The following is a 134,002-nucleotide window of genomic DNA, read 5'->3' on the forward strand; positions in this document are numbered from 1 at the left end:
TGTATATGACATCCCCTGGAAAGGACAGGATGGGAGAAGGGGCTGGCGGGGAACAGCACACTACGAGAGGATCCCAACTGCTTCCCTGCCTGCCCCGCCTCTCCATCCCAGGTGTTTGTATGTGACATCCCCTGAGAAGGACAGGATGGGAGAAGGGGCTGGCGGGGAACAGCACACTACAAGAGGATCCCAACTGCTTCCCTGCCTGCCCCTCCTCTCCATCCCAGGTGTTGTGTTTGTTGCTCTGTTCCCTGCTGGACCCTCCTCTCCTCCGGTCCATCCCAGGTGTTTGTATATGACATCCCCTGGAAAGGACAGGATGGGAGAAGGGGCTGGCGGGGAACAGCACACTACGAGAGGATCCCAACTGCTTCCCTGCCTGCCCCGCCTCTCCATCCCAAGTGTTTGTATGTGACATCCCCTGAGAAGGACAGGATGGGAGAAGGGGCTGGCGGGGAACAGCACACTACAAGAGGATCCCAACTGCTTCCCTGCCTGCCCCTCCTCTCCATCCCAGGTGTTTGTTGTGGTGTGCTGTTCCCTGCCAAACCCTCCTCTCCATCCCAGGTGTTTGTATGCAACATCCCCTGGAAAGGACAGGACCTGAGTAGAGGTTGGCGGGAAAAGCACACTACAAGAGGATCCTAACTGCTTCCCTGCCTGCCCCTCCTCTCCTTCCCAGGTGTTTGTTGTGGTGCACTGTTCCCTGCTGACCCTCCTCTCCATCCCAGGTGTTTGTATGTGATATCCCCTGGGAAGGACAGGATGGGAGGAGGGGCTGGAGAGAAACAGCACACCACAAGAGGATCCCAACTGCTTCCCTGCCTGCCCCTCCTCTCCATCCCAGGTGTTTGTTGTGGTGTGCTGTTCCCTGCTGACCCTCCTCTCCACCCCAGATGTTTGTATATGACATCCACTGGGAAGGACAGGATGGGAGGAGGGGCTGGCGAGGAACAGCACACCATAAAAGGATCTCCACCACTTCCCTGCCTGCCCCTCCACTCCATCCCAGGTGTTTGTTGTGGTGTGCTGTTTCTTGTAGGACCCTCCTCTCCATCCCAGGTGTTTGTATGTGATATCCCCTGGGAAGGACAGGATGGGAGGAGGGGCTGGAGAGAAACAGCACACCACAAGAGGATCCCAACTGCTTCCCTGCCTGCCCCTCCTCTATATCCCAGGTGTTTGTTGTGGTGTGCTGTTCCCTAGTCAACCCTCCTCTTCATCCCAGGTGTTTGTATGTGATATCCCCTGGGAAGGACAGGATGGGAGAAGGGGTTGGCGGGGAACAACACACTACGAGAGGATCCCAACTGCTTCCCTGCCTGCCCCGCCTCTCCATCCCAGGTGTTTGTTGTGGTGTGCTGTTCCCTGCTGGACCCCTCTCTCCATCCCAGGTGTTTGTATGATACATCCCCAGGGAAGAACAGGATGGGAGGAGGGGCTGGCGGGGAACAGCACACCACAAAAGGATCCCAACCGCTTCCCTGACAGACCTTCCTCTCCATCCCAGGTGTTTGTATGATACATCCCCTGGAAAAGACAGGAAGGGAGGAGGGGCTGACGGGGAACAGCACAACACAATAGGATCCCAACCACTTCCCTGCCGCACTCTCCTCTACATCTCAGGAGGACATCAAAGGAAACAACTAGAAAGAGTCCAAACCCTCACTCACCCGGCCAACTCCGGCCTTAACATGTACATCACGACACAAACCTTTTTTTTGATAATGATGAGTGGAGCTGGACAGGTTGGAGCCCCTACCTGCTCTTCACTTCTATCCAAGGCTCTGTGAGATTTCCCCCTCACTTCCTGTCCTCGTGACAACATTTTAGCAGACAGGAAGTGGTGGAAAACAACCAACAGAAATAGAGCAGAGTAGGAGAGTGTTAGAACCCCGGTCAGGTTTGTGTTGCCGTGCCGCTGTTAGCGATTTTCATCCACTTCCTGCCCGGTGAAACGGTTGTCAGCGGGACAGGAAGTGAGGACAAATCTATATAATGGGGCCCCAGAAAGCAACAAAGACACCCCCCCTTACTCTGGCCACCTGGTCCTGGTCCTCCAGCTTCTAGAAAACTCATGCCGCATCTCCCAGGAGGCTGCAGGCTCGGGAACATGGTAACGGCCAGAGGGGGGGGGGGGTACAGGAGTGAGCTGCATGGAAAAAGACCAAGATGGAGGAGCACAGCGAACCACAGGAGGACAACGCTGGCTTCACAATCAAACAATAATAAAACACACATGAAAGTGGGGGGGGGGGGATTAGTAATGCTTTACTATCACTTTAAATGGTTTCCTATACCAAGTCATGATGTGTCAGTATCTGTGTGATATCAGGGAAGCGGCTAATACTATCCCAGCCGCTTCCCTGCCTGGCTCTGTGTCCGCAGAGGGGACGTGACCCACCCATCCGCTGCGTGCCCCTGGAGAGCAGATTGTGCTGGAACCCTGCGCTGGATGATGGATGCTCTAGGGTGTGGTAGCATTAGCTCAATACAGTGGGGGGCACTGTGGTTCAGCAGCAATGAGGGGGCCTTCCCGTCCGCTGCTGAAAACAAACAAGAAGCGGGCTGAGCACTTCTCAGCCATTCACAGAGAGCCTTTTATCAATAGATGACACCACTATCTCCACTTTGGCCAATCAGAGGAAGCCTTGTATACATTGATAAAATAAAGGGCTTCCTATAAGAAGCTCTCAGCCCGCCTCTTGTTCTGGCAGCGGACAAGAAGTCCTCGTATTGCTGCCAGAAGAAACAAGAGGCGGAAGCCTTGTACTTTTATCAATGGATACAAGGCTTCTTGTGATTGGCTGAATTGGAAATAGTGGTGTCATCTGCGTACATCTCCACCTCAGCCAATCAGTGTAAGCCTTATATGCATTAATAAAAATAAAAGGCTCCCTGTGAATGGCTGAGAAGTGCTCAGCCCACCTCTTGTTTGTTCTGCCAACAGACAGGAAGTCCTGTACCACTCCAAAACACAGCGCCACCTACTGTATGGAGGTAATGCTACAACAACAGGATACTTCCTTTCTGTTCTGGCAGCAGACAAGAAGTCCTCGTACTGCTACCAGAACACAGCGCCACCTACTGTATGATAATGCTACTACAATAGGATACTTCCTTTCTGTTCTGGCAGCGGACAAGAAGTCCTCGTATTGCTGCCTAAACAAACAAGAGGTGGAAGCCTTGTACTTTTATCAATGGATACAAGGCTTCTTGCGATTGGCTGAAGTGGAGATAGTGGTGTCATCTGCCTGAATCTCCATCTCGGCCAATCAGAGTAAGCCTTGTATGCATTAATAAGAATAAAAGGCTCCCTGTGAATGGCTGAGAAGTGCTCAGCCCGCCTCTTGTTTGTTCTGGCAGCAGACAGGAAGTCCTGTACCACTCCAAAACACAGCGCCACCTACTGTATTGAGCTAATGCTACTACAATAGGATACTTCACTTTTGTTCTGGCAGTAGACAAGAAGTCCTCGTATTGCTGCCAGAACAAACAAGAGGCGGAAGCCTTGTACTTTTATCCATGGATACAAGACTACTTTTGATTGGCTGAAGTGGAAATATTGGTGTCATCTGCCTGTATCTCCACCTCAGCCAGAGTAAGCCTTGTATGCATTGATAAGAATAAAAGGTTCCCTGTGAATGGCTGAGAGGTGCTCAGCCCACCTCTTGTTTGTTCTGGCAGCAGACAGGAGGGCCCCAAATTGCTGCACACAGCGCCACCTACTGTATGGAGCTAATGCTACCACAATATGATGCTTCTGGTTTGTTCTGACAGTAGACAGGAAGTCCCTGTACCACTCCAAAACACAGCGCCACCTACTGTATGGAGGTAATGCTACTACAACAGGATACTTCCTATTTGTTCTGGCAGTAGACAAGAAGTCCTCATATTGCTGCCAGAACAAACAAGAGGTGGAAGCCTTGTACTTTTATCAATGGATACAAGGCTTCTTGTGATTGGCTGAAGTGGAGATAGTGGTGTCATCTGCCTGCATCTCCATCTCGGCCAATCAGAGTAAGCCTTGTATGCATTAATAAGAATAAAAGGCTCCCTGTGAATGGCTGAGAAGTGCTCAGCCCGCCTCTTGTTTGTTCTGGCAGCACACAGGAGGGCCCCAAATTGCAGCACACAGCGCCACCTACAGTATGGAGCTGATGCTATGTACAGTTTATACAGCGCTGACAGCAGTTACATCACTTAAAGTAGATTTATAGGCAAAACTTTTCCTTTTGGATAGAGTAAGGGAGGGTAATAACCACTGTTTTTCATCATCCCTGTCCCATTGGGGAGATTTCCCTTCACTTCCTGTCCCATAGTCAAACAGGAAGCGAGAGGAAATCCCTGCAAACTGAGGGAATTCTTTGTGGCCCCACAGGTCACCAGTGTCCCCATTGGAAGATTTTTCCTCTATTACCTTTCTGGGGACAACCCAGAATTTGGATTTTCTTTTACTTTCAATGATAAAACAGGACAAATGGAGGGTGAATCTCTCAAATAGGGGCACAGGCAGCAATAAAACTTGACAGGGGTTCTCATCCCTCTCCACTTTATCCAATACTAAAAAATAAAAAAAGTTTTGCCTTTAGTCACACATTAATAAAAGAAAATAGCTGGATCCGGCCAGCTTGGCCCAAACTATTTAAATCAGGGAGATGGGCAAACTCCGGCCCCTCCAGCTGTTGCAGAACTCCAAGTCCCATGAGGCATTGCAAGATGACAGCCACGAGCTTGGCTCCAAGAGACAGAGGCATGATGGGACTTGTAGTCCCACAACAGCTTGATGACCGGAGTTTACTCACCCCCCTGATTTAAAGTGACAGGAAACCTGAATCTGCTCAGCAGATGACTCCTCAATTGTCCGGAAGCACGATAATGCACGACAAGACGCAGTTGCTTGAGTGCTTTAATGTAAGGAAAATATATTCTCTCCAGGCAGTGGATGAATGAAATATACACATTATATTATACTTGGGAATGGCTGAGACATACAAGGCGGCCGGCACCATTGTCATCGCCCGTTATTAGGGGTGTGGTCAGCCCGGCGTCATTCTCTCCCTCTGCAGCAGATAACTGGAGGTCCGGATGGCGAGCGGCAGGGAGGAGGAGGGGTCCTGGTGAAAGCATGGCTTCCCCACGTCAGCCGGAGGCGTCAGCACGAATTGAGCCACGCTGGGCAGCTTCAGCAGGTTGAGGAGCTCGGTGGCCCGTATGAGGATCTGCTCGCTGTTCTCCTCCCCGTACGACGACACCATGGCGGAGCTCTGCACGCAGGACCTCATCTTGGATAAGTAGAGCGACACCCTGGGGATGAGGTCCTGGCTGCGGGAGGCCAGCTTGGTGAGAGTCGTCATCAGGGTGGTGATCACCCGCGGCGAGGAGATGGGGGAGCTGGAGGAGCCTCGCAGCTGCGTGATCTCAAACAACAAAGCCTCCAGGACCTCGAAGAATCTGTTGACCTGCTCCACGGTGCAGCGCTTGTCATAGGACACGGACAGGTACTCCCCCATGGCCCACACCACGTGGACGAAGAACGCCTCCTTGTTCTGGATGTTGCCCACCGTGCTTACAAAGTCCAGCAGCTCGCGGGAGAGTTCGATGACCACGGAGGGGTGGAGGCGGCACAGGAGTGGGATCTGGGAGCTCAGCACCCGATGCGCCTCGGCCTGGAAGGCGGGGGAGCTGTAGAGGAGGTTGCTTCGCCCCAAGATGGTCAGCACCACCTCGTTGACCAGAGGGCCATCTGCAAACGTGGCGATGGTGCGGATGTAGAGCTGGAGGAGGCCAGGGACAACCTGCGCACACTGGACCACACGGGGGGAGGTGCTCATGTCCGACAGTAGGTGGCGCAGCTGAGCGAAGTCCTCAGGGGGTGGCCCGTTCCACGCCTCGCAGCGCAGCAGGTATTGGAACACTTTCTTGTATTGGGGATGGCGGAACGCCTCGGCAGAGCTGGTGGGGAGCGAGGATGGGTCCAGAGCCGCCATAGACGGGGCACAGTTCTGCTGGAGCTCCATGGCGGCTGTAAGACACGGCAGGTCCAGCAAGGCATGGAGCATCTCGATGGCCGAATCCACCTTAAACAGAAGCGGGAGGAGCGCGGCAAACTCTGCCGCCAGCGCCGGGGCATTCCACGCCAGCAGCTTGAGGAGGTTGGGGAAGCCGGAGCGGAAGGCCTCCACGTTCTCCACCAGGAAGGCGCCGTTGGCTCGACAGAAGCGAAGGAACTGGAAGGCCAGGGAGGGCCAATGGTAGGAGTCGGCGGGGACCCTGGAGAAGAGGTGGCGGTAGACGGCCTCGGACTCCACGGCGGCGGCCTCACTGTGGTTGAGGTAGAACTGGGCGACGGGCAACAAGGCGGGCGCCAGAAGGGGCTGGGAGCAGAGGCGGCCGTGGAGGACTTTGAAGAGGGGGAGGGTCCGGTAGAGGAAGGACACGTCCTGCTTACACAGGAGGTCGATGAGGCCGACGGCCTCCACCACGCAGGCCTTCTGGAGGTCCAGGTCGGCTCTTCTCACCGGCTTGCGGTTGCATTGCTCTAGGACCCGCAGGCAGTACTCGAAGCTCTTCTCCCTCAGCCGTTCCCGGGGAGGGAGGAGGCGGCTGGAGGTGGACGAGGCGGAAACCATGGAGATGACGGAGCCGTCCACCTCAGACTTGTCTTCTGATCCCGCCCCCGCCGCACCATAGAGGAGGAGCCAGCGGCGGAGGACGGAGAACCCCTGGACGTTCATCCACTGCTCCTCGCTCAGGTTGGGGGTTCCACTGAGGACGGTGAAGAAGTCGGTGGAGGCCGTGCCGTCCACCTCGTAGATGGCGCCTGGCTGCTTGAGGCGGGGGCTGGTGAAGAAGCCGGTGGCGGGGGCCACGGGGCCCCCCTGGTGGAAGGAGGCGTAGCGCAGCCAGTCGGCCATCTTCTTACTGACGGCGTTGACGTTCTCCTCCTGGAGGATCTCCGGAAGGGCGCCAGCCGCTCCCATCAACGCTGGCAGGGCGGCCCTCAGGACGTGGCCCTCCGGGGCCCGGGACTCCAGCACACGGCACAGGCGGGGCCCCAGGTCCATCAAGTCGCTATGGGAGGCCTGGGCCAGCAGGGCGGAGAAAAAGGGGCCCCCCGGCTGAAGGTTGGGGTCCCAGGAGAGGCTCACCTCGGGGGAGGGGCATAGCTGGCACAAGATATCGGCACTCAGGGCCTGGAGCTGAGGCTGGGGCCCCCACAGAGTCTCTACTAACTGCCCCACCAGGGGGGAGGCCAGGTGACGGCGCCCCCTACTGGCGGCTGTGATCAGCTGCAGCCTCCGCAAGATGTCCGCCGTCTCCGGCCCGGGGCTACTCAGGAGGCTCCGACACCGACTATAGAACTTATCCAGCTCATCCCCCGACACCTCCCGGGCCTGCCGGAGCAGACTGTCCGCCGCTGGACCGAACATCCCGCCACACTTCCGGGTTCTGAGTCAGCTGACAGCGGTGGAGGAGTCATGTGACGCCCGAGTATCACGTGACTTTCCCCGCTTCCTGTTCCTCCAAAGGCGAGAAATAAACAGGGCGTGTCATGGAAACAACTCCATTGCCATAGCAACCAGCTCTGCGCTTCCATGGCAACCAGTCAGCGTTCTCCTTATCTGGAAAGTTAGGACTCACATTGGTTGCCATGGTGACTGCAGAGCCCTGATTGGCCCCAGGAGCTGACACTCTACCAGGATAACTGTGTATGGGGGGACTCCAGTCCCAAACCTAGAGCCATTCCAAGTCCTAATCCCAATCCCAGTCCTTTTCCCTGTCCCAGTCCTAATCCCAGTTCTAATCCCAGTACCCAGTCCATTGTGTCCCAGGAGCTGACACTCTACCAGGATAACTGTATGGGGGGACTCCAGTCCCAGTCCTATTCCCAGTCCCAAACCTAGAGCTATTCCCAGTCCTATTCCCCTTCCCAGAGCCATTCCCAGTCCCAGTCCTAATCCCAGTATCCAGTCACAGAGCCATTCCAAATCCTAATCCCAGTACCCAGTCCATGGTGTCCCGGAAGCTGACACTCTACCAGGATAACTGTGTATTGGGGACTCCAGTCCCAAACCTAGAGCCAGTCCCAATCCCTGTCCCAGAGCCATCCCCGGGCCTATTCCTAGTACCCAGTCCCAGAGCCAATCCCAGTACCCAGTACATGGTGTCCCAGGAGCTGACACTCTAGCAGGATAACTGTGTATGGGGGACTCCAGTCCCATTCCCCATCCCAGACCCATTCCCAGTCCTACTCCTAGTACCCAGTCCCAGAGCCATTCCCAATCCTATTTACAGTACCCAGTCACAGAGCCATTCCAAGTCCTATTCCCAGTACCCAGTCCTTTTCCCTGTCCCAGTCCTAATCCCAGTACCCAGTCCATGGTGTCCCAGGAGCTGACAACCTACCAGGATAACTGTGTATGGAGGGACTCCAGTCCCGGGCCTATTCCCAGTCCCAAACATAGAGCCAGTCCCAATCCCAGTCCCATTCCCAGAGCCATTCCCAGTCCTACTCCTAGTACCCAGTCCCAGAGCCATTCCCAATCCTATTCCTAGTATCCAGTCCTAGAGCCATTCCCAGTCCTAATTCCAATCCTATTCCCTGTCCCAGTCCTAATCCCAGTACCCAGTCCATGGTGTCCCAGGAGCTGACACTCTACCAGGATAACTGTGTATGGGGGGATTCCAGTCCCAGAGCTATTCCCAGTCCTATTCCCAGTACCCAGTCCCAGAGCTATTCCCAGTACCCAGTCCCAGAGCTATTCCCAGTCCCAGAGCTATTCCCAGTACCCAGTCCATGGTGTCCCAGAAGCTGACACTCTACCAGGATAACTATGTATGAGGGACTCCAGTACCCAGTCTTAGAGCTAACAACTTAGCTTGTATACGTTTTGGAACCTTCTCTTTTATTCTCACCCACTTTATATACAGCATGCACCCCCCCCCCCCCCACACACACACACACACAAACACAATAGGTGAGTTCATTAACAATGGGACAGACAGGCTTAACAGAATCCACATCACACCTCAATACACAGACAATAGGGAGAGCCTGTCTCTGACATTGAAGTACAATACACATTATCAGAAGTGTAAACACAGAACCCATTTGAAGCAATCCAAACCATATTCTCAGTGTCCATTAAAGAGGAAGTAAACCCTAAGTAAAAGTAAAAAAAATGAGAAAAAAAACCTGTAAAGATAAAGGCATAATGAGCTAGTATGCATCGCATACTAGCTCATTATGAAATACTTGCCTTACACCCGCAGTGCTGCACACTCAGCCATCTGATTGGCTGGAGGCGCAATTACATCACTCCCGTGCATGCGCGCGGGAGCCGCCGTTCACGGCACTGGGCTCTGAAGGAACGGCAAGTGCGGCCGTTCCTTTAGAGTGCATGCGCCAATGACGTCATTGGCTGCATGCACTGTAACTATCTCCTAAACAGTGCATGTTTAGGAGATATATATAGCACCTATAGGTAAGCCTTAAAATAAGCTTACCTATAGGTAAAAGTCTCTAAAGTGGGTTTACAACCACTTTAAGTACATGACTTTCACTCCCAGTGATGGTGTGTAGTGTTGAGCGAACACGGACTGTATTATTCGGGTTCGTACCGAATAATTGGATTTTTGCTACCCGGACACGGACCCGAAAACTTTACTGTATGTTCGGGTTTAAAATCCGTGTTCGGTAATTTTATTTCCTGTTTTGTATGTATTGGCACGCTTTTAATGGTGGGCTTTCAACAGCCAATAAACAAGCGTTTAACTGGTGTGCCTTAAGCCATCCCAGCCATGCCTACTAATGTGGTGGGTAGGAAAGTGCGCTGATTCAATATAGGGTGTGCTGCTACCTTAGAGTGTATGTTGTAGAATAGGTAAAGAAATCAGGTGCGCTGCCCTAGTGCATATGTGCAACATACAAAATGATGTAAACAAATAAACCAAAAATGCAATAATAATGCAAAAAAATGAAAACGTATGCAAATCGTGTAAAACAAAAAATGTCCAGAAGGTGACTAGTGATACACCAATGTGCAATAAACGTCCATATTATAAGTCCATAAATAAAGTGCAAAAAATGGTGACAAAAACTTCCAGCTTGGGGAAAGGTGAACTGTGATTGGAAGGTGCAAAGTCCCACCACCAGCTTGGCCTCTTACCAGAAGTTAAACGTTAAGGGCATATATGAATATGACCGCTCCAAAGGTCATGCAGCCAGGTAGAAAAGTTCCCAGAAATACAGAAGGCACTCTGACACACTCGTGCTCCCTAGACTCTTACCGGACAAAAGCCAAACAAGAAGCCTGGTTCTATGGTGATGAGTGGTCCTGCCGGGGGTTACTGGACTCTAGGATGGCTGATGTAGTTGCTTGTGTCCAAGAGGAACAGACCCAGTCAGAAAGCCTGACGAAAGAAGATCCTGCCAAAGGTGGCTAGACTCTGATTGGCTGCTGTAACTCCTTAGTCTGGTCGACCTCAATAATAGGGGACACAACAGAGGGGACCGCAATGGTGCATTACCAACAGTAGATTTTTATTAAAACAAGTGGTTGCACTTACAGTTGTGAAGACACCTCCTATCTAAGTGGATGCCCTATCGGGAGAAACGCGTCAGAGAGGAGGCGCCGCGTCATCACATCTAGACCAGGCAGCGGTCTGCACTGCAGGCGGACCCCGCCATACAGCTCCTCCGTGAGGGAACTCGCTATTATTGTCTTCACTAGGGTTGAGCGAACACCTAGATGTCCGTGTTCGACGGGTTCGGCCGAACTTTAAAAAAAAGTCCGGGTCCGTGTCCCGGACTTTTACCGAACTTTTCCCGGACACCGAACCCCATTGAAGTCAATGGGGACCCGAACTTTAAGGCACTAAAATGGCTCTAAAACACCAAAGGAAAGGGCTAGAGTGCTGCAAATGGCAGCAAAACGTAATTAAGAGCATGGCAAGTGCTCTGCAAACAAATGTGGATAGGGAAATAACTTAAAACAACAAAAAAAAACAGAAAAATAAAACAATGTTCTTCTTCATCTCTGAAGGACGAGGCCCATATGGAGTAGGAGGGAGGTTGAGGTGGTGGTGGATGTGGCGGTGACTAGACATATGCCGGTTTTCGGTAATTCGATATATCGCGGTATTGCATAGCCACGGTATTGTTATTGTGGCATTTTTAAAATACCGAGTTTCTCTGTCAAGTCTGCCTGACTTGTGAATTGATACATTTCAGTGAGCTGGATGACTCATTCACTCACACAGCTAACACCTTTCAGCATTAAGTCTCCTAACTATAAACAAAAATGATTACATTGTATCTTTTCCTTCCCTCTGCCAGGGAGAAAGGAAGTTTAACCTCTTAAAGACTGGATCTTTTTCTGACACTTGCTGCTTGCAAGTTAAAATCAGTTTTTTTTTTGCTAGAAAAGTACTTAGAACCCCCAAACATTTTATATATTTTTTTAGCAGAGACCCTACAGAATAAAATGGCGATTGTTGTAATATTTTATGTCACACTGTATTTGCGCAGCAGTCTTTCAAACGCAATGATTAGACTTTAATGAATAAAAAAAAAAAAAAAACGTAACAGTAAAGTTATCCCAATTTTTTTTTTTTTTGTTACACAGAGAATCGTGAGAGAATCGTGATCTTTATTCCAAGCTAAAAAATCGTGATTCTCATTTTGGCCAGAATCGTGCAGCTCTAATAAATATATATATACACACACACACGCCTAGCAGCCCACATTACATTATTATATAGCCATCAAGCAGTGTCTGGCCTACCTGGTGATGACTGGTCCTGGCGCTCTGATCCGATGGCCTGGTCTTTAAAGGGGCAAATCCTTGCGATCCAGAAGTGGTTAAACCTGCAGGAGGACCGGTGTTTTTATCTATTAATGACTTTACTATTGCTTTAGGCCTGGTTCACATGTATGCGGGTTGGTGGTTCACATGTATGCGGGTTGGCGGTTCACATGTATGCGGGTTGGCGGCCCACATTTGCACAGGCATAGCAGCCCATTGATTTGAACGGGCTGCTATGCCCTCATTTTCCGCAGAAAAAAGGTGCATGCAGCATTTTTTTTAAATTCAGTGGCCTTGAAATCCATCCTGCTTTTGCACCATGCGACTAACCTGCAGTTCCTGCTCTGGCAAGCTTTCTGCATTTTTTGTATACGTGGGCACGGCATTTAAAAATAAACAGTTTGCGTGTGCAGCAACGGCAGGTAAGTCGCATGGTGCAAAAGAAGGATGGATTTCATGGCCACTGCATTTTTTTAAATTCTGCATGCACCTTTTTTCAGCTGAAAACGCAGGCATAGCAGCTCAAGCCCATTCACATCAATGGGCTGCTATGCCTGTGCAAATGTGGGCCCCCAACCCGCATACATGTGAACCAGGCCTAAAGCAATAGTAAAGTCATTAATAGATAAAAACACCGGTCCTCCTGCAGGTTTAACCAATTAATGACTTTACTATTGCTTTAGGCCTGGTTCACATGTATGCGGGTTGGGGGCCCACATTTGCACAGGCATAGCAGCCCATTGATGTGAATGGGCTTGAGCTGCTATGCCTGCGTTTTCAGCTGAAAAAAGGTGCATGCAGAATTTAAAAAAATGCAGTGGCCATGAAATCCATCCTTCTTTTGCACCATGCGACTTACCTGCCGTTGCTGCACACGCAAACTGTTTATTTTTAAATGCCGTGCCCACGTATACAAAAAATGCAGAAAGCTTGCCAGAGCAGGAACTGCAGGTTAGTCGCATGGTGCAAAAGCAGGATGGATTTCAAGGCCACTGAATTTTAAAAAAATGCTGCATGCACCTTTTTTCTGCGGAAAATGAGGGCATAGCAGCCCATTCAAATCAATGGGCTGCTATGCCTGTGCAAATGTGAACCACCAACCCGCATACATGTGAACCAGGCCTAAAGCAATAGTAAAGTAATTTATAAACAACACCTCCTTCAGGTTTAACCACTTCTTGACCACAAGGATTTGCCCTCTTAATGACCAGGCCATCGGATCGGAGCCGAGCGCCAGAACCAGTTATCACCAGTTAGGCCAGACACTGCTTGATGACCTATTTTAGGCCTGGTTCACAGAGTCTGTACTGACTGACTATATAATAATGTGCATAAGTGAACCAAAGCCCCTAAATTCAGCAATGAAATTGAAGTGAGGTGGAAATTTAATAATTTAAATTTAATAATAGAATACCGTGATAATACCGTATACCGTGGCAAAACCTTAATCAATTAATCGCAGCATGAAAATCTGATACCGTCACAAGCCTAGCGGTGACATAGGCGTGCGCACAGGGTGTGCTGGGTGTGCCTGGGCACACCCTAATCACCTAGGGCACATAGCATTGCCAGTGAGGAGATGGGAAAGATCTCCCTGGGACCTGCTCTGCTCTATTTCTCCTTGCCTACAGGTACATGGCCCCGATACATTACTCTCCCTGCTGGCAAACACATGCATGTGTATTTCAACTTTGGGGTGCACACCTTAATGCAATAGGCTGCGCACACCTATGGGCGGTGTAGGTGGAAGCGGCGGTGGAGGAGGACCAGGGCCGGATTAACAGCATCATGGGCTTGGTGCTGAGGATTTTGAAGGGCCTTAAGGGCCGTGCCTTGCCATGCACCCAGAGGAGGAAGGGTGCAGCCATGCATGCCTAATTCAACATGGGATGCTGTCTCTGAAGCCCATAAACACATCCATGCATCGCCAACTGTCCCTCCTTGTCCGGCCTTCACGCTGTGTGGGGAGGTTCTGAGGGTGCTGCCTGGGGAAGCGAGCATAGAAGCCAGACTTCTGTGTTTACAAGTGACAGAAGAGCGGTAACAGTGAATATGGCCAACCCGGGGCCTATATAAAAGGTAGGGGCCTGGAGCTGCAGCTCCAATAGCCCCTACATTAATCTGGCCCTGAGGAGGAGGACGAGGTAGCCAACACTGCTTCTTTTCAAAAATTTTAAATGAGGGTACACCCCAAAAGAGTGAGAAAGAGCAAAAATGGAACAATGGGTGGGTAAGGTCGGTATCCATTGCTATTCTGCATAAGGTACGGAAAAGTCCCGTGGGATCCATGCCTGGTTCATTTTAATGAACGTGAGCTTGTCCACATTGTCTCTGGACAGGCGGCTGCGCTTGTCTGTTATAACGCCCCCAGCCGTGCTAAATACCCGTTCAGATAATACACTGGCTGCAGGGCACGCCAGCACCTCCAAGGCGTAAAGGGCAAGCTCAAGCCATGTGCCCAATTTGGAGACCCAGAAGTTGAAGGGGGCAGACCCCTCATTCACTACATGTAGGCGTGTGCACACATACTGCTCCACCATGTTGGTAAAATGCTGCCTCCTGCTAAGACGTTCCATCTGAGCTGCTGGTGCTGCTGTTTGTTGTGGCGTGCTGACAAAGCTTTTCCACATTTCGGCCATGCTAACCCTGCCTTCTGAGGTGCTGGCGGTGCCCTGGTTGCGTTGGCGACCTCCTCCTCCTCCTCCTCTGCCTTGTGCTTCCACTGTGGCCCCGCTGTCAGATGGGAATGCCAGCAGCATGGCGTCTACCAGCGTGCGCTTGTACTCGCGCATCTTGCGATCACGCTCCAGTGAGTGAATTAAGGACGGTACGTTGTCCTTGTAACGGGGATCCAGCAGCGTGGCCACCCAGTAATCAGCACAAGTTAGAATGTGGGCAACTCGGCGGTCGTTGTGGAGACACTGCAGCATGTAATCGCTCATGTGTGCCAGGCTGCCCAGAGGCAAAGAAAGGCTGTCCTCTGTGGGAGGTGTATCGTCCGTGTCCTCTGTATCCCCCCAGCCACGCACCAGTGATGGCCATGAGCTGGCCTGGGTGCCACCCTGCTGTGAACATGGTTCCATCTCCTCCTCCAGCTCCTCCTCCTCCTCATCCTCCTCATCCTCCAGAACTGTGCCCCTGCTGGACAATTGCGTCCCTGGCGTTTGCGTGTGCAGGAACCCACCCTCGGAGCCCCTTGCGAATGACTGCCCTGAAAGCCTTGGAAATGTTACCTCTTCATCCTCCTCCTCCTCCTCATCCTGTGCCACATCCTCTTCCATCATCGCCCGAATTGTTTTTTCAAGGAGGCATAGAAGTGGGATAGTTAAGCTGAGAACGGCGTCATTGCCACTGGCCATGTTGGTGGAGTACTCAAAACAGCGCAACAAGGCACACAGGTCTCGCATGGAGGCCCAGTTAAATTAAATAGCGGAATAGAAAATATGATCCAAAAAAAGTGTATGTATATCACACGTACACAACCACACTGGGCCCCAATTACTATTGTTTGTACCCCTAAAAGGCTAGATGAGGAGTAGGGGGGGTATGGAACAGGCAGCACCCTCAAACCTTCAGAAGTATGAGATGAACCCCAACAACTTGGAAAGGTGGATCTCTCTCACACGTACCAACACAGACTATCCCCCAATTTAACTGATCCCCAAAGGTTTTTGATTAAATAGCGGAATAGAAAATATGATCCCAAAAAAGTGTATGTATATCACACGTACACAACCACACTGGGCCCCAATTACTATTGTTTGTACCCCTAAAAGGCTAGATGAGGAGTAGGGGGAGTATGGAACAGGCAGCACCCTCAAACCTTCAGAAGTATGAGATGAACCCCAACAACTTGGAAAGGTGGATCTCTCTCACACGTACCAACACAGACTATCCCCCAATTTAACTGATCCCCAAAGGTTTTTGATTAAATAGCGGAATAGAAAATATGATCCAAAAAAAGTGTATGTATATCACACGTACACAACCACACTAGGCCCCAATTACTATTGTTTGTACCCCTAAAAGGCTAGATGAGGAGTAGGGGGAGTATGGAACAGGCAGCACCCTCAAACCTTCAGAAGTATGAGATGAACCCCAACAACTTGGAAAGGTGGATCTCTCTCACACGTACCAACACAGACTATCCCCCAATTTAACTGATCCCCAAAGGTTTTTGATTAAATAGCGGAATAGAAAATATGATCCCAAAAAAGTGTATGTATATCACACGTACACAACCACACTGGGCCCCAATTACTATTGTTTGTACCCCTAAAAGGCTAGATGAGGAGTAGGGGGAGTATGGAACAGGCAGCACCCTCAAACCTTCAGAAGTATGAGATGAACCCCAACAACTTGGAAAGGTGGATCTCTCTCACACGTACCGACACAGACTATCCCGCAATTCAATTGATCCTCAAAGGTTTTTATTGAATAGCGGAGTAGGAAATATGATCAAAAAAAGTGTATGTATCTCGCACGTACACAACCACACTAGGCCCCAATTACTATTGTTTGTACCCCTAAAAGGCTAGGAGTAGGGGGAGTATGGAACAGGCAGCACCCTCAAACCTTCAGAAGTATGAGATGAACCCCAACAACTTGGAAAGGTGGATCTCTCTCACACGTACCAACACAGACTATCCCCCAATTTAACTGATCCCCAAAGGTTTTTGATTAAATAGCGGAATAGAAAATATGATCCCAAAAAAGTGTATGTATATCACACGTACACAACCACACTGGGCCCCAATTACTATTGTTTGTACCCCTAAAAGGCTAGATGAGGAGTAGGGGGAGTATGGAACAGGCAGCACCCTCAAACCTTCAGAAGTATGAGATGAACCCCAACAACTTGGAAAGGTGGATCTCTCTCACACGTACCAACACAGACTATCCCCCAATTTAACTGATCCCCAGAGGTTTTTGATTAAATAGCGGAATAGAAAATATGATCCCAAAAAAGTGTATGTATATCACACGTACACAACCACACTAGGCCCCAATTACTATTGTTTGTACCCCTAAAAGGCTAGGAGTAGGGGGAGTATGGAACAGGCAGCACCCTCAAACCTTCAGAAGTATGAGATGAACCCCAACAACTTGGAAAGGTGGATCTCTCTCACACGTACCAACACAGACTATCCCCCAATTTAACTGATCCCCAAAGGTTTTTGATTAAATAGCGGAATAGAAAATATGATCCCAAAAAAGTGTATGTATATCACACGTACACAACCACACTAGGCCCCAATTACTATTGTTTGTACCCCTAAAAGGCTAGATGAGGAGTAGGGGGAGTATGGAACAGGCAGCACCCTCAAACCTTCAGTATGAGATTGTGTTCACTGTACCCCACAAAGATTGAGTTCACTGCACCCCACAATGATTGTGTTCACTGCACCCCACAAAGATTGTGTTCACTGCACCTCACAAAGATTGTGTTCACTGTACCCCCCAAAGATTGTGTTCACTGCACCCCACAAAGATTCTGTTCACTGTACCCCACAAAGATTCTGTTCACTGTACCCCACAAAGATTGTGTTCACTGCACCCCAAAAAGGATGTTGTTCACTGCACCCCAAAAAGGATGTTGTTCACTCCACCCCAAAAAGATTGTGTTCACTGCACCCCACAAAGATTGTGTTCACTGCACCCCAAAAAGATTGTGTTCACTGCACCCCAAAAATGATTTTGTTCACTGCACCCCAAAAAGGATTTTGTTCACTGCACCCCAAAAAGGATGTTGTTCACTCCACCCCAAAAAGATTGTGTTCACTGCACCCCAAAAAGATTGTGTTCACTGCACCCCACAAAGGATTTTGTTCACTGCACCCCAAAAAGATTGTGTTCACTGCACCCCAAAAAGGATGTTGTTCACTGCACCCCAAAAAGGATTTTGTTCACTGCACCCCAAAAAGATTGTGTTCACTGCACCCCACAAAGGATTTTGTTCACTGCACCCCACAAAGATTGTGTTCACTGCACACCAAAAAGGATTGTGTTCACTGCACCCCAAAAAGATTTTGTTCACTGCACCCCAAAAAGATTGTGTTCACTGCAGCCCAAAAAGATTGTGTTCACTGCAGCCCAAAAAGATTGTGTTCACTGCAGCCCAAAAAGATTGTGTTCACTGCAGCCCAAAAAGATTGTGTTCACTGCAGCCCAAAAAGATTGTGTTCACTGCAGCCCAAAAAGATTGTGTTCACTGCAGCCCAAAAAGATTGTGTTCACTGCAGCTCACACACAGAAAAATGGATGTACTGACACCTGCCTATCTCCAATCCCACACCACACAGCAATATCGATTGTAGTTTGTAGAACACAGTTTCCCTAAAATTCAGCAGACTCTGTCCCTAACAGGATTGAGAAGAGATCGTAGATCAGGATTGAGTGCAGACCCCACCCCCCACACAGCAATATCGATTGTAGTTTGTAGAAGACACTGACCCTATATAATTCAGCAGACTCTATCCCTAAAATGCCTACAACTCGCCCTGCCTAAACACTCCGACCTGTCCCTCAATTCTATCCGGACACAAATGGTTTTTTCCTGCCTATCTTTCCCTAATCAGCAGCCAGCACGTTGATGTGTGCTCTGTCCCTGAATCTAAGCAGCATAATGACGCCGCTGCGGCTGCCTCGAACTTATAAAGACTTGGTCACATGCTTCAGACGGCCAATCACAGCTACTGAGACATTTGCAGGCATGGCTGGGATGGCTTAAGGCACACCAGTTAAACGATTGTTGATTGGCTGTTGAAAGCCCGCCATGAAAAGAGCGCCAAAGCATGCAAAACCCGGAAATAAAACGACCGAACACGGATTTTTACCCGAACATACAGTAAAGTGTCCGTGTCCGTGTTCGGGTACAAAAAATCCAATTATTCGGTACGAACACGAATAATACAGTCCGTGTTCGCTCAACACTAGTCTTCACAACTGTAAGTGCAACCACTTGTTTTAATAAAAATCTACTGTTGGTAATGCACCATTGCGGTCCCCTCTGTTGTGTCCCCTATTATTGAGGTCGACCAGACTATCCCCCAATTTAACTGATCCCCAAAGGTTTTTGATTAAATAGCGGAATAGAAAATATGATCCCAAAAAAGTGTATGTATATCACACGTACACAACCACACTAGGCCCCAATTACTATTGTTTGTACCCCTAAAAGGCTAGATGAGGAGTAGGGGGAGTATGGAACAGGCAGCACCCTCAAACCTTCAGTATGAGATTGTGTTCACTGTACCCCACAAAGATTGAGTTCACTGCACCCCACAATGATTGTGTTCACTGCACCCCACAAAGATTGTGTTCACTGCACCTCACAAAGATTGTGTTCACTGTACCCCCCAAAGATTGTGTTCACTGCACCCCACAAAGATTCTGTTCACTGTACCCCACAAAGATTCTGTTCACTGTACCCCACAAAGATTGTGTTCACTGCACCCCAAAAAGGATGTTGTTCACTGCACCCCAAAAAGGATGTTGTTCACTCCACCCCAAAAAGATTGTGTTCACTGCACCCCACAAAGATTGTGTTCACTGCACCCCAAAAAGATTGTGTTCACTGCACCCCAAAAATGATTTTGTTCACTGCACCCCAAAAAGGATTTTGTTCACTGCACCCCAAAAAGGATGTTGTTCACTCCACCCCAAAAAGATTGTGTTCACTGCACCCCAAAAAGATTGTGTTCACTGCACCCCACAAAGGATTTTGTTCACTGCACCCCAAAAAGATTGTGTTCACTGCACCCCAAAAAGGATGTTGTTCACTGCACCCCAAAAAGGATTTTGTTCACTGCACCCCAAAAAGATTGTGTTCACTGCACCCCACAAAGGATTTTGTTCACTGCACCCCACAAAGATTGTGTTCACTGCACACCAAAAAGGATTGTGTTCACTGCACCCCAAAAAGATTTTGTTCACTGCACCCCAAAAAGATTGTGTTCACTGCAGCCCAAAAAGATTGTGTTCACTGCAGCCCAAAAAGATTGTGTTCACTGCAGCCCAAAAAGATTGTGTTCACTGCAGCCCAAAAAGATTGTGTTCACTGCAGCCCAAAAAGATTGTGTTCACTGCAGCCCAAAAAGATTGTGTTCACTGCAGCCCAAAAAGATTGTGTTCAGTCTACATCGATTTTGCTGTGTGGGGGGTGGTGCGGTGAACAATCTTTTTGCCCTCACTTGAGCCCACTGAGGAGGAGGAGGGAGAAAAAAATCAATTTTTATCAGTCTGTTGTGTGCAGCGTTCAGCTATATTTTACTACAGATTGCTGTTCTAATCTGCTATTTAAAAATTAAGTTAAAGGAGAATTTTTTTTTTTTTTCCCCCTTCATAGCCTGCTTACTGCTGAGCTGACTGTGACATAAGACACTGCTGTGTTCACATTTGCTATTGAGTGATTTTCAATTTTATGTACTTTTTTCTATTCCACTATTCAATATACACCCTTTTGGGTTAAAAAAAATAAATTGTGGCATAGTCTGTACTAATCTGCTATTTAAAAATTACAAAGTTAAAGGGGAATTTTTTTTTTTTTTTCCCTTCATAGCCTGCTGCTGAGCTGACCGTGACATAAAACATAGACACTGCTGTTCACATGTGCTATTGAAAAATCACCAATTTTATATCATATTTTCTATTCCGCTATTCAATCTACACCCTTTGGGGTAAAAAGAATTAAATTGCGGCATAGTCTGTATCGGTACGTGTGAGATGCATCTTCCACCGCCGAGGATTGCAGGATGCTTCAGTCTGCCTCCTGTTCCGAACTCCTCCTACTCCTCATCCTGCCTTTAGGGTACAAAAAATTGTAATCGGGGCCTAGTCTGTGTTTGTACATGTGAGATACACCACTTTATAAAATATACACCCTTTTGGAGTGTAAAAAATTAAATTACGGCATAGTCTGTATCGGTACGTGTGAGATACACCTTGTAAATTTGTTTGGCGCATCTCCTTCCACCGCTGAGGATTGCAGGGTGCTTCAGTTTGCCTTCTGTTCCGAACTCCTCCTACTCCTCTTCCTCATCCTCCCTTTAGGGTACAAAAATTTGTAATTGGGGCATAGTCTGTGTTTGTACATGTGAGATACACCCGTTGTATTTGTATACTGTTTTTCTATTCCGCTATTTAATAAACACCCTTTTGGGGTAAAAAAAATTAAATTGCGGCATAGTTTGCATATTTGACTGTGAGATACACCCGTGCGATACTGTTGTTGTTTTGTTCCGCTATTCAATAAACACCTTTCTAGGGCAAGATCATAAGTTACAGAAATATGAGGAGCCCGTCAAATAGGGGCCGTGGCCTGGGTCGTGGTGCTGCTGGTAGAGCTCCTGTTGCAAGGAGAGGACGTGGTCGATCTGTGCCAGCTACACGCACAAGTGAAACACCTTCCTCAAGTGTGAGTAGGCGAGAGAACCTGCATCAGTATTTGGTAGGGCATCATGCGCCTCTACACGTGTTGAGGCCAGAACAAGTAGAGGCGATAGTAGATTGGTTTGCTGCTGACAGTGCCTCCAGTTTCTTCACATTGTCTCCTACCCAGTCTACTGCAGAAAGGTCAGAGTTGGCACCTGCAGCCGATGTCCAACCGTCTTTCACCTCACCCCCTTGCAAATCAGGCAAGCAGTCTGAGCCCCAAGTCATGCAGCAGTCTCTTCTTCTTTTTGATGACTCTGTCAGCAGGGTTTCCCAGGGCCATCCATCTAGCCCTGCCCCAGAAGTGGAAGAGATTGAGTGCAGCGATGCCCAACCACTTAATTCCCAAGATGAGTACATGGAAGGACCATCGCAGCACGTCTCCGATGATGACGAAACGCAGGTGCCAACTGCTGCGGGACTCAGAATTGTGGAGACCGATAAGGAGGGCAGGGGTGAAGACTGGGTGGAAGATGATGTGGAGGACGATGAGGTCCTCGACCCCACATGGAATGAAGGTCATGCAGGTGACCTGAGTAGTTTGGAGGAAGAGGCGGTGGTCGCACAGAGCCACCAGCACAGCAGAAGAGGGAGCAGGGTGCAGAAGCGGAGCGGCCGTGCCCTAGACACTACGCCTGCTACTGCCCAACGCAGCAAGGGACCGAGCGCACCACAGCCAGCTCAAAGGAGTTCTCTAGCTTGGACGTTCTTCAGAAAATGTGCTGATGACAGAACACGAGTGGTTTGCACCCTGTGCAATCAGAGCCTGAAGTGAGGCATAAACCTTCTCAACCTGAGCACAACCTGCATGATCAGGCATCTAAATGCAAAGCACGAGCTGCAGTGGAGTAGACACCTTCAAAACCAAGAAAGGTCTCTGGCTCCTCCTGCTTCCTCTTCTGCTGCAGTCTCGGCCGCTCCAGCCACATCTGTAGTGATACCGGCACCTGCCACCCCGCAAACAGAGGATCTATCAGCAACACCACCACCTGGGTCACCAACCATCTCCACAATGTCCCGTGGAAGCGTTCAGCTTTCCATCTCCCAAACACTTCAGAGGAAGAGGAAGTACCCCCCTACCCACCCGCGATCCCTGGCCCTGAATGCCAGCATTTCAAAATTCTTGGCCTTTGAAATGCTGTCATTCCGTCTGGTGGAGACGCCCAGTTTTAAAAAGCTTATTTCGGTGGCTGTCCCACAGTACGTCGTGCCCAGCCGCCACTACTTTTCCAGGCAAGCCATCCCTTCCCTGCACAACCAAGTGGGGGAAAAAATCAGGTGTGCACTGCGCAACGCCATCTGTGCCAAGGTCCACCTAACTACCGATACGTGGACCAGTAAGCACGGTCAGAGGCGTTATATCTCCCTAACGGCACACTGGGTAAATGCAGTGGCGGATGGGCCTGAGGCGGATAGCAATTTGGCGCATGTCCTTCCACCACCGAGGATTGGCATTACACTTAAGCTTTCTGTGGTCTACTCATTAGCTTGAGAGACCTACCCGTTCTGGTAAGCAGCCATCTGATTTTCCCTGGGTGATTTACACGTTGGTGTCTATTATATTCTTACAAGGAATTACGTGGATGCACTCTTTGGGATCTTGTGGCACACCTTCTTGGATTTTCTCCTAATTTTTGCATGGACTTTATTGGGATTTAATTTAATTATTATCCTAATTTTTCACTTTATTATATTTTACACTGGATGATTTATGATTTATGTGATTATTGATATACATTGGTGAAATTCACATTTTTAAGGAATACTGATTAATTTCAGGTTACCTTATCCTGACACACATACAGAGTGATATATATATTTTCTGTATTATATATTTTTTGTATTTTTTTGGTGATTTCATTATTCACTATTTTCTAGCGCAGCACATTTTCGTTTAATTTCCACTATGGGTTTTTTCTGTGATTCCTTTGTGCAGCAGCTCACCCTACAATACTAATTTTTTATAATTATATTAGCGCAGAAATATCCACTTTTACACCACCGAGGATTGCAGGGCGCTTCAGTTTGCCTCCTGTTCCTAACTCCTCCTACTCTGCTTCCTCATCCTCTACCGCCTCCTCATCAGGTCAGCGTAACACCTTCACCACCAACTTCAGCACAGCCAGGGGTAAACGACAGCAGGCAGTTTTAAAACTTGTCTGTTTGGGGGAAAAACCACACACCGCGCAGGAGTTGTGGAGGAGCATGGAACAGCAGACAAATGAGTGGTTGCTGCCAGCGAGCCTCAAGCCCGGCCTGGGGGTGTGCAATAACGGGCAAAATCTCATAGCAGCTCTGGGCCTAGCCGGTTTGACGAACATCCCTTGCCTGGCGCAAGTGCTGAATTTGGTGGTGCAGAGGTTCCTTAAAAACTACCCCGATATGTCAGAGCTGCTGCAGAAAGTGCGGGCCATCTGTGCGCACTTTCGGGGGTTCTCACCCTGCTGCTGCTCGCCTGTCAGCGCTGCAGCGTAACTTCGGCCTTCCCGCTCACCGCCTCATATGTGACGTGCCCACAAGGTGGAACTCCACCTTGCACATGCTGGAAAGATTGTGCGAGCAGCAGCAGGCCATAGTGGAGTTTCAGCTGCAGCACGCACGCGTGAGTCGCTCTGCGGAACAGCACCACTTCACCACCAATAACTGGGCCTCCATGCGAGACCTGTGTGCCTTGTTGCGCTGTTTTGAGTACTCCACCAACATGGCCAGTGCCGATGACGCCGTTTGTCAGCTTAACTATCCCACTTCTATGCCTCCTTCAAAAAACGATTCGGGCGATGATGGAAGAGGATGTGGCACAGGATGAGGAGGATGAAGAGGTAACATTTCCAAGGCTTTCAGGGCAGTCATTCGCAAGTGGCTCCGAGGGTGGGTTCCTGCACACACAAACGCCAGGGACACAATTGTCCAGCAGGGGCACAGTTCTGGAGGATGAGGAGGAGGAGATGGAACCATGTTCACAGCAGGGTGGCACCCAGGCCAGCTCATGGCCATCACTGGTGCATGGCTGGGGGGATACAGAGGACACAGACGATACACCTCCCACAGAGGACAGCCTTTCTTGCCTCTGGGCAGCCTGCCAGACATGAGCGATTACATGCTGCAGTGACTCCACAACGACCGCCGAGTTGCCCACATTCTAACTTGTGCTGATTACTGAGTGGCCACGCTGCTGGATCCCCGTTACAAGGACAACGTACCGTCCTTAATTCACTCACTGGAGCGCGATCGCAAGATGCACGAGTACAAGCGCACGCTGGTAGATGCGATGCTGCTGGCATTCCCACCTGACAGCGGGGCCACAGTGGAAGCACAAGGCCAAGGCAGAGGAGGAGGAAGAAGAGGTCGCCAACGCAACCAGCGCACCGCCAGCACCTCAGAAGGCAGGGTTAGCATGGCCGAAATGTGGAAAAGCTTTGTCAGCACGCCACAACAAACAGCAGCACCAGCAGCTCATATGGAACGTCTTAGCAGGAGGCAGCATTTCACCAACATGGTGGAGCAGTATGTGTAGTGAATACACGGGTCTGCTCCCTTCAACTTCTGGGTCTCCAAATTGGGCACATGGCCTGAGCTTGCCTTTTATGCCTTGGAGGTGCTGGCGTGCCCTGCAGCCAGTGTATTATCTGAACATGTATTTAGCATGGCTGGGGGCGTTATCACAGACAAGCGCAGCCGCCTGTCCAGAGACAATGTGGAAAAGCTCACGTTCATTAAAATGAACCAGGCATGGATCCCACAGGACTTTTCCGTACCTTGTGCAGAATAGAGATGGATACCGACCTTACCCAGCCATTGTTATATTTTTGATCTTTCTCACTCTTTTGGGGTGTACCCTAATTTAAAATGACTGAAAAAAAAGCAGTGTTGGCTACCTCGTCCCCCTCCAACGCCGCTTCCACCTACACCGCCACCTCAACCTCCCTCCCTACTCCATATGGGCCTCGTTCTTCACAGATGAAGAAAATTGTTTATTTTTCAGTTTTTTTTGTTGTTTTAAGTTATTTCCCTATCCACATTTGTTTGCAGAGCACTTGCCATGCTCTTAACTAAGTTTTGCTGCCATTTGCAGCACTCTAGCCCTTTCCATTGGTGTTTTAGAGCCATTTTAGTGCCTGAAAGTTCGGATCCCCATTGACTTCAATGGGGTTCGGTGTCCGGGTAAAGTTCGGAAAAAGTCCGGGACACGGTTTTTTTCCAAGTTCGGCCGAACCCGCCGAACACGGACATCCAGGTGTCCGCTCAACCCTAATGGTGAGTACCGTCACAATAGGCCTTTAAAATTAGGAATTTTGATTTTTCATGTTCGTGTCTGTAACAGAACTCCAGCCCACACTGTACTTGTGGACTTCCGTCAGTATACGGCTTCCTCCCAGTCATGAACATAGATATCAGATTTTCTCAGCCGCCCCCATACAAAGCTAGCCGACAACTTAGCTTGTACTGGAATTTCTCTTTATTGAACAGTCACACAGAATTTAGATACAGCATGGACCTCCCCCTCCTGATCAGATTACCATACATAGGTCAGTGGTTGCCTGATTACATTATCATATACAGAGGAAATTGTATACAGAAATATAATTAATCTGAACTAATCATCTAGCCATCTGGACAGAACATTGTGAGGTCATTAACATTTAACAATAGAACAGACAGACTTAACACAATCCACATCACAACGCAATAGACAATAGAGAGAGCCTGTCAGTGACTGTCTGTCCGTCTCCTACATTGAAGTACATTTATTATTATTATTATTATTATTCAGGATTTATATAGCGCCAACAGTTTGCGCAGCGCTTTACAATGTGAGGGAAGACAATACAGTTACAGTACAATTCAAAACAGGAGGAACTAGAGGGCCCTGCTCGTTAGAGCCTACAATCTAGAAGGGAGGGTCAAGTGAAACAAAAGGCAATAACCGTGGGGGATGGGCTGATGGAGAAAATGGAGGTATATTTGTTAAGTGTGGGTAGGATAGGCTTCTCTGAAAAGGAGGGTTTTTAGAGATCGCCTAAAAGCTAATAGAGTAGGAGATATCGGACAGATAAGGGTAAGGAGTTCCATAGGATTGGAGAGGCTCTGGAAAAGTCCTGGAGGCGAGCATGGGAGGAGGTGACGAGGGAGCTAGAGAGCAGGAGGTTTTGAGAGGAACGAAGAGAGCGATTAGGTTGGTATTTTGGGACGAGGCTGGTGATGTAGCTGGGGGCTAAGCTGTGGATTGCTTTGTAAGATGTTGTAAGTATTTTGAATTTAATTTGTTGGGTGAGCGGAAGCCAGTGGAGGGCTTGACAGAGAGGAGCAGAGGACACCGAGCGATTGGTAAGATGGATGAGTCTGGCGGCAGCATTCATGATGGATTGAAGGGTGGATAGCCTATGTATAGGTATGCCAATGAGAAGGGAATTGCAATAGTCGAGGCGCAAAATGACCAGGGAGTGAACTAAGAGCTTTGTTGTGTCTTTGGTTAGAAAGGGGCATATTTTGGAGATGTTGCGGAGGCTGAGGCGGCAAGATTTTGACAGCGATTGGATGTGGGGTTTGAAGGAGAGTTCAGAGTCCAGGACAATACACATCTAAAGCATTGCTTTGAGTATTTAGGAGTCACAGACTTCTTGGCAACAGGCTTATACAGTAGGTCTTACAGTGTAAATTAGGATCAAATCTTCATATTTCTTGAGAGATACAAATTTATCTGCATATGATAATGTAATCAGGCAACCTCTGACCTGATGGGGTAATTTGATCAGCAGGAGGATGTCCATGCTGTATATAAAGTGGGTGAGAATGTTCAATAAAAGAGAAGGTTCCAAAGCTTATACAAGCTAAGTGTCGGCTAGCTTTGTATGGGGGCGGCTGGAATATTTGATATCTATGTTCAAGGCTGAAGGAGGCGGCATACTGACGGAAGACCACGAACACAGTGTGGGTCGCAGTTCCGTTATATTGGTGGCAAGCAATGGGATGCTTCCTGGAGTCTGGGACATCCAAACCTCCACCGGGATCCAAGGTCCAGATAGCAGAAGAGGAGAGGTACAGATGTCAGCCGCCATGGAAGAGGAATTCGGAAGGAGGTTGCGAGAGATGCAGATACAGCACAGGGGACCAGTGTCAGAGAAGGTCCTGCTAGGATGGTATGATTCAATCTGCTTGGAACTCTGGAAGGAAGCGCTAGCCCGTGAGCAGCGACACCAGGGAAAAATTCTCCCCTCCTTCCAGGAAAAGTACTGGTCGCAGTACGAAGTTCGAATGGTGTTTCTGTGGAGACAACCGCACAAGGAATGGAAAGCTGAGTTAAGCAGGCTGGTCCAGGTGGAGATGCGGTTGGACGAGAGCTTCAGAGCCCTTCACTGGTATGTAACCCAAGTGTGCCCATGGACAGCGAACGACAGCCCAATGGAAGGCTTTTGCTACGGCGGCCCAGGGCTGTTATTAGAGAGGCTGTCCAAGGACCCCAACTTGGGGAATGATTTGGAGTGACATTTAGAGGAAATTGAGGATTACAGAAAAGATATCCTGAACATCTCGGAAGTGTTCTGGGCACTGGAAGATTTGGAGTTTTTGGCCTTTCAGGAATGGGAGCTGGAGATCGCCTACAGATTGCTGCTAGACTCTGCTCAGCGCCGGGCCTGGGCTCCCCTTGCCTGGGAATATCCAGAAGTACCAGCTGACAATCAGAAACCCTGACTGAAGAATCGACAATGTGGCACAGTAATAGTGTGCTTTGCTCACCTGCACCCACGGTCTTGGATGCGGAAGTCTTATGGCGGATGCAGCAAGTGCTGACTCACCTTGACGAACCTGTTTCTGCACAGGATGAGCTTGGATGGAGGAATACGTCTGTCCAGCCACTGGATAAAGGTATGGGAGAAGAGGAAGCCATCTTCATTCCCCAACCACAGATTTAATTGACTTTCATCAGAGGACTTTCATCAGAGGATATGTTATTCATATAAATACATTTACTTTCAGTGCTTTCAAATGCTAATAATATAAATCCCTTGTGCTAAGATTGTATAAATATTCTCCAGTGCATAAATAATAACAATTAGAAAAAATTTTCATTAATATCTCTCAAATATAAAATATTTCTTATAGGTGATGTAAAATTTGTGCTATAAACAATCCTTAAAATGTATTATACATTGTTAAATAAAGTGCCAGTGATAAAGTATGTGCTTTTAAGCTTACAATAAATGTATAATTCAAAAGTGATAAAGTGCCAAAAGTGTCCTTATATTACACTGAAATAAATATAAATAAGGTTGTGTATGTTCAAACGCCTTTTCTTTCCCAAAATTCATGCAGGTGCTCCTCCATGCAGTGGCCACTAGGTGTCCTAAGCGCTCACCTCAATTGCCTTTATAACCAGCTTTGTATTGTATCATATGTGGTATTTCCTCCTTTTCTATGGTTAATGGATCCGGTCACTAATCCCCACACTCAATCCTTTTTCAAACGATATTCCAAGGGGTATGTGTGGAGCCTTTGTATCTCCAAAATAAATGGGGCCACAATAGTGAAGTACCGTTTGGTTATTTTATTAAAGCAGACTTAAAATGCATAACACTCGTATTGCCGCTACGTCACTTCCGGTTTGGCGTCCTACGCGTTACGCTGCGTGCCCACACAGCTTCTTCCAGGGAAGAACCCATTACATCAGAGGATATGGATGATAAATCACCCGCCAAAGTGTTGGCACTGGGCCCAAGTGCCACCAGCCCATGCCCTGGACTTTCAGCAATTCCAGAGGCTGGGGAGGTAAGAAAGTTTCCTCCGCTCTGACTGACTGTTGTGGAGGAAGGACAACAACCTCCTCTCCCTTCTCACCCTGGGCCTCCGGAACTCCCACAGGTGTGGGGCAGAGGTCTTGGACCCTCTATCCAGTTGTCAGCACTTCAACTAGAGAAGTTTCTTCTAACTCCACAGATGCTGCTGGCAGGAAATCCCATGTCCCTGTCAGTGATGTAGGAGAAAGATCCGCTACCTCTTCTCTCAGGAAGGCTGAAGCTGCGGTTGGTGTTGGGCAGTGCTCAGTGCTGTTAGGCCCTGACGCCAGCTGTTCTGCAGGAAAGTAAACTGTAAAGTCAGTTGCCTTGCACACCTCTTCCTGGGTCACCAATTGTTGCAGGCAGAGGTCAGCAGCACTAGGCCTGGATGCCCGCTCTTCTGCTGTAGGCTCACTGGGACGTTCCTCCTCAGCAGAAAAATCTTTTAAATCCCCAGTCTCCGGAATTGCTGAAAGTCCAAGGCATGGACTGGTGGCACTTGGGCCCAGTGCCAACACTTTGGCAGGTGATTTATCATCCATATCATCTTCAGATGGAAAGTCAACTAAATCTGTCATCCGTGGTTGGGGAATGAAGATGGCTTCCTCTTCTACCATACCTTTTAAACTGCAGCTGGGAAGATGAGCTGGCTGCTTCCTCTTCTCCCATACCTTTATCCAGCTGCTGGACAGATGCATTCCTCCATCCAAGCTCGTCCCATGCAGAAACAGGTTCATCAAGGTGAGTCAGCACTTGCTGCATCCGCCATAAGACCTCCGCATCCAAGACCGTGGGTACAGGTGAGCAAAGCACACTATTACTGTGCCACATTGTCGATTCTTCAGTCAGGATTTCTGGACTGTCTGCTGGTACTTCTGGATATTCCCAGGCAAGGGGAGCCTAGGCCCGGCGCTGAGCAGAGTCTAGCAGCCATCTGTAGGTGATCTCCAAGTCCCATTCCTGGACGGCCAGAAACTCCAAATCCTTACAGTGCCCAGAACACTTCCGTAATGTTCAGGATCTCTTTTCTGTAATCCACAATTTCCTCTAACCGCCACTCCAAATCGCTCCCAAAGTCGGGGTCCTTGGACAGCCTCTCTAATAACAGCCCCAGGCCGCCATAGCAAAAGCCTTCCATTGGGCTGTCATCCGCTGTCCATGGGCACACTTGGGTTACATACCAGCGAAGGGCTTTGTAGCTCTCCTCCAACCGCATCTCCACCTGGACCAGCCTGCTTAACTCAGCTTTCCATTCCTTGTGCGGTTGTCTCCCCAAAAATACCATTCAAATTTTCCTGGAAGGAGGGGAGGATTTTTCCCTGGTGTTGCTGCTCACTGGCTAGCACTTCCTTCTGAGTTCCCAGCAGATTACATCACCCCCTCCTAGCAGGACCTTCTCCGACACTGGTACCCTGTGCTGTATCCGCATCTCTCACCAACCTCCTTCCAAATTCCTCTCCCATGGCGGCTGATATCTGTACCTTTTCCTCTTCTGCTATCCGGGCCTTGGATCCCGGTGGAGGTTTGGATGTCCCAGACGGCAGGAAGCATCCCACCACTTGTCACCAATGTAACGGAACTCCGAAACCACACTGTACTTGTGGTCTTCTGTCAGTATACGGCTTCCTCACAGTCGTGAACATATATACCACAGTTTCCCAGCTACCCTACATACAAAGCTAGCCGACAGTACTGGAATCTCTCTTTATTGAACAGTCTCACAGAATTTAGATACAGCATGGACCTCCCTCTCCTGATCAGATTACCACACACAGGTCAGGGGTTGCCTGATTACATTATCATATGCAGATGAAATTGTATACAGAAATAGAATTAACCTGAACTAATTATCTAGCCATCTGGACAGAACAATGTGAGGTCATTAACATAAAAAGTGTAACAGACAGACTTAACACAATCCACATCACACCTCAATAGATAGACAATAGGGAGAGCCTGTCTGTAACCGATCAACCGACACCCCGACTGGGTACCTCCGTTGACGGATGCTCCTAGTGCTTCTAGAGGGCTCCAAGCACTCCACCAGACACCATAACCACTGTAGACACCATGAACCTCCGCAGCTTGGTTGGGGTCTTGCCGTCTCCTACCCACCCTGGACCTACGACAAGGCTCCAGGTTCCAGTGGGTGAACCTCTTTCCCCAGAGAGGGCAGCAGGCACAGGAACAGAAACAAGCTCTTACAAGAGCTTAGTGAATATTCAAGGGCGTATGAAGAGCATAGCAATCCCTTGTAGCAGATTCCCCCAATAAGAGACAGGACTCTGGATCGAGGGTGAAGTATAACTCAAACTTTAATGGTACAGCTGCTCTTTTATACAGTTTTCCCCCACAAGGTTACCGCCCAGGTGGACATTGTGGGGAACAGGCCCTGAAATTCACAATCTAATGAAAACAGATTTACACTCAGTCACTCCCATACAGTGTACACAATCCCTCCCCTCTGCCTGATTACATTATCATATGCAGATGAAAGTGTATACAAGAACATAATTAACCTAAACTAATTATCTAGCCATCTGGACAGAACAATGTGAGGTCATTAACATTTAACAATGGAACAGACACAATCCACATTCCATCTCAATACACAAACAATAGGACAAGGCTGCCAATGACAGTCTGTGTGTCTCTCTCACATTGAAGCTGGAATACACAAATAGGGAAAACCTGTCTGACATTAAGGGATATGTAATACACACATTATTTAGGAGTCACAGACTTCATGGCAATGGTCTACAACAATCTAAGTCTCCCAGTGTAAAGTGGGATTAAATCTTCATATTTCTATATGAAGATATTGCTGACAAATATTACCCACTTTACGACCAGCGACGTAGGCCTACGTCGGCTGACTTTGTGTGGTTATACCGGGATGATGCCTCTAGTTAGAGGCATCATCCCGGTACCGTTTTTTAGAGACGGCGGTCGCCTTTCCGGCGGTAACGACCGATGCGATGCTGTGTATATATAATACAATGTATACACTGAGTGCTGTATATATAATACAATGTATACACTGAGTACTGTATATATATAATACAATGTATACACTGAGTGCTGTATATATAATACAATGTATACACTGAGTGCTGTATATATAATACAATGTATACACTGAGTGCTGTATATATATAATACAATGTATACACTGAGTGCTGTATATATAATACAATGTATACACTGAGTGCTGTATATATAATACAATGTATACACTGAGTACTGTATATAATACAATGTATACACTGAGTGCTGTGTATATATAATACAATGTATACACTGAGTGCTGTATATATATAATACAATGTATACACTGAGTGCTGTATATATATAATACAATGTATACACTGAGTGCTGTATATATAATACAATGTATACACTGAGTACTGTATATATAATACAATGTATACACTGAGTACTGTATATATAATACAATGTATACACTGAGTGCTGTATATATAATACAATGTATACACTGAGTGCTGTATATATAATACAATGTATACACTGAGTGCTGTGTATATATAATACAATGTATACACTGAGTGCTGTATATATATAATACAATGTATACACTGAGTGCTGTATATATATAATACAATGTATACACTGAGTGCTGTATATATAATACAATGTATACACTGAGTACTGTATATATAATACAATGTATACACTGAGTACTGTATATATAATACAATGTATACACTGAGTGCTGTATATATAATACAATGTATACACTGAGTGCTGTATATATAATACAATGTATACACTGAGTGCTGTATATATAATACAATGTATACACTGAGTGCTGTGTATATATATAATACAATGTATACACTGAGTGCTGTATATATATAATACAATGTATACACTGAGTGCTGTATATATAATACAATGTATACACTGAGTGCTGTATATATAATACAATGTATACACTGAGTGCTGTATATATAATACAATGTATACACTGAGTGCTGTATATATAATACAATGTATACACTGAGTACTGTATATATAATACAATGTATACACTGAGTACTGTATATATAATACAATGTATACACTGAGTACTGTATATATATAATACAATGTATACACTGAGTGCTGTATATATATATAATACAATGTATACACTGAGTACTGTATATATATATAATACAATGTATACACTGAGTACTGTATATATAATACAATGTATACACTGAGTGCTGTATATATATATAATACAATGTATACACTGAGTACTGTATATATATAATACAATGTATACACTGAGTACTGTATATATAATACAATGTATACACTGAGTGCTGTATATATAATACAATGTATACACTGAGTGCTGTATATATAATACAATGTATACACTGAGTGCTGTATATATAATACAATGTATACACTGAGTACTGTATATATATAATACAATGTATACACTGAGTGCTGTATATATATAATACAATGTATACACTGAGTGCTGTATATATATAATACAATGTATACACTGAGTACTGTATATATATAATACAATGTATACACTGAGTGCTGTATATATAATACAATGTATACACTGAGTGCTGTGTATATAATACAATGTATACACTGAGTACTGTATATATATATAATACAATGTATACAATGTGTGGCCCCCGGGTCTCTCAGGGGCCCCTCCTCTCCCCTCCCCCCGCTCTCCGCGGTTCCTCGGCTCTCAGCACCGGAACTGCTGCCAAGTCAGTGTCGGCCGGCAGTCACGTGACCCCGCCCCATTTCCGGTCTCCTGCAGTCACGTGACGAGCGGCCTCCACCAGCAGAGGATCCGAGAGACACCAGGAGGATGGAGGGGCCCTCCGGGGTGAGTGAGGGGGGAGGGGAGCTGTCTGCAGACTATCACACCCCTCCATACACAGCACAACTCTCTGCAGACCATCACACCCCTCTATACACAGTGCAATACTCTGCATACACACAGCACAACACTGCAGACTATCACACCCCCTCTATATACAGTGCAATACTCTGCATACACACAGCACAACACTGCAGACTATCACACCCCCTCTATATACAGTGCAATACTCTGCATACACACAGCACAACACTGCAGACTATCACACCCCCTCTATATACAGTGCAATACTCTGCATACACACAGTACAACACTCTGCAGACCATCACACCCCTCCATACACAGTGCAATACTCTGCACAGCTTCACACAGACAGCACAACACTCTGCAGACCATCACACCCCCTCTATACACAGTGCAATACTCTGCATACACACAGCACAACACTGCAGACTATCACACCCCCTCTATATACAGTGCAATACTCTGCATACACACAGTACAACACTCTGCAGACCATCACACCCCTCCATACTCAGTGCAATGCTCTGCACAGCATCATACACACAGCACAACACTGCAGACTATCACACCCCCTCCATACTCAGTGCAATACTCTGCATATACACAGCACAACACTCTGCAGAGCATTGCACCTTCTTTATATACGGTTCGGCAGATTTGTATCCTTTGCTCAACACTGCAGAGTATTACACCTTCTATACACACATCAACCTGCAGACCATCACACCCCCCTCTATACAGACAAGTGCAATGCTCTGCAGAGCTTCATACCTATGTACACAGCACAACTCTGCAGAACTCTGCAGAACATTACACCTTCTATGAACAACAGTCTGCAGAGCATCGCACTTTCTGTATATAGTACTCTGCAGAACTTTATCTACTGTACAACACTGTATACAGACAGTGCAATACCCTGCAGAGCTTCACACCTAAATCTACTGTACCACAGTCTGCAGAGCATCGCTGCAACATAAATGTAAGAATATGAAAGTTTTGCTGAGTGAGATGGGATCTGTACCACCCCTCCCCCTCTGTATACACCCCTCCCCCTCTGTATACACCCCTCCCCCTCTGTATACACCCCTGCATACACCCCTCCCCCTCTGTATACACCCCTCCCCCTCTGTATACACCCCTCCCCCTCTGTATACACCCCTGCATACACCCCTCCCCCTCTGTATACACCCCTCCCCCTCTGTATACACCCCTCCCCCTCTGTATACATCCCTCCCCCCTCTGTATACATCCCTGCATACACCCCTCCCCCTCTGTATACAATATATCTATCCCCCAATATATATATATATATATAGAATCTCACAAAAGTAAGTACACCCCTCCCATGTGACAACACTGAAGAAATAACACTTTGCTACAATGTAAAGTAGTGAGTGTACAGCTTGTATAACAGTGTAAATTTACTGTCCCCTCAAAATAACAACACACAGCCATTAATGTCTAAACCGCTGGCAACAAAAGTCAGTACACCCCTAAGTGACAATGTCCAAATTGGGCCCAATTAGCCATTTTCCCTCCCCGGTGTCATGTGACTCGTTAGTGTTACAAGGTCTCAGGTGTGAATGGGGAACAGGTGTGTTATATTTGGTGTTATCGCTCTCACTCTCTCATACTGGTCACTGGAAGTTCAACATGGCACCTCATGGCAAAGAACTCTCTGAGGATCTGAAAAAAAGAATTGTTGATCTACATAAAGATGGCCTAGGCTATAAGAAGATTGCCAAGACCCTGAAACTGAGCTGCAGCACGGTGGCCAAGACCATACAGCGGTATAACAGGACAGGTTCCACTCAGAACAGGCCTCACCATGGGCGACCAAAGAAGTTGAGTGCACCTGCTCAGCGTCATATCCAGAGGTTGTCTTTGGGAAATAGACGTATGAGTGCTGCCAGCATTGCTGCAGAGGTTGAAGGGGTGGGGGAGGGGTCAGCCTGTCAGTGCTCAGACCATACGCCGCACACTGCATCAAATTGGTCTGCATGGCTGTCATCCCAGGAGGAAGCCTCTTCTAAAGATGATGGACAAGAAAGCCTGCAAACAGTTTTCTGAAGACAAACAGACTAAGGACATGGATTACTGGAACCATCTCCTGTGCTCTGATGAGACCAAGATAAACTTATTTGGTGTCAGATGGTGTCAGGCGTGTGTGGGGGCAACCAGGTGAGGAGTACAAAGACAAGTGTGTCTTCCTACAGTCAAGCATGGTGGTGGGAGTGTCATGGTCTGGGGCTGCATGAGCGCTGCCGGCACTGGGGAGCTACAGATCATTGAGGGAACCATGAATGCCAACATGTACTGTGACATACTGAAGCAGAGCATGATCCCCTCCCTTCAGAGACTGGGGGGCAGGGCAGTATTCCAACATAACGACCCCAAACACCTCCAAGACGACCACTGCCTTGCTAAAGAAGCTGAGGGTAAAGGTGATGGACTGGCCAAGCATGTCTCCAGACCTAAACCCTATTGAGCATCTGTGGGGATCCTCAAACAGAAGGTGGGGGAGGGGAAGGTCTCTAACATCCACCAGCTCTGTGATGTCATCATGGAGGAGGGGAAGAGGAGTCCAGTGACAACCTGTGAAGCTCTGGTGACCTCCATGCCCAAGAGGGTTAAGGCAGTGCTGGAAAATAATGGCGGCCCCACAAAATATTGTCACTTTGGGCCCAATTTGGAGATTGTCACTTAGGGGTGTACTGACTTTTGTTGCCAGCGGTTTAGACATTAATGGCTGTGTGTTGAGTTATTTTGAGGGGACAGTAAATATACACTGTTATACAAGCTGTACACTCACTACTTTACATTGTAGCAAAGTCTCATTTCTTCAGTGTTGTCACATGTGAGGGGTGTACTTACTTTTGTCAGATACTGTACGTTGCTTTGCTCAGCATTGGGACAGGACCAGGTCCTGGGATGGAGGGGACACATGGATGCCATCTGAGTAAACGTAGATTGTCACCTTCCTGAGGCCTAAAAGAAAACCGAGTCTTCTTGGCTACAAGGATGCAGGGTGGAGGCAGGAGAAGGACCCAGAGGGGGGGGGGGGGGGAAGAGGCAGGAGAAGGACCCAGAGGGGGGGGGGGGAAGAGGCAGGAGAAGGACCCAGAGGGGGGGGGGAAGAGGCAGGAGAAGGACCCAGAGGGGGGGGGAAGAGGCAGGAGAAGGACCCAGAGGGGGGGGGGGGAGGAGGCAGGAGAAGGACCCAGAGGGGGGGGGAAGAGGCAGGAGAAGGACCCAGAGGGGGGGGGAGGAGGCAGGAGAAGGACCCAGAGGGGGGGGGGGAGGAGGCAGGAGAAGGCCCCAGAGGGTCTGTAAAGTTTGATTGGTACCCTTAGATGTAAGGAATGGATTTTATCTCTTATAAAAGGTAAAATATTAGCGGCAGAGAGATGAGAATGATTCCTTCTGATTGGACGTGTTGGGCTACAAGTAGATGAAAATCGGTGTTTGTAGAATCCTAGAGAAACGCACAAAGCCGTGATCTGTAGAGCTGCATGATTAATCGCTACAAAAAATCGCATTCTCAATTCACCCCCTCCCCCCTCATGATCTTAACCACTTGCCGACCGCTGCAAGTAGATATACTGCAGCAATCAGCCCCGGCCAGGCAGAGTGACGTATATATACACGTCACTAGCCTGTGACCGGCTTGTGAGCCAATAGCGGGAGAGCGCCCGCCCACCCCGGCTCGTTCACTAAGGAGTCCGTGCGTGTGACCGGCGGACCCGATGTCCACCAGTCACTCTGCGATCGGCGGTGGAGAGCGAGAAAGGCAGGCGGCTGATGTAAACACAGCCGCCTGTCATTCTCCCCTGTGTAGGAATGGTGATCAGACGGTTCTACTATGTAGGACCGTTGATCACTGTTTCTACAGCTCAACAGACAGCCAATCACAGTTAGAATCACGCCCCTAGGACACACTTAACCCCTCCCTCTCCAATACAGTTAACCCCTTCCCTGCCAGTGTCATTTTTACAGTAACAGTATATATATAGCACTGATTACTGCAGTAATGTCACTGGTAACCCCAAAAGTGTCAAAAATGTCAGTCAAGGGTCCGATCTGTCCGCCGCAATGTCGCAGTCCCGCAAAAAAAATCGCAGATCGCCGCCATTACTCATTAAAAAAAAAAAAAAAAAACACCAAAAATGACAAATCTTTCACTTAGTAAACGCAATAACTTTTGCGCAAACCAATCTAAATACGCTTTTTGCGTTTTTTTTTTTTTTACCAAACATAGGTAGCATAAAACAAATTTGTCGAAAATGTTAAAAAATTTAGATTTTTACATTTTTTTTTGGGGGGGGGAATTTCATATAAAAAAAACGTGAAAAATATTGTTATTTTTGCAAAATTGACGCTCTTTCTTTGTTTATAGCGCATGATCAAAAAATCGCACAGGTGATCAAATACCACCAAAAGAAAGCTCTGTTTGTGGGAAAAAAAGGACGTGAAATTTGTTTAGGTACAGCGTCGCACGACCGCGCAATTGTCTGTTAAAGTCACGCAGTAAAAAATCGCAAAAAAAACCCTGGTCAGGAACGGGGTAAAATCTTCCGGGGCTTAAGTGGTTAAAGCGTCATTTCCTGGATCCATACAGAGCCCTTCTCTTCTCACTCACAGCTGTCAAAAAAAGAAAACAAAAAGAGCCTCTGGGAAATGTTTATCAATGTTAAGGCTGGGAGATAACTATAAACACAATGTGTTACAATGGGAGATAACTATAAACACAATGTGTTACAATGGGAGATAACTATAAACACAATGTATTACAATGAGGATAACTATAAACACAATGTGTTACAATGGGAGATAACTATAAACACAATGTGTTACAATGAGGATAACTATAAACACAATGTGTTACAATGGGAGATAACTATAAACACAATGTGTTACAATGGGAGATAACTATAAACACAATGTGTTACAAGGGGAGATAACTATAAACACAATGTATTCCAATGGGAGATAACTATAAACACAATGTGTTACAATGGGAGATAACTATAAACACAATGTGTTACAATGGGAGATAACTATAAACACAATGTATCATTTCTTGCTCTTACATCAAAGGAATGAAGTTCTGTCTGTAAGTGAGGGCAGATCATGCAGTCAGGAGGTTCTATAAACACCAACAGCTTTGTAGCAAGTTTTACAGCTTTGTTTTTAGCATTTTCTTTTGGCGTTTTTAGCTATAAATCACCTCTCTGCATTTTTAGTAACTCCCACTTTCCCACAATGCAATGCTTGCCTGAATCGAATCACATGGATGTTCACACCCATGCAATAAGATTTGGGGGAGGGGAGGGGGAAGGGTCCTACAACATTTTGGTGCAAATGTGCAAAATCACATCATGTGGGTGTGAATGCCTATGCGATGCGATTCGGTCAAGCTCACTGCATTTTGCACTCTGTTTCGGGGTGTCGTTCATGGAACTTTAAGCCCCCCCGTTCACATCAGGCAGATTTGTCAAATCGCATTCCAAATCAGAGCCTACTGCCGGCAACGTCACTGTCCGAATTGGTGCAACTCTGACTTTGCAGCGCCGCACCGATTCCCAAAGGTTGTTTCTGCACTATTTTTGGCGACTCCAATAGACGTCTGCGCATGAACCCGTACAGATGTCTGCCAAATCTCCCCCTGAAGTCGCACTGACATGCGAGTTTGAAATTGTGCGCGTTCAGCTGAATGATTTCACCCCCCCTCAGTTTTGCTGGCAATAAGCTCCAATTTCACATGTAATCTGGCATGACAAATCGCATGCCAAATCGGTGCAATGTCGATGGGGGCATCATGTTCCATGAACGATACATACATACATAGTTACATAGTAGGTGAGGTTGAATAAAGACAATAGTCCATCCAGTTCCCCCTGTGTAGGTGTGTGTGGCTGTAATCATCTCTCATACCCCTGAATGTTCTGATCCTTGACATGTAAGTCTAAGAGTCTTTTGAAAGCCACCATACTTCCCGCAGAAACCACCTCTTGTGGTAGAGAATTCCACAATCTTGTTGCCCTAACAGTAAAGAACCCCCCGCGTTGCCTGAGGTTAAAACGCTTCTCCTCTAATCGCATTGTATGCCCTCGAGTCCTCATGCAATCCCTTCGAATGAACAGCTTTTTTTCTAAGCTGGGATCCCCATTAAGATATTTATAAATTGCTATCATGTCCCCCCTCAGACGTCTCTTCTCCAGGGAGAATAAATCGAGCGATTGTAGACGCTCTTCATAGTCAAGGTCCTCCAATCCCCTAATTAGTTTAGTTGCCCTTCTCTGGACTCTCTCCAGCTCCAACACATCCCTCCTGAGGACTGGCGACCAGAACTGGACAGAATACTCCAGATGCGGTCGGACCAGAGTTTTATAAAGTGGAAGGATTATAGTTTTATCTCTGGAATACATCCCTTTCTTTATGCATGCTAATATTCTGATGGCTTTGGAAGCTGCCGCTTGACATTGCATGCTGTTTCCTAATCTATCATCAACCAAGACTCCCAGATCTTTCTCCATTTTTGATTCCCCCAAGGGCTCCCCTCCTAAAGTGTATTGTGTTTTTATGTTTTTAGTCCCCAAGTGCAAAACCTTACACTTCTCCACGTTAAACCTCATTTGCCATGTCGTTGCCCACTCCGTTATTTTGTCCAGGTCATTCTGTAGGATATCTGCTTCATGCTGTGCAGTTGTTGCCCTGCCCAATTTTGTGTCATCTGCAAAAACTGATATCGAACTACTGATCCCGACCTCAATGCTGTTTATGAATAAATTGAACAAGGTTGGTCCCAGGACTGAGCCTTGGGGGACCCCGCTTACTACCTCAGACCAGTCTGAGTATGCGCTGTTTATTACTACCCTTTGGACACGCCTTTTTAGCCAGTTCCGTATCCAAGAGCAAACCCTGCTATCGATACCTGCAGACCTTATTTTATAAATTAAGCGCTTGTGGGGAACTGTATCAAACGCCTTAGCGAAATCCAAGTACACCACATCCACTGGTCTGCCCCTATCTAGCTCACAGCTCACCTCCTCGTAGAATGTAAGGAGATTGGTTTGACAAGAACGCCCATTTGTAAACCCGTGCTGATTACTGCTGATGATGTTGTTGTCCTTAGCAAACTCTACAATATAGTCCCTTATCATCCCCTCCAGAAGTTTACATACTACTGATGTCAGACTGACAGGCCTATAATTTCCCGGGATATGCCTCTGGCCCTTTTTGAATATTGGAATCACGTTAGCTTTCTTCCAATCCCCTGGTACATCTCCTGTCCTAATACTGTCAGCAAAGATCAGGAACAGTGGTCTCGATATAACTTTACTGAGTTCCTTGAGTACTCTCGGATGTACACCATCCGGGCCTGGTGATTTGTTAGTGTTAAGTTTATCCAGCCTTTCCCTGATTTCCCCCTCTGTTAGCCATGGTGGCAAGTCCTGTTTATTACTACTAACTATACTGTCATGGTCAGTGTACCCCTCCTTTTCCTGTGTAAAGACTGACGAGAAAAAAGCATTTAGCACGGTTGCTTTTTCAGTGTCCTCTGTAACCATCCTCCCATCATCGTTAATTATGTGTGCAATATGCTCTGCCTTAGTTTTTTTGCTGTTGATATATTTAAAGAATTTCTTTGGGTTTTTTTTACTATCCTCCGCTATTTGTCTCTCAAAGTTGATTTTAGCCATCTTGATTTCTTGTTTACTTTTCTTATTTGCCTCCTTGTATTGCTGGAAAGCCGATACTGTGCCCTCTGATTTATACTTCTTGAAGGCCAATTTTTTTCCCCTAATAAGGTTTTTTACGCTACGGTTTAGCCAGCCAGGTTTGGCTTTGTCTCTTCTAAATTTATTTCCCATAGGAATGCACTGCAAGATGCCTTTGCCTAATATGTTCCTAAAGCATTCCCATTTTTCCTCTGTGGTCAGGGATCCCAGGGTTTGGTCCCAGTTTACCCTTTCCATCAATGAGTACAATTTTGGAAAGTTTGCCCTTCTGAAGTTTAGGGTTCTTATGTTCCCCACTTGTCTTGTTATGTTGTTATTTACACTAAATGTGATCATCCTGTGATCGCTAGAGCCCAGATTGTCCTGGACTCCTACCTGCGAGATTATGTCTGGGTCATTAGTGAGCAATAGATCCAGGACTGCGTTTTCTCTAGTCGGAGAATCCACCAACTGTGACATGTAATTATCCAGTAAGGTTTCCGTGAATAGCCGGGCCTTCTGTGAGTGTGCAGTCCCCTCTTCCCAGTCAATGTCGGGGTAATTGAAGTCCCCCAATACGATGACTGATCCCAATTTTGCCACTTTACCCATTAGTGCTAAAAATTCCAGCTCTACCTCCTCCCCTTGGTTAGGTGGCCTATAGCAAACCCCCACAATTACTTTTCCCTTTTCTCCTTCCCTATGGAGTTCAACCCACACAGATTCTAAATCCATGCTCATCCCATCCGTAATGTCACTCCTTTCTATCACCTTTATATTGTTCTTGACATGGAGACATACCCCTCCCCCTCTTTTTCCTACCCTGTCCTTCCGGTACACCGAATACCCTTGGATATTGGCCAGCCAGTCATGTGAGGGGTCGAACCAAGTCTCTGTTATTCCCACAAGGTCTATGTCCTCCTCATGTACCAACATTTCCAACTCATCCATTTTATTAGCTAGGCTCCTGGCATTAGCATATACCCCTCTTAGTTTTACGGAAGTTAAGCGCAATTGGCGGTTATGTTTATTCCTGTTTGGTCTGAGGTTCTCCCGCACAGACCCGCCAATTGACCTTGTGGACCTACTGTCGCTGCTGACACTACAGCTGCCTTCAGTCCTCTGCTTCCTCCTGACTGACTCTACTTCTGAGCCCTCCCCCCCGTCTCCTAGTTTAAAAGCCCCTCCAACTTGGTGGCCATCTTTCTCCCCAAAAGAGCTGTACCGTCCCCATTAAGGTGCAGCCCATCCTTACTAAAGAGCCGGTAGCCGACTGAGAAGTCAGCCCAGTTCTCCAGGAACCCAAACCCCTCCTTCCTACACCAATTCCTCAGCCACTTGTTAAGTTCCCTAATCTCCTTCTGCCTCTCCTGTGTGGCTCGAGGTACCGGCAGTATTTCAGAGAAAACCACCTTGGAGGTCCTTTTCCTCAATCTATTACCTAAGTCCCTGAAATCGTTCTTAAGGATCCTCCACCTACCTTTAACTTTGTCATTAGTGCCCACGTGCACCATGACCGCTGGGTCATCCCCAGCCCCGCACAACCCTGAAACAGATTGCAAAATGCAGTGCTCTTGCCAGAATCACATCGCATGGGTGTTCACACCCATACAATGCGATTAGGTGTGGAGAAAAAAAAAGGGTCCTACAACATTTTGGTGCAAATCTGATGCAAAATATATGGCTCAAATCGCATCGCACAGACATCACATGTGATGTGCACAGGAACGCGGTGCGTTTTTTGCTGTAAATCACATGCAGTGTTCAGCATGCACCCAGTGTGACCCCAGGCTAAGTTCCATCAACGACACCTCCAAACACAACCCAGGCTTAAAAAAGCAATGGAATCAAAAACGCCAGTTATCAGCATTTTTTTGGCGTTTATCGACCGCAACGGAACTGCGACTCGCACTGTGCTTGTGAGCTTCCGTCAGTATACGGCTTCCTTCAGTCTTGAACATAGATCTCAGATATTCCAGCCGCCCCCATACAAAGCTAGCCGACAACTTGGCTTGTACAAGTTTTGGAACTTTCTCCTTTATTGAACAGTCACACAGAATTTATATACAGCATGAACCTCCCCCTCCTGATCAGATTACCACACACAGGTTAGGGGTTGCCTGATTACATTATCATATGCAGATGAAATTGTATACAGAAATAGAATTAACCTGAACTAATTATCTAGCCATCTGGACAGAAACAATGTGAGTTCATTAACATTTAACCACTTAAGCCCCGGAGGATTTGGCTGCTCAAAGACCAGGCCCTATTTTCCGAGTCGGTACTGCGTGATTTTAACGGACAATTGCGCGGTCGTGCGACGCTGTACCCAAATGAAATTGACGTCCTTTTTTTCCCACAAACAGAGCTTTCTTTTGGTGGTATTTGATCACCTGTGCGATTTTTACTTTTTGCGCTATAAACAAAAAAAAGAGAGACAGTTTTGAAAAAATAACAATATTTTTCACATTTTTTTTTTATATGAAATTCCGCAAAAAAAATTTAAAAATCAAAATTTTTTAACATTTTAGGCCAATTTGTTTTCTGCTACATATTTTTGGTAAAAAAAATCGCAATAAGCGTATTTTGATTGGTTTGCGCAAAAGTTATCGTATTTACTAACTACAGGAAAGATTTCTGTCATTTTTATTTATTTATTTTTTTATTAACTAGTAATGGCGGTGATCTGCTTTTTTTTTTTTTTTTTTTTTTTTTTTTTTTTTTTGCGGGACTGCGACATTGCGGCGGACAGATCGGACCCCTGACTGACATTTTTGACACTTTTGGGGTTACCAGTGACATTTCTACAGTTATCAGTGCTATACATATGCACTGTCACTGTAAAAATGACACTGGCAGGGAACATCGGAGCTGCCGGTCACACGCGCTGGGATGTCAGGGAACGAGCAGCGGCGCGCGCTCGCCCCCTAGAGGCTCGTGGGCGAGTGACGTACCCATTCATCACTTTGCCCAGGAGAGGCAGACTGCCGCAGTATATAGTCGTGCGGCAGTCAGCAAGTGGTTAACAATGGGACAGACAGGCTTAACAGAATCCACATCCCACCTCAATACACAGACAATAGGAAGAGACCACCAGTGACAGACTGTCTGTCTCTGACAATGAAGTACAATACACATTATCATAAGTGTAAACACAGAACCCATTGTAAACAATAGGTGAGTAAATCAGCATATTCTTCGATGTGTGGAAGACAGGTGGTTGGGCTGATATTAGCGTCTTCTGTGAGTCTGACTGTGTGAAGTCTTCATATGTTTCTTGAGATAAATCCTGGGGAGACCTAGGAGGACATGGAGGGGAGACATAGGAGAACATGGTGGGGAGACATAGGAGAACATGGTGGGGAGACATAGGAGAACATGAAGGGGAGACATAGGAGAACATGCCGGGGAGACATAGGAGAACATGCCGGGGAGACATAGGAGAACATGCCGGGGAGACATAGGAGAACATGCTGGGGAGACATAGGAGAACATGCCGGGGAGACATAGGAGAACATGCCGGGGAGACATAGGAGAACATGCCAGGGAGACATAGGAGAACATGCCGGGGAGACATAGGAGAACATGCCGGGGAGACATAGGAGAACATGCCGGGGAGACATAGGAGAACATGCCGGGGAGACATAGGAGAACATGGAGGGGAGACATAGGAGAACATGAAGGGGAGACATAGGAGAACATGCCGGGGAGACATAGGAGAACATGCCGGGGAAACATAGGAGAACATGCCGGGGAAACATAGGAGAACATGCCGGGGAGACATAGGAGAACATGCCGGGGAGACATAGGAGAACATGCTGGGGAAACATAGGAGAACATGCCGGGGAGACATAGGAGAACGTGGAGGGGAGACATAGGAGAAAATGCTGGGGGAGACATAGGAGAACATGCCGGGGAGACATAGGAAACATGCTGGGGAGACATAGGAGAACATGCTGGGGAGACATAGGAGAACATGCTGGGGAGACATAGGAGAACATGCCGGGGAGACATAGGAGAACATGCTGGGGAGACATAGGAGAACATGCTGGGGAGACATAGGAAACATGCTGGGGAGACATAGGAGAACATGCCGGGGAGACATAGGAGAACATGGTGGGGAGACATAGGAGAACATGGTGGGGAGACATAGGAGAACATGAAGGGGAGACATAGGAGAACATGCCGGGGAGACATAGGAGAACATGCCGGGGAGACATAGGAGAACATGCTGGGGGAGACATAGGAGAACATGCTGGGGAGACATAGGAGAACATGCCGGGGAGACATAGGAGAACATGCCGGGGAGACATAGGAGAACATGCTGGGGAGACATAGGAGAACATGCCGGGGAGACATAGGAGAACATGCCGGGGAGACATAGGAGAACATGCCAGGGAGACATAGGAGAACATGCCGGGGAGACATAGGAGAACATGCCGGGGAGACATAGGAGAACATGGAGGGGAGACATAGGAGAACATGAAGGGGAGACATAGGAGAACATGCCGGGGAGACATAGGAGAACATGCCGGGGAAACATAGGAGAACATGCCGGGGAAACATAGGAGAACATGCCGGGGAGACATAGGAGAACATGCCGGGGAGACATAGGAGAACATGCTGGGGAAACATAGGAGAACATGCCGGGGAGACATAGGAGAACGTGGAGGGGAGACATAGGAGAAAATGCTGGGGGAGACATAGGAGAACATGCCGGGGAGACATAGGAAACATGCTGGGGAGACATAGGAGAACATGCTGGGGAGACATAGGAGAACATGCTGGGGAGACATAGGAGAACATGCCGGGGAGACATAGGAGAACATGCTGGGGAGACATAGGAGAACATGCTGGGGAGACATAGGAAACATGCTGGGGAGACATAGGAGAACATGCTGGGGGAGACATAGGAGAACATGCCGGGGAAACATAGAACATGCCGGGGAGACATAGGAGAACATGTCGGGGAGACATAGGAGAACATGCCAGGGGGACATAGGAGAACATGCCGGGGAAACATAGAACATGCCGGGGAGACATAGGAGAACATGCTGGGGAGACATAGGAGAACATGCCGGGGGGACATAGGAGAACATGCCGGGGAAACATAGAACATGCCGGGGAGACATAGGAGAACATGCCGGGGAAACATAGAACATGCCAGGGAGACATAGGAGAACATGCTGGGGAGACATAGGAGAACATGCTGGGGAGACATAGGAGAACATGCCGGGGAGACATAGGAGAACATGCTGGGGAGACATAGGAGAACATGCTGGGGGAGACATAGGAGAATATGGTGGGGAGACATAGGAGAACATGCCGGGGAAACATAGAACATGCCGGGGAGACATAGGAGAACATGTCGGGGAGACATAGGAGAACATGCCAGGGGGACATAGGAGAACATGCCGGGGAAACCTAGAACATGCCGGGGAGACATAGGAGAACATGCTGGGGAGACATAGGAGAACATGCCGGGGGGACATAGGAGAACATGCCGGGGAAACATAGAACATGCCGGGGAGACATAGGAGAACATGCCGGGGAAACATAGAACATGCCGGGGGAGACATAGGAGAACATGCCGGGGAGACATAGGAGAACATGCCGGGGGAGACATAGGAGAACATGCTGGGGAGACATAGGAGAACATGCCGGGGAGACATAGGAGAACATGCCGGGGAGACATAGGAGAACATGCCGGGGAGACATAGGAGAACATGCCGGGGAGACATAGGAGAACATGCCGGGGAGACATAGGAGAACATGCTGGGGAGACATAGGAGAACATGCCGGGGAAACATAGAACATGCCGGGGAGACATAGAACATGCCGGGGAGACATAGGAGAACATGCTGGGGAGACATAGGAGAACATGCCGGGGGGACATAGGAGAACATGCCGGGGAGACATAGGAGAACATGCCGGGGAGACATAGGAGAACATGCCGGGGAGACATAGGAGAACATGCCGATGAGACATAGGAGAACATGCCGGGGAGACATAGGAGAACATGCCGGGGAGACATAGGAGAACATGCCGGGGAGACATAGGAGAACATGCCGGGGAGACATAGGAGGACATGGAGGGGAGACATAGGAGGACATGCCGGGGAGACATAGGAGAACATGCCGGGGAGACATAGGAGAACATGCCGGGGAGACATAGGAGAACATGCTGGGGGAGACATAGGAGAACATGCCGGGGAGACATAGGAAACATGCTGGGGAGACATAGGAGAACATGCTGGGGAGACATAGGAGAACATGCTGGGGAGACATAGGAGAACATGCCGGGGAGACATAGGAGAACATGCTGGGGAGACATAGGAGAACATGCTGGGGAGACATAGGAAACATGCTGGGGAGACATAGGAGAACATGCCGGGGGGACATAGGAGAACATGCCGGGGAAACATAGAACATGCCGGGGAGACATAGGAGAACATGTCGGGGAGACATAGGAGAACATGCCAGGGGGACATAGGAGAACATGCCGGGGAAACATAGAACATGCCGGGGAGACATAGGAGAACATGCTGGGGAGACATAGGAGAACATGCCGGGGGGACATAGGAGAACATGCCGGGGAAACATAGAACATGCCGGGGAGACATAGGAGAACATGCCGGGGAAACATAGAACATGCCAGGGAGACATAGGAGAACATGCTGGGGAGACATAGGAGAACATGCTGGGGGAGACATAGGAGAACATGCCGGGGGAGACATAGGAGAACATGCCGGGGAGACATAGGAGAACATGCCGGGGAGACATAGGAGAACATGCCGGGGGGACATAGGAGAACATGCCGGGGAAACATAGAACATGCCGGGGAGACATAGGAGAACATGTCGGGGAGACCTAGGAGAACATGCTGGGGGAGACATAGGAGAACATGCCGGGGGAGACATAGGAGAACATGCCGGGGAGACATAGGAGAACATGCTGGGGAGACATAGGAGAACATGCTGGGGAGACATAGGAGAACATGCCGGGGAGACATAGGAGAACATGCCGGGGAGACATAGGAGAACATGCCAGGGAGACATAGGAGAACATGGAGGGGAGACATAGGAGAACATGAAGGGGAGACATAGGAGAACATGCCGGGGAGAGATAGGAGAACATGCCGGGGAAACATAGGAGAACATGCCGGGGAAACATAGGAGAACATGCCGGGGAGACATAGGAGAACATGCCGGGGAGACATAGGAGAACATGCCGGGGAGACATAGGAGAACGTGGAGGGGAGACATAGGAGAACATGCTGGGGGAGACATAGGAGAACATGCTGGGGAGACATAGGAGAACATGCTGGGGAGACATAGGAGAACATGCCGGGGAGACATAGGAGAACATGCTGGGGAGACATAGGAGAACATGCTGGGGAGACATAGGAAACATGCTGGGGAGACATAGGAGAATATGGTGGGGAGACATAGGAGAACATGCCGGGGAAACATAGAACATGCCGGGGAGACATAGGAGAACATGTCGGGGAGACATAGGAGAACATGCCAGGGGGACATAGGAGAACATGCCGGGGAAACATAGAACATGCCGGGGAGACATAGGAGAACATGCTGGGGAGACATAGGAGAACATGCCGGGGGGACATAGGAGAACATGCCGGGGAAACATAGAACATGCCGGGGAGACATAGGAGAACATGCCGGGGAAACATAGAACATGCCAGGGAGACATAGGAGAACATGCTGGGGAGACATAGGAGAACATGCCGGGGGAGACATAGGAGAACATGCCGGGGAGACATAGGAGAACATGCCGGGGAGACATAGGAGAACATGCCGGGGAAACATAGAACATGCCGGGGAGACATAGGAGAACATGTCGGGGAGACCTAGGAGAACATGCTGGGGGAGACATAGGAGAACATGCCGGGGGAGACATAGGAGAACATGCCGGGGAGACATAGGAGAACATGCCGGGGAGACATAGGAGAACATGCCGGGGAGACATAGGAGAACATGCCAGGGAGACATAGGAGAACATGCTGGGGAGACATAGGAGAACATGCCGGGGGGACATAGGAGAACATGCCGGGGAAACATAGAACATGCCGGGGAGACATAGAACATGCCGGGGAGACATAGGAGAACATGCTGGGGAGACATAGGAGAACATGCCGGGGGGACATAGGAGAACATGCCGGGGAGACATAGGAGAACATGCCGGGGAGACATAGGAGAACATGGAGGGGAGACATAGGAGAACATGGAGGGGAGACATAGGAGAACATGCCGGGGAAACATAGGAGAACATGCCGGGGAAACATAGGAGAACATGCCGGGGAGACATAGGAGAACATGCTGGGTAGACATAGGAGAACATGCCGGGGAAACATAGGAGAACATGCCGGGGAAACATAGGAGAACATGCCGGGGAGACATAGGAGAACATGCCGGGGAGACATAGGAGAACATGCTGGGGAAACATAGGAGAACATGCCGGGGAGACATAGGAGAACATGCTGGGGGAGACATAGGAGAACATGCCGGGGAGACATAGGAGAACATGCCGGGGAGACATAGGAGAACATGCTGGGTAGACATAGGAGAACATGCCGGGGAAACATAGGAGAACATGCCAGGGAGACATAGGAGAACATGCCGGGGAGACATAGGAGAACATGCCGGGGGGACATAGGAGAACATGCCGGGGAAACATAGAACATGCCGGGGAGACATAGGAGAACATGTCGGGGAGACCTAGGAGAACATGCTGGGGGAGACATAGGAGAACATGCCGGGGGAGACATAGGAGAACATGCCGGGGAGACATAGGAGAACATGCCAGGGAGACATAGGAGAACATGCCGGGGAGACATAGGAGAACATGCCGGGGAGACATAGGAGAACATGCCAGGGAGACATAGGAGAACATGCTGGGGAGACATAGGAGAACATGCCGGGGGACATAGGAGAACATGCCGGGGAAACATAGAACATGCCGGGGAGACATAGAACATGCCGGGGAGACATAGGAGAACATGCTGGGGAGACATAGGAGAACATGCCGGGGGGACATAGGAGAACATGCCGGGGGGACATAGGAGAACATGCCGGGGAGACATAGGAGAACATGCCGGGGAGACATAGGAGAACATGGAGGGGAGACATAGGAGAACATGCCGGGGAAACATAGAACATGCCGGGGAAACATAGGAGAACATGCCGGGGAGACATAGGAGAACATGCTGGGTAGACATAGGAGAACATGCCGGGGAAACATAGGAGAACATGCCGGGGAAACATAGGAGAACATGCCGGGGAGACATAGGAGAACATGCCGGGGAGACATAGGAGAACATGCTGGGGGAGACATAGGAGAACATGCTGGGGGAGACATAGGAGAACATGCTGGGGAGACATAGGAGAACATGCCGGGGAGACATAGGAGAACATGCCGGGGAGACATAGGAGAACATGCCGGGGAGACATAGGAGAACATGCCGGGGAGACATAGGAGAACATGCCGGGGAGACATAGGAGAACATGCTGGGGAGACATAGGAGAACATGCCGGGGAGACATAGGAGAACATGCCGGGGAGACATAGGAGAACATGCTGGGGGAGACATAGGAGAACATGCTGGGGGAGACATAGGAGAACATGCTGGGGAGACATAGGAGAACATGCTGGGGAGACATAGGAGAACATGCTGGGGAGACATAGGAGAACATGCCGGGGAGACATAGGAGAACATGCCGGGGAGACACAGGAGAACATGCCGGGGAGACATAGGAGAACATGCCGGGGAGACATAGGAGAACATGCCGGGGAGACATAGGAGAACATGCCGGGGAGACATAGGAGAACATGCTGGGGAGACATAGGAGAACATGCCGGGGAGACATAGGAAACATGCCGGGGAGACATAGGAGAACATGCCGGGGAGACATAGGAGAACATGCCGGGGAGACATAGGAGAACATGCTGGGGAGACATAGGAGAACATGCGGGGAGACATAGGAGAACATGCTGGGGAGACATAGGAGAACATGCTGGGGAGACATAGGAGAACATGCCGGGGAGACATAGGAGAACATGCCGGGGAGACATAGGAGAACATGCCAGGGAGACATAGGAGAACATGGAGGGGAGACATAGGAGAACATGAAGGGGAGACATAGGAGAACATGCCGGGGAAACATAGGAGAACATGCCGGGGAAACATAGGAGAACATGCCGGGGAGACATAGGAGAACATGCCGGGGAGACATAGGAGAACATGCTGGGGAAACATAGGAGAACATGCCGGGGAGACATAGGAGAACGTGGAGGGGAGACATAGGAGAACATGCTGGGGGAGACATAGGAGAACATGCTGGGGAGACATAGGAGAACATGCCGGGGAGACATAGGAAACATGCTGGGGAGACATAGGAGAAAATGCAGGGGAGACATAGGAGAACATGCTGGGGAGACATAGGAGAACATGCTGGGGAGACATAGGAGAACATGCTGGGGGAGACATAGGAGAACATGCCGGGGAAACATAGAACATGCCGGGGAGACATAGGAGAACATGTCGGGGAGACATAGGAGAACATGCCAGGGGGACATAGGAGAACATGCCGGGGAAACATAGAACATGCCGGGGAGACATAGGAGAACATGCTGGGGAGACATAGGAGAACATGCCGGGGGGACATAGGAGAACATGTCGGGGGGACATAGGAGAACATGCCGGGGAGACATAGGAGAACATGCAGGGGAGACATAGGAGAACATGCCGGGGAGACATAGGAGAACATGCTGGGGAGACATAGGAGAACATGCCGGGGAGACATAGGAGAACATGCCGGGGAGACATAGGAGAACATGCCGGGGAGACATAGGAGAACATGCTGGGGAGACATAGGAGAACATGCTGGGGGAGACATAGGAGAATATGGTGGGGAGACATAGGAGAACATGCCGGGGAAACATAGAACATGCCGGGGAGACATAGGAGAACATGTCGGGGAGACATAGGAGAACATGCCGGGGGGACATAGAACATGCCGGGGAGACATAGGAGAACATGTCGGGGGGACATAGGAGAACATGCCGGGGAAACATAGAACATGCCGGGGAGACATAGGAGAACATGCTGGGGAGACATAGGAGAACATGCCGGGGGGACATAGGAGAACATGCCGGGGAAACATAGAACATGCCGGGGAGACATAGGAGAACATGCCGGGGAAACATAGAACATGCCGGGGGAGACATAGGAGAACATGCTGGGGAGACATAGGAGAACATGCCGGGGGAGACATAGGAGAACATGCTGGGGAGACATAGGAGAACATGCCGGGGAGACATAGGAGAACATGCCGGGGAGACATAGGAGAACATGCCGGGGAGACATAGGAGAACATGCCGGGGAGACATAGGAGAACATGCCGGGGAGACATAGGAGAACATGCCGGGGAGACATAGGAGAACATGCTGGGGAGACATAGGAGAACATGCCGGGGAAACATAGAACATGCCGGGGAGACATAGAACATGCCGGGGAGACATAGGAGAACATGCTGGGGAGACATAGGAGAACATGCCGGGGGGACATAGGAGAACATGCCGGGGAGACATAGGAGAACATGCTGGGGGAGACATAGGAGAACATGCCGGGGAGACATAGGAAACATGCTGGGGAGACATAGGAGAACATGCCGGGGAAACATAGAACATGCCGGGGAGACATAGAACATGCCGGGGAGACATAGGAGAACATGCTGGGGAGACATAGGAGAACATGCCGGGGAGACATAGGAGAACATGCCGGGGAGACATAGGAGAACATGCCGATGAGACATAGGAGAACATGCCGGGGAGACATAGGAGAACATGCCGGGGAGACATAGGAGAACATGCCGGGGAGACATAGGAGAACATGGAGGGGAGACATAGGAGAACATGCCGGGGAGACATAGGAGAACATGCCGGGGAGACATAGGAGAACATGCCGGGGAGACATAGGAGAACATGCTGGGGGAGACATAGGAGAACATGCCGGGGAGACATAGGAAACATGCTGGGGAGACATAGGAGAACATGCCGGGGAGACATAGGAGAACATGCTGGGGAGACATAGGAGAACATGCCGGGGAGACATAGGAGAACATGCTGGGGAGACATAGGAGAACATGCCGGGGGGACATAGGAGAACATGCCGGGGAAACATAGAACATGCCGGGGAGACATAGGAGAACATGTCGGGGAGACATAGGAGAACATGCCAGGGGGACATAGGAGAACATGCCGGGGAAACATAGAACATGCCGGGGAGACATAGGAGAACATGCTGGGGAGACATAGGAGAACATGCCGGGGGGACATAGGAGAACATGCCGGGGAAACATAGAACATGCCGGGGAGACATAGGAGAACATGCCGGGGAAACATAGAACATGCCAGGGAGACATAGGAGAACATGCTGGGGAGACATAGGAGAACATGCCGGGGGAGACATAGGAGAACATGCCGGGGAGACATAGGAGAACATGCCGGGGAGACATAGGAGAACATGCCGGGGGGACATAGGAGAACATGCCGGGGAGACATAGGAGAACATGCCGGGGAAACATAGAACATGCCGGGGAGACATAGGAGAACATGCTGGGGGAGACATAGGAGAACATGCCGGGGGAGACATAGGAGAACATGCCGGGGAGACATAGGAGAACATGCCGGGGAGACATAGGAGAACATGCCAGGGAGACATAGGAGAACATGCTGGGGAGACATAGGAGAACATGCCGGGGGACATAGGAGAACATGCCGGGGAGACATAGAACATGCCGGGGAGACATAGAACATGCCGGGGAGACATAGGAGAACATGCTGGGGAGACATAGGAGAACATGCCGGGGGGACATAGGAGAACATGCCGGGGGGACATAGGAGAACATGCCGGGGAGACATAGGAGAACATGCCGGGGAGACATAGGAGAACATGCCGGGGAGACATAGGAGAACATGGAGGGGAGACATAGGAGAACATGCCGGGGAAACATAGGAGAACATGCCGGGGAAACATAGGAGAACATGCCGGGGAGACATAGGAGAACATGCTGGGTAGACATAGGAGAACATGCCGGGGAAACATAGGAGAACATGCCGGGGAAACATAGGAGAACATGCCGGGGAGACATAGGAGAACATGCTGGGGAAACATAGGAGAACATGCCGGGGATACATAGGAGAACATGCTGGGGGAGACATAGGAGAACATGCTGGGGAGACATAGGAGAACATGCCGGGGAGACATAGGAGAACATGCCGGGGAGACATAGGAGAACATGCCGGGGAGACATAGGAGAACATGCCGGGGAGACATAGGAGAACATGCCGGGGAGACATAGGAGAACATGCTGGGGAGACATAGGAGAACATGCCGGGGAGACATAGGAGAACATGCCGGGGAGACATAGGAGAACATGCCGGGGAGACATAGGAGAACATGCCGGGGAGACATAGGAGAACATGCCGGGGAGACATAGGAGAACATGCTGGGGAGACATAGGAGAACATGCTGGGGAGACATAGGAGAACATGCCGGGGAGACATAGGAGAACATGCTGGGGAGACATAGGAGAACATGCCGGGGAGACATAGGAGAACATGCTGGGGAGACATAGGAGAACATGCCGGGGAGACATAGGAAACATGCCGGGGAGACATAGGAGAACATGCTGGGGAGACATAGGAGAACATGCGGGGAGACATAGGAATACATGCTGGGGGAGACATAGGAGAATATGGAGGGGAGACATAGGAGAACATGCCGGGGAGACATAGGAGAACATGCCGGGGAAACATAGAACATGCCGGGGAGACATAGGAGAACATGCCGGGGAAACATAGAACATGCCGGGGAGACATAGGAGAACATGTCGGGGAGACATAGGAGAACATGGAGGGGAGACATAGGAGAACATGCCGGGGAGACATAGGAGAACATGCCGGGGAAACATAGAACATGCCGGGGAGACATAGGAGAACATGCCGGGGAAACATAGAACATGCCGGGGGAGACATAGGAGAACATGCCGGGGAGACATAGGAGAACATGCTGGGGGAGACATAGGAGAACATGCCGGGGAAACATAGAACATGCCGGGGAGACATAGGAGAACATGCCGGGGAAACATAGAACATGCCGGGGGAGACATAGGAGAACATGCCGGGGGGACATAGGAGAACATGCCGGGGAAACATAGAACATGCCGGGGAGACATAGGAGAACATGCCGGGGAAACATAGAACATGCCGGGGGAGACATAGGAGAACATGCCGGGGAGACATAGGAGAACATGCTGGGGAGACATAGGAGAACATGCTGGGGAGACATAGGAGAACATGCCGGGGAAACATAGAACATGCCGGGGAGACATAGAACATGCCGGGGAGACATAGGAGAACATGCTGGGGAGACATAGGAGAACATGCCGGGGAGACATAGAACATGCCGGGGAGACATAGGAGAACATGCCGGGGAAACATAGAACATGCCGGGGGAGACATAGGAGAACATGCCGGGGAAACATAGAACATGCCGGGGGAGACATAGGAGAACATGCCGGGGAAACATAGAACATGCCGGGGAGACATAGGAGAACATGCCGGGGAAACATAGAACATGCCGGGGGAGACATAGGAGAACATGCCGGGGAGACATAGGAGAACATGCTGGGGAGACATAGGAGAACATGCTGGGGAGACATAGGAGAACATGCCGGGGAAACATAGAACATGCCGGGGAGACATAGAACATGCCGGGGAGACATAGGAGAACATGCTGGGGAAACATAGAACATGCCGGGGGAGACATAGGAGAACATGCCGGGGGGACATAGGAGAACATGCCGGGGAAACATAGAACATGCCGGGGAGACATAGGAGAACATGCCGGGGAAACATAGAACATGCCGGGGGAGACATAGGAGAACATGCCGGGGGAGACATAGGAGAACATGCCGGGGAGACATAGGAGAACATGCCGGGGAAACATAGAACATGCCGGGGGAGACATAGGAGAACATGCCGGGGGAGACATAGGAGAACATGCTGGGGAGACATAGGAGAACATGCCGGGGAAACATAGAACATGCCGGGGAGACATAGGAGAACATGCTGGGGAGACATAGGAGAACATGCCGGGGAGACATAGGAGAACATGCCGGGGAGACATAGGAGAACATGCCGGGGAGACATAGGAGGACATGCCAGGGAGACATAGGAGAACATGCTGGGGAGACATAGGAGAACATGCCGGGGAGACATAGAACATGCCGGGGAGACATAGGAGAACATGCCGGGGAAACATAGAACATGCCGGGGGAGACATAGGAGAACATGCCGGGGAAACATAGAACATGCCGGGGGAGACATAGGAGAACATGCCGGGGAAACATAGAACATGCCGGGGAGACATAGGAGAACATGCCGGGGAAACATAGAACATGCCGGGGGAGACATAGGAGAACATGCCGGGGGAGACATAGGAGAACATGCCGGGGAGACATAGGAGAACATGCCGGGGAAACATAGAACATGCCGGGGGAGACATAGGAGAACATGCCGGGGGAGACATAGGAGAACATGCCGGGGAGACATAGGAGAACATGCTGGGGAGACATAGGAGAACATGCTGGGGAGACATAGGAGAACATGCCGGGGAAACATAGAACATGCCGGGGAGACATAGAACATGCCGGGGGAGACATAGGAGAACATGCCGGGGGGACATAGGAGAACATGCCGGGGAAACATAGAACATGCCGGGGAGACATAGGAGAACATGCCGGGGAAACATAGAACATGCCGGGGGAGACATAGGAGAACATGCCGGGGGAGACATAGGAGAACATGCCGGGGAGACATAGGAGAACATGCCGGGGAAACATAGAACATGCCGGGGGAGACATAGGAGAACATGCCGGGGGAGACATAGGAGAACATGCTGGGGAGTCATAGGAGAACATGCTGGGGAGACATAGTAGAACATGCCAGGGGAGACATAGGAGTACATGCCAGGGGAGACATAGGAGAACATGCCGGGGAGACATAGGAGAACATGCCGGGGAGACATAGGAGGACATGCCAGGGAGACATAGGAGAACATGCTGGGGGATGGTGATCTGTGGTGTGAATAGTGCGTCGCAGCACACAGTGGGTGTGGCTAAATTATGCTCATCTGGCTTAGCTATGCTCCCCTCCCCCCTCTCCTCTCCTGTAGTGATGTTGGAGGGAGTTCAGGGATTGGTATCACCAGGCATGCAGAGAATGCAGGGAGAGGTTTGTTGGCTGGAGGGCTGATAAGGAGACAGTTCAGTGACCTCTGTTATCAGGCCCCAGAAGAGGAGGGGGAGGGGAGCATGGGAAGGATCAGAGGCACCGTGCAGTAGGGAGCCAGCCAGCCACCCACCACAGGGTGTCAGCCAGCTTGTCAGCTACCCACCCACCACAGGGTGCAGTAGGGAGCCAGCCAGCTACCCATCCACCACAGGGTGCCAGCCAGCTACCCATCCACCACAGGGTGCCAGCCAGTCAGCCACCCACCACAGGGTGCCAGTCAGCCACCTACCACCACAGGGTGCCAGCCACCCACCACAGCGTGCCAGCAAGCCAGTCACCCACCACAGGGTGTCAGCCAGCTTGTCAGCTACCCACCCACCACAGGGTGCCAGTCAGCTACCCACCACAGGGTGGCAGCCATTAAGCATTAAACAAAAATGTACAGTATCAGATTTGTGTGAAAATTTGTCTTTATTTTTAAAAACTTTAATTGTACAAAATATCGTCCGATATCGATACGTTGTGTCCAGAATATTGGTATCGGCCCTGAAAAAAACCCATATGGGTTTATTCCTACCATGCAGAGGTCAGCAAGGTGCAGCTGTCCGGGAAACCTGCTGATTGGACGGTGTATGCTGACAGACAGCAGATCTCTCCAACCATGAGTCGGCTCCGGATGTTTGATAACAATCAGGGACGGGCCCCCTACTGGCCTCGGGCCCTCGGGCAGCGCCCTATATGCCCAAATGGTCAGTCTGCCCCTGATTGCACTGTGTGTGGACAGATTGTAAACCAGCCGATCTGCCAGACGGAGACCTGTGTGTGTGTGGAGCCTATCAGTGTAATACTCTGCAGGGTCCTCTCCCTGTATACAGAAGGTGTAATACTCTGCAGGGTCCTCTCCCTGTATACAGATGATGTAATACTCTGCAGGGTCCTCTCCCTGTATACAGACGGTGTAATACTCTGCAGGGTCCTCTCCCTGTATACAGACGGTGTAATACTCTGCAGGGTCCTCTCCCTGTATACAGACGGTGTAATACTCTGCAGGGTCTTCTCCCTGTATACAGAAGGTGTAATACTCTGCAGGGTCCTCTCCCTGTATACAGACGGTGTAATACTCTGCAGAGTCCTCTCCCTGTATACAGACGGTGTAATACTCTGCAGGGTCCTCTCCCTGTATACAGACGGTGTAATACTCTGCAGGGTCCTCTCCCTGTATACAGACGGTGTAATACTCTGCAGGGTCTTCTCCCTGTATACAGAAGGTGTAATGCTCTGCAGGGTCTTCTCCCTGTATACAGAAGGTGTAATGCTCTGCAGGGTCTTCTCCCTGTATACAGAAGGTGTAATACTCTGCAGAGTCCTCTCCTTGTATACAGACTGTGTAATACTCTGCAGGGTCCTCTCCCTGTATACAGAAGGTGTAATACTCTGCAGGGTCCTCTCCCTGTATACAGATGATGTAATACTCTGCAGGGTCCTCTCCCTATACACAGATGATGTAATACTCTGCAGGGTCTTCTCCCTGTATACAGACTGTGTAATACTCTGCAGGGTCTTCTCCCTGTATACAGACGGTGTAATACTCTGCAGGGTCCTCTCCCTGTACACAGATGATGTAATACTCTGCAGGGTCTTCTCCCTGTATACAGACGGTGTAATACTCTGCAGGGTCCTCTCCCTGTACACAGATGATGTAATACTCTGCAGGGTCCTCTCCCTGTATACAGACTGTGTAATACTCTGCAGGGTCCTCTCCCTGTGTGCAGATGGTGTAATACTCTGCAGAGTCCTCTCCCTGTATACAGAAGGTATAATACTCTGCAGGGTCCTCTCCCTGTATACAGACTGTGTAATACTCTGCAGGGTCCTCTCCCTATATACAGATGATGTAATACTCTGCAGGGTCCTCTCCCTGTATACAGAAGGTGTAATACTCTGCAGGGTCCTCTCCCTGTATACAGACGGTGTAATACTCTGCAGGGTCCTCTCCCTATATACAGATGATGTAATACTCTGCAGGGTCCTCTCCCTATATACAGATGATGTAATACTCTGCAGGGTCCTCTCCCTGTATACAGACGGTGTAATACTCTGCAGGGTCTTCTCCCTGTATACAGATGATGTAATACTCTGCAGGGTCCTCTCCCTGTATACAGACGATGTAATACTCTGCAGGGTCCTCTCCCTGTATACAGATGGTGTAATACTCTGCAGGGTCCTCTCCCTGTATACAGATGGTGTAATACTCTGCAGGGTCCTCTCCCTGTATACAGACGGTGTAATACTCTGCAGAGTCCTCTCCCTGTATACAGACGGTGTAATACTCTGCAGGGTCCTCTCCCTATATACAGATGATGTAATACTCTGCAGGGTCCTCTCCCTATATACAGATGATGTAATACTCTGCAGGGTCCTCTCCCTGTATACAGACGGTGTAATACTCTGCAGGGTCTTCTCCCTGTATACAGATGATGTAATACTCTGCAGGGTCCTCTCCCTGTATACAGACGATGTAATACTCTGCAGGGTCCTCTCCCTGTATACAGATGGTGTAATACTCTGCAGGGTCCTCTCCCTGTATACAGATGGTGTAATACTCTGCAGGGTCCTCTCCCTGTATACAGACGGTGTAATACTCTGCAGAGTCCTCTCCCTGTATACAGACGGTGTAATACTCTGCAGGGTCCTCTCCCTGTATACAGACGGTGTAATACTCTGCAGGGTCCTCTCCCTGTATACAGACGGTGTAATACTCTGCAGGGTCCTCTCCCTGTATACAGACGGTGTAATACTCTGCAGGGTCTTCTCCCTGTATACAGAAGGTGTAATACTCTGCAGGGTCCTCTCCCTGTATACAGACGGTGTAATACTCTGCAGAGTCCTCTCCCTGTATACAGACGGTGTAATACTCTGCAGGGTCCTCTCCCTGTATACAGACGGTGTAATACTCTGCAGGGTCCTCTCCCTGTATACAGACGGTGTAATACTCTGCAGGGTCTTCTCCCTGTATACAGAAGGTGTAATGCTCTGCAGGGTCTTCTCCCTGTATACAGAAGGTGTAATACTCTGCAGAGTCCTCTCCTTGTATACAGACTGTGTAATACTCTGCAGGGTCCTCTCCCTGTATACAGAAGGTGTAATACTCTGCAGGGTCCTCTCCCTATACACAGATGATGTAATACTCTGCAGGGTCTTCTCCCTGTATACAGACTGTGTAATACTCTGCAGGGTCTTCTCCCTGTATACAGACGGTGTAATACTCTGCAGGGTCCTCTCCCTGTACACAGATGATGTAATACTCTGCAGGGTCTTCTCCCTGTATACAGACTGTGTAATACTCTGCAGGGTCCTCTCCCTGTGTGCAGATGGTGTAATACTCTGCAGAGTCCTCTCCCTGTATACAGAAGGTATAATACTCTGCAGGGTCCTCTCCCTGTATACAGACTGTGTAATACTCTGCAGGGTCCTCTCCCTGTATACAGACGTTGTAATACTCTGCAGGGTCCTCTCCCTGTACACAGATGATGTAATACTCTGCAGGGTCTTCTCCCTGTATACAGACTGTGTAATACTCTGCAGGGTCCTCTCCCTGTGTGCAGATGGTGTAATACTCTGCAGAGTCCTCTCCCTGTATACAGAAGGTATAATACTCTGCAGGGTCCTCTCCCTGTATACAGACTGTGTAATACTCTGCAGGGTCCTCTCCCTATATACAGATGATGTAATACTCTGCAGGGTCCTCTCCCTGTATACAGAAGGTGTAATACTCTGCAGGGTCCTCTCCCTGTATACAGACGGTGTAATACTCTGCAGGGTCCTCTCCCTATATACAGATGATGTAATACTCTGCAGGGTCCTCTCCCTGTATACAGATGATGTAATACTCTGCAGGGTCTTCTCCCTGTATACAGATGATGTAATACTCTGCAGGGTCCTCTCCCTGTATACAGACGATGTAATACTCTGCAGGGTCCTCTCCCTGTATACAGATGGTGTAATACTCTGCAGGGTCCTCTCCCTGTATACAGATGGTGTAATACTCTGCAGGGTCCTCTCCCTGTATACAGACGGTGTAATACTCTGCAGAGTCCTCTCCCTGTATACAGACGGTGTAATACTCTGCAGGGTCCTCTCCCTATATACAGATGATGTAATACTCTGCAGGGTCCTCTCCCTATATACAGATGATGTAATACTCTGCAGGGTCCTCTCCCTGTATACAGACGGTGTAATACTCTGCAGGGTCCTCTCCCTGTATACAGACGATGTAATACTCTGCAGGGTCCTCTCCCTGTATACAGATGGTGTAATACTCTGCAGGGTCCTCTCCCTGTATACAGATGGTGTAATACTCTGCAGGGTCCTCTCCCTGTATACAGACGGTGTAATACTCTGCAGAGTCCTCTCCCTGTATACAGACGGTGTAATACTCTGCAGGGTCCTCTCCCTGTATACAGACGGTGTAATACTCTGCAGGGTCCTCTCCCTGTATACAGACGGTGTAATACTCTGCAGGGTCCTCTCCCTGTATACAGACGGTGTAATACTCTGCAGGGTCTTCTCCCTGTATACAGAAGGTGTAATACTCTGCAGGGTCCTCTCCCTGTATACAGACGGTGTAATACTCTGCAGAGTCCTCTCCCTGTATACAGACGGTGTAATACTCTGCAGGGTCCTCTCCCTGTATACAGATGGTGTAATACTCTGCAGGGTCCTCTCCCTGTATACAGACGGTGTAATACTCTGCAGGGTCTTCTCCCTGTATACAGAAGGTGTAATGCTCTGCAGGGTCTTCTCCCTGTATACAGAAGGTGTAATGCTCTGCAGGGTCTTCTCCCTGTATACAGAAGGTGTAATACTCTGCAGAGTCCTCTCCTTGTATACAGACTGTGTAATACTCTGCAGGGTCTTCTCCCTGTATACAGACGGTGTAATACTCTGCAGGGTCCTCTCCCTGTATACAGACGGTGTAATACTCTGCAGGGTCCTCTCCCTGTATACAGACGGTGTAATACTCTGCAGGGTCCTCTCCCTGTATACAGACGGTGTAATACTCTGCAGGGTCTTCTCCCTGTATACAGAAGGTGTAATACTCTGCAGGGTCCTCTCCCTGTATACAGACGGTGTAATACTCTGCAGGGTCCTCTCCCTGTATACAGATGGTGTAATACTCTGCAGGGTCCTCTCCCTGTATACAGACGGTGTAATACTCTGCAGGGTCTTCTCCCTGTATACAGAAGGTGTAATGCTCTGCAGGGTCTTCTCCCTGTATACAGAAGGTGTAATGCTCTGCAGGGTCTTCTCCCTGTATACAGAAGGTGTAATACTCTGCAGAGTCCTCTCCCTGTATACAGACGGTGTAATACTCTGCAGGGTCTTCTCCCTGTATACAGAAGGTGTAATGCTCTGCAGGGTCTTCTCCCTGTATACAGAAGGTGTAATGCTCTGCAGGGTCTTCTCCCTGTATACAGATGATGTAATACTCTGCAGGGTCTTCTCCCTGTATACAGACTGTGTAATACTCTGCAGGGTCTTCTCCCTGTATACAGACGGTGTAATACTCTGCAGGGTCCTCTCCCTGTACACAGATGATGTAATACTCTGCAGGGTCTTCTCCCTGTATACAGACTGTGTAATACTCTGCAGGGTCCTCTCCCTGTGTGCAGATGGTGTAATACTCTGCAGAGTCCTCTCCCTGTATACAGAAGGTATAATACTCTGCAGGGTCCTCTCCCTGTATACAGACTGTGTAATACTCTGCAGGGTCCTCTCCCTGTATACAGACGTTGTAATACTCTGCAGGGTCCTCTCCCTGTACACAGATGATGTAATACTCTGCAGGGTCTTCTCCCTGTATACAGACTGTGTAATACTCTGCAGGGTCCTCTCCCTGTGTGCAGATGGTGTAATACTCTGCAGAGTCCTCTCCCTGTATACAGAAGGTATAATACTCTGCAGGGTCCTCTCCCTGTATACAGACTGTGTAATACTCTGCAGGGTCCTCTCCCTATATACAGATGATGTAATACTCTGCAGGGTCCTCTCCCTGTATACAGAAGGTGTAATACTCTGCAGGGTCCTCTCCCTGTATACAGACGGTGTAATACTCTGCAGGGTCCTCTCCCTGTATACAGACGGTGTAATACTCTGCAGGGTCCTCTCCCTGTGTGCAGATGGTGTAATACTCTGCAGGGTCCTCTCCCTGTGTGCAGACGGTGTAATACTCTGCAGGGTCCTCTCCCTGTGTGCAGACGGTGTAATACTCTGCAGGGTCATCTCCCTGTACACAGACGGTGTAATACTCTGCAGGGTCCTCTCCCTGTACACAGACGGTGTAATACTCTGCAGGGTCCTCTACCTGTATACAGACGGTGTAATACTCTGCAGGGTCTTCTCCCTGTATACAGATGATGTAATACTCTGCAGGGTCCTCTCCCTGTATACAGATGATGTAATACTCTGCAGGGTCTTCTCCCTGTATACAGATGATGTAATACTCTGCAGGGTCCTCTCCCTGTATACAGAAGGTGTAATACTCTGCAGGGTCCTCTCCCTGTATACAGATGGTGTAATACTCTGCAGGGTCCTCTCCCTGTATACAGACGGTGTAATACTCTGCAGAGTCCTCTCCCTGTATACAGACGGTGTAATACTCTGCAGGGTCCTCTCCCTGTATACAGAAGGTGTAATGCTCTGCAGGGTCTTCTCCCTGTATACAGAAGGTGTAATGCTCTGCAGGGTCTTCTCCCTGTATACAGAAGGTGTAATACTCTGCAGAGTCCTCTCCTTGTATACAGACTGTGTAATACTCTGCAGGGTCCTCTCCCTGTATACAGAAGGTGTAATACTCTGCAGGGTCCTCTCCCTGTATACAGATGATGTAATACTCTGCAGGGTCCTCTCCCTATACACAGATGATGTAATACTCTGCAGGGTCTTCTCCCTGTATACAGACTGTGTAATACTCTGCAGGGTCTTCTCCCTGTATACAGACGGTGTAATACTCTGCAGGGTCCTCTCCCTGTACACAGATGATGTAATACTCTGCAGGGTCTTCTCCCTGTATACAGACTGTGTAATACTCTGCAGGGTCCTCTCCCTGTGTGCAGATGGTGTAATACTCTGCAGAGTCCTCTCCCTGTATACAGAAGGTATAATACTCTGCAGGGTCCTCTCCCTGTATACAGACTGTGTAATACTCTGCAGGGTCCTCTCCCTGTATACAGACGGTGTAATACTCTGCAGGGTCCTCTCCCTGTACACAGATGATGTAATACTCTGCAGGGTCTTCTCCCTGTATACAGACTGTGTAATACTCTGCAGGGTCCTCTCCCTGTGTGCAGATGGTGTAATACTCTGCAGGGTCCTCTCCCTGTATACAGAAGGTATAATACTCTGCAGGGTCCTCTCCCTGTATACAGACTGTGTAATACTCTGCAGGGTCCTCTCCCTGTGTGCAGATGGTGTAATACTCTGCAGAGTCCTCTCCCTGTATACAGAAGGTATAATACTCTGCAGGGTCCTCTCCCTGTATACAGACTGTGTAATACTCTGCAGGGTCCTCTCCCTGTGTGCAGATGGTGTAATACTCTGCAGGGTCCTCTCCCTGTATACAGACGGTGTAATACTCTGCAGGGTCCTCTCCCTGTATACAGACGGTGTAATACTCTGCAGGGTCCTCTCCCTGTATACAGACGGTGTAATACTCTGCAGGGTCCTCTCCCTGTGTGCAGACGGTGTAATACTCTGCAGGGTCCTCTCCCTGTATACAGACGGTGTAATACTCTGCAGGGTCCTCTCCCTGTATACAGACGGTGTAATACTCTGCAGGGTCATCTCCCTGTACACAGACGGTGTAATACTCTGCAGGGTCCTCTCCCTGTATACAGACGGTGTAATACTCTGCAGGGTCCTCTACCTGTACAAAGATGATGTAATACTCTGCAGAGTCCTCTCCCTGTATACAGACGGTGTAATACTCTGCAGGGTCTTCTCCCTGTATACAGATGATGTAATACTCTGCAGGGTCCTCTCCCTGTATACAGATGATGTAATACTCTGCAGGGTCCTCTCCCTATATACAGAAGGTGTAATACTCTGCAGGGTCCTCTCCCTGTATACATACGGTGTAATACTCTGCAGGGTCCTCTCCCTGTATACAGACGGTGTAATACTCTGCAGAGTCCTCTCCCTGTATACAGACGGTGTAATACTCTGCAGGGTCCTCTCCCTGTATACAGACGGTTTAATACTCTGCAGGGTCCTCTCCCTGTATACAGACGGTGTAATACTCTGCAGGGTCCTCTCCCTGTATACAGACGGTGTAATGCTCTGCAGGGTCCTCTCCCTGTATACAGACGGTGTAATGCTCTGCAGGGTCTTCTCCCTGTATACAGAAGGTGTAATGCTCTGCAGGGTCTTCTCCCTGTATACAGAAGGTGTAATGCTCTGCAGAATCCTCTCCTTGTATACAGACTGTGTAATACTCTGCAGGGTCCTCTCCCTGTATACAGACGGTGTAATACTCTGCAGGGTCCTCTCCCTGTACAAAGATGATGTAATACTCTGCAGGGTCCTCTCCCTGTATACAGATGGTGTAATACTCTGCAGGGTCCTCTCCCTGTATACAGACTGTGTAATACTCTGCAGGGTCCTCTCCCTGTACAAAGATGATGTAATACTCTGCAGGGTCCTCTCCCTGTATACAGATGGTGTAATACTCTGCAGGGTCCTCTCCCTGTATACAGACTGTGTAATACTCTGCAGGGTCCTCTCCCTGTATACAGATGGTGTAATACTCTGCAGGGTCCTCTCCCTGTATACAGACTGTGTAATACTCTGCAGGGTCCTCTCCCTGTATACAGACGGTGTAATACTCTGCAGAGTCCTCTCCCTGTATACAGAAGGTATAATACTCTGCAGGGTCCTGTATAGCGCTGTTTATCTATTAGGAGTGTCAGGTAGGATCCAGGACAGTGTATGCAGTACTGTTGCAGTGGTTGCCCTGTGGTGAAATGCTCTGCAGACAATGTTGAAGTGGCAATGTGGAAGGCGGCCCCTCCCCTGATATTTAGTTCTGCAGCTTCAAGCAGCCCTGCTGTCAGAGGGGCCCCCGGGGGGTGAAACACCTTTCTTCCCTTTTTTTTGGTCATGTGACTTGTATGACCAGAAAGACGAGAACAGGTTTGGTTGCAATTCCCAGCGGGGCCCCTCCCATATATGTGTAGGTTGGGGGGCGGGGGGGGGGGAGGCCACTATCCGGCCACACTCAGTCCCCTGCAGTACCTTAGGCCCAGCCCACATCCCCCTGTAGTGCCCCTGGCCCCACCCTCTGCCACTTTCAGAGCTCTCGGCCCCACCCACAGCCCACTGCACTGCTCTCAGCCACAGCCCCGTTACAGTGCCCTTGGCCCTGCCCACAGCTTTCCGCAGTACCCTTTGCCCCACCCACAGCCCCCTGCTGTGCTCTCAGCCCCACCCACAGCCCCCTGCTCAGCTCTCAGCCACACCCACAGCCCCGCTGCACTGCCGTGGCTCCACCCACATCTCCTTGCAGTACTCTGGCTCCACCCACATATCCTTGCAGTGCTCTCAGCTCCACCCACAGCTCCTTGCAGTGCTCTCAGCTCCACCCACAGCTCCCTGCAGTGCTCTCAGCTCCACCCACAGCTCCCTGCAGTGCTCTCAGCTCCACCCACAGCTCCCTGCAGTGCTCTCAGCTCCACCCACAGCTCCCTGCAGTGCTCTCAGCTCCACCCACAGCTCCTTGCAGTGCTCTCAGCTCCACCCACAGCTCCTTGCAGTGCTCTCAGCTCCACCCACAGCTCCTTGCAGTGCTCTCAGCTCCACCCACAGCTCCCTGCAGTGCTCTCAGCTCCACCCACAGTGAATTAATAGTGAAATAGTTTCAGGGTGAAGTGACCATATGATCGATAATGATGTATTTGTGTGTTGCAGGGTCAGGTGACCTTCGATGACGTGGCGGTGTATTTCACGGAGGAGGAATGGTGGAGTCTGGAGACCTGGCAGAAGGAGCTCTATAAGGAGGTCATGATGGACAATATCCGCAACCTGAGCTCCATCGGTGAGACCCCCCAATGACCTCCAACATCCCCACTTGGCACATTAAAGGGCTTTGTTTACACTTGTCTTGCTGTGTGACGAGTGATCTGTACTGGATCACTCTTCAGAGGGTGTTTGACAGATGGTGAGGTGGCAATATGATTCCTCCTCACTGCCTGCTTTAAACCCTTAAACATTGGCTCCATCATGATACATGTACTGCACGCAGTTGCAGCAGGGTGCTCATTCAGTTGATTTTAAACACACAATAAGTTTGGTGTACCCACAGCTGACCAATAGGAGGACACGTTGAGGCAGGTAAACCCACAGCTGACCAATGAGAACACACATTGAGGAGAGTGTAGTCACTGCTGACTAGGCTTGTGACGGTATCAGATTTTCATGCTGCGATTAATTGATTAAGGTTTTGCCACGGTATACGGTATTATCACGGTATTCTATTATTAAATTTAAATTATTAAATTTCCACCTCACTTCAATTTCATTGCTGAATTTAGGGGCTTTGGTTCACTTATGCACATTATTATATAGTCAGTCAGTACAGACTCTGTGAACCAGGCCTAAAATAGGTCATCAAGCAGTGTCTGGCCTAACTGGTGATAACTGGTCCTGGCGCTTGGCTCCGATCCGAAGGCCTGGTCATTAAGAGGGCAAATCCTTGTGGTCAAGAAGTGGTTAAACCTGAAGGAGGTGTTGTTTATAAATTACTTTACTATCGCTTTAGGCCTGGTTCACATGTATGCGGGTTGGTGGTTCACATGTATGCGGGTTGGTGGTTCACATGTATGCGGGTTGGTGGTTCACATGTATGCGGGTTGGTGGTTCACATGTATGCGGGTTGGCGGCCCACATTTGCACAGGCATAGCAGCCCATTGATTTGAACGGGCTGCTATGCCCTCATTTTCCGCAGAAAAAAGGTGCATTCAGCATTTTTTTTAAATTCAGTGGCCTTGAAATCCATCCTGCTTTTGCACCATGCGACTAACCTGCAGTTCCTGCTCTGGCAAGCTTTCTGCGTTTTTTTATATACGTGGGCACGGCATTTAAAAACAGTTTGCGTGTGCAGCAACGGCAGGTAAGTCGCATGGTGCAAAAGAAGGATGGATTTCATGGCCACTGCATTTTTTTAAATTCTGCATGCACCTTTTTTCAGCTGAAAACGCAGGCATAGCAGCTCAAGCCTATTCACATCAATGGGCTGCTATGCCTGTGCAAATGTGGGCCCCCAACCTGCATACATGTGAACCAGGCCTAAAGCAATAGTAAAGTCATTAATTGGTTAAACCTGCAGGAGGACCGGTGTTTTTATCTATTAATGACTTTACTATTGCTTTAGGCCTGGTTCACATGTATGCGGGTTGGGGGCCCACATTTGCACAGGCATAGCAGCCCATTGATGTGAATGGGCTTGAGCTGCTATGCCTGCGTTTTCAGCTGAAAAAAGGTGCATGCAGAATTTAAAAAAATGCAGTGGCCATGAAATCCATCCTTCTTTTGCACCATGCGACTTACCTGCCGTTGCTGCACACGCAAACTGTTTATTTTTAAATGCCGTGCCCACGTATACAAAAAATGCAGAAAGCTTGCCAGAGCAGGAACTGCAGGTTAGTCGCATGGTGCAAAAGCAGGATGGATTTCAAGGCCACTGAATTTAAAAAAAATGCTGCATGCACCTTTTTTCTGCGGAAAATGAGGGCATAGCAGCCCGTTCAAATCAATGGGCTGCTATGCCTGTGCAAATGTGGGCCGCCAACCCGCATACATGTGAACCGCCAACCCGCATACATGTGAACCACCAACCCGCATACATGTGAACCACCAACCCGCATACATGTGAACCAGGCCTAAAGCAATAGTAAAGTCATTAATAGATAAAAACACCGGTCCTCCTGCAGGTTTAACCACTTCTGGATCGCAAGGATTTGCCCCTTTAAAGACCAGGCCATCGGATCAGAGCGCCAGGACCAGTCATCACCAGGTAGGCCAGACACTGCTTGATGGCTATATAATAATGTAATGTGGGCTGCTAGGCGTGTGTGTGTGTATATATATAATTTATTAGAGCTGCACGATTCTGGCCAAAATGAGAATCACGATTTTCTAGCTTGGAATAAAGATCACGATTCTCTCACGATTCTCTGTGTAACAAAAAAAAAAAAAATTGGGATAACTTTACTGTTACGTTTTTTTTTTTTTTTTTTTTATTCATTAAAGTCTAATCATTGCGTTTGAAAGACTGCCGCGCAAATACAGTGGGACATAAAATATTACAACAATCGCCATTTTATTCTGTAGGGTCTCTGCTAAAAAAATATATAAAATGTTTGGGGATTCTAAGTACTTTTCTAGCAAAAAAAACTGATTTTAACTTGCAAACAACAAGTGTCAGAAAAAGATCCAGTCTTTAAGAGGTTAAACTTCCTTTCTCCCTGGCAGAGGGAAGGAAAAGATACAAATGTAATCATTTTTGTTTATAGTTAGGAGACTTAATGCTGAAAGGTGTTAGCTGAGTGAGTGAATGAGTCATCCAGCTCACTGAAATGTATCAATTCACAAGTCAGGCAGACTTGACAGAGAAACTCGGTATTTTAAAAATGCCACAATAACAATACCGTGGCTATGCAATACCGCGATATATCGAATTACCGAAAACCGGCATATGTCTACTGCTGACCAATGGGAACACACAGTGAGGGTGTACCCCAACTGACCAATAGGAACACATATTGAGGAGAGTGTAGTCACAGATGACCAATAGGTGGATGGACTCACCGCTGACCAATAGGAACACCGATTAAGGAGGGTGTAGTCACAGCTGACCAATGGGGACTCACAGCTGACCAATAGGAACACGTGCTTAGGCGGGTAAACCAGGAGCTGACCAATAGCAACACACATTGAAGAGGATGTAGTCACTGCTGACCAATAGGAACACACAATTAGGGTGTAGTCACAGTTGACCAATGAGAACACATATTGAAGAGGATGTACTCACAGCTGACCAATAGGAACACACATTATGGAGTGTATAGTCACTGCTGACCAATGGGAACACACAATTAGGGTGTAGTCACAGTTGACCAATGAGAACACATATTGAGGAGGTTGGACTTACAGCTGACCAATGGGAACACACATTGAGGGTGTACCCTCAGCTGACCAATAGGAACACACATTGAGGGTGACTGACTCACTGCTGACCAATGGGAACACACATTGAGGCTATTCCCACAGCTTACCAATGGGAACACATAATGAGGAGGATGGACTCACAATGCTGACCAATAGGAACACATTAAGGAGGGCGGTGTTATGGATCCTCATACTCAGGAAGAGTATGTCCGCTGTATAAGTTTCCCTTGCCTGTTACCAGCACAACCCAAGATCCCTTCCCCCACCCAGTCACTTGTGGAGACATCAGTGTAGGGTTGTAAGAAGCAGAAGACTAGACGTGTGACTATTATTATTATTATTATTATTATTATTATTATTATTATTCAGGATTTATATAGCGCCAACAGTTTGCGCAGCGCTTTACAATGTGAGGGAAGACAATACAGTTCAAAACAGGTGGAATTAGAGGGCCCTGCTCGTTAGAGCTTACAATCTAGAAGGGAGGGTCAAGTGAAACAAAAGGCAATAACTGTGGGGGATGGGTTGATGGAGAAAAAGGAGGTACATTTGTTAGGGGTTGGAAGGATAGGCTTCTCTGAAGAGGAGGGTTTTCAGAGATCGCCTAAAAGCTAATAGAGTGGGGGATAATCGGACAGATAAGGGTAAGGAGTTCCATAGGATTGGAGAGGCTCTGGAAAAGTCCTGGAGGCGAGCGTGGGAGGAGGTGATGAGTGAGCTAGAGAGCCGGAGGTTTTGAGAAGAACGAAGAGAGCGATTAGGTTGGTATTTTGAGAAGAGGCTGGTGATGTAGCTGGGGGCTAGGCTGTGGATTGCTTTGTAAGATGTTGTTAGTATTTTGAATTTAATTCGTTGGGTGAGCGGAAGCCAGTGGAGGGCTTGAAAGAGAGGAGCAGTGGACACTGAGCAATTGGTAAGGTGGATGAGTCTGGCGGCAGCATTCATGATGGATTGAAGGGGGGGAGGAGCCTGTGTAGAGGTAAGCCAATGAGAAGGGAATTGCAGTAGTCGAGGCGCGAGATGACCAGGGAGTGAACTAGGAGTTTTGTTGTGTCTTTGGTTAGAAAGGGGCGTATTTTGGAGATGTTGCGGAGGTTAAGGCGGCAAGATTTGGACAGCGATTGGATGTGGGGTTTGAAGGAGAGTTCAGAGTCCAGGACAACACCTAAGACCTTGGCATGTGGGGATGGGCTGATGGTAATGCCATTGATATTGACGGAGAAATCAGGGGAAGGGGCACGAGGTGGAGGAAAAATTATAAGCTCGGTTTTGGATGGATTGAGTTTGAGGAAGTGGTGAGACATCCAGACCGATATATCTGATAGTAAATTAGTGATACGTGAGGAGACTGAGGGAGAGAGCTGAGGAGTGGATAGGTAGATTTGGGTATCGTCAGCGTAGAGGTGGTATTGGAAGCCGTGGGAGGCTATCAACTGACCTAGAGAGGAGGTGTATATTGAAAATAGGAGGGGTCCAAGAACAGAGCCTTGGGGAACTCCAACAGAGAAGGGAAGAGGAGAGGAGGAAGTAGAATTGTAGGTAACGCTAAAGGTGCGGTTAGATAAGTAGGAAGATAACCAGTTAAGAGTACAGTCACGGAGACCAAAGGCATGGAGTTTTTTGAGGAGGAGGGGATGGTCAACCGTATCAAAGGCAGCAGAAAGGTCCAGAAGTAGGAGTACAGAATACTGTCCATTGGTTTTGGCCGTTAGCAGATCGTTTGTCAGCTTTAGGAGTGCAGTTTCAGTGGAGTGTTGAGGCCGAAATCCAGACTGAAGGGGATCAAGGAGGCTATTCTCGGCAAGGTGGTCGCACAGTCGGTTGTAGACTAGACGTTCGAGGAGTTTGGATGAAAAGGGGAGCAAGGAAATAGGGCGTAGGTTGTTCAGATCGGTTGGGTCCAGTGAGGGCTTTTTAAGTATGGGGCTGACTAGTGCATGTTTTAGAGAGTTGGGGAAGATGCCAGAAGAGAGGGAGAGATTGAAGATGTGGGTTAGAGAGTGTAGAATAGGGCCAGAAGGTGAACGTAGCATTTGCGAGGGAACAGGATCCAGAGGGCAGGTTGTTAAGTGGACGTTAGCAAGTAGTTTAGCAACCTCGGCTGTAGTGGCGGGGTTGAATGAGGGAAGTAATGATCGCACTTGTGGGCGTGAAGCATAAGGCATGGAGGAAGGTATCTGAACAGCAACTATCTCCTTACGAATTGTGTCAATCTTCTGTTTGAAGTGGTTGGCAATCTCCTGGGCAGTGAGTGAGTCGGTGGGAGGGGGTAGTGGAGGACGGAGTAGAGAGTTAAAGGTAGCGAAGAGTTGCCGGGGGCGTGATGACAGGCTGTTAATGAGAGTGATAAAATAGGTCTGTTTGGCAGTGTGGAGACTGGAATTGTATTTTTGGAGGGCGGATTTATATTGGTTGAAATCCTTCTGAGACCGAGTCTTACGCCATAGGCGCTCAAGAGCACGGCTCTGCTTTTTCAGACTTCTAGTGTTATCGGTTTGCCAAGGTTGAAGGGGTCGGGGCCTGATTCGGTGTGTGGTGAGGGGGGCCAATGTGTCCAGGGAGGCTAAGAGTGAAGTGTTGTAGACAGAAGTGGCTAGGTTGGTGCAGGACAGGGGTGCAATATTGTCATAGAGGTGGCCAGTAGCAGAACACATTTCCCATAGCGCTCGCTATATCAAAATGTGTACCTGTGACAAAACGATAGTTCAAAAAATTCATATAAACTAGATACAATCTGTCAGTGATTTCATAAAATTAGTGGGATACTTGGAAATATATATGAAGATTAAATGTACAAATCAATGAAAATAAATTAGTTGATAAATTCATAAATACAGAAATATAAATAAAGGGCTTGATTATATAAAGTGCTCTGTGTGTACAAAATTAGGAGACAAAGGCCATCCACCGGTGTTCCTCTAAGTGGGTAATTGGATAATAAACATCTAGATACAGATTCTCTGAAGACGTTATTTTGATGATGAAACGCGTTAGTTTGGAACGCACACAGTGACGTAAGCTGCCGTAGGTGGAACGCAAGCTGGAAGTGGATGTGGCTTTGCGTCCCAGCCTCCAAACCCGACATTTGAGCGGGGAAGCAGTACCCTAACCAAATCTTTTTGGCTGAGATCTGTATACCGCTATATTTTACAATTGTTTAGCCCAGGCTTGGGCAATAAAAGTAACAACGGAGTTCACTATGAGGAGTCTGGTCTCCTTCTTTACTATCGCACAAGGTACCTGACTTTGAAATAAGGAAACGGGAGGATCGATATTCAGAGGACGCCCTGTACCTGGCCACAGAGACCATTTGATCTCTATTTGATCTTGTTGCTATAGGGCAAGCAAGATCAACTGCATTTGGTGAGTAGGTATTTCACCTATTTTCACTGACACTCTGGGGTGACAATCCATATCTAGACGTTTATTATCCAATTATCCACAGACACACACATACATCCCATAATAGGTTGATCCCAAGGCAGACAGAAACAATAGAACGAATGGATACAGGTACTTGCCAATAACAAACCCCACCTCAAACTATCTAGCAATGGTCTGAGACAAACTCCTACAAGCAGCCGAAAAAGGTTGTACCAATTTATCTTCATATATTTCCTGAGGAATATTGTTCATAAATATTATTGTGCTAAGTGAAAGAGCCCATTCATTCTTTCAACACAAACCTCGCGTGTAGAACCCAGGATAACCGGGGTAACACTAAATACTGGGTCCGGTGTGGTTGTGCAGTGAGTCTGATTAGTGCAGATTAAACTGGGGTTCTCGCTCACTGCGCCCCTAATAGACATGGTGACTTACACATAGGAGGGACCTGGGGAGCTGAACAAGGAGTTTCCCGACCTCTCCTAGGTATTCTGGGTTCCGCAAGCCCAAAGTGACTCCCGTCACATATCTCCCCTTTTGAAGGGAAGAAAACCTCAAACGGGTTGACTTTGAAGGCAGTCTGTACTTCCAGTTCCCCAATGACTAGCCACACAGTACCCCAAACAAATTGTCCCGAACGAAAAGCGTTACTCAGCCAGCCAACCTCTGTCTCTCTTGTAGAACATTGCTGCTGGGGAGAAGTGTGGACTGGTCCTTCTCCCTGGAGTCCTTTCAGCCGCTGGAGAGAAGACAGGGTGGCTGGGCTCACTCCATCATGCTGTTGGGGATCAGGGCCAACTGCCCAGCATCTTTGGAGTGTCCAGGTGGAGACCTTAGTTCCATCCACTTTTTCTAGATGAAAATCCCCCCAGTGCTTGCACAGCAAGGCTGACATCCTCCTGTCCCAATGCCAGACTTTTTTCCTGGGGTTGTGTTAGTGGAAACCGAAGTCCCATCCACTACCACAGGAAATCCATCTTCCGTTAGTTGAGGGCAGAGGCCAGCAGCACTCTGCCTTGTTGCCAGCTCTTCTGCTGGGTTGCTGTCAGTGAATACCGAAGTCCCATCCACTGATATCAGCTCAAGCTGCAGTTGTGAGGTGCCAATTGCATTCTCACCCTGGAGCTGCTGCAAAGTTGGTTGTTGTGAGCAGAGGCCAGTAGTGTTCTGCCCAGCTGCCAGCTGTTCCACTGGGAAGTAAAGTGAAACGTCGGTGGCCTTGCACAAATACTTCAAGGCCACCGATTGTTGTATGTAGGGGTCCACAGCGCCATGCATTGAAGCCAGTTCTTCTGCAGAAGACTCGCCAGGCTGTTCCTCTTCAGCAGAAAAGTCTATTAAATACCCAGTCTCATGAACTGGTATCTGGGGATAAGGGTTCACCATCTCCTGTCTGTGCAATGAAGATGATGTTACTGGTGCTGGGCAGAGGCTAGCGGAGCTCTCCCCTGTTGTCAGCACTTCAGCTTTGGGGATGACAATCTCTGGAGTTTCTGCTGCTGATTCTAGGGCTTGCTGCTGAACGTGTTCTAGCAGTTTCCTGTATGCCCTTTCCAGATGCTGTTCTTTCCTTAGCAAGTATTCCAGATCCAGTTTAAGCTCTCAGACCCCTGTGAGATGGAGCATAGCCTCTCTGTATTCTAGCAGGTCCTCAAGGGAAGGTTCCCCTTCATCGCCAAACACAAACACATCTGTAAGGCCCTCCCACAGCAATCCAGGGCTGCCAAAGTCCTATATCTCCGGAGAGCATTCTGTTGTTTCCCCTAAATATTCCCGCTCTGCGTGCCATTACAGAGCCCGATATCGGTTGTCCAGCTCTATCTCCTGCTGGACCAGCCTGTCCAACTTGGACACCCATTGCTCCTGGGGCCGCTGTCCCAGGAATGGCATTCGCAACTCCTGTTGGTCACTGGCCAGTTGCCCTAAGATTGGAAAGCACTTGCTCTGATGTGTACCAACGACCTGGAGGGCTCCATTCCAGACCTCCACTCAAATCTCCAGGTATTGATCCGCAGACACAGTCCTGGGGATTGATGAAAGGGCGATCCGCAGCAGCCCCTTCAACTCTGATGCCAGGTCCATATCTCCGATGGGGTGACCGAAGTATGCTATCCCAATCTTGGATCCCGGTGGTGGTTTGGACGTATTTTTACAGGAAGGAAGCACTATCCCACCGCTTGCCACCAATGTCACAGATCACCATACCCAAGAAGTGTACGTCTGCCATATAAGCTTCCCTTGCCTGGTACCAGCACAATCCAAGATCCCTTAGCCCACCCAGTCACTTGTCGAGACATCTGTAAAGGATCTTAGTACCCCAGGTGGGCACATCCGCCGGACCGGTGTCTCCTGTCCTCCAAACACACCCACAGCCTGCAGAGAAGCCATACCCAGCCCGTAACCCCTCAATCACGAGACAATCCACACAGGTGTTGAGGGTTAACCATGCAGAGCTTAAACTGTTTATTAAATTCCAAGACATACAGTTTTACACACAGTTAGGGAAACTGCCCTTAGCCTTGCCCAAGGGGGGGGAAGGGGACAAGGACCAGCCAATGGGAACGGAACATTTGTACATTGAAACAGGCAGTCTTAATACACACCCCCTGCGGAGAGATGTCTCCAGCCCAGACCATTGTCTGTGTCATGAATCCACACAATTAGACACAGAAACAGGAGGGGGGGGAGGATGGGGGGGAGAAGGGCTGTAGCATTACATTAAGTCAATGCCCTGAGTCATGCCATCTTCAGCTGTTCAGAAGATGAATAAAGGGAACATAAAATGAAATAAAAGGCAATGTCCCTAGGTCCCCAGTATCTTCTGGCCTATAGTCTGCCGGTAGGAGGCTTGCGCACAGTCCCCTCCAAAGCACACAGTGACAGTGGGTTCTGTCACAACATCAATGTAGGGTGGTTAAAAACATAAGACTGTTTAATGAAACACAGGGACAGAGAGAGATACACTCAGGGGACAATCCCCCCTTCTTTGCATAATGACACAGGGCTGGGTAAACTACATTCAGTAACATGACACACAGACAGTCTTTAGGAAGGGCTGCTGGAAAAATTCCCCCTCCCCTCCAGCAGCTAATCCACATACACATATAAATCCCATCATAGGTTGATCCCAAGGCAGATAGAAACAATAGAACAATGGGATACAGGCACTTAATAACAAACCCCACCTCAAACTATCTAGCAATGGTGTATGAGACAAAACTCCTACAAGCAGCCTGAAAAGGTTGAACCAATTTATCTTCATATATTTCTTGAAGAATATTGTTCATAAATATTACTGTCCCTTCGTTCTTTCAGCACAAACCACACATATAGAACCCAGGATAACCGGGGTAACACGAAATCCTAAGTCCAGTGTGGTTGTACAGTGAGACTGGTTAGTGCAGACCTGACTGGGATTCTTGGTCACCCTGTACCCCTAATAGACACTGGGTGACTTACAAATAAGAGGAGCCGGGGAAGCTGGATAAGGAGTTTCCCAACCTCTCTAAGGTAATCTGGGTTCCACAAGCACTGCCACCCAAAGTCACTCCCGACACAGACAGACTCACAGCTTACCAATGGGAACACACATTGAGGAGGGTGTAGTCACTGCTGACCAATGGGAACACATTGAGGAGGATAGACTCACAGCTGACCAATAGGAACACACATTGAGGAGTGTGTAGTCACCGCTGACCAATCTCAGTGTGTTAGCCATGTAAATAAAGCTTGTAGTGTTCATAGATTCCTTTCTCTGACCCCTCCCCTGTCCCCGCTGTGTCCTGTAGTCACGTACCTTTCAATCATGGAGGCTCAGCATCACACGTGGGCGTTACCTATGCAAATATGACCTCCGTAAGCTATGTAGCCCCCGCCGACATGGAGTAGTACAGAGACCCAGTGATGACATCACCAGGTCTGAAATAAGATATGCCATGAAAATGAAAGTGCCCTTCATGTATAAATACATATTGTGTATAGGGCTTGGCTCGTTTGGGGGTACATGGGGATCATTCTGATCTTTGAAGGGGTACACAGTGTACAGCTCAGCTGTTATAATTCTTCTGTAGATCCAACTGCAGTGAGACCAGAAATCATCCTGAAGATCCTGATGGGGAGCGTCCTGTATGGGGACTACGTGTCCAACCTGACATCCAGGAAGGAGACCAGAGGATCCACCGCTGGTAAGAAGATAAATAATTTGTCATCGTCTTCCATTGGTCTGGTAGTATCTGGGTAGGGACTGGGGAACCTTCCTGCTCTTCATGTCTATTTCTGGTCAATCAGATCGTCCCACACAGGCCATATACAGGCAGATCCGGTGTGAGGGGACATCTAGGAGAGGTCTGTGGGATCTGCTCTGCTTTATACTCTTCATTATGTATAAAAACAATCCCAACTCACCCAACTGTGTGGTTGGTGTAATGTTCTCTCCCCGTCTTCCTTCTCTCCTCGTCTTTCCTTCTCTCCTGTCGTCTTTCCTTCTCTCCTGTCGTCTTTCCTTCTCTCCTGTCGTCTTTCCTTCTCTCCTGTCGTCTTTCCTTCTCTCCTGTCGTCTTTCCTTCTCTCCTGTCGCCTTTCCTTCTCTCCTGTCGCCTTTCCTTCTCTCCTGTCGCCTTTCCTTCTCTCCTGTCGCCTTTCCTTCTCTCCTGTCGCCTTTCCTTCTCTCCTGTCGCCTTTCCTTCTCTCCTGTCGCCTTTCCTTCTCTCCTTCTCCGTCTTTAATTCTCTCCTTCTCCGTCTTTAATTCTCTCCTTCTCCGTCTTTAATTCTCTCCTTCTCCGTCTTTAATTCTCTCCTTCTCCGTCTTTAATTCTCTCCTTCTCCGTCTTTAATTCTCTCCTTCTCCGTCTTTCCTTCTCTCCTTCTCCGTCTTTCCTTCTCTCCTTCTCCGTCTTTCCTTCTCTCCTTCTCCGTCTTTCCTTCTCTCCTTCTCAGTCTTTCCTTCTCTCCTTCTCCGTCTTTCCTTCTCTCCTTCTCCGTCTTCCCCGCTTGTCTCCTTCTCCGTCTTCCCCGCTTGTCTCCTTCTCCGTCTTCCCCGCTTGTCTCCTTCTCCGTCTTCCCCCCCTTGTCTCCTCCACGTCTCCCCCCCCCCCTTCTCTCCTCCACGTCTTCCAGCATAACGACCCCAAACGCACCTCTGCCTTGCTAAAGAAGCTGAGGGTAAAGGTGATGGACTGACCAAGCATGTCTCCAGACCTAAACCCTATTGAGCATCTGTGGGACATCCTCAAACCGAAGGTGGAGGAGCGCAAGGTCTCTAACATCCACCAGCTCTGTGATGTCATCATGGAGGAGGGGAAGAGGACTCCAATGACAACCTGTGAAGCTCTGGTGAACTCCATGCCCAAGAGGGTTAAGGCAGTGCTGGAAAATAATGGCGGCCACACAAAATATTGACACTTTGGGCCCAATTTGGACATTGTCACTTAGGGGTGTACTCACTTTTGTTGCCAGCGGTTTAGACATTAATGGCTGTGTGTTGAGTTATTTTGAGGGGACAGTAAATTTACACTGTTATACAAGCTGTACACTCACTACTTTACATTGTAGCAAAGTCTCATTTCTTCAGTGTTGTCACATGAAAAGATAGAATAAAATATTTTCAAAAATGTGAGGGGTGTACTCATTTTTGTGAAATACTGTGTGTAAAATATCTATATATATATATATATATATATATATATATATATATATATATATATATATATATATATATATATGTATATATGTATGTATGTATGTATGTATGTATATGTGTGTATATATATATATATAGATATTTTACATATGTATGTATATATAATGCTGCCCAGGAGGGTCGCCCTGTAGCAGTATATTTGTTATGGCGTGGTCAGAAAGTGGTTAAACTTATACTTTTAAGTCCTACAGATTGTTAGGGTCACTTCCTGTACAATTAACCACTTCAGGTCCACTCCATTACAGTTTTACTGCTACAGAGCGGCACCTGTTCGCTTGATTATGTTTATATACATGATCCGGGTCGGGGGCGCGCATGCGCAGTGTCGGCGGCTCGCTCCTGCTATGATCACACACACACAGCAGATGCTCAGGACTTGATGTTCGCCGGCACCCACCGATGATCAAGCAGCGAGGTAGAACGGCAGTTCGCCTATACAAACAAAGCAGATTTACGTTCTGTCAGCAGGAAAGGAATGGAATTTGTGTTCCAGCAAAGTAGGGACTAGGATCCATGTCTTCCCTTAGTATAAGCACCTCCCCCACTGTACTAAAACACTGGCTAGGCACACAGTTAACCCTTTGATCGCCCCTGAAGTTAACTCCTTCCCAGCCAGTGTCATTAGTACAGTGGCAGTGCATATTTTTAGCACTGATGACTGTATTGGTGTCATTGGTTCCTACAAAGTGTCAGTCAGTGTCCGATTATCCACTGCAATATCGCAGTCCCGCTATAAGTTGCTGATCGCCGCCATTACAGGAAAAAAAAAGTTTGTAGACGCTATAACTTGCTCAAACCAATCAATATACATTTATTGGGATTTATGTAGCAGAATACATATTGGCCTAATTTATATATATTTTTTTTCAAAATTGTTAGTTTTTTACCTCTAGGGCAAAAAATAAAAACCACAAAGGTGACCAAATACCACCAAAAGAAAGCTCTATTTGTGGGGAAAACAGGACATGAGTTTTATTTGGGTACAGAGTCGCACGACCACACAATTGTCAGTTAAAGTAACGCACTGCCGTATCGCAAACAATAGCCTGGTCATGGGGGGGTGGGGGGGGGGGTAAATCTTCACTAGATCTAGTGGTTAATCTAACTATATATTTTTTTTTTCTTGGTTTCTGCAGAAAAAACTTCGCTGCAGTCTCTGGTTGGGATCAAGACTCACGTGGCTCAAAACGCAACCAAGAAACCCAAAGAAGTTAGGATTCAAAACATGGAGATCCAATCCAAGTCCACCCTCGAAATCCTCACTGATTTCACCTTACAGCTTCACGGTCTAAAAAAGCAAAAGTCTTGTAATCAGAGCATTACCGCAAAGGAGGTCTCAGAGGAGTGCCATGAGCCAGCTAAGTCCTGTATGACCAAGAAGTGTGGTGGCCCTGCTTTGAAGCGTAAGCCAGTGGTGTGCAGCGAACCAACTGTCAACACTCAACCAGTGGTGTGCCCTCAGCCAATGGAGTGCAGTGAGCCACCTATAAGTCCCTGCTGTCAGCCAATGGAGTGCAGTGTGTCGCCTGTAAGTCCCTGCCCACAGCCAGTGGTGCTAAGTAAGCAAACTGAAGGAATAAGTCCCTGCCCTCAGATGGTGGCATTAATTGAGCCTTCTGTGTGCCCTCAGCCAATGGAGTGCAGCGAGCCGGCTGTAATTCCCTGCCCACAGCCAATGGTGCAAAGTAAGCCAATTGAAGGAATAAGTCCATGCCTTCAGCCAGTGGTGTTAATGGAGTCATCTGTGTGCCCTCAGCCTGTGGAGTGCAGTGAGCCAGCTGTGTGCCCTCAGCCCGTGGGGTGCAGTGAGCCAGCTGTGTGCCCTCAGCCCGTGGGGTGCAGTGAGCCAGCTGTGTGCCCTCAGCCCGTGGGGTGCAGTGAGCCAGCTGTGTGCCCTCAGCCCGTGGGGTGCAGTGAGCCAGCTGTGTGCCCTCAGCCCGTGGGGTGCAGTGAGCCAGCTGTGTGCACTCAGCCGCCGGAGTGCAGTGAGCCAGATACATGCCATGAACCAGTGGCGTGCCTTGAGTCAGCTGTGTGCCCCACGCCAGCTGAGACCAGTAAGGGAGAGGAGCTCCACAAGCCCATAGAAAGCAGTGACCCAGCCCAGGGCAACAATCAAGCTGAATGCCCACCACCAGAGCACCCTGAGTTGGAAGGGCACAACGAGCTAGAGAAGAGCTCAGAGCCAAATGACTGTTCCGAAACTACAGAGTCCAACAAACCCATCACAGAGGAGCCAGACTCCGGAGAAAAACTCTATATCTGCGCCAGTTGCGGTGAAAGCTTTGACGTGTGGAAATTTCTGGTTCGCCATTTCATCATTCATGGCGGGATGAAGCCTTACAAGTGCCCAGATTGTGACAAATCCTTCACTTACCCATCAAAGCTGGTCACCCACCGGAAAACTCACACTAAGCCAAGGTCTTACTCATGCGCCGAATGCAACAAGCACTTCACTCACGAATCCAATCTTCTTATCCACCAGAAGACTCACTGTGGACAGAAGCCACACGTCTGCCAGGACTGCGGAAAGTCCTTCTTGTACCCCTCTAAGCTGGTCACTCACCAGAAAACACATTCTGGAAATAAACCTCACCATTGCTCCGACTGTGGAAAGAGCTTTATCTACCGGTGCATGCTTCTCGCGCACCAGGAATCTCACAATGGGCAGAAACCGTTCCAGTGCTCGGTGTGTGAAAAAGGCTTCCCTCGGAAATCCTCTCTGATAATTCACATGCGGAGGCATACCGGAGAACGGCCCTTCCAATGTCACATTTGCAGTAGGGGCTTTGTTGAACATGCCAAGCTCCGGAGGCACATCAGAGTTCACACAGGAGAGAAACCGTACCAGTGCCCCGTCTGTGGCAAGAGGTTCAATGACTCCTCTACCCTGAATCGTCACAAGCGGATGCACTTTCCATTGGCGGAAAACAAACAGGACATTATAGATCCGGCTAGTCAATACAGGGACAATTATGGTGAACTCAGTTCTTTGGACACTACTCAACAAATGGAACCTCTGGGTGAACCAAAGTTGACGTATTCACATATTGCTCAACAGATAAAATCTGAGCCTGAAGAGATGATGGACATTAATTCATGGCAGGAACCTCACACGGGGGACCAACTTAAAAGTGTAGAGCTGTGCCAACATCCGAAGCCACAGATTGAACACCATCTGAAACGTTCTGAACCCTGGCAATACCCCGGATACCAAAATAAACGTCAGATGGAACACTCAGACCTTGGTCAACATCTGGAACCCCAACATAAACGACAGGTGGAACATTCAGACTTCCATCAACATCTGGAACCCCAAAATAAGCACTCACTAAGATTTTCAGACCTTGGTCCACACAAAGTTACTGAAAACAAAGGGGTATTCGTCTATGACAAACATGTGAAATCATCGCACCATCCAGAACCACGAATAGAACATCAAGTGAAACTTTCAGACTTCCGTCAATATCTAGAACCCCAAAACGAACACCCACTAAGATTTTCAGACCTTGGTCCACACACCGAAACTGAGAACGAAAGGGTGTTCGTCTATGACAAACACCTGAAATCAGCGCAACACCCAAAACCCCATAATAAACCACAGGTGAAACATTCAGACCTCTGTCAACAACCAGAACCCCGAAATGAACGACTGATGAAAGAGTCAGATCTTTGTCAATATCCAGAGCTTCAGAATAAATGCCAGCTAAAGGTTTCAGATCTCAGTCCACACATAAAAACTGAAAATGAAGAGGTATTAGTCTGCCAGAAACCTGTAAAATCAATGCAACATCCGGAACCCATAAATGAAAAACAGGTGAAACTTTCACACCTCTGTGAACATGTGGAACCCAGACATGAAGGACAGATGACACATTCAGACCTCCATCAACCTCCGGAACCCCAGAAAGAACACCGGATGAAATTTTCAGACCTTGGTCCACGCATTAGAAATGAGAATGAAGTATTTATCTATGACAAACACCTAAAATCACTGAAACATCCGGAACCCCGAAATGAACAACAGGTGAAGCATTCAGGGCTCATTCAACATCTGGAACCTCGACTTGAAGGACAAATAAAACATTCTGATCCCCATCAACATATGGAACCCCAATATGAAAAAAACGTGCCACACTCTATCCTCTTTCAGCAATCAGAACCCCAGAATAAACACCATTTGAAATTTTCAGACTTGGCTCCACACATAAAAACTGAGAATGAAGAGGTATTGGTCTACGACAAACACATAAAATCCAAGGAACATCCAGAACCCCGAAATGACCAACAGGTGAAACATTTAGATCTCCATCAACATCTGGAACCCCAAAAAGAACACCAGCTGAAATTTTCAGACCTCAGTCAACACATAAAAACTGAGAATGAAGAGGTATTGGTCCATGACAAACATGTGAAATCCCAGCAACATCCGGAACCCCGACATGAACTACAGATGAAACATTCAGATCCTCGTCAACATCTGGAACCCCAAAATGAAAAAAATGTGCCACATTCTGTCCCCTTTCAACATCCGGAACCCAAGAATAAACACCTGAAATTTTCAGACTTCGCTCGACACATAAAAACTGAAAATGAAGAGGTGTTGGTCTCCGACAAACATGCGAAATTGCAGCAATGTCTGGAACCCCGAAATGAACATCAGGCGAAACATTCAGACCTTGGTCAATATCTGGAACCTCAACATGAACGACAGATAAAACATTCATATCCCCCTCAACAACTGGAACCCCAAAATGAAAAAAATATGCAACATTCTGTCCTCTTTCAATATCCGGAACCCCAGAATAAACATCATTTGAAATTTTCAGACCTTGGTTCACACATAAAAACTAAGAACGAAGAGGTATTGGTCTATGACAAACACGTGAAATCGCAGAAACATCTGGAACCTCGAAATGAACAACAGGTGAAGCATTCAGTCTTCTGTCAAGACCCAGAACCCCAAAATGAACACCAACTGAAATTTCCCGACCTTGCCCCACATGTAAAAACTGAGAATAAAGAGGTGTTAGTCTATAACAAACACCTGAAATCACAGCAACATCCGGAACCCCATAATCAACAAGTAAAACATTCAGACCTCCTGCATCCGCTGACGCATCAGACTGAACACCAGCTGAAGTTTCCAGACCTCAGTCCACACATAAAAACTGAGAATAACGAGGTATTAGTCTATGACAAACCCCTGAAATCAGAGCCACGTCTAGGACCCTGTAAGGAACTGCAAGTGAAACGTTCAGACCTCCTTCATCATCTGGAACACCAGAATAAAGACCAACTGAAATTCCCAGACCTTGGTCCTAAAATAAAAACTGAGAATGACCAGGTATTAATCTATGACAAACATGTAAATTCACAGCAACGTCCAGAACACTGTAATCAACAACAGGTGAAACATTCAGACCTCCGTCAACCTCTGAAGCACCAGAATGAACACCTGAAATCACAGCCACGTCTGGAACCCCGTAAGGAACAGCCAGTGCAACGTTCAGACCTTCTCCAACATCGAGAACCCCAAAATGAGTACCAGCTGAAATTTCCAGACCTCTCTTCACAAATAAAAACTGAGAATGAAGAGGTATTAGTTGACGACAAAGGCCTGAAGTCACGGCCACGTCTGGAACCCCGTAATGAACAGCCAGTGAAACGTTTAGACCACCTTCAACATCCAGAACCCCAAAATGAGTACCAGCTGAAATTTCCAGACCTCGCTTCACAAATAAAAACTGAGAATGAAGAGGTATTAGTTGACGACAAAGGCCTGAAGTCACGGCCACGTCTGGAACCCCGTAAGGAACAGCCAGTGAAACGTTTAGACCACCTTCAACATCCAGAACCCCAGAATAAAAGCAAGTTGAAATCTTCAGACCTTGCTCCACAAATAAAAGCTGAAAATAAAGAGGTATCGGTCCACGACAAACGCATGACATCACAGCAGGAGCACCTCTTGATGTCTCCAGGTGGCTTCCAATGCATTGAGACTGAAGATGAAATTGTGATTAAATACCCGGGAAGAAGCCTGCACATGAACACCCAGCCAAAGGAAGACGTTTTGAAGTGGTCGGTCAATAGCCAAAAAGTGGAAACCGAAAAGGAGCTTGTGCTGGAATGTCCGGAATCCGCTCAACACGTAGAGCCACAAAGTTGGACAGTCAACAACCAACAGGTGGGAGTTCAGGGGCAACCCACATTGAAATATTCGGATAAACCCCCAGAAACTTGTAATGATCAGGTACTGAAGTGGACAGTCGACAACCAACGAGTGGAAACCTTGAGCGAACACATGTTGAAGCAATCACAGACGGAAACTCAGAATGAATACCGGTTGAAGTGCTTAGATTGCGGCCTGGTCTGTCAGTCCCTGTCACAGTTCATAGAACACAGACGCATCCATAGAATAAAGAAAACGGGACTGTCCAATTTTGATGTCCAGTCACCATTGCTGGTCCCTATTGCCGAGAAACAGAGTGAGCCCAGCAGCATGTGCCGGGACCTTGTACTAAAGAACTTGGCCCTCATCACAACTAAAAACCCAAATAGTGTCAATGATTTTACCATGAGCGAGAACAGAGGCAAGGTGTTGGTTAGTCTCCAGGCCTTTCCACACGTTACCCCCATAGCAGATACAATGAATACACAAGTTGGAAGTGAAATTGAAGTGATACAGCTTGAATAGTTCTATATACTGTGTAAATGTTACAACTAATAGCAAACAGGGTGACTGTAAGGAGAACATCAGATATTTGGGGCCCTGGTCTCCTTACAATGGTCATGAAGGCACCTAAAGTCCAGTGTGTGATATCTGTGTTGGAGAGTGACGCTTCTTCCACTATAAGTAAACCAGATGTATATTCTCTGTATATAAATATCCTATTATACTGTTGGTGGTGGAACATTGGTGGCTTGCTGTTTACTATTTAATGAGTATTCTCTATCTGCAACTGATTTTGGTATTGTTAAGCATCATACTGGTTGGGGCAAGTGGTCCATCCTAAAGTCTGGCCTGGGGTCAAGGTTGATTTTTGCATGGCAGCCAATGAGACAGCTAGTACAAAGGCGTAGAGCACTCGCTCTCACGTATCTTTTATTACCTGGAGAAAAAGCCACCTGGCCCTTGATGACCTTGACTATCTTGGAAGCACTTTAAAATAATCTTAGTAAAAGTTCTGCTTTCTGACCACCATGCTAAATAACAGCCACAGCCCCTAGGTGCAAGTGAGTACAGTCAGTATAGCTGAATAACAGCCACATCCCTCATTGTGAGGACAGCCAGCAGAGCTGAGTAACGGCCACACCCCTCAGTGCAAGTGAGAACAGACAGCAGAGCAGAGTAATAGCCACACCCCTCAGTGCAAGTGAGGTCAGCCACCAGAGCTGAGTAACAGTCACATCCCTCAGTGCAAGTGAGGACAGCCAGCAGAGCTGAGTAACAGCCACACCCCTCAGTGCAAGTGAGGACAGCCAGCAGAGCTGAGTAACAGCCACACCCCTCAGTGCAAGTGAGGACAGCCAGCAGAGCTGAGTAACAGCCACACCCCTCAGTGCAAGTGAGAACAGACGGCAGAGCTGAGTAACAGCCACACCCCTCGGTGCAAGTGAGGACAGCCAGCAGAGCTGAGTAACAGCCACACCCCTCAGTGCAAGTGAGAACAGCCAGCAGAGCTGAGTAACAGTCACATCCCTCAGTGCAAGTGAAGACAGTCACACCCCTCGGTGCAAGTGAGGACAGCCAGCAGAGCTGAGTAACAGCCACACCCCTCAGTGCAAGAGAGGACAGCCAGCAGAGCTGAGTAACCACCACACCCCTTACTGTGAGGACAGCCAGTGAAGCTGAATAACAGCCACACCCCTCATTGAGTGGTCAGCCAGCGAAGCTGAGTTACAGCCACACTCAATGCAAGTGAGGACATCCAGCATAGCGGAGTACCAGCCATACCCCTCACTGTGAGGACAGCCAGTGAAGCTGAGTTACAGCCACAGCCCTCTGTTTAAGTGAGGACAGCCTGCACGGCAAGAGAAGACAGCCAATAGAGCTGAGTAACAGCCACAACCCTCAGTGCAAGTGAAGGCAGCCAATAGAGCTGAATAACAGCCACACCCCTCAGTGCGAGGACAGCCAGCAAAGCTGAGTAACAGCCACACCCCTCATTGTGAGAACAGTCAGTGAAGCTGAGTTACAGCCAGACTCCTTAGTGCAAATGAGGACAGCCAGCATAGCTGGGTACCAGCCACAGCCCTCTGTTTAAGTGAGGACAGCCTGCAGAGCTTAGTAATAGTCACACCCCTCAGTGCAAGTGAGGACAGCCAGCAGAGCTGAGTAACAGCCACGCCCCTTAAGCAAATGAGGACAGCAAGCAGAGCTGAGTAACAGCCACACCCATCATTGTAAGGACAGCCAGCAGAGCTGAGTAACAGCTACGCCCCTTAAGCAAATGAGGACAACCAGCAGGGCTGAGTAACAGCCACGTATCATCTGCAGAAGAGTGGGTGTGTCTGACCCGGTCTATGTAAATGACTAAATGCATTGGGTCTTTTCTGGTGCCACTTAGATTGCACGGTCACATCTAGACCCCCCAATCACTACTGTAACAGGGGAGTAAAGGTAAGACTATGAAAACGAAGTCTATTCATACAATCTCTGACTGCATGTTTATTTCTATGACTTCTGTAAGGCTTTAAGAAATTTGTGCAGGCGTGACCTAGATTTACACCCCAACCTCCCACATGCCCTTTAGAGCATGCCTCAGCATGTAGTAAATAACCGCTATTATTCCCTGTGATCTCATCAATAAGCTTTTAAAATTCTTATAGGGGCAGCTGCTGGGGCTCGGATTCCTGTTGACATAGGAATGTCCCCAGAACTACATCTCCAAAGAGCCCTTTTCATACACACACTAAGTAGGCTGGCTGATGGTGCTCAAACTAGAAGCATTGTTCTGCAGGAAAATCAATATATGTGAATAGGACAGAGATAGGTGGGGATTTGATCTTCAGGCCAGTAGATACCGCTAACAATGCTTGTTGGGATCTCAGTGCAGTAAAGTCCTTTTTTTCAGCTCGCTTCACTTGGACATCTATCAGGATGGTAATAATACAATAAGTCGCGCTGAGTGATGAGGAACAAATAAATGCCCAACAAATGTAAATGTCCCAATAGTGAACGTGAATAAATGAATATGTAGAAAAAACGTTGAAAATCTTGAACAATCTCCAAGGTCCCTTAGGAAATGTGCTTACCAGAAAGACAATTTAAATCTGCAAGATTCATATGCTGAGGTAAGATTCACAAGCCAAGGAGATTGCGTGAAGTTCATGCGTTGGATACTCGATGTATAGTGTAATAAACCATATAAAAAAGAAAACATTCCATAGCGTGATACCATACAGGAAAATAAATTATATTCAAATCTTATTCCACCACATAGTGTGTGAGTATCCTTCACCGATTGTGAGGCAGCTTACCAGAAATTTGAACACAACGTGAATAACTGTCCCAGTGATAGAAAAGAAAGGGAAACCACCACCAACGTATAGCCTCTTACCAGATTGAGATAGAAATCAGCAGAGTTCAGGTATTCAAACCACCTATTGCCAGCGAGACACCCAAAGACACTTAAGCCTCTTACCAGACCACAGATGAATTGTACAGTGTAGTCACTTGATGCACTCCCCCAGCATGTAGGCAGATAGCCTCAGGGACCCGATGACACCAATAGATAAGCCACAATGGGTACTCAGTGACCAGGATGTACCAGCAGACCAGCCCATACAAAAAGAAAGCCGCCAATAGTGTAAAATCTTTGACACACTTTTATTAGTAAAAGAAATGCACTTATAGGCAAGTAGTAGATATATCACGAAAGGGATGTGAAGCCGCCGGCCGGACGGCAAAGCTCATCCGCTCCCTCGATAAGCTTCCGGGTGATGACGTCAGCACGCCGTGACCTAACGGCGTTTCGTCCAAGGAGACGTTATCAAAGGTGATAACGCCATTAGGTCACGGCGTGCTGACGTCATCACCCGGAAGCTTATCGAGGGAGCGGATGCGCTTTCCCGTCCGGCCGGCGGCTTCACATCCCTTTCGTGATATATCTACTACTTGCCTATAAGTGCATTTCTTTTACTAATAAAAGTGTGTCAAAGATTTTACACTATTGGCGGCTTTCTTTTTGTATGGGCTGGTCTGCTGGTACATCCTGGTCACTGAGTACCCATTGTGGCTTATCTATTGGTGTCATCGGGTCCCTGAGGCTATCTGCCTACATGCTGGGGGAGTGCATCAAGTGACTACACTGTACAATTCATCTGTGGTCTGGTAAGAGGCTTAAGTGTGTTTGGGTGTCTCGCTGGCAATAGGTGGTTTGAATACCTGAACTCTGCTGATTTCTATCTCAATCTGGTAAGAGGCTATACGTTGGTGGTGGTTTCCCTTTCTTTTCTATCACTGGGACAGTTATTCACGTTGTGTTCAAATTTCTGGTAAGCTGCCTCACAATCGGTGAAGGATACTCACACACTATGTGGTGGAATAAGATTTGAATATAATTTATTTTCCTGTATGGTATCACGCTATGGAATGTTTTCTTTTTTATATGGTTTATTACACTATACAGCGAGTATCCAACGCATGAACTTCAAGCAATCTCCTTGGCTTGTGAATCTTACCTCAGCATATGAATCTTGCAGATTTAAATTGTCTTTCTGGTAAGCACATTTCCTAAGGGACCTTGGAGACTGTTCAAGATTTTCAACGTTTTTTCTACATATTCATTTATTCACGTTCACTATTGGGACATTTACATTTGTTGGACATTTATTTGTTCCTTATCACTCAGCGCGACTTATTGTATTATTATTGTTTAACCACTTACCGCATACTAACGTAGGTCTACGTCGGTAAACTTTGCGGTAGTGTACCGGGATGATGCCTCGTAGTTTGTCGCGATCCCACGGGGGGGGCGCAATTTTAAACCGTAACATGTTGGGTATCTATTTACTCGGCGTGACATGTTCTTTCACAATATACAAAAAAATGGGCTAACTTTACTGTTTAGTATTTTTTAAAATTAGTGAAATGTGATTTTTCAAAAATTTTCCAAAAAAAATGGCGCTTTAAAGACCGCTGCGCAAATACCGCGTGATAAAAAATATTACAATGACCGACATTTTATTCTCCAGTCTTTGCTAAAAAATATATATAATGTTTGGGGGTTCTAAGTAGTTTTCTAGGAAAAAATACTGGTTTTAACGCGTGAACAAAAAGTGTCCGAAATAGGGCTGGGGCTTAAGTGGTTAAGGGTGTGGTCACACTTGAAGTCGCTGCTTTATATTTATTTTTCACCTTTAGAGCATTTTTTACCCTCTTTCTACATCTATCAGGATGGACCAGTTATTTTCTGTATTTGCACTATTTTTAGGGCCTCATTCCACACTTGCGAAAGGGGTCCTGTGCAATCATGTGGGAACCCCAATGGGGACGATTGTGTGTAGGAGGCAGCTTCATTGAAATAATAAGAGGCTGACAACTTCCGCAGCAAATCGCAGCGGCTTGCGTGTGATTGCTCATGGAGTGTTTATTTGCAAGTGATTGGCCCTGAATGCAGTCTACGTCCAGAGCCAATCACCCGCATGTGGTCGCTCTATGAGCAATTAAAGTAATACCTTTGCTTGCGAGCATATTTCGTTCTGGAAACATGCTTGTAATCCAAAGCGCTCTCATATCAAAGCGAATTTCCCCATAAGAAATAATGGAAACTCAGATGATTCGTTTCACAACCATTTATTCATACAAAAATTATTACGGCAATACAAAATACAGTATAAAGTGTACTGTAAAAATTAAAACCAATTAACCTGAACTTCAAAATACAGTACTGTATACAGTATTAAGTTTACTGTATTGTTAAAATTAAACAAATTAACCTACACTTTGCCTTTGAATAGAATCGAGGCTGGTGTGGGGGAGACGAGGAGAGTGGTTATTTTGTAGGATGTCTACAGGGGCTGACTGGCAACTTTTGGCCCAGGGGGCAAGTACAATCCAGAGGCCCATGGTGCAGCTACCTGGCCCCCCTCCCACTCTCCCTCTTCTCAGCCTCCGTCTGACCCCCATTCCAGGCAGAAGCTCCAGCAGGGGGTGGTTGGGGGGAGCTGGGACAGCTCGGTTGGGGCTGGCCAGGTGAGAGACTCCAGTGTGGCATGGAACCGGCATCTGCTTAGACACAGTTTACACCATCCATGCTGGGGGAGGGCTGCGCTCTGTCCTTGTCTTCATCCCGCACTCAGTAGGTGAGCGGTGGGGACTTTTTACTTCCCTTCACCAGGAATCATTTAGGCATGTCTGTGGCAGAAGTGGTGCAGCCTTTTTATGGGGCAGCAGAGCGGCCCAGGAGGCAATTGCCCCCCTGCCCCCTAGCCCAGTCCTCCCCTGGATGTCTATCACTAACTTTAACAAAGAACCTATCCAATGACACTTGCTTTTGTCCCCTTTTGAGAATTTGGCGGAAATGTGACATTGCAATGTCGTCAAACAGATTTATAGTTTGCACTGCTACAGCCGTATTCGGGTGGTGCTTTTCTAAACAATTTTGCACTGTTTCCCATATTTTACACCTCTTCCTAATCTATTTTGAAGTGATGGATTCCTCTGCCTTTTTATCCTCCTCTTCAGACAAGATCTCCATAACACCTTGCTGTTGCTTGTGATGCAGATCCATCAGTTCCTCGGTGGTTAACTCCTGGTCATGTTCCTCCACCAGCTCTTGAATGTCGTCATCATTCACCTCCAGTCCTAAAGTCTGCCCCAAGGACACAATTTCATAGACAACTGGCAGCTCCTGTACCTAAGTAAACCCCTCAAAGTCATGTCCAAGAACACAATCAGGCCAGTTTTTTTCTCCAAGCAGAATTGAGGGTTCTCTTGGTGACCCCATTTAAGGCTTTATCAATGATCTTAAGGCAGGTGACGATGTGGAAATGATCTTTCCAAAATTCTTGGAGGCTAAGGTTTGTTCCTTTTGGTAACCCCGAAGCATAGCTGAAATAGTGCTTTGGTGTAAAGCAAATTAAATTAGGAAATTACCTACTGATCTACGTGCTGGGTTAGTGGAGTGGTATTGGGAGGAAGGAACTTGACCTTAATGAACTCAAATTCCTCCAGTAAGTTGTCATGAAGGCCTGGAGGATGAGTAGGAGCATTATCCATTAGCAGCAAGACTTTGAGTGGCAGATTATTTTCAAAAAGATACTGTATCTCTTCACTATAGGACTGAAGACTTCATTAATCCACTCAATGGACAAGATATGAGTGACCCAAGCCTTGCTGTTGGACCTCCACATAACCTTTAACTGGCTCTTCTGCACCTTGTATTTCTTGAAGGCTCATGGATTCGCGAAATGATACACGAGCAGGGGCTTTATTTTGAAATCCCACTTGCATTAGCACAAAACAAGAGTGTGAGACGGTCTTTCATCGGCTTGTGACCGGGCATTGCATTCTCTTTTGCTGTAATGTAGGTCCTCATTGGCATCTTTTTCCAAAAAAGCCCCGTGTCATCGCAGTTAAAAACTTTCTCGGAAACCATGAGCTTTTGGAACTCGGCCATTAAATGCCTCAGCTGCCTTAGCCGCAGAACTCGCAGCTTCTCCATGCCCCACGCCACTATAGATGCCATTTCTCCTCTTACAATTATCAAACCATCCCCTGCTCACCTTGAAGCCTTCTTCGTTTTCTTGTGACGTACCTGGCAGTTTGCTTACAAGGCCTTTGCCTTCTCGCAGATAATGTTCTCAGGCACACAGTATCACCTGCTAGTTGCTTCCCATCAGGGCCGGCCTTTGGGGTGTGCCATGGGCAACAAGGGTGCCGTGTGGCCATCACAGCTCGCAGAAGATCAGGCCGCACAGCGGGAGGTAAGCAGCGGCCTGGACAGGGTTAACGCAGGCCACGGCTGCCACTTACCTCCCGCTGTGCGGCTGTGCCCCGGTCTCCTACCGTTTCAGGACTGAGCTGTGTATTACACACAACTCAGCCACACAGACGCCGCAGCTGACTGATCACTCCTCCTCTCTGCAGGGACGCCAGAGGAGAGAGATCATCAGCTCCTCCTCCCGCCCCTTCTCCTCCTGGGTCTGCCCCGCCCACACTCCCCGGGGATGTGTGGACGGGAAGATTAAAGAAAAAAAAGCTGCAGACAGCGTGAGATAAGTGAGGTCTCTCTCCTGCAATAAAAGTAAGGGGGTCCCTGATGTAAGGGGGGGGGGGGTTATGTGGGGGGTCTCTGATTTAACCCTAAACTTCAGAAGGGCAAACTTTCCAAAATTGTACTCATTGATGGAAAGGGTAAACTGGGACCAAACCCTGGGATCCCTGACCACAGAGGAAAAATGGGAATGCTTTAGGAACATATTAAGCAAATGCATCTTGCAGTGCATTCCTATGGGAAATAAATTTAGAAGAGACAAAGCCAAACCTGGCTGGCTAAACCGTAGCGTTAAAAAACTTATTAGGGGAAAAAAAATGGCCTTCAAGAAATATAAATCAGAGGGCACAGTTTCGACTTTCGAGCAATACAAGGAGGCAAATAAGAAAAGTAAACACGAAATCAAGATGGCTAAAATAAACTTTGAGAGACAAATAGCGGAGGATAGTAAAAAAAAACCCAAAGAAATTCTTTAAATATATCAACCGCAAAAAAACTAAGGCAGAGCATATTGCACACATAATTAACGATGATGGGAGGATGGTTACAGAGGACACTGAAAAAGCAACCGTGCTGAAAGCTTTTTTCTCCTCAGTCTTTACACAGGGAAGGAGGGGTACACTGACCATGACTGTATGGGGTACACTGACCATGATTGTATGGTTAGTAGTAATACACAGGACTTGCCACTATGGCTAACAGAGGGTGAAATCAGGGAAAGGCTGGATAAACTGAACACAAACAAATCACCAGGCCCGGATGGCGTACATCCGAGAGTACTCAAGGAACTCCGTAAGGTTATATCTAGACCACTGTTCCTGATCTTTGCTGACAGTATTAGGACAGGAGATGTACCAGGGGATTGGAGGAAAGCTAACGTGATTCCGATATTCAAAAAGGGGCAGAGGCATATCCCGGGAAATTATAGGCCTGTCAGTTTGACATCAGTAGTATGTAAACTACTGGAGGGGATGATAAGGGACTATATCGTAGAGTATGCTAAAGACCACAGCATCTCCAGCGGTAATCAGCACGGGTTTACAAATGGGCGTTCTTGTGAAACCAATCTCTTAGCATTCTACGAGGAGGTGAGCTGTGAGCTAGATAGGGGCAGACCAGTGGATGTGGTGTACCTGGATTTCGCTAAGGCGTTTGATACAGTTCCCCACAAGCGCCTAATTTATAAAATAAGGTCTGCAGGTATCGACAGCAGGGTTTGCTCTTGGATACGGAACTGGCTAAAAGGCCGTGTCCAAAGGGTGGTAATAAACAGCGCATACTCAGACTGGTCTGAGGTGGTAAGCGGGGTGCCCAAGGGCTCAGTCCTGGGACCAACCTTGTTCAATTTATTCATAAACAGCATTGAGGAAGGGATCAGTAGTTCGTTATCCGTTTTTGCAGATGACACAAAATTGGGCAGGGCAATAACTGCACAGCATGAAGCAGATATCCTACAGAATGACCTGGGCAAAATAACGGAGTGGGCAACGACATGGCAAATGAGGTTTAATGTGGAGAAGTGTAAGGTTTTGCACTTGGGGACTAAAAACACAATACACGTTAGGGGGGGAACCCTTGGGGGAATCAAAAGAAGGATCTGGGAGTCTTGGTTGATGATAGATTAGGCAACAGCATGCAATGTCAAGCGGCAGCTGCCAAAGCCAGCAGATTATTAGCATGCATAAAGAAAGGGATGTATTCCAGAGATAAGACTATAATCCTTCCACTTTATAAAACTCTGGTCCGACCGCATCTGGAGTATTCTGTCCAGTTCTGGTCGTCAGTCCTCAGGAGGGATGTGTTGGAGCTGGAGAGAGTCCAGAGAAGGGCAACTAAACTGATTTAGGGGATTGGAGGACCTTAACTATGAAGAGCGTCTGCAATCGCTTGATTTATTCTCCCTGGAGAAGAGACGTCTGAGGGGGGACATGATAGCAATTTATAAATATCTTAATGGGGATCTCAGCTTAGAAAAAAAGCTGTTCATTCGAAGGGATTGCATGAGGACATACAATGCGATTAGAGGGGAAGCGTTTTAACCTCAGGCAACGTGGGGGGTTCTTTACTGTTAGGGCTACAAGATTGTGGAATTCTCTACCACAAGAGGTGGTTTCTGCAGGAAGTATGGTGGCTTTCAAAAGACTATTAGACGTACATCTCAAGGATCAGAACATTCAGGGGTATGAGAGATGATTACAGCCACACACACCTACACAGGGGGAACTGGATAGACTATTGTCTTTATTCAACCTCACCTACTATGTAACTATGTATGTAAGGGGGGGGCTCTGTGGGGGTCTCTAATGTAGGCGGGGCTCTGTGAGGGTCTCTGATGTAAAGGGGGCATCTGTGAGGGTCTCTGATGTAAGGGAGGCTCTCTGAGGGTCTCTAATGTAAGGGGGGCTAAGTTATTACTGATAATAACTTAGGACGGCTCCAGGAAGAAGGGGGGCTGTAACTCAGGAAAGGTTAGAAAGGTTATGGTAGTTGGGGACTCAATTATCAAGAGGACAGAGAGTGCAATCTGTAAAAAAGATCTCGTGAACCGAACAGTATGTTGTTTACCGGGCGCCCGCGTTCGGCACATCGCAGATCTGGCAGACAGATTATTGTGCGGGGCTGGGGATGACCCAGCGGTCATGGTGCATGTGGGCACTAATGACAAAATTAAAGGTAGGTGGAGGATCCTAAAGAACAATTTCAGGGACTTAGGTAATAGATTGAGGAAAAAGACCTCCAAGGTGGTTTTCTCTGAAATACTGCCTTTACCTCGAGCCACACAGGAGAGGCAGAAGGAGATTAGGGAACTTAACAAGTGGCTGAGGAATTGGTGTAGGAAGGAGGGGTTTGGGTTCCTGGAGAACTGGGCTGACTTCTCAGTCGGCTACCGGCTCTTTAGTAAGGACGGGCTGCACCTTAATGGGGGCGGTACAGCTCTTTTGGGGAGAAAGATGGCCACCAAGTAGGAGGAGCTTTTAAACTAGGTGACGGGGGGGAGGGCTCAGAAGTAGAGTCAGTTAGGAGGGAGCAAAGGACTGAAGGCAGTTGTAGGGTCAGCAGCGACAGTAGGTCCACAACGTCAATCGGTAGGTCTGTGCGGGAGAACCACAGACCAAACAGAAATAAACATAACCACCAATCACGTTTATCTTCCGTAAATCTAAGAGGGGTATATGCTAATGCCAGGAGCCTAGCTAATAAAATGGTTGAGTTGGAAATGTTCGTACATGAGGAGGACATAGACCTTGTGGGAATAACAGAGACTTGGTTCGACCCCTCACATGACTGGCTGGCAAATATCCAAGGGTATTCGGTGTACCGGAAGGACAGGATAGGAAAAAGAGGGGGAGGGGTATGTCTCTACGTCAAGAATAATGTAAAGGTGATAGAGAGGAGTGACATTACGGAAGGGATGAGTATGGAGTTAGAATCCGTATGGGTAGAACTCCATAGGGAAGGAGAAAAGGGGAAAGTAATTGTGGGGGTTTGCTATAGGCCACCTAAACAAGGGGAGGAGGTAGAGCAGGAATTTTTTAGCACTTTTGGGTAAAGTGGCAAAGCTAGGATCAGTCATCATATTGGGGGACTTCAATTATCCCGACATTGACTGGGAAGAGGGGACTACACACTCACAGAAGGCCCGGCTATTCACGGAAACCTTACAGGATAATTACATGTCACAGTTGGTGGACTCTCCTACTAGAGAAAACGCAATCCTGGATCTATTGATCACTAATGACCCAGACCTAATCTCGGAGGTAGGAGTCCAGGACAACCTGGGCTCTAGCGATCACAGGATGATCACATTTAGCGTAAATAACAATATAGCAAGACAAGTGGGGAACATAAGAACCCTAAACTTCAGAAGGGCAAACTTTCCAAAATTGTATTTGTTGATGGAAAGGGTAAACTGGGACCGAACCCTGGGATCCCTGACCACAGAGGAAAAATGGGAATGCTTTAGGAATATATTAAGCAAAGGCATCTTGCAGTGCATTCCTATGGGAAATAAATTTAGAAGAGACAAAGCCAAACCTGGCTGGCTAAACCGTAGCGTTAAAAATCTTATTAGGGGAAAAAAATTGGCCTTCAGGAAATATAAATCAGAGGGCACAGTATCGGCCTTCCAGCAATACAAGGAGGCAAATAAGAAGTGTAAACACGAAATCAAGATGGCTAAAATAGACTTTGAGAGACAAATAGCGGAGGATAGTAAAAAAAACCCAAAGAAATTCTTTAAGTATATCAACAGCAAAAAAACTAGGGCAGAGCATATTGCACACATAATTAACGATGATGGGAGGATGGTTACAGAGGACACTGAAAAAGCAACCATGCTGAATGCTTTTTTCTCGTCAGTCTTTACACAGGAAAAGGAGGGGTACACTGACCATGACTGTATGGTTAGTAGTAATACACAGGACTTGCCACTATGGCTAACAGAGGGTGAAATCAGGGAAAGGCTGGATAAACTTAACACAAACAAATCACCAGGCCCGGATGGCGTACATCCGAGAGTACTCAAGGAACTCAGTAAGGTTATATCCAGACCACTGTTCCTGATCTTTGCGGACAGTATTAGGACAGGAGATGTACCAGGGGAGTGGAGGAAAGCTAACGTGATTCCGATATTCAAAAAGGGTCAGAGGCATATCCCGGGAAATTATAGGCCTGTCAGTCTGACATCAGTAGTATGTAAACTTCTGGAGGGGATGATAAGGGACTATATCGTAGAGTTTGCTAAGGACAACAGCATCATTAGTAGTAACCAGCACGGGTTTACAAATGGGCGTTCTTGTCAAACCAATCTCTTAACATTCTATGAGGAGGTGAGCTGTGAGCTAGATAGGGCAGACCAGTGGATGTGGTGTACTTGGATTTCGCTAAGGCGTTCGATACAGTTCCCCATAAGCGCTTAATTTATAAAATAAGGTCTGCAGGTATCGACAGCAGGGTTTGCTCTTGGATACGGAACTGGCTAAAAGGGCGTGTCCAAAGGGTGGTAATAAACAGCGCATACTCAGACTGGTCTGAGGTAGTAAGCGGGGTCCCCCAAGGCTCAGTCCTAGGACCAACCTTGTTCAATTTATTCATAAACAGCATTGAGGTCGGGATCAGTAGTTCAATATCAGTTTTTGCAGATGACACAAAATTAGGCAGGGCAATAACAGCACAGCATGAAGCAGATATCCTACAGAATGACCTGGACAAAATAACGGAGTGGGCAACGACTTGGCAAATGAGGTTTAATGTGGAGAAGTGTAAGGTTTTGCACTTGGGGACTAGCAACATAAAAGCACAATACACGTTAGGAGGGGAACCCCTGGGAGAATCAAAAATGGAGAAGGATCTGGGAGTCTTGGTTGATGATAGATTAGGCAACAGCATGCAATGTCAAGCGGCAGCTGCCAAAGCCAGCAGAATATTAGCATGCATAAAGAAAGGGATGTATTCCAGAGATAAGACTATAATCCTTCCACTTTATAAAATTCTGGTCCGACCGCATCTGGAGTATTCTGTCCAGTTCTGGTCACCAGTCCTCAGGAGGGATGTGTTGGAGCTGGAGAGAGTCCAGAGAAGGGCAACTAAACTAATTAGGGGATTGGAGGACCTTGATTATGAGGAGCGTCTGCAATCGCTTGATTTATTCTCCCTGGAGAAGAGACGCCTGAGGGGGGACATGATAGCAATTTTTAAATATCTCAATGGGGATCTAGGCTTAGAAGAAAAGCTGTTCAGTCGCAGGGATTGCATGAGGACTCGGGGGCATACAATGCGATTAGAGGAGAAGCGCTTTAACCTCAGGCAACGTGGGGGGTTCTTTACTGTTAGGGCTACAAGATTGTGGAATTCTCTACCACAAGAGGTGGTTTCTGCAGGTAATATGGTGGCTTTCAAAAGACTTCTAGACGTACATCTCAAGGATCAGAACATTCAGGGGTATGAGAGATGATTACAGCCACACACACCTACACAGGGGGAACTCCGCCCACACACACCTACACAGGTTGAACTAGATGGACTATTGTCTTTATTCAACCTCACCTACTATGTAATAAAAAAGAAAAGTCAAAGTGCAAAAAAGGTGCAAGAAAATTCACGATCGGGGGGGCACAGGGTTAGCTCGCACAGGGCGCCTGAACACCTAAGGCCGGCCCTGCTTCCCATTTATCCAGACAAGAAGCAACTTTTCTACATCTTCCAGAACATGTGGCCTTTGCTTTGATACTCTAGTGACTCCTTTTGCTGCATCTAGCTCCCTTAATTCTTCTTTTTTCTTTCATATTGTGCAAATTGTCGAAGTAGATTTGTTATATAATCTTGCGATGTCGGACACTTGCATACCTTGTTCATGCTTCTTAATGATTTATTTTTTAACATCCACTGTAATCACCCTCCTCTTCTTACTGCCTTCCTTTTCCACCTTTTCTTTATCATACATCACAGGACACAGAGCAGCCATAATAATTACTATGTGGGTTATGCGCCACCTATAGGCGAATGGACACTGGCAGATCAATCAAACAGGAAGTCCTCCTCTATATAACCCCTCCTACACAGGAAGTACTTCTGTTTTTTTTGCCAGTGTCTGTAAGGGAGTGGTCACTGAATGTGGGATACATGTGCTCTTTGAGCATACTTAGAGGTCTGGACGGTTCTGTTAAGAATCAGGGACTTCAATCGGATCCTTTTGAAAAAGCCGTCAGCCAAAATGGATGGTACCCGAGCCTCATTGGATAGAAAAGAAGATTTCTCAAGGTTTGCCTGTAATGCAGCCTTATGGCGCTGGACCCTGCGTAAGGAACCCTGTGCAGTGTTTGTTCTGACCAAGGTGATTTCCTGCAGGGTGCTATACAGGTCCAGGGGAGTGGACCCCAGATTAAGGGAGATCCAGTCCCTGAAGGTCTTTTATTACTGAGCCCGCCGTGATGGGTGAAGATTGGACTCCTGTTAGATCAGGGTTCTGCAGCAGGAAGGTTAAGTCTGTATTTTGAAGTGTATCTTTTTTTTTTTTTTAAAAAGAGATCTGTTGTTCTGGTCTTTCTCCCAGTGGCCACTAGGGTCAGTGTACTGTTCATGCCCTGTGTACTTCTCAGGAGTATTGGACTGCAGTGTCTCCTCCAGCCACCAGAGGGCGTAGGTTCACTCAGTATGGCCTACTCCTGTTTAGACAGGAAGTAGAAGGGTGGCCATTTTTGGTGGACCATGTGGGCTGAAGGATCAGCAAGGCCTCTGAGACATAACTTCAGCCCATGGCTGCATAATGAAATGGGTAATTTCTATGGGAGAGCTAGGCATGGCTATATACGGCATAAAGGTATACTTACTTCGTAATCCGGGGGGGGCTTGTACAACTGTCTGTCGATACACCCCTGTACGGGTATCAGTGCACTTTAAGGAGTTATGTCTCCAGAATAGCGTGCATTTGGTCTGTAGGAACTTATTTTTAGGCTGTTTTGAAGCAGCATTAAGTCTGTACTGGAGCCTATATGCTTGGCTTATCCTGCAAAATCAGTTGGGGCCAAGTGCAGTTGAGCTGGTGCAGCATAGTAACCATGTTCATGCCTGCTTACTTGCATGAACACATGCCTGCTTACTTGCACATGTTTGCATAAACTCATATTGCATAAATGCATGCTTACATGTTTCCATAAATGCATATTGCCTAAAAGCATATTTTCATTTGAACTGCATACATCTATGCTTAATTGCCTTGAACTGCGTACATCTATGCTTAATTGCCTTGAACTGCGTACATCTATGCTTAATTGCCTTGAACTGCATACATATATGCTTAATTGCCTTGAACTGCGTACATATATGCTTAATTGCCTTGAACTGCGTACATATATGCTTAATTGCCTTGAACTGCGTACATATATGCTTAATTGCCTTGAACTGCATACATATATGCTTAATTGCCTTGAACTGCATATATATATATATATATATATATATATATATATATATATATATATATGCTTAATTGCTTTGAGCTGCATGCATATGTGCTTAGTTACATTAAACTTTATACATATGTGCTTATTTGCCTTGGACTGCATACAAATGTGCTTATTGCCTTGAACTGCATACATAAATGGATGAACAGCAAGAATACTTCTATACCTGCATATTGACATACCTAGGTGCCTACATAACATACCTGGGAACCTACATACCTATGGGGTTGCACAATGGTAGACCAACATTGTTTTGAGCCTGCATCCTTGGGGGACTACATATTAGGTGTTGACTAGTAAAGTTGCTACATTATTTACCTGTTATACCTGCTAAAATGACTCCAGAAGGCAGAGGCAGCCGGGGGGAGGCAGGTGCACCGCTCTCAGGTTCAGTGATCTGGCGTTGTCCACATCGCCCGATGTCCAGTGGTTTCAGGTACATCTGCTCCTCTGTTCATTTCATTCATTATTCGCCAGATGGATTGCGGCCGCATCACCCTGAACATGCCTGATCGCCATTGATTTGAGCTTAAAGTGGAGTTCCACCCATTTTTAATAAATTGGATTACATAGATGTATGTAATCCCCTTTAAAACGACTTTTACCAATGGAAAGTTTTTTTTTTTTTGCTAGTAAATACCTTATTTTCTGCTTCATTTATCCTCTTCTCACTTCCGGGTCTGGTCGGCGATTACGTCATTCAGCGATTCGCAGTGTGTGCTGGGATGTATTTCAGGGCCTGAAATCTCGCAGTATTACAAAGGAGATGAGCTGTACTGCGTGCTCTGCCCCGCCTCCTCTCAGTGAGCTGTATGTATGTATTGTATTGAGGCCATGCTCTGCCCCGCCTCCGGAAGGATAAATAAAGCAGAAAATAAGGTATTTACTAGCAAAAAAAAAAACTTTCCATTGGTAAAAGTCGTTTTAAAGGGGATTACATAGATCTAAAGTCACTAAAATGGGTGGAACTCCACTTTAAGCAGGATCAAGCCTGGTTAGTACTTGGATGGGACCGCCTGTGAATACCATGTGCTGTAAACTTTTTCTCTCCTGAGTTAGGGAGGCATCTGAGGCTGCTGTGGTTTGAGAGTATCTCGAACCAGAGGAACGGACTCTGAGGTGGGTCGTTCTGTCTTTAGCCGGCAGAAACCCGCAAAGTTAAGTACACCTCTTGGTAGCTTCTGGGACTGAGTCGTAAGTCTTTTGCCTTGCATTGGCTCTTAGAGCAGAAGCTTTGGGCTTATTGTAGCGGCCTCCTCGATGGAAAGAGGGGTTACGCCGCCAGGGATGTTCTCTTCCCCCTAGTGGGAGGGATGCTGTAAAGTAGCGCAGGAACCGCTCTTATAAGAGCTTGTGATTTAGTGATCCAAGCAGTAGAGTGAGAGAGCTGGTATAGCCTTCTCCCACAAACCTGAGATGAGACTATGTTGAGGGTAAGCAGGAACTGTTTGTTGAACCCACTCACACACAATATATATATATATATATATATATATATATATATATATATACCATCAGGTCAGGTGAGTCTGATTTACATTATCATATGCAGATGAAATTGTACACAGAAATAGAACCAACCTGAACTAATTATATAGCCATCTGGACAGAAACCATATGTGAGTTCATTAATAGGGTTGAGCGAACACCTAGATGTCCGTGTTCGACGGGTTCGGCCGAACTTTAAAAAAAAGTCCGGGTCCGTGTCCCGGACTTTTACCGAACTTTTCCCGGACACCGAACCCCATTGAAGTCAATGGGGACCCGAACTTTAAGGCACTAAAATGGCTCTAAAACACCAAAGGAAAGGGCTAGAGTGCTGCAAATGGCAGCAAAACGTAATTAAGAGCATGGCAAGTGCTCTGCAAACAAATGTGGATAGGGAAATAACTTAAAACAACAAAAAAAAACAGAAAAATAAAACAATGTTCTTCTTCATCTCTGAAGGACGAGGCCCATATGGAGTAGGAGGGAGGTTGAGGTGGTGGTGGATGTGGCGGTGACTAGACATATGCCGGTTTTCGGTAATTCGATATATCGCGGTATTGCATAGCCACGGTATTGTTATTGTGGCATTTTTAAAATACCGAGTTTCTCTGTCAAGTCTGCCTGACTTGTGAATTGATACATTTCAGTGAGCTGGATGACTCATTCACTCACTCAGCTAACACCTTTCAGCATTAAGTCTCCTAACTATAAACAAAAATGATTACATTGTATCTTTTCCTTCCCTCTGCCAGGGAGAAAGGAAGTTTAACCTCTTAAAGACTGGATCTTTTTCTGACACTTGCAGCTTGCAAGTTAAAATCAGTTTTTTTTTGCTAGAAAAGTACTTAGAACCCCCAAACATTTTATATATTTTTTTAGCAGAGACCCTACAGAATAAAATGGCGATTGTTGTAATATTTTATGTCACACTGTATTTGCGCAGCAGTCTTTCAAACGCAATGATTAGACTTTAATGAATAAAAAAAAAAAAAAAAACGTAACAGTAAAGTTATCCCAATTTTTTTTTTTTTTGTTACACAGAGAATCGTGAGAGAATCGTGATCTTTATTCCAAGCTAAAAAATCGTGATTCTCATTTTGGCCAGAATCGTGCAGCTCTAATAAATATATATATACACACACACACGCCTAGCAGCCCACATTACATTATTATATAGCCATCAAGCAGTGTCTGGCCTACCTGGTGATGACTGGTCCTGGCGCTCTGATCCGATGGCCTGGTCTTTAAAGGGGCAAATCCTTGCGATCCAGAAGTGGTTAAACCTGCAGGAGGACCGGTGTTTTTATCTATTAATGACTTTACTATTGCTTTAGGCCTGGTTCACATGTATGCGGGTTGGTGGTTCACATGTATGCGGGTTGGCGGTTCACATGTATGCGGGTTGGCGGCCCACATTTGCACAGGCATAGCAGCCCATTGATTTGAACGGGCTGCTATGCCCTCATTTTCCGCAGAAAAAAGGTGCATGCAGCATTTTTTTTAAATTCAGTGGCCTTGAAATCCATCCTGCTTTTGCACCATGCGACTAACCTGCAGTTCCTGCTCTGGCAAGCTTTCTGCATTTTTTGTATACGTGGGCACGGCATTTAAAAATAAACAGTTTGCGTGTGCAGCAACGGCAGGTAAGTCGCATGGTGCAAAAGAAGGATGGATTTCATGGCCACTGCATTTTTTTAAATTCTGCATGCACCTTTTTTCAGCTGAAAACGCAGGCATAGCAGCTCAAGCCCATTCACATCAATGGGCTGCTATGCCTGTGCAAATGTGGGCCCCCAACCCGCATACATGTGAACCAGGCCTAAAGCAATAGTAAAGTCATTAATTGGTTAAACCTGCAGGAGGACCGGTGTTTTTATCTATTAATGACTTTACTATTGCTTTAGGCCTGGTTCACATGTATGCGGGTTGGGGGCCCACATTTGCACAGGCATAGCAGCCCATTGATGTGAATGGGCTTGAGCTGCTATGCCTGCGTTTTCAGCTGAAAAAAGGTGCATGCAGAATTTAAAAAAATGCAGTGGCCATGAAATCCATCCTTCTTTTGCACCATGCGACTTACCTGCCGTTGCTGCACACGCAAACTGTTTATTTTTAAATGCCGTGCCCACGTATACAAAAAATGCAGAAAGCTTGCCAGAGCAGGAACTGCAGGTTAGTCGCATGGTGCAAAAGCAGGATGGATTTCAAGGCCACTGAATTTTAAAAAAATGCTGCATGCACCTTTTTTCTGCGGAAAATGAGGGCATAGCAGCCCATTCAAATCAATGGGCTGCTATGCCTGTGCAAATGTGAACCACCAACCCGCATACATGTGAACCAGGCCTAAAGCAATAGTAAAGTAATTTATAAACAACACCTCCTTCAGGTTTAACCACTTCTTGACCACAAGGATTTGCCCTCTTAATGACCAGGCCATCGGATCGGAGCCGAGCGCCAGAACCAGTTATCACCAGTTAGGCCAGACACTGCTTGATGACCTATTTTAGGCCTGGTTCACAGAGTCTGTACTGACTGACTATATAATAATGTGCATAAGTGAACCAAAGCCCCTAAATTCAGCAATGAAATTGAAGTGAGGTGGAAATTTAATAATTTAAATTTAATAATAGAATACCGTGATAATACCGTATACCGTGGCAAAACCTTAATCAATTAATCGCAGCATGAAAATCTGATACCGTCACAAGCCTAGCGGTGACATAGGCGTGCGCACAGGGTGTGCTGGGTGTGCCTGGGCACACCCTAATCACCTAGGGCACATAGCATTGCCAGTGAGGAGATGGGAAAGATCTCCCTGGGACCTGCTCTGCTCTATTTCTCCTTGCCTACAGGTACATGGCCCCGATACATTACTCTCCCTGCTGGCAAACACATGCATGTGTATTTCAACTTTGGGGTGCACACCTTAATGCAATAGGCTGCGCACACCTATGGGCGGTGTAGGTGGAAGCGGCGGTGGAGGAGGACCAGGGCCGGATTAACAGCATCATGGGCTTGGTGCTGAGGATTTTGAAGGGCCTTAAGGGCCGTGCCTTGCCATGCACCCAGAGGAGGAAGGGTGCAGCCATGCATGCCTAATTCAACATGGGATGCTGTCTCTGAAGCCCATAAACACATCCATGCATCGCCAACTGTCCCTCCTTGTCCGGCCTTCACGCTGTGTGGGGAGGTTCTGAGGGTGCTGCCTGGGGAAGCGAGCATAGAAGCCAGACTTCTGTGTTTACAAGTGACAGAAGAGCGGTAACAGTGAATATGGCCAACCCGGGGCCTATATAAAAGGTAGGGGCCTGGAGCTGCAGCTCCAATAGCCCCTACATTAATCTGGCCCTGAGGAGGAGGACGAGGTAGCCAACACTGCTTCTTTTCAAAAATTTTAAATGAGGGTACACCCCAAAAGAGTGAGAAAGAGCAAAAATGGAACAATGGGTGGGTAAGGTCGGTATCCATTGCTATTCTGCATAAGGTACGGAAAAGTCCCGTGGGATCCATGCCTGGTTCATTTTAATGAACGTGAGCTTGTCCACATTGTCTCTGGACAGGCGGCTGCGCTTGTCTGTTATAATGCCCCCAGCCGTGCTAAATACCCGTTCAGATAATACACTGGCTGCAGGGCACGCCAGCACCTCCAAGGCGTAAAGGGCAAGCTCAAGCCATGTGCCCAATTTGGAGACCCAGAAGTTGAAGGGGGCAGACCCGTCATTCACTACATGTAGGCGTGTGCACACATACTGCTCCACCATGTTGGTAAAATGCTGCCTCCTGCTAAGACGTTCCATCTGAGCTGCTGGTGCTGCTGTTTGTTGTGGCGTGCTGACAAAGCTTTTCCACATTTCGGCCATGCTAACCCTGCCTTCTGAGGTGCTGGCGGTGCCCTGGTTGCGTTGGCGACCTCCTCCTCCTCCTCCTCTGCCTTGTGCTTCCACTGTGGCCCCGCTGTCAGATGGGAATGCCAGCAGCATGGCGTCTACCAGCGTGCGCTTGTACTCGCGCATCTTGCGATCGCGCTCCAGTGAGTGAATTAAGGACGGTACGTTGTCCTTGTAACGGGGATCCAGCAGCGTGGCCACCCAGTAATCAGCACAAGTTAGAATGTGGGCAACTCGGCGGTCGTTGTGGAGACACTGCAGCATGTAATCGCTCATGTGTGCCAGGCTGCCCAGAGGCAACGAAAGGCTGTCCTCTGTGGGAGGTGTATCGTCCGTGTCCTCTGTATCCCCCCAGCCACGCACCAGTGATGGCCATGAGCTGGCCTGGGTGCCACCCTGCTGTGAACATGGTTCCATCTCCTCCTCCAGCTCCTCCTCATCCTCCTCATCCTCCAGAACTGTGCCCCTGCTGGACAATTGCGTCCCTGGCGTTTGCGTGTGCAGGAACCCACCCTCGGAGCCCCTTGCGAATGACTGCCCTGAAAGCCTTGGAAATGTTACCTCTTCATCCTCCTCCTCCTCCTCATCCTGTGCCACATCCTCTTCCATCATCGCCCGAATTGTTTTTTCAAGGAGGCATGGAAGTGGGATAGTTAAGCTGAGAACGGCGTCATTGCCACTGGCCATGTTGGTGGAGTACTCAAAACAGCGCAACAAGGCACACAGGTCTCGCATGGAGGCCCAGTTAAATTAAATAGCGGAATAGAAAATATGATCCAAAAAAAGTGTATGTATATCACACGTACACAACCACACTGGGCCCCAATTACTATTGTTTGTACCCCTAAAAGGCTAGATGAGGAGTAGGGGGAGTATGGAACAGGCAGCACCCTCAAACCTTCAGAAGTATGAGATGAACCCCAACAACTTGGAAAGGTGGATCTCTCTCACACGTACCGACACAGACTATCCCGCAATTCAATTGATCCTCAAAGGTTTTTATTGAATAGCGGAATAGGAAATATGATCAAAAAAAGTGTATGTATCTCGCACGTACACAACCACACTAGGCCCCAATTACTATTGTTTGTACCCCTAAAAGGCTAGATGAGGAGTAGGGGGGGTATGGAACAGGCAGCACCCTCAAACCTTCAGAAGTATGAGATGAACCCCAACAACTTGGAAAGGTGGATCTCTCTCACACGTACCGACACAGACTATCCCCCAATTTAACTGATCCCCAAAGGTTTTTGATTAAATAGCGGAATAGAAAATATGATCCAAAAAAAGTGTATGTATATCACACGTACACAACCACACTAGGCCCCAATTACTATTGTTTGTACCCCTAAAAGGCTAGATGAGGAGTAGGGGGGGTATGGAACAGGCAGCACCCTCAAACCTTCAGAAGTATGAGATGAACCCCAACAACTTGGAAAGGTGGATCTCTCTCACACGTACCGACACAGACTATCCCCCAATTTAACTGATCCCCAAAGGTTTTTGATTAAATAGCGGAATAGAAAATATGATCCCAAAAAAGTGTATGTATATCACACGTACACAACCACACTGGGCCCCAATTACTATTGTTTGTACCCCTAAAAGGCTAGATGAGGAGTAGGGGGAGTATGGAACAGGCAGCACCCTCAAACCTTCAGAAGTATGAGATGAACCCCAACAACTTGGAAAGGTGGATCTCTCTCACACGTACCAACACAGACTATCCCCCAATTTAACCGATCCCCAAAGGTTTTTGATTAAATAGCGGAATAGAAAATATGATCCAAAAAAAGTGTATGTATATCACACGTACACAACCACACTAGGCCCCAATTACTATTGTTTGTACCCCTAAAAGGCTAGATGAGGAGTAGGGGGAGTATGGAACAGGCAGCACCCTCAAACCTTCAGAAGTATGAGATGAACCCCAACAACTTGGAAAGGTGGATCTCTCTCACACGTACCAACACAGACTATCCCCCAATTTAACTGATCCCCAAAGGTTTTTGATTAAATAGCGGAATAGAAAATATGATCCCAAAAAAGTGTATGTATATCACACGTACACAACCACACTAGGCCCCAATTACTATTGTTTGTACCCCTAAAAGGCTAGGAGTAGGGGGAGTATGGAACAGGCAGCACCCTCAAACCTTCAGAAGTATGAGATGAACCCCAACAACTTGGAAAGGTGGATCTCTCTCACACGTACCAACACAGACTATCCCCCAATTTAACTGATCCCCAGAGGTTTTTGATTAAATAGCGGAATAGAAAATATGATCCCAAAAAAGTGTATGTATATCACACGTACACAACCACACGAGGCCCCAATTACTATTGTTTGTACCCCTAAAAGGCTAGGAGTAGGGGGAGTATGGAACAGGCAGCACCCTCAAACCTTCAGTATGAGATTGTGTTCACTGTACCCCACAAAGATTGAGTTCACTGCACCCCACAATGATTGTGTTCACTGCACCCCACAAAGATTGTGTTCACTGCACCTCACAAAGATTGTGTTCACTGTACCCCCCAAAGATTGTGTTCACTGCACCCCACAAAGATTCTGTTCACTGTACCCCACAAAGATTGTGTTCACTGCACCCCAAAAAGATTGTGTTCACTGCACCCCACAAAGGATTTTGTTCACTGCACCCCAAAAAGATTGTGTTCACTGCACCCCAAAAAGGATGTTGTTCACTGCACCCCAAAAAGGATTTTGTTCACTGCACCCCAAAAAGATTGTGTTCACTGCACCCCACAAAGGATTTTGTTCACTGCACCCCACAAAGATTGTGTTCACTGCACACCAAAAAGGATTGTGTTCACTGCACCCCAAAAAGATTTTGTTCACTGCACCCCAAAAAGATTGTGTTCACTGCAGCCCAAAAAGATTGTGTTCACTGCAGCTCACACACAGAAAAATGGATGTGGATCACTGACACCTGCCTATCTCCAATCCCACACCACACAGCAATATCGATTGTAGTTTGTAGAACACAGTTTCCCTAAAATTCAGCAGACTCTGTCCCTAACAGGATTGAGAAGAGATCGTAGATCAGGATTGAGTGCAGACCCCACCCCCCACACAGCAATATCGATTGTAGTTTGTAGAAGACACTGACCCTATATAATTCAGCAGACTCTATCCCTAAAATGCCTACAACTCGCCCTGCCTAAACACTCCGACCTGTCCCTCAATTCTATCCGGACACAAATGGTTTTTTCCTGCCTATCTTTCCCTAATCAGCAGCCAGCACGTTGATGTGTGCTCTGTCCCTGAATCTAAGCAGCATAATGACGCCGCTGCGGCTGCCTCGAACTTATAAAGACTTGGTCACATGCTTCAGACGGCCAATCACAGCTACTGAGACATTTGCAGGCATGGCTGGGATGGCTTAAGGCACACCAGTTAAACGATTGTTGATTGGCTGTTGAAAGCCCGCCATGAAAAGAGCGCCAAAGCATGCAAAACCCGGAAATAAAACGACCGAACACGGATTTTTACCCGAACATACAGTAAAGTGTCCGTGTCCGTGTTCGGGTACAAAAAATCCAATTATTCGGTACGAACACGAATAATACAGTCCGTGTTCGCTCAACACTATTCATTAACAATAGGACAGACAGGCTTAACAGAATCCACATCTCCCCTCAATGCACAGACAATAGGAAGGGACCACCAGTGACAGACTGTCCATCTTTGACATTGAAGTACAATACACATTATCAGAAGTGTAAACACTTGTGAACCCCCAGTAGATAACAGGTGAGGCTGAGCTGATGATTTTAGCATCTGCTAGGGGTCCGACTGTTCGGTTGTATGTTCGGTAGATGAATAAAGTGAACATAAAATGAAATAGAATGCAATGTCCCGAACTCATAGGAAAATGAAACAAAGGGGTTAACAATCCAGGGACAGGGTGATCTGTCACAGTGCTTCCCCTTTGTAGAACACTCTGGCAGACCCAGTTTGACCCTTTTCAGGTCAACTTGGGGATGTCTGGATTTAGGTTAGGTGCTGAGTTTCATTTGCCGGGACAACCCATCGGCATTGCCGTTCTGCTAACCAGGCCAATAGTGGATGGTAAAATTGTAGGGCTGTAGTGCCAAGCTCCACCGCAGTAAGTGGCCATTGTCTCCTGCCACCCAGTTAAGCCACACCAACGGGTGGTGGTCTGTTATCAAGGTAAATTGCCATCCGTACAAGTAAGGGGTTAGTTTTTTCAGTGCCCACACCAAGGCTAAACATTCTTTTTCCACTGCCGCATAGCTCACCTCCCACGGTAACCGCTTTCTACTGAAGTACGCGACAGGGTGCTCTCCTCCATCTTCTCCAACTTTACTTAAGACTGCCCCCAGTCCAAACATGGAAGCATCTGTGTGTTCAATAAAATGCTGGTTAGGAACTGGGGCAGCCAAGACAGGAGCATTACTTAGGGCTTGTTTTAGTAACTGAAAAGCAGCTCATATGCTCAAGACCACAGGACCTGCCTAGGTAAGTTTTTCTTTGTCAGGTCGGTCAAGGGTTTGGCACTTGTCTGGTTTTAGAGTCAGGCCAGTGGCCCTGGATCCGATCCAGTACTGACCCTACGTGTTACAAATGTTCTTCCCATGACTCACTGTAGATAGCAATGTCATTCAGGTACGCACAGGTGAAGTCCTGGAAGCCATCGAGGAGTCCATCCACCATGCGTGGCCGGGGCATTCTTCATCCTGAATGGCATGACTCGAAACTGGTACAAGCCAAACGGGGGGATGAAGGCCGACTTGGGGATAGCTTCCTTGGCCAGGGGTATCTGCCAATAGCCTTTGCACAGGTCTATGGTAGTCAGATAGCGCCCCCGGGCTAGGCGATCTATCAACTCATCTATTCTGGGCATCGGGTAGGCATCCGTAACAGTCCGGTCGTTTAATCGCCGGTAGTCCATGCAGAATCTGGTGATTTCATCTTAGGGACGAGTGGTACCGGGGAGGCCGATGGACTGTCAGAGGGTTTGATGACGCCTAGCTGTAACATTTCTTGTATCTCCTTTTGCATTCCCTCTCTGACTGCTTCAGGGACACGGTAGGGAGGTTGTCTATGGGGAGCTTGCCTGGGGGTTTCTACTATGTGGGTAGATAACTGTAACGGATCAACCAGCACCCCAACCTGGTACCTCCGTTGACAGATGCTCCTAGTTCTTCCCGAGGGCTCCAAGCGATCCAAGAGACACTGTAACCACTTCAGACCCAATGAACCGCCGCAGCTTGGTTAGGGTCTCGCCATCTCCTACCCACCCTGGACCTACGACAAGGCTTCAGGTTCCCGTGGGTGAACCTCTCGGCAGAACAAGATCTTACACAAGCTCTTACAAGAGCTTAGTGATTATCTAAGGGAGTATGGAAGACCATAGCAATCCCTTGTAGCATATCCCCCAATAACAGACAGGACTCTAGATTGAGGGTGAAGTAACTCTAGAACAACTTTATTGAACAAGAAACAGACTTGTATACAGTTTTCACCCACAAGGTTACCGCCCAGGTGGACTTTGTTGAAGACTGGACATTACATTCACAATCCAATAGGAACAGAGTTTTACACTCTCATACAGTGTACACAATCCCTCCCCTCTGGCTGATTACAGTAGCATATGCAGATGAAAGTGTATACAGGAACTAAACTCATTATCTAGCCATCTGGACAGAACAATGTGAGGTCATTAACATTTAACAATGGAACAGACAGGTAAACTTTAACACAATACACATTGCCCTCCCAATACACAAACAATAGGGAAGTCTGCGAATGACCGTCTTTGTCTCTCTCACACAGCCAAGCATTGAATACACTGTGTAAGGTCGTATTAAATCTTCATATTTCTATATGAAGTTTTTGCTGACAAATAATTGAAGCAATCCAAACCATTACTTATCTGTCTTTCACTCATAGTGACGATTAGTACCGTCACACTAACGTAGTGTACCCTGGCTCTTGGGAGAAGGTCTGTTGCTTATTTTCTAATAACTGATGAGCCTGTTCCTTCTCTGTCTCTGTTAGCCTAGCTTTACCTGACTGAGAAGGTTGCATCTCTTTCTAGTAGGTTGGGGAGGGGGAGGCTGTCTGGGTCATCTGTAACTGGGTTACATATAGCGGCTATGTCCTCCTGCCTCTCTTGATACTCCTTGAGCATATTAATATGAAAGTAACGTTGTATCCTCTCATCGGTACAGCTGGCAACTATATAAGTGGTATCACAGAGTTGTTCCACCGCCTGGTAAGGACCCTGCCATGATGGCTAAAGTTTGTCCTGTCTGGTAGGCTTTAAGACCAGAACCTTTTGCCCCACCCGCAACGCTTGCTGGCACGCACCCCGATCATGCCAGACCTTCTGTCGCTCCTGGACCGCCTGGAGATTGTCTTTTACCAACCTAGCCAACTGCTCCAGGGGGTCCCTGAGTTCCAGGACATATGGCACCATGGGGGTCCCTTCGTGTTCCGTTTCCCCTTCCCAGTGTTCCCTAAGGAGATTCAGGGGGCCTTGCACCCTTCTCCCATAAAGCAACTCAAAAGGGGAAAACCCAGTAGATTCCTGTGGCACCTCTCTGTAAGCAAACAAGAGGTGAGGCAGGAACTTCTCCCAGTCTCTGCAGGTGTCAGTAAAGGTCCTCAACATCTGCTTAAGGGTACCATTGAACCACTCACAGAAACCGTTAGTGGGGTTGGTAAGGTGAACTATGTATCACCTTAATACCACAGACTTTCCAAAGTTGTTGGGTTAGTTCTGCGGCGAATTATGTTTCTTGACCAGAAATGATTTCCTTGGGGGACCCCACTCTAGTGAATGTCCAAACCAGAGCTTCGGCAATGGTCTCTGCATGGATTTTCAATAGAGCCATTGCCTCCGGGTAGCGTAGTCCACCATGGTAAGGATGTACTTCTTACCGGATGGTCTGGGCCTAGCTAGTGGACCCACTAGGTCGATGGCTATTCTACTAAAAGCTGCTTGTATCGGATCAGCCTCATGCAGTACTCCCCAATATTCCTCTGTGTCAATCTCTGTTTCCAGGCAGTGGGCGGCTGGGGCTAGAGCTCTGGATGGTGCAATGTTGGGGCAGCCCCAGGTAGGTCTGAAGAGCTCCAGGTGACAATCACTCTTAGCATGTCCAACTTGCTTACAACAGAAACAACGTACCCTTGGTCCTGGGTGTGATGGGTTGTTGTCTAGGAGGTCCCTGGTAAGGAGTAGGACCAGGGGGCACAGGAGCCTAATCTATAGGAACCCCCACTGAGGTCCCCACATGTGATTGCACACGGCCCTATTTGCAAGTGTGAGATTTACTAAATGTTTTTGTACATCATTATTGTACTCCGCAGAACATAGGATTTGTTATTCTTAGACCAATGGGTTATGCTCTGGTGATTGGACACTGGTATTAGCAAAGCTTGAAACCCAGTCCTGCGTAACTCCTCCCACTCCCAGTATGCCTTCAATATTTTGCTGGTGTCCAAGCAGTGCCTTGAAAAAGTATTCACACCCCTTGAAATTTTTCATGTTACAACCAAAAACGTAAATGTATTTTATTGGGATTTTATGTGATAGACTGACACAAAGTGGCCATAATTGTGAAGTGGAAGGAAAATGATAAATTATACAAATCTGTGAAAAGTGTGGCTGCATTTGTATTCACCCCCTGGGGTCAATACTTTGTAGAAGCGCCTTTCCCTGTAATTACACCTGCAAGTCTTTTTGGGGATGTCTCTACCAGCTTTGCAGATCTAGAGAGGACATTTCTGCCCATTCTTCTTTGCAGAATATCTCAAGCTCTGTCAGATTGGATGGAGAGCATCTGTGATCAGCAATTTTCAAGTCTTGCCACAGATTCTCAATGGGATTTAGGTCTGGACTGTGACTGAGCCATTCTAACACATGAATATGATTTGATGTAAACCATTCCATTGTAGTTCTGGCTGGATGTTTTGGGTCATTGTCCTGCTGGAAGGTGAACCTCTTCCCCAGTCTCAAGTCTTTTGCAGACTCTTAACAGGTTTTCTTCTAAGATTGCCCTGTATTTGGCTCCATCCATCTTCCCATCAACTCTGACCAGCTTCCCTGGCCCTGCTGAAGAAAACCATCCCCACACCATGATGCTACCACCACCATGTTTAGCGGTGGGGATGGTGTGTTCAGGGTGATGTGCAGTGTTCGTTTTCCGCCGTTCGTTTTGCTTTTAGGCCGAAAAGTTTAATTTTGGTCTCATCTGAGCAGAGCTCCTTCTTCCACATGTTTGCTGTGTCCCCCACATGGCTTCTCCCAAACTGCAAATGGGACTTCTTATGTCTTTCTTCCACCAATGGCTTTCTTCTTCTCACTCTTCCATAAAGGGCAGATTTGTGGAGCGCACGACTAATAGTTGTCCTGTGGACAGATTCTCCCACCTGAGCTGTGGATCTCTGCAGCTCATCTAGAGTTCCCATGGGCCTCTTGGCTGCTTCTCTAATGAATGCTCTCCTTGCCGGGCTGGTCAGTTTAGGTGGAGGGCCATGTCTTGGTAGGGGCCCGGCCGGTCAGTTTAGGTGGACGGCCATGTCTTGGTAGGGTTGCAGTTGTGCCATACTCTTTCCATTTTCCCATGATGGATTGAACAGCGCTCCGTGAGATGGTCAAAACTTGGGAGATTTTTTTTATAACCTAACCCTGCTTTAACCACCTCAATACCGGGCACTTTCGCCGCCTCCTTTCTCCAGGCCAATTTTTTAGCTTTCAGTGCTGTCAAACTTTTTCTATGTACACAAAAGGCCTATTTCTCTCAAATGTTCACAAATCTGTCTAAATCTGTGTTAGTGAGCACTTCTCCTTTGCCGAAATAATCCATCCACCTCACAGGTATGGCATATCAAAATGCAGATTAGACAGCATGATTATTGCACAGGTGTGCCTTAGACTGGCCACAATAAAAGGCCACTCTAAAATGTGCAGTTTTATCACACAGCACAATGCCACAGATGTCGCAAGTTTTGAGGGAGGGTGCAATTGGCATGCTGACTGCAGGAATGTCCACCAGAGCTGTTGCCTGTGAATTGAATGTTCATTTCTCTACCATAAGTCGTCTCCATAGGCGTTTTAGAGAATTTGACATCCAACCGGCCTCAAAACCGTAGACCACGTGTAACCACACCAGCCCAGGACCTCCACATCCAGCATCTTCACCTCCAAGATGGTCTGAGATCAGCCACCCGGACAGCTGCTGCAACAATCGGTTTGTATAACCAAAGAATCTCTTCACAAACTGTCAGAAATTGTCTCAGGGAAGCTCATCTGCATGCTCGTCATCCTCATCGGGGTCTCCACCTGACTGCAGTTCCTCGGCGTAACCGACTTCAGTGGGCAAATGCTCACATTGGATGATGTCTGGCACTTTGGAGAGGTGTTCTCTTCACGGATGAATCCCGGTTTTCACTGTACAGGGCAGATGGCAGACAGTGTGTATGGCGTTCTGTGGGTGAGTGGTTTTCTGATGTCAGCGTTGTGGATGGAGTGGCCCATGGTGGCGGTGGGGTTATGGTATGGGCAGGTGTACGTTGTTAAAGGAGTGGCCCATGGTGGCGGTGGGGTTATGGTATGGGCAGGCGTACGTTGTGGATGGAGTGGCTCATGGTGGCAGTGGGGTTATGGTATGGGCAGGCGTACGTTATGGATGGAGTGGCCCATGGTGGCGGTGGGGTTATGGTAGGGTCAGGCGCACATTGTGGTTATGGTAGGGTCAGTGGCCCATGGTGGCGGTGGCTCTATGGTATGGGCAGGCGTACGTTGTGGATGGAGTGGCTCATGGTGGCAGTGGGGTTATGGTATGGGCAGACGTACGTTGTGGATCGAGTGGCCCATGGGGGCGGTGGGGTTATGGTATGGGCAGGTGTACGTTGTGGATGGAGTGGCCCATGGTGGGGTTATGGTATGGGCAGGCATACGTTGTGGATGAAGTGGCCCATGGTGGAGGTGGGGTTATGGTATGGGCAGGCGTACGTTGTGGATGGAGTGGCCCATGGTGGCGGTGGAGTTATGGTATGGGCAGGCGTACGTTGTGGATGGAATGGCCCATGGTGGCGGTGGGATTATGTATGGGCAGGCGTGCCTTGTGGATTTAGTGGCCCATGGTGGTGGCGGTGGGGTTATGGTATGGACAGGCGTATGTTATGGACAAGGAACACAGGTGCATTTTATTGATGCCATTATTAAATGCACAGAGATACGGTGAGGAGATCCTGAGGGCCATTGTTGTGCCATTCATCCACGACCATCACCTCATGTTGCAGCATGATAATGTCCGGCCCCATGGTGCAAGGATCTGTACACAAGCTGTGAACTGAAGCTGAATAAGCTGAAAACATCCCAGTTCTTGCATGGCCAGCATACTCACCGGACATATCACCCATTGAGCATGTTTGGGATGCTCTGGATCGGCGTATAGGACATCGTTTTCCAGGTCCTGCCAATATCCAGCAACTTCACACAGCCATTGAAGAGGAGTGGACCAACATTCCACAGGAACCAATCACCAACCTGATCAACTCTATGCCAAGGAGATGTGAGGCACTGCGTGAAGCAAATGATGGTCACACCAGATACTGACTGGTTTTTGGACCCCAGCCCCCCCCCCCCCGGATCCCCAATACAGTAAAACTGCACATTTTAGAGTGACCTTTTATTGTGGGCAGCCTAAGGCACGCCTGTGCAATAATCATGCTGTCTAATGAGCATCTTGATATGCCTCACCTGTGAGGTGGACGGATTATCTCGGGAAAGGAGAAGTGATCACTAACACAGATTTACACAGATTTGTGAAGAATATTGGAGAGAAATCGGCCTTTTGTGTACATAGAAAAATTCTTAGATCTTTGAGTTCAGCTCATGAGAAATAGGGGCAAAAACAAAAGTGTTGCGCTTATAATTTTGCTCAGTGTAATTAGGTGACCTCTGAAGGCAGAGAGGCCAATTGGCTGCTCCGGCTGAGAGGTGTAATCCTGAGGACAGGTGGGACTGGGTGCTGGCCCCGGCCCGTATCCGCGTATACAACTTGGGAAAGACATTGGCTGCACACCTCCACCGGTCCAATGATTTAAAACCTATAACACTGCCACCAAGGACACAGACCATGGAAAGGTTGACGCGTTTCACACTGACAATGCGCTCTGGTTTTAAAGAAACACATCAGTGTGAAACGCGTCGACCTTTCCATGGTCTGTGTCCTTGTCCTGGTGGCAGTTTTATACGTTTTAATAAATCTATTGGAGCAGTGGAGATGTGCAGCCAATGTCTTTCCCAAGACTTCTGAAAGCAAATTGGATCCTCTAGATTTTAGTTAGGGGTATCAGAGTAAAGGGGGGTGAATACAAATGCAGCCACAGTTTTCACAGAATTATTTGTATCATTTATCATTTTCCTTTCACTTCACAATTACAGTGCCTTGCGAAAGTATTCGGCCCCCTTGAACTTTGCGACCTTTTGCCACATTTCAGGCTTCAAACATAAAGATATAAAACTGTAATTTTTTGTGAAGAATCAACAACAAGTGGGACACAATCATGAAGTGGAACAAAATTTATTGGATATTTCAAACTTTGTTAACAAATAAAAAACTGAAAAATTGGGCGTGCAAAATTATTCAGCCCCTTTACTTTCGGTGCAGCAAACTCTCTCCAGAAGTTCAGTGAGGATCTCTGAATGATCCAATGTTGACCTAAATGACTAATGATGATAAATAGAATCCACCTGTGTGTAATCAAGTCTCCGTATAAATGCACCTGCACTGTGATAGTCTCAGAGGTCCGTTTAAAGCGCAGAGAGCATCATGAAGAACAAGGAACAAACCAGGCAGGTCCGAGATACTGTTGTGGAGAAGTTTAAAGCCGGATTTGGATACAAAAAGATTTCCCAAGCTTTAAACATCCCAAGGAGCGCTGTGCAAGCAATAATATTGAAATGGAAGGAGTATCAGACCACAGCAAATCTACGAAGACCTGGCCGTCCCTCTAAACTTTCAGCTCATACAAGGAGAAGACTGATCAGAGATGCAGCCAAGAGGCCCATGATCACTCTGGATGAACTGCAGAGATCTACATCTGAGGTGGGAGACTCTGTCCATAGGACAACAATCAGTCGTATACTGCACAAATCTGCCCTTTATGGAAGAGTGGCAAGAAGAAATCCATTTCTTAAAGATATCCATAAAAAGTGTCGTTTAAAGTTTGCCACAAGCCACCTGGGAGACACCAAACATGTGGAAGAAGGGGCTCTGGTCAGATGAAACCAAAATCAAACTTTTTGGCAACAATGCAAAACGTTATGTTTGGCGTAAAAGCAACACAGCTCATCACCCTGAACACACCATCCCCACTGTGAAACATGGTGGTGGCAGCATCATGGTTTGGGCCTGCTTTTCTTCAGCAGGGACAGGGAAGATGGTTAAAATTGATGGGAAGATGGATGGAGCCAAATACAGGACCATTCTGGAAGAAAACCTGATGGAGTCTGCAAAAGACCTGAGACTGGGACGGTCTTCCAACAAGACAATGATCCAAAACATAAAGCAAAATCTACAATGGAATGGTTCACAAATAAACATATCCAGGTGTTAGAATGGCCAAGTTAAAGTCCAGACCTGAATCCAATCGAGAATCTGTGGAAAGAACTGAAAACTGCTGTTCACAAACGCTCTCCATCCAACCTCACTGAGCTCGAGCTGTTTTGCAAGGAGGAATGGGCAAAAATTTCAGTCTCTCGATGTGCAAAACTGATAGAGACATACCCCAAGCGACTTACAGCTGTAATCGCAGCAAAAGGTGGCGTTACAAAGTATTAACTTAAGGGGGCTGAATAATTTTGCACGCCCAATTTTTCAGTTTTTTATTTGTTAAAGTTTGAAATATCCAATAAATTTCGTTCCACTTCATGATTGTGTCCCACTTGTTGTTGATTCTTCACAAAAAATTACAGTTTTATATCTTTATGTTTGAAGTCTGAAATGTGGCAAAAGGTTGCAAAGTTCAAGGGGGCCGAATACTTTCGCAAGGCACTGTATGTGCCGCTTTGTGTCGGTCTATCACATAAAATCCCAATAAAATACATTTACGATTTTGGTTGTAACATGACAAAATGTGGGATATTTCAAGGGGTGTGAATACTTTTACAAGACACTGTAGGTTATGGACAGGTTATTTCTGCTCTGAGAACATTTTCTTCTACTGATCTGCAAGTATTCCCGGTGCCTGGCCGGCCTTTCTACAGCTCCATTTATCTGGATCGGTAGCCTTTTATCCTTCTGCTATTTAACCCTTTCGCTGACAGGTGTGTGCGTCATACAGGGGCCGCAGCCCCTGGGATTGTGTGTAAAACTGACAGGCAGACTCCTACCTGAATGTATTGGGGCACCCGTTCTGCTGCCTGATTGCCCTCATATACCCCTAGTACCGCCCCTGCACGCCGCCATGCATTCTGAGCTCCGCTTGGAGGGAAGGTAGAAGAGCTGACACTTGTCCACTCTCCTCCCCTTCTTGCTGTGACCCAGAAAGCGGTGTCTATGACATCACCTCCGATTCTGATGTCTCTTTCTGGCACATCACTTGTGGAATTTGGGAAGTATTTCAAATTATTCTTCAGAATTTCCAACGGAGCGATGTGCCAGAAAGAGACATCAGAATCGTCACTGTTGTCCCTTTCTGTACCTGATGACCAATTTTCCCACCAATCGCTATCGTTCAGTTCTTCAAGTAACTCCCTTTCGCTGTCGCTGTTTTCCAGTTCCTCTAAAAGCGCTTTTGCGCAAAATGAACGCTTTTTGGACGCCATGGTCGTTCTCTATTTTCTAGGCACAAAGAACTGGAAAAGATGAGGACGGGCACTGGAAAAGTCACTAGGTGAAATCCTGTGTTGAAATGGGAGAATACAGTGTAATCCCATCACAGCTTTCTATCATCCTATTTAGTGGATTTACATTTTTGAATTTGCCGCCGGTTCCACCCCCAACGCTCGCAGGGAAGGGAACCGTAAGACAGGTGGCGGCATTCTGGGGTAATCCCGATTTTGGTACTGAAAATTAATCTTTTTTTTTTTACCAAACATATGTAGCAGAAAACAAATTGGCCAAAAATGTTAAATTTTGATTTTTACATTTTTTTGGGGGGGAATTTCATATAAAAAAAAATGTGAAAAATATTGTTATTTTTTCAAAATTTTCGCTCTTTTTTTGTTTATAGCGCAAAAAGTAAAAATCGCACAGGTGATCAAATACCACCAAAAGAAATCCCTATTTGTGGGGAAAAAAGGGGAAAAAAGGACATCAATTTCATTTGGGTACAGGGTTGCACGACCGCGCAATTGGCCGTTAAATTCACACAGTGCCGAATCACAAAATAGGCCCTGGTATTTGAGCAGTCAAATCCTCTGGGGCTTAAGTGGTTAAGGGGCAAAACCTTCCAAAAAGTACTGCTTAAGAAGACAACAAAGCCAACAGGTCCAAAATCTTCTGGGGTGGGAAGAAAGGGAAAAGTCCCTTTCTTCCAGTTTAGGGTTTGGTCACGCAGCTTTGTAAAGGAACTGGACTCCCGAGTCCCCCAAAGCAGGAGACAAGTTCTCTTCCGGTGAAGGGATGCCCCTACTTCAAGTTGTGGGACAGTTGATGGCTTTTGCAGCCTCCTGGTGATGGAATGTCCCAAACAACAGGGCTTTTTTTCAGCGGGAATGCAGGAGAATGCAGTTCCAGCAGCCCCAGACCTGAATGTATGTATTGGCAAGAGGTGCTGCAGGGTCTACTGATGCTGGCTGCTGGGGAATCTATTGTTCTTGGAGGGGATCTATTCTTGCGAAGGAACAGGGTCTGTTGTTGCTGGGGAGTTCTTCTGTTGCTCTTGGGGGATCTATTGTTGCTGGGGTGAATCTTATGTTGCTGGGGGAGGGGTGGGGGTGGGTCAGTTGTTGCTGGGAAAGATGTACTGTTAAGGGAGGGGTCTTTGTTGCTGACTGCTGGAGGGTCACTGATGCTGGCTACTGGGGAATCTATTGTTGTTGGAGGGGATCTATTTTTGCGAAGCAACAGGTGCTGTTGTTGCTGGGGAGTTCTACTGTTACTATTGGGGGATCTGTTGTTGCTGGGGTGGATTTTATGTTGCTGGGAAAGATGTACTGTTAAGGGAGGGATCTTTGTTGCTGACTGCTACGGGGGGTCTACTGATGCTGGCTACTGGGAAATTGATTGTTGCTGGAGGGGATCTATTTTTGCGAAGGAAAGGTGTCTGTTGTTGCTGGGGAGTTCTTCTGTTGCTCGTGGAGGATCTATTTTTCTTGGGGTGGGTCTTATGTTGCTGGGGGGGGGGGCGTCAGTTGTTACTGGGAAGGATGTACTGTTAGGGGGGGGAGTGTTTGTTGCTGACTGCTGAAGGGTCTGTAGGGGAAACCCCAAAACTCATGTGTTTTAGTAACGTTTTGGCTGTTGAAGCCAGATTGAAAATTATTTATTAGACAAACATGTAGGTAGACAGAGATGTATGAAGAGCAATTCAGTCACATTACATTCTGTTAGTTTGAAAACCATTGCTCTAGCTGGCTAGGACACCTAACACAATTTATACATTCTGAAGTGGGTGGCACCTGGCTAACTAAAATTCCCATTTGAGTCTTTGGTGACATTCTTTGATATGTGGATGGTCATTCACATCGGCTTGTCACTTCCAAGGCTTGTTTGCTGAACAAGTCTTCAAAGGTCTAGATAACAATCTAACAGCTGGAGGTGTAAATGACTTTTAAACACAACAGCTGTTATACAATATGACTTCCCACAACATATACATCCAATATATCTGCTTAATCATAAATAAATGTTTGATAAATAAAATGGCTGCTTCCCTTTTTCCCCATCAATATTTCCCCTGTTGGCAATATATTGCCACACAAAAAAACTGTCCCTTCCTACATTGGAGTCCTGGAAACGTATCACTGCTATCTCAAGCAATCCACACACTAGTTGTAGTGAACAGTTGGGTCGGTGACCATTGACAGTGTAGCGGTTTCCGCTCTGCTGTCCCTGGGTGGTGGTCCCACATCACAGTTACTGTTAAAGCCACGTATGGCTTACCCAGATGTGGATCCTGGAGGTGCTGATATGAGGAAGAAGGAACAAACTAGGTCTCATACAAAACCTAACATAAAATGTATTTTGAAGAAAGGCAGATAAAATTACAATTCCTCCCAATCCCTTCTATATTCCCTGACATCTCCCTCCAACTGCCTAATCTTTTAACCATTTAACCGGTTCCCGACCGGCTGTCGCCTATTTACTGTGGCAATGTGGCTCTGCTGTGCAAATCGACGTAGGTCTACGTCGGTCGTGGGCAGGCAGTACCTGGACCCCCATACACATTCTATAGCAATAACTTGCATATAAGCCTTTAAAATGAAGACATTTGATTTTTCATATTCGTGTCCCATAGACTTTTAATAGAGTTTACATGTTCACTAGAACTTTTCCCTGTTCCAGATGTTCTGGTGCGAACCGAACCGGGGGGTGTTTGGCTCATCCCAAATGGTCAGCAACAATACTCAGGTAGGCCGTGGCGTTTAAACCATGCTCAATTGTTGGTACTAAGGGGTCCAAAGTGTGCCAAGACCCCCCACACCATTACACCACCAGCCTGAACTGTTACCCCCCCTTCTCCTCCACACCATTACACCACCACCATCATTACACCACCAGCCTGAACCATTACCCCCCACACCATTACACCACCAGCCTGAACTGTTACCCCCCCTTCTCCTCCACACCATTACACCACCAGCCTGAACTGTTACCCCCCCCCTTCTCCTCCACACCATTACACCACCAGCCTGAACCATTACCCCCCTCCACACCATTGCACAACCACCAGCCTGAACTGTTAACCCCCTCCTCCTCCACACCATTACACTACCACCACCAGCCTGAACTGTTACCCCCCTCCCCCACACCATTACACCACCACCAGCCTGAACCGTTACCACCCCCTCCTCCCCCACACCATTACACCACCAGCCTGAACCATTACACCCCCCTCCCCCACACCATTACACCACCACTACCATCCTGAACCGTTACCCCCCCCCCACACCATTACACCACCAGCCTGAACCGTTACCCCCTCCCCCCCCCCACACCAATACACCACCACCAGCCTGAACCGCTCCACCCCCCCCTTCCTCCTCCCCCACACCATTACACCACCACCCTCAGTATGAACCGTTACCTCCCCTCCTCCCCCACAGCATTACACTCCCACCACCAGCCTGAACCGTTACCCCCCCTCCTCCCCCACAGCATTACACTCCCACCACCAGCCTGAACCGTTACCCCCCCTCCTCCCCCACCCCATTACACCACCACCACCCTGAACCATCCCCCCCTCCCCCACACCATTACACCACCACCCTCAGCATGAACCGTTACCTCCCCTCCTCCCCCACAGCATTACACTCCCACCACCAGCCTGAACCGTTACCCCCCCTCCTCCCCCACCCCATTACACCACCACCACCCTGAACCATCCCCCCCCTCCCCCACACCATTACACCAGTAGCCTGAACCGTTACACCCCCCCTCCTCCCCCACACCATAACACCACCAGCCTGAACTTTTCCCCCCACACACACCATTACCCTCAGCCTGAACCGTTACCCCCCCCCCCCCCCCCACACACACACACACACCATTACACCACCACTACCACCGGCCTGAACTTTTCCCCCCACACACACCATTACCCTCAGCCAGAACCGTTACCCCCCCCCCCCCCCACACACACACACACACACACCATTACACCACCAGCCTGAACTATTACCCCCCCTCCCCCACGCCATTACACCACCAGCCTGAACTGTCCCCCCCTCCCACACCATTACACCACCAGCCTGAACCGTTACCCCCCTCCTCCCCCACATCATTACACCATTCCCCCCCTCCCCCACACCATTACACCACCAACACCAGCCTGAACCGTTACCCCCCCCCCCCCCCCGACAGGAGTGGCACCCGGTGTGGTCTTCTGCTTCTGTAGCCCATCTGCTTCAAGGTTGGATGTAATGTGCATTCAGAGATGGTATTCTGCATACCTTGGATGTAACAATGTAGTTACTGTTACCTTTCTATCATCTGGAACCAGTCTGCCCATTCTCCTCTGACCTCTGAAATCTTGACATCAACAAGGCATTTTTCTCCACACAACTGCCGCTCACTGGATATTTTCTCTTTTTCCCACCATTCTCTGTAATCCCGAGAGATCCCAGAAATACTCAGACCGGCCGTCTGCCACCAACAACCATGCCATGTTCAACGTCACCGAAATCCTCTTTCTTCCCCATTCTGATGCACGGTTTGAAGTTCAGCAAGTCGTCTTCACCACATCTAGATGCCTAAATGCATTGAGTTGCTGCCATGTGATTGGCTGATTAGTAATTTGTGTTACCAAGCAACTATACAGGTGTACCTAATAAAGTGTCCGGTGAGTGTATATACGAGTATCATTATTGTCGTAGTCATGACGTCACAGCTGACCATCCAGTGACTCCCCGAAGAATTTTTGTGTCCCGAAAACCTCCAGAAGGAATTGCACAGAAATACAATAAAGGGGCGGAGAGGATATATTCTATTATTTTTGCAATAAAATTATTATTTTTTTAAAATTGTGTTTAAAAAACCGCTGCGCAAATACAGAGTGACATAAAAAATGCAACGACCGCCATTTTATTCTCTAGGGTCTCTGCTTAAAAATATATATACACAGGATCTGACAAAAGTAAGTGCACCCCTCAGATTATATCTTTTCATGTGACAACGCTGAAGAAATGAGACTTTGCTACAATGTAAAGTAGTGAGTGTACAGCTTGTATAACAGTGTAAATTTACTGTCCCCTCAAAATAACTCAACACACAGCCATTAATGTCTAAACCACTGGCAACAAAAGTCAGTACACCCCTAAGTGACAATCTCCAAATTGGGCCCAAAGTGTCAATATTTTGTGTGGCCGCCATTATTTTCCAGCACTGCCTTAATCCTCTTGGGCATGGAGTTCACCAGAGCTTCACAGGTTGCCACTGGAGTCCTCTTCCCCTCCTCCATGATGACATCACAGAGCTGGTGGATGTTAGAGACCTTCCCCTCCTCCACCTTCTGTTTGAGGATCCCCACAGATGCTCAATAGGGTTTAGGTCTGGAGACGCTTGGCCAGTCCATCACCTTTACCCTCAGCTTCTTTAGCAAGGCAGTGGTCATCTTGGAGGTGTTTGGGGTCGTTATGTTGGAATACTGCCCTGCCCCCCAGTCTCTGAAGGGAGGGGATCATGCTCTGCTTCAGTATGTCACAGTACATGTTGGCATTCATGGTTCCCTCAATGAACTGTAGCTCCCCAGTGCCGGCAGCACTCATGCAACCCCAGACCATGACACTCCCACCACCATGCCTGACTGTAGGAAGACACACTTGTCTTTGTACTCCTCACCTGGTTGCCCCCACACACGCCTGACACCATCTGACACCAAATAAGTTTATCTTGGTCTCATTAGAGCACAGGAGATGGTTTCAGTAATCCATGTCCTTAGTCTGCTTGTCTTCAGCAAACTGTTTGTGGGCTTTCTTGTCCATCATCTTTAGAAGAGGCTTCCTTCTGGGATGACAGCCATGCAGACCAGTTTGATGCAGTGTGCGGCGTATGGTCTGAGCACTGACAGGCTGACCCCTCCCCCACCCCTCCAACCACTGCAGCAATGCTGGCAGCACTCATACGTCTATTTCCCAAAGACAACCTCTGGATATGACGCTGAGCACGGCACTCAACTTCATTGGTGGACCATGGTGAGGCCTGTTCTGAGTGGAACCTGTCCTGGTAAAATGCTGTATGGTCTTGGCCACCGTGCTGCAGCTCAGTTTCAGGGTCTTGGCAATCTTCTTATAGCCTAGGCCATCTTTATGTAGAGCAACAATTCTTTTTTTTTCAGATCCTCAGAGAGTTCTTTGCCATGAGGTGCCATGTTGAACTTCCAGTGACCAGTATGAGAGAGTGAGAGCGATAACACCAAATATAACACACCTGCCCCCCATTCACACCTGAGACCTTGTAACACTAACGAGTCACATGACACCGGGGAGGGAAAATGGCTAATTGGGCCCAATTTAGACATTGTCACTTAGGGGTGTACTGACTTTTGTTGCCAGCGGTTTAGACATTAATGGCTGTGTGTTGAGTTATTTTGAGGGGACAGTAAATTTACACTGTTATACAAGCTGTACACTCACTACTTTACATTGTAGCAAAGTCTCATTTCTTCAGTGTTGTCACATGGGAGGGGTGTACTTACTTTTGTGAGATATTGTATATAATGTTTGGGGAGTTGTAAACAATTTACTAGAAAAATAATACAGATTTTTCATGTAGGAGAGAAGTCAGAAATGTACAAAGAGATAGAGAGACATTGTATCCACCAATCAGCATCTAAACAGCTTTTAGATAAATATAAAGACGGTGGATGGTAATAGATAGGCACAGGAGGTAAATACAGGAAACACAATGTAGCAAGACTTTAGAATGACTGCTTGTTCATTGTCCAGGAGGGGGGGGGGGGTGATGTGGGGGAGGGGGAGTCTGTCTGTAGACTGGTACCGCTCACCTCTGTGATAAGTCAGGAGAAGAATGGAGGGGAATGACCGGTCCATGTCATCTCACCATTACCTGTCTATGCCCCCCCCTGTGATCACACCTCCGATATTAACCCCTTCATCACCAGCCAGGACTTCTCAATCACTCTACAGTTCTCATCATCCCTGTCCAGAAAATCATATTTTTGTTATTGCAAAGAAAAAACATTTTTATTTTGTCTATAAATCCTAAATATAGAACCATTTATCCAATGCAGGAATTGGGGTGATCTGAGGTGTGAATGTCTAGGAATTGGGGTGATCAAAGGTATAAAGTTTCAGGAATTTGGGTAATCTGAGGTGTGAAGGTGTAGGAATTGGGGTGATCTGAGATGTGAAGGTGTAGGAATTGGGGTGATCTGAGTTGTGAAGGTGCAGGAATTAGGGTGATCTGAGGTGTGAAGTTGCAGGAATTGGGGTAATCTGAGATGTGAAGGTGCAGGAATTGGGGTGATCTGAGGTGTGAAGGTGCAGGAATTGGGGTGATCTGAGTTGTGAAGGTGCAGGAATTGGGGTGATCTGAGGTGTGAAGGTGCAGGAATTGGGGTGATCTGAGGTGTGAAGGTGCAGGAATTGGGGTAATCTGAGATGTGAAGGTGCAGGAATTGGGGGTAATCTGAGGTGTGAAGGTGCAGGAATTGGGGTGATCTGAGTTGTGAAGGTGCAGAAATTGGGGTGATCTGAGGTGTGAAGGTGCAGGAATTGGGGTGATCTGAGGTGTGAAGGTGCAGGAATTGGGGTGATCTGAGGTGTGAAGGTGCAGGAATTGGGGTAATCTGAGATGTGAAGGTGCAGGAATTGGGGGTAATCTGAGGTGTGAAGGTGCAGGAATTGGGGTGATCTGAGTTGTGAAGGTGCAGGAATTGGGGTAATCTGAGGTGTGAAGGTGCAGGAATTGGGGTGATCTGAGGTGTGAAGGTGCAGGAATTGGGGTGATCTGAGGTGTGAAGGTGCAGGAATTGGGGTGATCTGAGTTGTGAAGGTGCAGGAATTGGGGTAATCTGAGGTGTGAAGGTGCAGGAATTGGGGTGATCTGAGGTGTGATGGTGCAGGAATTGGGGTGGTCTGAGGTATAGTGCAGGAATTGGGGTGATCTGAGGTGTGATGGTGCAGGAATTGGGGTGATCTGAGGTGTGATGGTGCAGGAATTGGGGTGATCTGAGGTGTGAAGGTGTAGGAATTGGGGTAGTCTGAGGGGTGAAGGTGCAGGAATTGGGGTGGTCTGAGGTATAGTGCAGGAATTGGGGTGATCTGAGGTGTGAAGGTGTAGGAATTGGGGTGATCTGAGGTGTGATAGTGCAGGAATTGGGGTGATCTGAGGTGTGAAGGTACAGGAATTGGGGTGATCTGAGGTGTGAAGGTGCAGGAATTGGGGTGGTCTGAGGGGTGAAGGTGTAGGAATTGGGGTAGTCTGAGGGGTGAAGGTGCAGGAATTGGGGTGGTCTGAGGTATAGTTCAGGAATTGGGGTGATCTGAGGTGTGATGGTGCAGGAATTGGGGTGATCTGAGGTGTGATGGTGCAGGAATTGGGGTGATCTGAGGTGTGAAGGTGTAGGAATTGGGGTGGTCTGAGGGGTGAAGGTGCAGGAATTGGGGTGGTCTGAGGTATAGTGCAGGAATTGGGGTGATCTGAGGTGTGAAGGTGTAGGAATTGGGGTAATCTGAGGTATAGTGCAGGAATTGGGGTGATCTGAGGTGTGAAGGTGCAGGAATTGGGGTGATCTGAGGTGTGATAGTGCAGGAATTGGGGTGATCTGAGGTGTGAAGGTGCAGGAATTGGGGTGATCTGAGATGTGAAGGTGCAGGAATTGGGGTGATCTGAGGTGTGAAGGTGTAGGAATTGGGGTAATCTTAGTTGTGAAGGTGCAGGAATTGGGGTGGTCTGAGGGGTGAAGGTGTAGGAATTGGGGTGGTCTGAGGGGTGAAGGTGCAGGAATTGGGGTAATCTGAGGTGTGAAGGTGCAGGAATTGGGGTGATCTGAGGTGTGAAGGTGCAGGAATTGGGGTGATCTGAGGTGTGAAGGTGCAGGAATTGGGGTGATCTGAGATGTGAAGGTGCAGGAATTGGGGTGATCTGAGGTGTGAAGGTGCAGGAATTGGGGTGATCTGAGTTGTGAAGGTGCAGGAATTGGGGTGATCTGAGGTGTGAAGGTGCAGGAATTGGGGTGATCTGAGGTGTGAAGGTGCAGGAATTGGGGTGATCTGAGATGTGAAGGTGCAGGAATTGGGGTGATCTGAGGTATAGTGCAGGAATCGGGGTGATCTGAGGTGTGATGGTGCAGGAATTGGGGTGATCTGAGGTATAGTGCAGGAATCGGGGTGATCTGAGGTGTGAAGGTGCAGGAATTGGGGTGATCTGAGATGTGAAGGTGCAGAAATTGGGGTGATCTGAGGTGTGAAGGTGCAGGAATTGGGGTGATCTGAGTTGTGAAGGTGCAGGAATCGGGGTAATCTGAGATGTGAAGGTGCAGGAATCGGGTGATCTGAGGTGTGAAGGTGCAGGAATTGGGGTGATCTGAGATATGAAGGTGCAGGAATTGGGGTAATCTGAGTTGTGAAGGTGCAGGAATCGGGGTGATCTGAGGTGTGAAGGTGCAGGAATTGGGGTGATCTGAGATATGAAGGTGCAGGAATTGGGGTAATCTGAGTTGTGAAGGTGCAGGAATCGGGGTGATCTGAGGTGTGAAGGTGCAGGAATTGGGGTGATCTGAGATATGAAGGTGCAGGAATTGGGGTGATTTGAGGTGGGAAGGTGCAGGAATTGGGGTGATTTGAGGTGGGAAGGTGCAGGAATTGGGGTGATCTGAGGTGTGAAGGTGCAGGAATTGGGGTGATCTGAGGTGTGAAGGTGCAGGAATTGGGGTGATCTGAGATATGAAGGTGCAGGAATTGGGGTAATCTGAGTTGTGAAGGTGCAGGAATCGGGGTGATCTGAGGTGTGAAGGTGCAGGAATTGGGGTGATCTGAGATATGAAGGTGCAGGAATTGGGGTAATCTGAGTTGTGAAGGTGCAGGAATTGGGGTGATCTGAGATGTGAAGGTGCAGGAATTGGGGTGATCTGAGTTGTGAAGGTGCAGGAATTGGGGTGATCTGAGATGTGAAGGTGCAGGAATTGGGGTGATATGAGGGGTGAAGGTGCAGGAATTGGGGTGATCTGAGATGTGAAGGTGCAGAAATTGGGGTGATCTGAGGTGTGAAGGTGCAGGAATCGGGGTAATCTGAGATGTGAAGGTGCAGGAATCGGGGTGATCTGAGGTGTGAAGGTGCAGGAATTGGGGTGATCTGAGATATGAAGGTGCAGGAATTGGGGTAATCTGAGTTGTGAAGGTGCAGGAATTGGGGTGATCTGAGTTGTGAAGGTGCAGGAATTGGGGTGATCTGAGATGTGAAGGTGCAGAAATTGGGGTGATCTGAGGTGTGAAGGTGCAGGAATTGGGGTGATCTGAGTTGTGAAGGTGCAGGAATCGGGGTAATCTGAGATGTGAAGGTGCAGGAATCGGGTGATCTGAGGTGTGAAGGTGCAGGAATTGGGGTGATCTGAGATATGAAGGTGCAGGAATTGGGGTAATCTGAGTTGTGAAGGTGCAGGAATCGGGGTGATCTGAGGTGTGAAGGTGCAGGAATTGGGGTGATCTGAGATATGAAGGTGCAGGAATTGGGGTAATCTGAGTTGTGAAGGTGCAGGAATTGGGGTGATCTGAGGTGTGAAGGTGCAGGAATTGGGGTGATCTGAGGTGTGAAGGTGCAGGAATTGGGGTGATCTGAGATATGAAGGTGCAGGAATTGGGGTGATCTGAGGTGTGAAGGTGCAGGAATTGGGTCTGATCTGAGTTGTGAAGGTGCAGGAATTGGGGTGATCTGAGTTGTGAAGGTGCAGGAATTGGGGTGATCTGAGATGTGAAGGTGCAGGAATTGGGGTGATCTGAGGTCGGTGACTTACAGAGCATCCGGAAAGTATTCACAGCGCTTCACTTCTTCCACATTTTTTTATGTTACAGCTTTATTCCAAAATAGATTACATTTATAATTTTCCTCAAAATTCTACAAACCCCTCCCCCATAATGACAACGTGAGAGAAGTTTGTTTAAAATCTTTGCAAATGTATTAAAAATTTAAAAAACTAAGAAACTCCCACATACATAAGTATTCACACCCTTTGCCATGTACATAAGTATTCACACCCTTTTCTCAGTACTTTGGTGAAGCTCCTTTGGCACCAATTCCAGCCTCCAGTATTTCTGAGTATGATGCTACAAGCTCGGCACTCCTATTTTTGGGCAGTTTCTCCCATTCTTCTTTGCAGGACCTCTCAAGCTCCATCAGGTTGGATGGGGGAGGGTCGGTGCACAGCCATTTTTACATAGTTACATAGTAGTTACATAGTAGTTGAGGTTGAATAAAGACAATAGTCCATCCAGTTCCCCCTGTGTAGGTGTGTGTGGCTGTACTCATCTCTCATACCCCTGAATGTTCTGATCCTTGAGATGTAAGTCTAAGAGTCTTTTGAAAGCCACCATACTTCCCGCAGAAACCACCTCTTGTGGTAGAGAATTCCACAATCTTGTAGCCCTAACAGTAAAGAACCCCCCACGTTGCCTGAGGTTAAAACGCTTCTCCTCTAATTGCATTGTATGCCCCCGAGTCCTCATGCAATCCCTTCGAATGAACAGCTTTTTTTCTAAGCTGGGATCCCCATTAAGATATTTATAAATTGCTATCATGTCCCCCCTCAGACGTCTCTTCTCCAGGGAGAATAAATCGAGCGATTGTAGACGCTCTTCATAGTCAAGGTCCTCCAATCCCCCAATTAGTTTAGTTGCCCTTCTCTGGACTCTCTCCAGCTCCAACACATCCCTCCTGAGGACTGGCGATCTCTCCAGAGATGTTCAATCGGGTTCAAGTCTGGGCTCTGGCTGGGCCACTCAAGGACATTCACAGAGTTGTCCCGTAGTCACTCCTTTGTTATCTTGGCTGTGTGCTTAGGGTCGTTGTCCTGTTGGAAGATGAACCTTCACCCCAGTCTGAGGTCCAGAGCGCTCTGGAGGAGGTTTTCATCAAGGATGTCTCTGTACATTGCTGCATTCATCTTTCCCTCCATCCTGACTAGTCTCCCAGTTTCTGCCGCTGAAAAACATCCCCACAGTATGACGCTGCCACCACCATGCTTCACAGTAGGGATGGTATTGGCCAGGTGATGGGCGGTGCCTGGTTTCCTCCAGACATGACGCTTGCCATTCAGGCCAAAGAGTTCAATCTTTGTTTCATCAGAGCAGAGAATTTTGTTTCTCATGGTCTGAGAGTCCTTCAGGTGCCTTTTGGAAAACTCCAGGTGGGCTGTCATGTGACTTTTACTGAGGAGTGGCTTCCGTCTGGCCACACCCATACAGGCCTGATTGGTGGAGTGCTGCAGAGACGGTTGTTCTTCTGGAAGGTTCTCCTCTCTCCACAGAGAAACGCTGGAGCTCTGTCAGAGTGACCATCAGATTCTTGGTCACCT

The 134,002-nt window shown here is 47.8% G+C and overlaps 2 protein-coding genes across 2 annotated transcripts; one reads left to right on the forward strand and one right to left on the reverse strand.

The window, feature by feature from the left end:
• Nucleotides 1-4,903: 4,903 nt before the first annotated feature.
• AP5Z1 (adaptor related protein complex 5 subunit zeta 1) lies at nucleotides 4,904-7,458 on the reverse strand. The gene has a single exon (XM_082259170.1). It carries the CDS (start codon nucleotides 7,431-7,433, stop codon nucleotides 5,040-5,042), a length of 2,394 nt encoding a protein of 797 aa, XP_082115296.1. The 5' UTR covers nucleotides 7,434-7,458; the 3' UTR covers nucleotides 4,904-5,039.
• A 26,357-nt stretch (nucleotides 7,459-33,815) lies between these two features.
• Nucleotides 33,816-87,361, forward strand: LOC309556047 (uncharacterized protein). Its single transcript, XM_082258339.1, has 4 exons — nucleotides 33,816-33,884; nucleotides 67,905-68,031; nucleotides 78,618-78,731; nucleotides 81,384-87,361. The coding sequence occupies exons 1-4, from the start codon at nucleotides 33,867-33,869 to the stop codon at nucleotides 86,942-86,944; spliced, it is 5,820 nt and encodes a 1,939-aa protein (XP_082114465.1). The 5' UTR covers nucleotides 33,816-33,866; the 3' UTR covers nucleotides 86,945-87,361.
• The last annotated feature ends 46,641 nt before the right edge of the window (nucleotides 87,362-134,002 follow it).

The sequence above is a fragment of the Pelophylax lessonae genome (genome assembly GCF_965119305.1).
Source record: "Pelophylax lessonae genome assembly, chromosome: 5".
In the NCBI taxonomy this organism is placed as follows: domain Eukaryota; kingdom Metazoa; phylum Chordata; class Amphibia; order Anura; family Ranidae; genus Pelophylax; species Pelophylax lessonae.

What these genes read in the sequence shown, in the direction of transcription:
- AP5Z1 (XM_082259170.1), bottom strand. Translation starts at nt 7,433, where the DNA reads ATGTTCGGTCCAGCGGCGGACAGTCTGCTCCGGCAGGCCCGGGAGGTG.
- LOC309556047 (XM_082258339.1), top strand. An exon ending in CCGCAACCTGAGCTCCATCG is followed by an intron (nt 68,032 to 78,617) that starts GTGAGACCCCCC and finishes ATTCTTCTGTAG; the next exon opens with ATCCAACTGCAGTGAGACCA. An exon ending in GACCAGAGGATCCACCGCTG is followed by an intron (nt 78,732 to 81,383) that starts GTAAGAAGATAA and finishes TGGTTTCTGCAG; the next exon opens with AAAAAACTTCGCTGCAGTCT.